This window comes from Aethalodelphis obliquidens, unplaced genomic scaffold (assembly GCF_003676395.1).
Source record: "Aethalodelphis obliquidens isolate GAN/ISIS:26980383/991018 unplaced genomic scaffold, ASM367639v1 scaffold53, whole genome shotgun sequence".
In the NCBI taxonomy this organism is placed as follows: Eukaryota; Metazoa; Chordata; class Mammalia; order Artiodactyla; family Delphinidae; genus Aethalodelphis; species Aethalodelphis obliquidens.
In genome coordinates, this window is record NW_020837997.1 from 3,374,054 (window position 1) to 3,512,175 (window position 138,122).

Here is a 138,122-nt window from a genome sequence, read left to right on the forward strand (position 1 = left end):
TCCATGATAAGAGGATAAGAGAAGGAAGAATATATAGATATTACACACACACATACATAACAAAAAAAAGAAGAAATACTCATGACAATTTCAGTCCTCACTTGTGTAACTGGTCACGTGGTCATGGCTGGTATTAACTACCTTCTTCTACTACCTGTTCCATATTCCCTTTGCCCTCAGCAAGCACCTGAGTGGTCATCGTCTTCTACCTCATAGGGTGACCCCAAACTTCATTCCTGAAGGGTCTGGGCCATTAGCAGTCCGAACTGAACTGAGTTGTTGTAGTTTTCCATTGACCTTAATCACAGGACCATGGTGATACTAAGATATGACTTCAGGGATCTCCTGTGGTCGAGACAGGCTTTTCCTTACCTCCATTGTGGAGTAGAAGGCTAATTTCCCCCTTGGACGTCACGATCCATCACCTCAGCCAGCACAGTCACCCCCTTCCTTGCCTGTTGATTCAGAGGCATGAGGAACCCAAAGTGGCCAGGTGGCCGTCTCAACTTCCAGTTCAATGAAATCATTGTTTCTCCTGGTCTAATCATTCCTTCCCTTGAAATGAAGACCTCTAGGCCAGTAGAGCATAAGGTCATGGGGACAGGAAGCAAAAGTTTTGCTAAGGGGTCACTAGTGGTAATAGTGAAAGGTGCCACTCCCACATCCACACCTTGATTCCTGGATCTGTGAATCCTGGCTATCAGACTCAGACCACTTGCAGCCTCCTGGACAGGCTTCCTCAGCCCTGCAAGGTACTGCCACCTTGCTGGCACTGTAACTGAGTCTTCAAATGGCCATTCTATTACTCTATCAAACTAGCTGCTTCAGGATGATGGGGAACATGGTAAGACCAGTGAATTCATCGCCACACTTCATTTGCTGTGCAGTGAGTTTCTTGATCAAAAGAACGCTATGTGGAGCACCATCATGGCGGACGAGGCATTCTGTAAGTCCACAGATGGTAGTTTTGGTAGAAGCATTACATGCAGAGAAGGCAATTCCACATCCAGAGTAAGTATCTATTCCAGTAAACAAAATGCTGCTTCTTCCATGATGGAAGTGGTCCAAAGTGATCAACCTGCCATTGGGTAGCTGGCCAGACAATGGTGCCGTACTGGGGGATCAGTGTTGGTCTCTGTTATCGGCAGATTGGGCATTCGGCAGTGGCCATAGCTGGCCTGGCCTTAGTGAATGGAAGTCCAGGTGGCTGAGCCCACGCATAACTTCCATTCCTGCCACCATGGCCACTTGTTCATGCATGGTCCATTAGGTGGTGACAGGAGTGGCTGGGAAAAGAAGCTGACTGGTGTTCCCAGAATGGGTCATCCTGTCCATTCGATTATTAAAATACTCCTCTGTTGGGTTCACCCTTTGGTGAGCAATCACATGGGACACAAATATCTTTGCATTCCTCCCCCCGACCCCACCATTCAAGGACGTCTATCTACATAGTCTTCCCCAGACTTTCTTGTTCCCAGTTTTCCAATGTTGTTCTTTCCAAGTCCCTGACCATCCAAACAAACCATTGGCTGCAGCCTATGAATCGGTGTATAATCATACATTTGGCCATTTCTCCCTCCAAGCAAAATGAACAGCTAAGTGCACTGGCTGAAATTCTGCCCACTGGGAGGGGTTCCCTTCGTGGCTGTCCTTCAGGGCTGTCACAGAGGGGCTGTAGTTTTACAGCTGTCCACTTTTGGTGGTGTCTGCATATTGCGCAGCCCCACCTGCCATCCAGGCCCAAGATTTCTCTTCCTCTGTCAACTGATCACAGGAAACTCTGCATAAGGCCATAGGTGCAGGCTGGGAGAGAGAAGGCAGTGTAACCGAAGTGGGGACCATGGGCATTTGGCCCATTTTTTCAGGTAACTTACTTCTGCCTTCAGGGTCTGTTTGGGCCTGATATATATATATTTTTTAAATTAATTAATTGATTAAGTTTTGGCTGCATTCAGTCTTCGTTGCTGCGCACGGGCTTTCTCTAGTTGCGGTGAGCGGGGGGGGGCTACTCGTTTTGGTGCGCGGGTTTCTCATTGTGGTGGCTTCTCTTGTTGCGGAGCACGGGGTCTAGGTGCGCGGCCTTCAGTAGTTGTGGCTTGCAGGCTCAGTAGTTGTGGCGCACGGGCTTAGTTGCTCCACGGCATGTGGAATCTTCCTGGACCAGGGCTCGAACCCATGTCCCCTGCATTGTCAGCGGAACTCTTAACCACTGGGCCACCAGAGAAGCCCAGGCCTGATCTTATATACATACCCCTTCCATTTGATGATGGGCTGCTGTGCACATCCTGTTTTATGTGTTGATGGATCAGACAGTGCTCAGTTCATGATGGCAGCTCAGATCCCATAGTAACTTGGTGGCTCATGGTGAAGGGTTCAGTCTCTACTAAGGCCCAGTAGCAGGCGTAAAGCTGTTTCCCCAAAGGAAAGTATTTACCTGCAGAGGATGGCAGGGCTTTGCTCCAAAATCCTAAGGGCTTGTGCTGCATTTCACCTACATGGGCTGCCAAAGGCTCCAAAGAGCATCGCTATCTGCCACTGACACCATTTGATCTGCTGGATCTTACAGTCAAAGTGGCAGAACAGTTTGCACAGCAGCCTGGACCTGTTGCAGAGCCCTCTCTTGTTCTGGGTCTCACTCAAAACCAGCAGTTTTTCAGGTCACTTGGTAAGTGGGCCAGAGTAACACACCCAAATGAGGAATATGTTGCCTCCACAATCCAAAGAGGCCCCCTAGGCTTTGTGTCCCTTTCTTGGTGACAGATGGGGCCAGATGCAACAACTTAAGCCACCTCAGAAGGGATACCTCTACACTCCCCACACCTCTGGATCCCTAAAAATTACACTGAGCTAGAAGGCCCCTGAATTTTTGTTGGATTTATTTCCTACTCTCTGACATGCAAATGTCTTACCAGTAAGTCCATAATGGTTGCTACTTCTTGTTCACTAGGTCCAATCAGCATAATGTCATCATTATAATGGACCAGTGTGACATCTTGTGAAAGGGAAAGGTGATCAAGATTTCTGAGAACTAAATTGTGACATGGGGCTGGAGAGTTGATGTACCCCTGAGGTAGGCCAGTGAAGGTGTATTGCTGGTCTCTTCAGCTGAAAGCAAACTACTTCTGGTCTTGGACAAGGATGGAGAAAAAGGCATTTGCCACCTATATAGCTGCATACCAGGTACCGAGAATGTGTTTATTTGCTCAAGGAATGAAACCACATCTGGTAGGGCCGTTGCAACTGGAGTCAACCACCTGCTTAAGCTTGTGATAACCCACTGTCATTCTCCAAGCTCCATCTGTCCTCAGTACATGCCAAATAGCAGAGTTGAATGGGGATGTGCATTCAATCGCACCTTTCAAGTCCTTGATGTTGGCACTAATCTCTGCCATCCCTCCAGGAATGCAGTATTATTTTTGGTTTACCATTTTCTTAGCTAGAGACAGTTCTAGTGGCTTTCACTTGACCTTTCCCACCATAATAGCCCTCACTCCATAGGTCACGGAATGAATGTGAGGATTCTGCCAGCTGTTAAGTGTATCTATTCCAATTATGTATTCCAGAACTGGGGAAATACCACAGGATGGGTTCAGGGATCCACTGGACCCATTGTGAAATGGACCAGCTAAAACTCCATTGATAACTTGACTTCCATAAGCCCCTATTCTTTTTTTTTTTTAAGTTTTAAGTTTTTAAAAAAAAATATTTAGTTATTTATTTATTTTTTGGCTGCATCGGGTCTAAGTTGTGGCAGGCAGGATCTTTTGTTGAGGCGCGCTGGGCTTCTCTCTAGTTGTGGCTTGCATGCATGCTCAATAGTTGTGGTGTGCGGGCTTAGTTGCCCTGTAGCATGTGGGATCTTATTTCCCTGACCAGGGATGGAACCCATGTCCCCTGCATTGGAAGGTGGATTCTTAACCACTGGACCACCAGGGAAGTCCCCATAAGCCCCTATTCTGATTGATGGACCACAGTGATGTTTCGGGTCTCCCAGAATTAGTGTTGGTTCAGAGGCAGTGTCCAGTAATTCCTGAAAGGCCTAATTATTTCCTTTTCCCCAGTGCACAGTCACCCTGGTAAAGGGCCATAGGTTTCATTGGAGAAGACTGGGAGAAATGTTAACATACAAATTTTTGGTAGTGTGCCAGGGTCCTTCCTCAAGGGCACTCAGCCTCATCTTCCTTAAAGATGTTCTGGGTTTGTGAACTGGATCAAGTCTGAGGATTGACTGAGGGGCCGCGACTCTCTATTTTTATGATTCAAGTTAGACTTTTGTTCACTTGACCTAGAACTTTTCTGCTTAAACAGATCAAATAAGAACTTAGTAGGCTTCCCATCTATTTCACTTCTAGGAACACCATGATCATCTAGCCAATGCCATAGGTCTCTGTGAGTCAGACTATCCTGATTTTTTTTTTTTCCTGATTGCTGCTTTGACCCTGATGTCCATTATGGTAATGACACCCACCTTGCCTTTGGTGTTTGAGTGCCACCGCTTGGCTTGTGCCAACCCGGGATTCAATTACTCTCATTGCATTTAGGTTTCCCAATTCAGTGGCAGCAGTTACTGTTATAAGTTCTGAGCTACAGAGAAGAGAGATCATAGAGCTCCTCCAGGATGCTGGGGTTCCCTCACAAATTTATTTCTCACAATCATGGTGAAAGTTGTATCCTTGGGACCTCCCAGGTTGGGTGAGTAGGTCTTAAATGACAACTCCACTCTACATTTTCATCTCCCTAGGCCTTAGACTCCTTTCCTCAAGAGTAAACCATAGTTACTGTTGAATTGTTTATTTCTCCTTTCAATTTGTCACATTTTGCTTCATGTATTTTGGGTCTCTACTGTTAGGTAGAGACCCAAAATACATTATTTCTTCCTGAGAGACGGAAACTTTTATCATTATATAATGTTCTTTGTCTCAAGTAACAATTTTTGTCTTAACATCTGAGATTAGTATAGCCAGTCCAGCTCTCTTTGGGTTACTATTTGCATGGAGTGTCTTTTTCTCTCCATTTACTTTCAATTTTGTCTTTGAATCTAAAGTGAGTCTTTTGTAGACAGCATAGTTGAACCATGATTTTAAAAAATCAGTTCTGACAATCTCTGTCTTTTAAGTGGAGAATTTAATCCATTTACAGTTAGTGTAATTACACATAAAGACTTATTTCTGCCATTTGCTACTTGCTTTCTATACGTCATGTCTTTTTTTTTCAATTCCTCCATTACCGACTTCTTTTGTGTTAAATAGATATGCTTTAGTGTATTATCAAATACACTAAAACGTTTTGCAAATGTGAGTGTATGTAGGACACAAGAGGAGATCCTTAGAAATGGAATTGCTAGGTCAAATGCAGGGCAGGGCATGCATTTAAAACTCTGATAAGGGGGACTTCCCTGGTGGCACAGTGGTTAAGAATCCATCTGCCAATGCAGGGGACATGGGTTCGAGCCCTGCTCTGGGAAGATCTCACATGCCACGGAGCAACTAAGCCCATGTGCCACAGCTACTGAGCCTGAGCTCTAGACCCTGAGAGCCACAACTACTGAGCCAGAGTGCCACAACTACTGAAGCCCATGCAACTAGAGCCTTGCTCTGCAACAAGAGAAGCCACTGCAATGAGAAGCCCGCGCACCGCAACGAAGAGTAGCCCCCACTCGCCACAACAAGAGAAAGCCCATGCACAGCAACGAAGACCCAACGCAGCCAAAAATAAATAAATAAAATTAATAAAAATAAATAAATAAATAAAACTCTGATAAGTTTTACCACATTGGTCTTAAATGCTTCTACCAATTCAATTGGATATTTTCCATAGAGGGCTTTGCATTTTATTGAAAGCATCTGTTGGCTTGTTGGGATTCTCCCTTAAACTCTCACCCTGGAGAGGGGGACCTAATTATTCATTTTTTATATTCCCACATTTTAGTGCACAGGAAGCCAAAAAAGATGTGAAGAAGGAAAAAGGAAACTCTTATCATGTTGTGACAGGAATATTGGAAAATGAGGAACAATGCAGCATCAGGAACTTTTAGTGTAGCCATGCAAACCAGGAGCCCTGTGAGCTGACTTCAAGTATTTAGTCCCAGAATCTTGGGAAGTGGCAGGTTCTCGAAGACACTTTACAAAAAAGGAAACTGAGGCTAGAAGTTAGGAAATTAATGCTCAGAAACTAGTAACTGAACTTTTACTGAGCACCTCCTGTGTGTTGGCATTATTCTTCCCATTGGGGAAGCCCATGATCACATGGTCAGCTCCTGTCCACATGGAACTTTCCTTTATAAATACTTCTTAAGGGAGTAAATAGTAGCTCATTTATTCCTCATTCCATCTTAATGGCTATTATTTCCCTTTCCCAGATGAGAAAACCCTAGGCTCAGAGAGGTGAAATCACTTGTACAAAGCCACACAGCCAGTAGGTGGTCAGGTCTGGATTTCAACTCAGAGCAAGTACTCCCAATCGCTTTGTTATATACTGCCTCTGAATAATATTATTGTCCAGAGCAGCAGCAATCACCATTTCCGCGTGCTAGGCTCTGTGGTAAGGACTGTCCCCATTCATTTATTCAACCAATGCACACTGAGCAGCTACTTTGTGCCAGGCGCCTCCATTTTAAAGATGGGTTAACAGGCCCAGGGAGCTTCTTCGAGAGATGGGGACGCACCGCACCGTCCTGGTGAAGCCTCCCCAGCTGGGTGTTCCACCTATGTAAGGCATTCAGTTGGCGCTCAGTTAACCCAAGACACTGCCACCGCCTGACACACACGACCAAATCCGAAACCAACCTCTGCCCCAGCGCCACACAGCAGCGGTTGGGGCGTGACCACGTACTGGAGCGTCTGCTGAGACGGCAGTTGGAAGTCCCGCCCCCCACGCGTGCACGTTGCGCGTCCCGTCGGCCCGCTAGGCTCCGGGAGTCCGGGCGCGGTTGGAGGCGTCCTCAAGGAGTGCGCGCGCCTGCGCCGGCGTCGGGCTCGCGCACGCGCACCTGCGCTGGCGTCGGGCTCGCGCACGCGCACGGCGGCGACGGCAGCGGTGGCGGCGGTTCCTGCCGAGGGCTGCGAGGGCGGGCGGCTCCGAAGGAAGCGGCGAAGCTGAGAGGCTCGGCGGCAGCGGCGGCGGTTTGGCGCGCGTGACTCTCGACCCTGCTCGCTCTGCGGCGGGCGTTTTGATCCGTTTCACGGGCGCGGGCGCAGCGGCGGCGGCGGCAGCCCGAGGCCTGCGGCCTAGGCCTCAGCGCGGCGGCGGGCTCGAGTGAGGTGTGGAGCCGGCCTGAGAGCTCTACGCGGCGACACCATGAGCGTGGAGGCGTACGGGCCCAGCTCGCAGACGCTCACCTTCCTGGACACTGAGGAGGCCGAGCTGCTCGGCGCCGACACCCAGGGCTCCGAGTTCGAGTTTACCGACTTCACTCTCCCCAGCCAGACGCAGACGCCCCCCGGCGGCCCCGGAGGTGGCGGCGCTGGGGCCCCGGTCTGCGCGGGCCCGGGCGCGGCGGCCGGACAGCTCGACGCGCAGGTGAGCGGCACATGGCGACGCCGGAAGCCAGGGCCGGGCCTCGGCGGTCGGGGACCTGCCCCGGTTTCCACTCCAGCCGGGCCCAGGCTGATCTGCTCGGGTCCCACAGCCCGGCCGGGTGCGGAGTAACCTGGACGGGCATCTCCCGCTCAGGACGTGCCCGGAGTAACCTGCCCCAGTTTCCGCTCTCCAGCCGGACCCGGGTAGATCTCCTTCAAGTTCCGCTCTGGTTGCGTCCGAGTGATCTCAGGACCTAGCTCAGGCCGGGTCTTACGTGATCTGTCCCAAGTCCTCTTCCGGGCCTGTCCGAGGTGAGCGGCCCTAGGTCCGTCTCTGGACAGGTTGGGGGCGACTTGTCCCCGAGTTCTCCTCCAGCTGGGTCAGTGCCCTGCTCAAACCAGCTCCGGGGTGATCTGCTCCGGTTCCCCCTCTGGCTGATGCGACCGCCCTGCCCCACTCCCTTACCTGTGGTCGCAGCCATCGGGGCACCCCCGCCCCCATTCATGCCCACTGTGCGGCGGGTTCAAATTTCACCGGGCCCTGGGATGCTGGCGAGAGGAGGGTCGAGGCTTCCCCAGCAGACACGGAATTTTTGCATCCAATCGAGAACCCCACACTCTCTGGCTTTTAAGATTATTCATGAAGCAGTTTGCGTTTTGTTTTTCCTTCTTGCATTGCCTGTTGCTGAAATCGACCTGTTACGTAACTCCACAGCCCTGCCTTGGAAAAGTTGGTTTTGAGTTTGTTCCTCCAATTGGGCCGTGGTAGTGGGTTTCATATAAATGGTTCTGCCACGTCAGAAAGTTTTGTTCTTAATAATGTGAACATTTAGCGAAGGCTGCTCAGTTATTTTAAATTTGGGTTTGTGTTACGAGAGTGTGTTAGGCATACACTTCCTGGACCTGGGTCCTTGCCCCGGGGTGGGAGAAGGGGCTGGCAGTGGTCTTGGGCTGGGCTCCCCAGGAATGTAGCCATCTTCCTGTGGATCTCAGATTCCATTCCTGTGCCTGGCACCTCCCTCAGGTTTATTTTCCTGAATTCTCAGCCAGGGAGGAGCTATAGGGTTCACCTTGTCACAGGTGTCCCTTAGCAAGAGGATCCACCGCCAGGGTGCGGGGAGCTAACCCATCCTCAGCCATAGTGAGCTCAAACCCTGTCCTGGAGGAGGGGGCTTACATTCTAGTTGGATGAGTCATTCCCGTGGGTAGACCACCCACCTGGACTTTCTTTTATCCCCTAATAGAAGCAGAAAACATTTGACTCATGCTAACCCCAGATTCCTTAAAAATAGAAGCTTGATGGGTGGGGCATCAGGGAGAACAGGTGTGCACCATATGTATGTTTTTTCGGTTTTGTTTACATATGGTGGGGGAAGGTAGGAGAGAGGGGAGAGTTTGCATGGAGAAATGAATGAGCCGCTGGAGGCTCATGATAACGCCTGTAGTTTCATACTCTGTAGACCTGTTTCCACAGCTGTAAAATGGGGATAACAGCTATATTTTTGTTACTTTTAAACATACGTGAAATCTGGACTCACGTATGAATGGATAGACCAGATAGTGCTGTCTGTAATTTGTGTCCAGCGTGTCCGGAAGGCTGAGGATAAAGATCTCTTGGTTGAGCAGTGTGCCATGACCCGTGGCAGCTCAGGGTTGTGAGAGGTAATCGTTTTATTGGAAATCCTGTTTAAACTGTAGCCTATAAAACAGCAAGCCTGGAGCAGCTCTGAGTTCTAGTTGGGTTCTTTTTTTTTTTTTTTTAAATTAATAAATAAATATATTTACTTATTTATTTTTGGCTGCATTGGGTCTTCGTTGCTGTGTGCGGGCTTTCTCTAGTTGTGGTGAGTGGGGGCTACTCATTGCGTTGGCTTCTCTTGTATCGGAGCACAGGCTCTAGGCACGTGGGCTCAGTAGTTGTGGCTCACGGGCTTAGTTGCTCCGCGGCACGTGGGATCTTCCCGGACCAGGGTTCGAACCCATGTCCCCTGCATTGGCAGGCGGATTCTTAACCACTGCGCCACCAGGGAAGTCCCTGGGCTTCTCTTCTGAGTGCCTTTTGATTTTATCTTATTGGATGAGTGGCTGTGGATTGTCAAGTGCTGGGCAACCACTTTTGTTTCACAGCTTTACCGAGGTAGAATTCACATACCGTACACTTCACCCATTCAAAGTGTGCAATTCAGTGACTTCAGTACATTCAGAGTTGTGCAGCCACCACCACAGTCGATTTTAGGACATTTTCATCACCATAAAAAGAAGCCCTGCACCCCTTAGCCTGTCAGTCCTCCCTTCTCTAACCCCAGGCAGCCACTAATCTTTCTATCTCTGGATTTATGTACTCTGGACATTTCATATAAATAGACATATAGTATGTGGTCTTTTGTTCTTTTACTGAGCATGTTTTCAGGGTTCATCTATGTTGTGGCATGTATCTGCTCCATTCCTTATTATGACTGAATGATATTCCACAGCACAGACAGACCACATTTTGTTTATCCACTTACCTGTCGGTGGACATTTGAGTTGTTTTTGTTTTTAGCTGTTATGGAAAATGCTGCTGTGAACGTCTGTGTAGAGGTTTCTGTGTGGACGTAAGCCTTCAGTGAAATTGGTGGGTGGTATGGTAACAACTGCCTGTTGCTTTTTCGGGTGCTGCCAGACTGCTTTCCGGTGTGTAGCCACTTTTGATATCAGTCTTGACTGCCAGTTTTGCACAGTTGGTTTTATCTGAAAGTTTGTTGAGGTAACACATGTGTGTCTTGGCCAGGGTGGGAGAATGGCAGGCAGAGGTGACTCCTGCTGAGCTCTGAGTTGGTTCCAATGACACTTGTTTTCTTGTTTATTATTTGAAACTGATATTTATCAAAGCCCTGACGGGTGTCCTTAAGATAAAGGGACAGTTTTCTTTTGGGTATTTGACCCTTTCCTGGCCCCTTCCCCTGCCCCTCAAAGGGCAGGGAAAGGTAATTTTGGAAGTCCTTTGCATAATAGCTGGTATTACAGACCTTCTGGTCTGCCTAGTTGGAATATTTCCCCTTGACTGTTGCTACTATTGTGTTTCCTCCAAACATTGGAATTATGGTGAAAATCTTAAGAGTTGGGAACACTGCCAAACAAAAAAAAGGAAATGAACCGTTGATACAGCCAGCAACATGGATGTATCTTCAAATAATTCCAGTGAGTGAAAGATGCACTTAAAAAAGAGTATATACTCTTTGATTCTGTTCATATAAAACTCTAGAAAGTGCTAGGTAACCTACAGTGACAGAAGGCAGATCAGTGGTTGTGGGGAGGGGAGGAAAGGAGAGAGGGATGGCAAAGGCACGAGGAGACTGAGGGTGATGGATGTGTTTGTTACCTTTATTGATGGATTCACCGGTGTTTATGTACATTGATGTGTGTCAATTTATAAAATTATAAAGAACTGCTACCTACTCTTCAAAACCTGCTGCCTTCAGAAGTCAGGGAAGGCTGTTCCAGCATATCCTTGATTGTCCAGGTAAACAGATCATCTTCTGCTTCCTGGCCCTCAGCTTATGGTGAGGAGTGAGTTCCATATAGTTCCGGGGTTCCTAAAAGTGGTGAGTTTAAAATTTGAGTCAGCCCTTTTTTGTTCCGTGAACACTCAGTACAGCTGTGACATAAGTACGCCTTGAGAAAATTGGAGATGAGATGCTGCTAACCTCGCAGGAGCTCTGGCATGTGTTCTACCTGTACTTTCCTCTTATTGGATTTCTGGCGTTTGGTTCCAAACCCCTGAAAGGGAGGGCTTACGTGTCAGTTACTGTTTAATAAGCGAAATAACTCCTAACTCTATTTACCCAATTAGTTTTGTTACCCAGATTCAGCATGATTGGGGGGAAAAGGTAACACTAATACAATACCAATATTAACAGCAGAACAAAGTTCTCTATCAATCTAGCTCCCACAACCAAAAAAGAGAGGCATCTTTCTAATAGCTTTACTGGGCTTCCCTGGTGGTGCAGTGGTTTAGAATCCACCTACCAATGCAGGGGACACGGGTTCGAGCCCTGGTCCGGGATGATCCCACATGCCGCAGAGCAACTAAGCCCGTGTGCCACAACTACTGAGCCTGTGCTCTAGAGCCCGCGAGCCGCAACTACTGAGCCCGCGTGCCTAGAGCCCGTGCTCCGCAACGAGGGAAGCCACTGCAGTGAGAAGCCTGTGCACCGCAATGAAGAGTAACCCCCGGTCGCCGCAGGTAGAGAAAGCCCGTGCAGAGCAATGAAGACCCAGTGCAGCCAAAAAAAAAGTAATAATAAAATAAATAAATGATAGCTTTACTGAGGTATGGTCATATACCAGGGTCCTCTTGTTTGTTTGTTTTTTTATAATTTTTACAATTTCACACACCTTGATCTGGGTCATAGATATAAGCAGGTAAGACATACTTTTTTTTTTTTTTTTTTTTGGCTTTGCCAAGCAGCTTGCAGGATCTTAGTTCCCCGACCAGGGACTGAACCCGGACCCCTGGCATTGGAAGCACGGAGTCCTAACCACTAGACCGCCAGGCAGTTCCCGAGGCCTCTTGTTTTTAAGTGTTCAATTCAGTGTTTTGTGTTTTTTTTTGTAAATTTACTGGGCTGTGTAGCCATCCCAACAGTCACTCACTGTCCTGAGTTCTCTTTCATGCCACCTTTCCTTTCCTCTTCTATTTTTGCTCCTTCTAATCTTGGTAGTTTCTTGTTAAAGCTCTAAGGTAGGGAGATCGGGTGACCCCGTGCTTCCTATTCCAGGTCACACACTGGGGAGATGTGGTGCCTCGTGTGCTAGGTAGGTTCTGTGCTGGTGTTCAGAGGTAGGAGCTGAGGCCTGGCCACACTGCTCATGCGGTGAGCCTGGGAGCCCTCATGTGTCTGTTCACGTTTTGTTTTGTTCCCTCTGCACAGACTCTCAGGCTGACCTCCTCAGCCTGGTTCTCAATGCCCGTCCTCTCAGTACTTCTGTTTCACTGTCTTGCTGTGCTTGGGGAGGGCTGACTCCCACTGGGAGTCAAAGTGAGTCCTTTGCCAACTGCAGCTGCTTTGTTAGAAATGGCAGGTGCTGCCCAGTCTGCAGTTGACCCTGGGGACAGTGAGGGCCCAGAGGAGGGAAAGGGAAAAAAGCCTTTGTGAGTGGTGGTCCTTGAGTTGTTCAGGAAGTGCACCCTGAACAACTTGGGCACAGGGCTTGGCATGGAGGGAAAAGGGCTGTTGTCCACGACGAGGGGCTCGGGCTGGATCCTGGAGCCTTGTGTTGCTGCTGAGGGGTGCCGTGACCTCCCTTGAGAGGAAGGGCCCTTAGGTGGCAGGGAGACCTGGCAGAGTTTGGCTGAGGCTAGAAGGGGAGCTCAGGCAGAGAGCGCTGGGGTCAGATGTGTGCCCTCAGGTGCGCACATGTGTGAACTACCACAGTACCAGGTGGCCACAGTGGCCACTCCTCCTCAGGCACATGCTCGTCACTGCGCTGAGCACCCCGTTGTCCCCGAGTCCTCATAACTCCTCTAGAGCAGGCGTGAGTTCTTTTCTGATGGTTTACATCAGGGCCCGGGACCCCCTGGGCTGAGGCAGGGCTCCCCTTGGATGGGAGGTGTGAGTAGGGGGTCAGCAGACCTTTGGAGGTGCTGCCCCGAGAGCTGGGTGAGAGGCCTTGCAGGAGGGAGAGGCCCCACCAGAGCGCTGTGCGCAGGGGCTGGAGGGGCAGATTGTGGGCAGTGGCTCTCAACTGAGGGGCAGTTGTGGTGGTTGGCGTGGTAGGGGTGGTCTTTTGGTGGTATAGGACAGTCCAGCTCACAGAGAAGGGCCAAGATGACCATTGTGTTCAGTGGGACCCAGAGCAGAATGTGGCCTGGGAGGTGCAGAGGGGGCAGTGAGTCGGGCCGGGTCTTTAGTGCTCCCTTTTCCAAGTCTTATGGGGCCTCAGTCTTGGGGGGCTTTGAACTCTTCTTGCCGGAAGAGCTTTCCTTGAGGGCAAAATCCTACTTCCTCTGATAAACAACAGGAATGCCGGGTCCTGGGATCCCATGGCTGGCATAGGGTCCTTGTGCCTTTTTATGTGTGTTGGTCCACTAGCAGCTTGCAAGTTGGACAACTGAGCTGGGTTTCTCAGGATCCCTGTGGACTGTTGCCAGGATGGCTTCTAGACAGTACAGTTGACTGTTAGGCTGCCTGCTGAGCTGTGAGTAGCCCTTTGTCATGACTGAGGATAGCACCTTCCTATCTACCCTAGCTCCTCGCATAGCTCAGCTGCCAGGGCTGACAGTGAAGCTGGAGGGGTTGCTTGCCTCATCCCGAGGCAGAAGCCATTTGGTACAAGCTGTGCTCATCTTCCATCACTCCTTTCAAGTGCATGGCTCTGCAGAGCTAACACAGATTCCAGGCAGCCACCTTGTCCACCTGTATTGTGTAAAAATGTTTATTAGGAATTCTCTCGTGTATAAGTAGATAAAGCAAATCCTGCCCATCTGTCTTCTTGATTTGATGGTTGTGAAGATTTTCTTTTCTCTCTTTTTTCTTTTTCTTTGCGGAAGTGTTTTAAAGCAAATCCAACTTGTCATTTCACTCTTCTGAGGTTGAGCCATATGAGTTAGTGATACTCAACCATTTAGACTTATGCTATTTAGAATGCATTTCTAAAAACATGAAAAGGGCATCTTTCCTTCATAGCCGTACTGCTGTGGTCAGACAAACAGCACCAACAGTAGTTTTTCAGGATCATCTAATATTGAATACATGGGGCTTCCCTTTCTCCACAGTCAGATTATTTACCTGGTCCGGATCCCTGTGAGGTCTAGTGTTAATGTGATTGATTGTCACGTCTCCAGCCCTGCTCTTCTGGGCAGCCCCTCCCTCTTCTTCTTTTCATGCCACTGAGCCAGGATCCGGTCCAGGTCATTGTCCTGTGAGGTGTCCTGCCTTCTGGACTGAACCTCTCCTCACAGCCTGGCTTCTCCCTGCAGGTGTGGGTGGATTCCATGTCAGTCTGTGAGCTCCTTTGCGAGTGGCTGACCCCAGAGCTGGGCAGGCAGGGGCAGCACAGGGTGAGCTGCAGACACCCCAAACAGGTCGAGGATATTCTTGAGCTTTGAAATGAACGGCAGGGGTGGACTTGGCATTTGGTCAAAACAAGGGTCTACTGAAAAGAGGGAGGCAGGTAGAACTCCTTTAACCCAAAGCTCAGGGACTGCTGTGTTGGGTGGGACCATGTGAAGTTCCCTTCATTGTAGGTCAAAAATGGTCAAATCTCAACAATTTCTTGTGGTTAAAACTAATGGATTAAAGAAGGCTAAGAGATTACATCACAAATAATGTGTAATTGTTAACTGGGTCTTGGATTTAAAAAACTGTAAAGGACATTATTAGAACATTGGGAAAATGTGTCTATGTGTATTAGATATCAGTATTACATCAGCATTATTCCCGAGTGTGATGTTTATATTGTGGTTGTGTGGAGAAAGCCCTTGTCCTGGGACCTATGATTCTGAAATGGATCAGGAACACAAAAGTATGTGTGTGTGTGAACACATGTGTGCATATGTGTGCGGAGCAAGAGAGGGAGAGAGCAAATGTGGCAAAATGTGAGTGGCTGGTGGATCCAGATGGTGGGTGTGTGGGTCATTCATTCTCTGTAGTTTTGAAACTTTTTCAAAAGCTGAGGGAGAGCGGATCTTTTGTTAGCCTTTTCCTGAGGCAGGGCTCAGAGACCTGGTAGTTCCTCTCTGCCTCAGGTCACCTGAGGGAAAGGCGATTTCCCACTCGCTCTTTTTTATTTAAGTTGTGGAAGAAAAGAATAAATGATGAGTCATTTTACATCTCAACCTTATATTTTGATTGAGAAGATATGTTCATTTAGCTAACACTGTGAGAGCCTCCTGGGGTGTGGGCTCAGTTCTAGGTGCGGGGGTCAGAGCAGGGAGCAGGACCGGCAGAGCTGGCCCCACTGGTGCCCCTCAGATAGGGTCAGGGGAGGCCTCCCTAGGAGGTGCCCGGTGGACTGGGACTGAAGGACCAGGAGCCATCTGTGTAGAAGCCAGGGGGATAGTGAGTGCAAAGGCCCTGGGACATTGGCATAGTCGGGGATTGAGGGACAGGAATGTCTATTTCATGCTGAGTGGTATGACGCTTATGAGGTTTGGGGTAAAAATTTATGGTCTAAAAGTTCTTACCAGCACAGTTAGTGGTAATTTTTGAACTGATGTGCTTTTCCTTTGTGGGAATGAAGTGGCCTCTCTTCCTGCTGTTCTGAGGTGCACTGAGTTCTGCAGTGGGTCGTAAGAAACTCTCTGGGCAGAAAACCTCTGCAAGACCTTGATCAGCTCAGCAGCTCATAGATGGACTTCAATAATGAGTGTCCAGAGCAGGGGTGGAGGGAGAACTGTTTCCTTCGCTTTCTAGACCCAGTGACACGGTGCCTGGGGATGGGCTTGGTGCCAGGGGTGCGGGGAGGACTTTCCCTTCTTGAGCCCAGCAGGACCCAGGAGTCCTGGCTGGAGGTGATGGGTTGATAACCTCAGTCCTGTGCCAGACAAGGACACTCCCCTCCCTTCTTCCATTACGTCGCCTGGCTTGGATTGTGGGCCTTCTCTGTGCCAGGCACTGTTTAGTGCTTTAACTCATTTAATTATAGTTGCTAAGGTCAAATGTATTTTTGAAGTTAATGTTTATCTTAAAACTTTCCAGAAAGTAGAGGGAGAAATTAACAAGCCAGCTATAGAAGTCTGTGTTGTGGTCAGGTCACAGCTGGGCAGGAGTGGGGCTGGGCAGGGGTTGGACAAGTGCATGTGGTGTGTAGGTGTGCGTAAGTACTTGTGAGGAGGGACAAACCCACGCCCCCCAGCCACACAGCTACAGGGCCTACTGGGGAATCCGGACTCCTCTCTCTCTAGTCTCCCTGCCTTCAGTGGGGGGTGAGGGAGAATCCATCTGACCTTGTGTTGTGTCGGTATTGTATTGTCTCTTGAGAGTTCCTAGAGCAGGTCCTAGAACGGACTTAGATTTCCTGCTCCTTATTAAACCCGAAGGGGTATGAGTGATGCAGAGAAAGGGTCGTCACATGGTTGGTCAGGCTCTGTTAAGAGCCTCACACATTCCTGATGTGCCCTCTGCTGGTTCACTCTTCCCTCTGTGAGGGGAGATGAAGTGTGGGATCTGAGGCCTGGATGAAGCAGGAGTGGGTGGAATGAAGGCACCTGGTGTCACGCATGTGTCCGTATTACTCCACATACTAATTTTTATGTTTCAGGAAAGTAAAGATTCACATATCACTAAGGATATTTCTTTACACATAAAAGTTTATACAACCTGATGAGACATTTTAAGAGTTCTTCTAGACTAGGAGTTAGCAAGCATTTTCTTTCTTTTTTTTTTTAAATTAACCATTTTTTATTTTATTTTAAAAATTATTTATTTATTTATTTATTTTGGCACGGGCTTCTCTAAGGCGTGCCATCTTAGTTGCGGTATATGGGATCTTAGTTCCCTGACCAGGGATCGGACCTGGGCCCCCTGCATTGGGATCGTGGAGTCTTAACCACTGGACCACCCTGGAAGTCCCCCAACCGTGTTTTAAATTGAAGTATAGTTAATTTACAATATTGTGTTAGTTTCAGGTATACAGCAGAATGATTCAGTTATATATATATTCTTTTTCAGATTCTTTTCCATTATAGGTTATTACAAGATATTGAATGTAGCACCCTATACTGTAGGTCCCTGTTGTTTTATCGATTTTATAGTAGCAGGGTGTATATGTCAATTTCAAACTCCTAATTAACATCCCCCCATCAGTCCCTTTGGTAACCATAAGTTTGTTTTCTATAGTTGTGAGTCCATTTCTGTTTTGAAAGTAAGTTCATTTGTTTCATTTTTTTTAGATTTCACATGCAAGTGATATTGTGATATTTGTCTTTCTCTGTCTGACTTCACTTAATAAGTGACTTCACTTAATATGATAATATGATATGTCCATCCATGTTGCTGCAAATGACATTATTTCATTCTTTTTTATGGCTGAGTCATATTCCATTTTATGTATATGTACCACATCTTCTTATACATTCCTCTGTCGATGGACATTTAGGCTCCTTCCATGTCTTGGCTGTTGTAAATAGTGCTGCTGTGAACATTGGGGTGCATGTACATTTCGAATTAGAGTTTTCTTCGGATATATGCCCAGGAGTGGGATTGCTGGGTCATATGGTAGTTCTATTTTTAGTTTCTTGAGGAACCTCCATACTGTTCTCCATAGTGGCTGCACCAATTTACATTCCCACCAACAGCAAAGGAGAGTTCCTTTTTCTCCACGCCCTCTCCAGCATTTATTGTTTGTAGACTTTTTAATCATGGCCATTCTGACTGGTGTGAGGTGATACCTCGTAGTTTTGGCTTGCATTTCTCTAATAATTAGCAAATATTGCGTGTTTTGTCATGTACCTGTTGACCATCTGTATGTCTTCTTTGGAGAAATGTCAGCAAGCATTTCCTTCAAGTGCTAGGTAGTACGTTCTAGGCTTTGTGGGACAAGAAGCAAATACCTACTATTAGGTATTTCATCCAACCATTTAAAAACGTAAATACCATCCTGAGCCTGAGATTGTGGCCCACACCCTCTCAGCCCTCCCCTATAGCATGATATATGTGGCTCTTTCACTGCCATGAAGTGAAATCCAGGTACCATAATCTGGCCACACACTTTCAGAAAACAAACATGTGTGTGCTGAGGCAGTCACACTGAGAGGTGTCTTGGTCCCTTGTCGGCAGCCTCATCCCAGTATTGCCGCTGCATGTGTCAGGAGAAGTGTTGCCAAAAGGAAAGGTAACTTTTTGAAGTAGTAACTTGCTATCAAAATTTCAAACAAAGGGGACTTCCCTGGTGGTCCAGTGGGTAAGACTCCATGCTCCCAATGCAGGGGGCCCAGGTTCGATCCCTGGTCGGGGAACTAAGAGTCTGCCCGCATGCTGCAACTGAGAAGTCCGCATGCTATAGCTAAGAAGTCTGCTTGCCGCAGCTAAGGATCCCACATGCCCATGTGCCGCAACTAAGACCCAGTGCAGCCTAAATAAATAAATAAATGTTTAAAATATTTTCAAACAAAGCACAACAAAAAATTTAACAACCTGATTAAAAATGGGCAAAGTAGGGCTTTCCTGGTGGTGCAGTGGTTGAGAGTCCACCTGCCGATGCAGGGGACTCGGGTTCGTGCCCTGGTCTGGGAAGATCCCACATGCCGCGAAGCGGCTGGGCGCGTGAGCCATGGCCACTGAGCCTGTGCGTCCGGAGCCTGTGCTCTGCGGTGGGAGAGACCACAACGGTGAGAGGCCCGCGTACCGCAAAAAAAAAAAAAAAAAAAAAGGCAAAGTACTTGACTAGACCTTTCTCCAAAGAAGATACCCAAATGGCCAACAGGCATAGGAAAAGATATTTAGCATCATTATAATCCAGGTTGTGTCAATCAAAACCACAATGAGATACCACCTCACACCCATTAGGATGGCTACTATCAACAACCAACAGAAAAATCACACGTGTTGGCAAGGATGTAGAGAAATTAGGACCCTTGTGCACTACTGGTGGGTGGGAATATAAAATAGTGTAGGTGCTGTGGAAAACAGTATGGCAATTCCTCAAAAAGTTAAAGATAGAATAATTATATGATTCAGCAACTTCACTTCTGGGTATATACCCCAAAGAATTGAAAACAGGGACTTGAAGAGATACTCGTACTCCACGTTCATAGCAACATCATTCACAGCAGCCAGAAGGTGGAAGCAACCCAAGTATTCACTGACTGATGAATGGATAAACAAAATGTTGTGTGTCCATACAATGGAATATTATTCAGCCTTGAAAAAGGAGGAAATTCTGACACAGTTAGGACATAGATGAACCTTGAGCACATTATGCTAAGTGAAATAAGTCAGTCACAAAAGGGCAAATACCGCATGATTCCACTTATGTGAGGTCCCTACAGTAGTCAGATTCATAGAAACAAAGTAGAATGGAGGTTGCCAGGGGCTGAGGGAGGGGGAATGGACAGTTTCAGTTTGAGAAGATGAGAAAGTTCTGGAGATGGATGGTGGTAGTGGTTGCACAACCATGTGAATGTACTTAACGCCACAGAACCACTTACAATTTTTTTAAAAAGGAGGTCAGGGATTTACAAAGAGGTGCTTGTGATGATGTTAATAATACTGTCTTCATTACATTAAAATCCAAAAGTTAATACTGATTTTTCATTTAAAAAAAAAAACCTTCCCCCAAACAAAGCATACAGTCTTCTTGCATTTAACCTGATTGTTGCCTTCTGAAAAAATGTTGGGACTTCCCTGGTGGTCCAGTGGTTAAGACTTCGCCTTCCAGGGCAGAGGGTGTGGGCTTGATCCCTTGTTGGGGAGCTAAGATCCCACATGCCTGGTGGCCAAAAAAACAGAACATAAAACAGAAGCAATATTGTAACAAATTCAATAAAGACTTTAAAAATGGTCCACATCAAAAAAATCTTAAGAAAAAAAGATAGTATATTAAAGTGGTGGCAGACACAGTGAAATGGGGTTCTGATCTGGCTGAGACCATTGCAGAGACACGTGTTCCTGTAATGGGTTCTTGGCTTCCTTGACAACCTGAATGCACCTTTGGAGTTTCTGGGATGCCCCCCCCTCAGGAGACCCGTTTTCCTTAGGCCCATATAGGTGACTGGAGCAGTGGACAGGGACTGGCCTGAGCCGACCCCGCATGGCGTGGGTGTGGGTTTTGGTTTCCCAGCTCTGCGTGGCAGGCCAGTGTCTGATCCCGTCTCACAGCTCAGAGAAACCTGGTGCCTGCCCTGGGGCTCCTGTCACTCCTTCCCGTCTTTCATCGCATGATGCTTCCACTGCTTGACCCAGCCTTGTGTGGGCTGTGGCCCGTGGGGACCATGATGGGGACTGTTGGCTGCCGTCTGAGGAGGCAGTTCCGACGGGGGCAGCATTAGGAGCACCTGTTTCCCTCGGACAAGCTGAGTCTGTGCACTCGTGAATGGATGTGTGAGCTCAGCAGAGGTGCCTGTGAAATTCATCGCTTAGTTATTTAAAGTTGCCTATTTGTGTGTTTTTGCTGTTATGACATATAAAGGGTACATTTAGTAAGATTGTGTCCTGAAACTGGAAGATTATCCTAACATTCAATTTCTAATTCATAATTAAGAAGGGCTGCCTTCTGGAGAGGGGAACTGACAGTGAAGGAAGTATGTGGACTAACGAGAGAACTGCATTCCCACATCTGCAGGGGTCACAACCTTTACTTCTGGTGCTTAGGCTTTAAAGGAGGAGGACCCTTGTGCAGCTGTCCGCAGGGGGGGACCATATCTGGTTTGTAAAAAGTCATCTTGCTTCTTGTGGCCCTCAGCTTCCTGCTTGTAGTCATGGCGCTATGGCTAGATGGGGTTGGGCCTGGGTGTGCAGGTGGCAGGGCGGATGACCTCAGCCACCTGTGCCCTGTTTTTGGCCAGGTAGGTTTGATAGGGAAGAGGAGAGTATGAAAAGTCAAATCAGAAGACGCTGAACTGTTGCACAGTAGAGAGCAGGCCAGTGCTTCATGGGAAGGTTGCCATGACTGCTCATATGGGGAGAAGCCATGTGCCTGGGCTGAGGCCCGGAAGCTGCAGTCTTTCATGGTGACGCTGCCTTCTGCCATAGGTCGGTGGGCCTGAGGGCATCCTGCAGAACGGGGCCGTGGATGACAGCGTGGCCAAGACTAGCCAGTTGTTGGCCGAGTTGAACTTCGAAGAAGATGAGGAAGATACCTATTACACGAAGGATCTCCCCATACATGCCTGCAGGTGAGCACCTTCAGCGGAGGAGAGGACTCGCCTCCCAGAGCATCCACATTCTATATGCATTTGCTAACTTTACAGGGGCCCCTCTAAGACCATGGACTGTGACACTTGGAAACACTGTCCTTGGGAATAAGGAGGTTGCTCAAGCCTTTATACACACATAAGTCCCTATTACTGGGCAGGCGAATGGGATCAGCACCCTCTGTCATCCCTGATTCTCCCAGCTGGAGGGGGAAAGGTTCCCCTTCTCTGCTTTCCTCAGGCCCTTGGGTTGTTACCCGGTACCTGCCCCACTCACGTATCAGAAAGAACTCATCACATGGGGTGAGCATTTGGAGGGTGAATAGAGCAGCTAAGATTTCTCTTACAAAGAGATTACTGTAGGCTTCTTTAAAACATCTGCCTCCTTGTTGCATGGAAGATTCCTGAAAAATTGGAAGTGAGTAGTCAGTGGATAGACCTGCGTGTTGACCAAATTTGGAATTCTTATCTAGAGGAGGACCCACCCCTTGTGTTTGGACTTACTCTTGCTTTTTTGTTACACGCACATGAGGAAATTGAGACCAAAAGAGGTGAAATGATCTTGCTCAGGGCACCCCGCCAGGCAGGGCAGTGGGCCTGGGCCTCTACTCAGCTCTGCCTGCCCCTTGGGCACGCTGCCCCTCTGAGGTCTGCACTCATCACGGGACAGAGGGCCGCTCTTTTCCCTGCTTGGTGGGCACACTTTTTTACTTTGTTGGCTCTTTGTTCACTCTCATTTACAGTACATTTTTACATATGTATTTGCGTTCCTGTTAAGTACCAAATATGCCTGTGAAGTGGTCCTGGTGAAGCTGCAGGTCGTTAAAGTCTGCACACCCCGTCACACTCCTGCCGTCCGTGGGGAGTGGAGTAGGGAGAGCCCCCTGGCGTGAGGTGTTGAAGGGAAGGTTCTTGGCCAGAGGACATTCTCATTTGAGACTTGAGTCTTGGCTTCATCCACATACAGAACTCTGTGGAGAGCCAATATTTGTGTTTTTGGTGTGTTGATTTTCAGAAAAGGGAGGCCAGGGGGATCTCCCTAGGTGCTCCTTGTGAGCTGAGCTCAGTCTGTACCCCAGGACCCTCCGCTGCTGGGTTGAGCTGAGTGTTCCCAGGAGCAGGGCGCCCTCTGCTGGAGCATGGGAGGCACTGTGAACGCAGCGTGGTCTCAGCTTACCTTCTGTGTGCCCAGAGCTAAGGATGCCGATTTCCCTGCTTATAAGTCACGGTTCCTGAAACTTGAGGCCAAGGGGAGTGACTAGGTCACCTTGGGGGTTTTAGGACTCCGTTGTTGGGCTCACCTGGCACCTTTTACTGCTCTCACCCCCCCACACACACCTCACCCTGGAAGGGGCTTTGCTGCTGTCTGAGGAATCTCCACAGCACCCCTAAATCCTTCCCTGCGTTCACAGGGTCAGGAAGCCTCTGCAGTTAACTGATTGGATTTTGTTAGTGGGATCATTGGGTTTGAGTATGTGTTTAATGAAAAACTTAAAAATGTTGTAAGAGGAAAGAATTTTACATCCTGCCAAATTAAAACCAGAGAGTGGTCTTCTAGCTTTAACTGTTGATGTTTTGACTTTTTTAGTTACTGCGGAATACACGATCCTGCTTGCGTGGTTTACTGTAATACCAGCAAGAAGTGGTTCTGTAATGGACGTGGAAATACTTCTGGCAGGTAGATAATCAAACTGCGCATGTGTCTTTAATCAGTGCTGTGCTCAGATTTGTGTGTAAATTATGGAAATGTTGAAGCGAAGCACAATATAAAAGCACGCTAACAAACCTGGTTTTTTCCCTCCTCTGTGACTGGTTTAACTTGAAACAGATGGTGGTGTGTGAATGCCTTAATGTATTTACCCTTGATTTATTCTCTGTGGTTCTTTTTATTATGCAAGTAGGGTTGGCTTAATTCTCTTTCCCAGTTTTTATTTATATTTTTCTGCAAGATGAGCTCCTGGCACGCCCGTTCATCTTCATTACTGGGTGCCTGGGGAGGGTGTTCCCAAGACAGTAATGGGCATCCATGGGAGCCGCTTCCTGAGAAGGCTCCCTCTGGCCTTAGCTCATCAGAGCAGTCCTGAGGCTAATATGGGCCAGATCCTGAATCATCAGATTAAATTAAGTTCACTTGACCGTCGGTTCTGGGCTTCCCTTCCTGCTGTTGATCAGCAGCAGCTGTGACTAGGTCCCTTGTTTTGTGTTTGGGGTGAGACCCGCATTGTGAGGGTGCTTGGATTCCAGGGGAGAGTCCGTTTGGCTAAGCTCGAGTGGTGAGACTCCTCAGCCTCCACCACTGGCATGGGTCTGGTCCTGGTGGCTCCTCCAAGGCTGCCATGATGTGCAGCGACTCACTCCATTACCACAGGGAAGCAGAGCAGAGTCTCCGTGGGGCAAGGATCCAGGTCGCCTGCAAGAAAGCGGCATCTTCCTCTGAGGTTCATGTTTTATAGAAATAAAGTGACAAAATTCCATAGGCAGCTTTATTTGCACAGAGCCCCGTACCCTTACTGTGCCTTTGGCAGCTGTGGCTGAGGACACAGAATGGTCAGATCTCGTGTCACCTTGGAGTTAGTAATGCGAATTGTGGGGTTCTGAGTGAGGCAAGAAAGGGAGCTGATGTTTTTTAGAGATTTGAAGGGAAAAGCATCTTCAGGATAACCAGAAGAGACTGGTATACCATTTTCTGAACATTCTGGGTAATTATAAGTGTTACCGTGTTCACATGAGTTCCTCTCCTGCAGGAAAAGCAGTTAAATAAAACTTGCCTTGGCTGGCAACCCCAGCTTCCGGTCAGCAGAGCCAAGATAAGGGAAGTGAGCGGAGGGCCTCTAAGAGAAAACAGACTCGGCCAGCCAGATTGTGTGTTCTGTGCAAGGTCAGACTGTGAAGGTGATGGGACAGCCACTCGCCTTCAAGAAGCTGCCAGTGTAATGGAGTGAGGTGGGCCTAGAAAAGACAAGAGAAAATCACTGATCCTGGTAGAAGGCCCAGGGGTGGGGGGAGGGGTGGCTTTGGAAGTACGGAGAGCAGTGATGATTAGTTAGGTAATCTGACAGTCTTCGTGGGGCCAGAGAGGATTAGGATGTTGGCATCTGAGCCGAAGCTTGAACAGGAGGGGTTTCCCAAGGTGATGTGAGGGTGGCAGCAGGGAAGGCTGGAGGCTTGGCAGGCATGCTCAGCGTGTGACAAACCTGCAGCCAGGCTGCAGATCGCTGCGGGGGCTGGGAGGGCTTGAGGCAGAACCGTGCACCACCCGTGGGCCCTGAATGAGGCTGGCGTGGTGGAGGGTAGAGTTCTGTGGCTGGGGCACTCAGGTCCTGGTTTAGGTGAGCCGTGTCCCGGAAATGAGAAAGGCGTCAGAGCCCTGGCCACCCGAAGTAAGGAAAGAGCTGAGGCGGTGGGGCTTTCAGACTGTTCAGGGCTGGCCCTGTGCTTCCGGAGAGTAGCCCTGAGCCCCACTACTCGGTATTTTTTACTATCCTCAGGTTTCTAATACATTTGGTTATCAGGTTTCCTGGCCTGCAGCAAATGAGGAGGGGTGTTGCTCCTGGAAGCAGGCACAGGGGCCATGAGAAGTGACTTTGAAAGGAGCAGGAGAGAAACTACAACGAGCAGAGGAGCAGTGAAAGGGGCGAGCCTCCTGCCTCTCCAGGACAGCAGCCTTGGCCCCAGCGTTAGATTCACTTAGGTCCAATAAGTTGGATTTAAGAAAGCAGGAACTGGGGGGGAGAGAAAAAAGCAGGAACTGTGTGAAACGTGTTAGGAAAGTTTTCCTTAAAAATGGTTCAAGTCGGATTGATTTTTGTGCTCCGTGGGGAGCCAGTTCAGGGGCGGGCTGGTCCCCCGGGATGCCAGATGGATGAGGTGTGACCACTCCTGCTAATGGACCGTGAACGGTACCGGAACTTTTAACGGAGCTCGAAAATTGGAAGTGGTGAAAAGCCAAACTTTGGGTGTTAACTATTTATCATTTCCTGGTTTCAGCCACATTGTAAATCACCTCGTGAGGGCAAAATGCAAAGAGGTGACTCTGCACAAGGATGGGCCCCTGGGGGAGACGGTTCTGGAGTGTTATAACTGCGGCTGCCGCAACGTCTTCCTCCTCGGCTTCATCCCTGCCAAGGCTGACTCGGTTGTGGTGCTGCTATGCAGGTGAGGGCAGGGCCACGATTTCCCTGGGGGACTGCCTTTCAGCCCCAGTCCTCTTCCCCAAAGACTCAGCCACTCCATGGCTCTGACTCCATGGAGCTTTAAAATAGTTTCTGCCGACTGACGAGGTGTAAGGAGGTTCGGGGGGCTGGGGCTTGTTAGAGAGCTGGGAATGTCAAGTAACCCTTTTGGGGTGTGTTCTGGTTAAATCACGAAAACAATTCTGTAAAAGCAAAGTCTCTTCTGAGTTTTAAGAGTTCAGAGCTCAAGTGTGTGGGGACACACAATTTATTCCTAACAATTTAAAGGTAATGTGCTCATACAGTAAAATGTAGGGAAAACGCCCCTTTGAGGTTAAAGGCAGTAAGCCTTTGGGGGGCTAGAGGTCATCCTCACCTGGGCTCTCCCCACCCTCGGGGCTTCTGCAGGCAGCCCTGTGCCAGTCAGAGCAGTCTCAAGGACATTAACTGGGACAGCTCGCAGTGGCAGCCCCTGATCCAGGACCGTTGCTTCCTGTCCTGGCTGGTCAAGATCCCTTCTGAGCAGGAGCAGCTGCGGGCGCGGCAGATCACCGCCCAGCAGATCAACAAGCTGGAGGAGCTCTGGAAGGTGAGGGCCTGCTGGGAATGCACACCCATCTCAGCACCAAGTGTTGCGGGGGGTGGAGAGGGGAGCTGGGGGTGGTGTCTCAGAAACAGGAGGTTCCGGAAGGAGCTCGAGGGGGACTCTGCAGCCTCTACCTGGAGTGGCCCCTCGAGCTCCTTCTGGAAGCAGGACCGAGGGCGCCACGGGTACCTCCGCCAGGCCTCTGGGAAAGGAAAGCTCCGGCTGTTAGAATTTTTCTCTTGCTGAGGGCAAGGGTAGGTGGTGGGAAGGAAGTGGTTGGGAACTGGCCATTGGTGACTGTGTGTGGACATGTCAGGAAGAGCCGGGCCTGAGTGGACAGACAGGACTGCGGGTGTACTCCATAAAACCTGGTCGGGCCTGTGGCGCATCGGAGCCAGGGCGACACCAGGCTGGGGGCGCGCAGGATTCCTGCCCTGCCCACAGACTGTTTCTCCAGGGAAGCCCATCTCTGGTTCTGGCTGTTTATATTTTACGATAAAGTTTTAGTAACTAGGCTAGAAATTTTAATTAGGCACCCATATAATCAAGGATGTGAATTTATCTTCAAGTGCGAGTCAAAATATTTTTGAAGGACAGTCCAGCAAGGAACCTTTCCACCTTGATTTTCAAGTTGCCACAATTACTTCACTGTTCCTGTTTGTATCCAGACAGCCCACATACTGTTTTGTCCCTGCCAAGGAAGTGTGCGTTGCTCCTGTTGGTGCAGCATAGGATCAGGAGGAAATGGGGACGTGGGCCTTCCTTTCTGTTTACACAGCCAGGGAAGCCAGTAATCTTTCTGGCAGCCAGGAAGAAGTGTAATCTCTCCCAGGTCAGGGGTTAGGCCTTTGTTGGAGAATGCAGCCATCTGATGGTATAGGTGTGTCAGGGCTGTGTACCTGGGTGTCCACCTTTGTGTGCCACGTGGACTTCCTGATATGAGGGCTCTCCTTACGGAGTGGACACCACCGACCACCGGGTGCCCTTCTCCGCATCAGCCCAACATCAGCTCGTTCTGAGAAATGGTGGGTGTGACTGTGCCTCTGTTGACTGGGGAGCTCGCATATAGTTCATCGTAGAGGTGAGAACAGGGAAGAACGTGGTGCCGTTCTTGTCCTCTAGGAAAATCCTTCTGCCACCTTGGAGGACCTCGAGAAGCCGGGAGTGGATGAGGAGCCGCAGCATGTCCTCCTGCGGTATGAGGATGCCTACCAGTACCAGAACATTTTCGGTCCTCTGGTCAAGCTGGAGGCTGACTATGATAAGAAACTGAAAGAGTCGCAGGTGATGTGTGTGCAGGAGGGTTTGGTCATTTTAACAAAGCATCTCTTCTAAGGTCTGGGGAGGGTGGTTTTCTCTGCAGACTGCAAATGCTGACGTGGGCCGAGGCCCAGCCCCTGAGAGACAGAACCGTGGATTGAGGACAGGCCTGTGGGCAGACGCCCCATCACTCAAAGCCAGACACCCGCCTGGGTGTTTTCTGATTTTAAATCCAACAAAAATTCCTTACATTTGGGTTTGTAGCCTTTGCCACAGCTATGAGAGTCAGACCTCAGGAGCCCACAGCACACTGAGGACACTCCTTGTGCCCATCCCTCGGAGACTGTGCATAGGAAGCAGGAGCCCTGAGGCTCACGAGATGTGTCCCCGGCCATCGGCTTCCTTCTCTCCCTCCGCAGCCCACAGAGAAGCCGCCTCCAAGAACAGACATCATATGGGGGTCTCCTGGTCGTCCTGCGCAGGTTTCGGGGTCCTAATGACTTCTTGGATGTGCCCTTGTTGGTGTTTCAGGCTGTCCGGTGCTGCTCGCCATAGGGCACGCACCTGTGGAAACCCAGACACAAGGAGTCCAGGCCTGTGTCTGTGTTGCAGGCTAACAGGGCTCTTATTTTTTATGTGCTCAGACTCAAGATAACATCACGGTCAGGTGGGACCTGGGCCTTAACAAGAAGAGAATCGCCTACTTCACTTTGCCCAAGACTGACTCTGGTAATGAGGATTTAGTCATAATTTGGTTAAGAGGTGATTTTAAGTTTTAAAATATTTGTGACCATAAGTAGCATAAAATTCCTAGTTTCACCCTTGTAAAGTGTCCCTTAATTTGAACTCTTCATGGTAGCGTCTGTGGCACATGTGAAAACTTTAACTTTCTTGCTGTCTTTTCCCTGTAAGACATGCGGCTCATGCAAGGGGATGAGATATGCCTGCGGTACAAAGGGGACCTGGCGCCCCTGTGGAAAGGGATCGGCCACGTCATCAAGGTCCCTGATAGTATCCTTTGTGTAAAGAAGGGCTGGCACAGGCACTGTCTGCCCAAGTCTGTGACGAACTTGTCCAGAGCACAGGAGACCTGCGTGGGGGTCACTGCTGAGAGCAGCCTCGGGGCCTCAGGTGGAGGGAAGGGTGTGTACAGCTGCGACTGCAACGCCCTTTCTTCAGGTGTCCTCTGAGGGGGCACCGTTTCTATAAAACTGATGAAGAGAGCTGCTTAGGCAGAAGCCAGGGTGCTCCGAGCTATGTGCCTGAGGGCTCTGCGGAAATTCACAGTCAGGGCCTGGAACTTGGGCCCTGGGCTTGGCTGCTCCATGCTGGGTGCTGGCTGCTGCCCCAGGGCTCACGAGGAGGAGGACGGTGCTGGCTGCGCTGGCCCCGGACACGGTGGGCAGAATCTGTCACCGAGAACATGGGTCTCTGGCTGCATTTTCTGTCTTTGGTGCAGAGGAGGGTCTGTGTCTTCAGTAACAGAGTGAGGTCTCCTCAGAAAGGCTTTTGACCAGAATGAGACTTAACTCGGCGGCATAGATTATGGCGATGAGATCGCTATTGAGCTTCGGAGCAGTGTGGGTGCACCCGTGGAGGTGACTCATAACTTCCAGGTGGATTTCGTGTGGAAGTCAACCTCATTCGACAGGTATGTCTGCCTCCTTCCCAGCCTCTACTTCCCTGCATCTACTTTGCCGTCACCTGCCCTTGGCGTGGCTGCTGCCTCCGGCGTCTCTGTGCTTCTCCTCCTCATCACGGAGGGGCAGGTCTGCACAGCAGCTCCACGGTGGTGCGTGCCACTGACCTGGAGCTTTCCTTTCAGGATGCAGAGTGCGTTGAAAACCTTTGCTGTGGACGAGACCTCCGTGTCGGGCTACATCTACCACAAACTTCTCGGCCACGAAGTGGAGGATGTGATCATCAAGTGCCAGCTGCCCAAACGCTTCACGGCGCAGGGGCTCCCTGACCTCAACCACTCTCAGGTTCTCCCCCGCCCCGGGGGCAGGAGGGTCCCGGACTGCAGAGCCTGCCCGGTGAGCGGCCCTCCGCCGTGCCTGCACCCCTAACGGCCACTTGTATCCGAAGGTTTACGCCGTGAAGACTGTGCTGCAGAGACCACTGAGTCTGATCCAGGGCCCACCGGGCACAGGAAAGACGGTGACCTCAGCCACCATTGTCTACCACCTGGCTCGGCAAGGCAATGGGTAGGGCTCTGCATGGCCCAAGTGGGGGGAGAGAGGGAGGCCTGTCTTCCAGGAGGCTTCGGGGCCCAGGGTGTCTGGCATGCTGCATTCTATGCCGTTTGTATTAGATCTGGCCTTTGCGGTTGCTTTTAACAAGCAAACCTGCCATTCTTGTAAAGGCCGTAGTGGGTAGGTCCATCCTGGGTCGTGTTGTGCCTGCGTGCACCTTGGAGCTTTGAGAGGCTTTACAGTGCAAACGGGAGGTGAGGATGTTGGACTCGGGTGCTAGCGGTGGGTTGCTTGAGTAGAGTGAAGATCAGGAAGCTCCAGACCATCTGGCTCTTAGCTCCTTCAGCATCGTGTCACTCCCGGCTTTAGTCTTAGAGCTTGAGCTGGCTCTACCGCCTGTGATTCAAAACAACAGTCTTGGCTAATTCGACTTTCTCTGGGCGAGCACTGACATTTGCTCACATTGTGTTGAAGGCCCGTGCTTGTCTGTGCTCCAAGCAACATAGCCGTGGATCAGCTGACTGAGAAGATCCACCAGACTGGGCTGAAAGTCGTGCGGCTCTGTGCCAAGAGCCGAGAGGCCATCGATTCCCCGGTGTCGTTCTTGGCCCTGCACAACCAGATCAGGAACATGGACAGGTGGGTGTCGGGTAGCCGGCCTTAAGTGAGGTGTGTCTCCCCTGGGCAGGCCCTGGCGGCACACGCCTCCCTCTCATGTGCCCCTGTGTCTGCAGCATGCCGGAGCTCCAGAAGCTGCAGCAGCTGAAGGATGAGACTGGCGAGCTGTCGTCTGCGGATGAAAAGCGATACCGGGCCCTGAAGCGCACTGCCGAGAGGGAGCTGCTCATGGTGAACTCACCTGCCCTGCTGCCGGGGGAACTGGCCTGGGCCTTTGGGCGTTTGTCTTGTTCACTTGGGCCAAAGGACCTGCTTGGATACGTTAAGTCCACGATGGCACCTTTAGTTAGTTTGTTCTTTTGCATTTGAGGAGAGAACTCTGATACCCTCCTCCGTATGCTTTTCTGAGATCACACAGAGACATCTTGTTGAGGTAGAGTCCACTTCCCGCCAGCCTCCCTGCTGCTGGGATCTTGGGAACCTGGTCCGTACCCGCGGTGGGGCAGGGGGCAGGTCTGGAGCGCTGTCTCCTGCTCTTTGCTGATGAACCAACCGGAAGTGGATCTCAGCCTGAGCATGGTGCCCTTGGCTTAGCGCTGCCCCTCAGAGGCTGTCTCAAGGCGCCAAGCTCTTTCTTAGGAGTGAAGCCCAACCACTTAGGATCTCGAAAGTTAGGGTCATTGCACCCTGGACAGATGTTGTCAGGGAGGGACCACTTATCTCCATAGTTGTTGAGGAGGGCGTGGACCGGAATGGTGTCTGTGTCCCGTCCTGCCTGCTTTGGGGATCTGGGAACATTGGCCGTGCAGGTGCCCTGATGCCTGGCGCACTCTCTTCCCCAGAATGCAGATGTCATCTGCTGCACGTGTGTGGGCGCCGGGGACCCGAGGCTCGCCAAGATGCAGTTCCGATCCATTTTAATCGACGAGAGCACCCAGGCCACCGAGCCAGAGTGCATGGTCCCTGTGGTCCTTGGAGCCAAGCAGGTGGGCCACAGCCCATCCATTATAGTCTTGTTTGAAAATTGGTGTGCATTCTCTCTTGTTCCAGTTCTGTGTAATTCTTAGTGCTGGGGGTTTGTTTTTAAGTGTCCTGTAGTGCTGTTTGATGCCCTGCCAGAGCACAGAGGGATGCACAGCAGGCCCTTTGAGGGGGTCTTCGAAGGGTGGACTTGGCACAGAGTGCCTTTGTGTGGGTTCTGAGTGCAAGTTTGCGTGTTCCATGTATGTGGTGGGCAGTTTTCCCACCCCCAGGCCATATCTTGCCACTTGAATTCACATAGCCGGGTGGTTGTATGGACCCTGGCCCTCTTAGTCCCCTGAGTGGACGTCTAGGCTGTTCCATGCTTGAGCTTCTTACCTGTGTGGGCCTTTCACCACAGCTGATCCTCGTGGGCGACCACTGCCAGCTGGGCCCCGTGGTGATGTGCAAGAAGGCGGCCAAGGCCGGGCTGTCCCAGTCACTCTTTGAGCGCCTGGTGGTGCTGGGCATCCGTCCCATCCGCCTGCAGGTCCAGTATCGGATGCATCCTGCGCTCAGTGCCTTCCCATCCAACATCTTCTATGAGGGCTCTCTTCAGAATGGTGTCACTGCAGGTAATACTCGGCCCAGAGTGGGGGGCCTGGGGAGACAATACCTCCTGTCACTTCCTTCTTAAGTGGCCTTACGTGGTGACTGCTAGTGGGTAGGGGATGCCTCAGAGAGATGCAGTGGTCAGTGGGACAGAAAGTGCACTCTGGGACATTCTCGGGGTGTGGGCAAGGGGGAGCCTGTGTCCTCGTAAAATTCAGAGTCACTATGTGAGCATTTCCACCATTGGCGCATCACACACAACACACACAAGAGGGGGTGGCAGAGCTGACTGCCTGTCCCGCTCCTTCCTCTATCGGTGGTTCTCAAAGTCCGGGCCATGGGGGTCTCAAAGACCTCTGCATGACCAAGGCCAGACTACTTCTGTAGTAACACTGGGACATCGTGTGCCTTTGGCTGTGCTGACACTTACGCTAATGGCGCAGAAGCCTCAGCATGAGTCAGTGGTGCGACCAGGCTGCTGTGTGTCGTCACCACCACGCACCTGTGGCAGGCACCAGCCTGGGTGCACAAGCAAAGAGTACTCAGTTTACTAATCCCTGAGTGCATGTTCTTGTGATTCTATGTGTGATGGGAGAGGACGTTCTCCTAAGAAACTTGGCAGGGGTGTGAGGTGCTTGAAGGAAGGACTCACACACTGGTTATACAGACTGGGGTATTTAGCAGGCGTTTTCCCAAAAGTGACCAAAGTGAGCCTGTGGCTTCAAGGAAAATAACTGAGAATATTCATCACCAGTGATAAAATCTGAGAATTCACACCAAAATTAGAATTTTGGAAAACCCATGTCCCCTAGCATAAGCTGATCAAGTCTTCCCAATGCTGCATGGATTTTCTGATGAGATCTTTGGTGGTGACAGATGTCAGGTGCGTCAGCCTTTGGAAGCTCTGCTTGACGGGGTGAGCAGGCACTTGCCATTCCAGTGGCCAGCAAGGGTGCTCCCAAGTCACTGGGGGGTCAAAGGCCATGCAGGTGCAGGGCAGAGTAGAAAGGCCATCGTCACTGACCTGCAGGGTGACCTCCCGTCCAGCTTTCCTGTAGAATTGGGCAGAATTCCACAGTAGTAGGAAAGGTCATAAAACACGCTTCCCTTTTCCAACCACGTGCATCTGTGACCATCCTCACATGCTGCAAGGGCTCATGGGAGACTGGGAACAGGAGTAGAATAAGCCAGATAGTGAAGTGAGTTGCGAAAATTCACTAAATGTATATTTTAGTGGAAAACAGTTATTTTTCATAAAAAAAATTTGTAAGTTAATATGTTTATCTTTAAATGAATTTTAAAATATTTTAGATTTCTGGGTTTTAAAATACAATAAATATCAGTAGATGTAATCCATAAAAACAATAGCTGTTTGAACTCAACTTTTCAGAGTGTAAAGGGGTTCTGAGACCAGCATTCATTCAAGAACCAGTTAGTGTCTCATTAATGCCAGCAGCCCACCACGTCGGCCTGTTTAGCCCACGTTATAGGTGAGGAGACTGAGGCCGAAAGTGTGCGTGCCTGGCCAGGGCCCCATGGCTGCTGTGCAATGCAGTCTTGACACTTAGAATGCTGCTGGTCTGTTGGGTGGTGGGGCTAGAAAAGGCCAGGCCATGAGGAGCTTGTTTGTGATTCTCTGACGCGGTTGACACTTGTTGGGAAAGCCACCGCTTAACCGTGATTCACACCCTTGCCCACCTTGCTCCACCTACCTCCACGGCGTCAGCTCCGTAGGGCAGGGGTTGGTGGTGGTGGTTCACTGCTGAACCATCAGTGCCCATGAGTATATTTTTTTAAACTCTCTACTGAAGTGTAAAAAAGTGCCCAGATCCTAAGTGTTCAGCTTAGTGAGTTTTCACTAAGTGAACACACCTGTGTAACTAGCACCTGCATCTAAAAGCACAACCTGACCAGCTCCTTGCAGCCTTGAAGTGACCCCTGTCCAGGGCAGTGCGGGTGCCTGCCCAGACCCACGGACTCAGGATAGCCTGACATCAGTGGTGGCGGGAGTGTTTACACCACAGAAATTGGCCAGCACTGTAGATTAGCCCTCGCCTCACCCCCAGCAGGTGGTTAAGCGTTTGCCAGCAGTGAGCAGGTCACCAAGCTTGCCAGCCACTGCCCTCGCTTGAAAGGTTGAGGCTTTGCCTCATTTTCAGCTTGACATAAAAGGGATCATACGACGTGTTCTCATGGGTCAAGCTTCCTTCATCAGTGTTAGGCTATTTTCATGCAAAAATACCAGTTTTCTTACACTAATCTGTTGATCAGGTACAACTCCAGTCAGAATTCCCAAAGGTGTGGGTGGGGTATGTGACAGGACAAGCTGATTTTTTTAAATTGTAAGGACCAGGCACCCAAGACGAACATGAAGAGCCTGATGAAGGTGGCAACTCATACTAGGAGATGTCAGGAGTTACAGTAAAGCTGCAGTCGCAGAGACACTGGGCACAGTGCCCAGGATAGAGTCCAGAGGCAGACCCATGTGTCCACAGGCCCTGGTGTGTGACAAGATGGGGTCAGCTCAACAGTGTCATTCTTTTTTTTTTTTTTAACCACACCACGTGTCATTTGGGATCTTAGTTCCCCAACCAGGGATCAAACCTGCACCCTCTGCGTTGTGGAAGTGCAGAGTCTTAACCGCTGGACTACCAGGGAAGTCCCAACAGTGTCGTTCTTAAAAGCCAGTTGTAGGGGCATATGAGTCCCTTAAGGTACATCATAAAGCTTCTGGAAGGAAATAGAATATCTTCGTTACCCTGAGGCAGACACAGGTTTCTTTTTTTTTTTTTGCAGTACGCGGGCCTCTCACTGTTGTGGCCTCTCCCGTTGCGGAGCACAGGCTCCGGACGTGCAGGCTCAGCGGCCATGGCTCACAGGCTCAGCCGCTCCGCGGCACGTGGGAGCCTCCCAGACCGGGGCACGAACCCGCGTCCCCTGCATCGGCAGGCGTACTCTCAACCACTGCGCCACCAGGGAAGCCCCCAGACACAGGTTTCTTAAACAGACTGCAGAAAGCACTAACCAGTGAGATCTTTTCAGCCAGTGAGCCGGCTTCATCCCAGACACGGTGCCAGGTGTTCCTGGGAGTTTCGGTACTCGGTGGCCTGGCCCGGGCCCGCAGACCTGGGTCTTTTGCCTGGAGCCTGCGGTTTCCTGCCCCACCGTGTGCCTGCCCAGGATGGCATGGCCTCCACTCAGCTCTCCACCTTAGCTCAGTCCAGACTGCCTACACTTTCTTCTCTGATAGGATATTCTCTTTTTTTCTCCTCTACGATGACAGCGGATCGTGTGAAGAAGGGGTTTGACTTCCAGTGGCCCCAACCGGATAAACCGATGTTCTTCTACGTGACCCAGGGCCAAGAGGAGATTGCCAGCTCAGGCACCTCCTACCTAAACAGGTAAGCAGTGATTCATCTGTGGCGTCTCCTAGCTTCAGTGACGGCTTGTCCAGTGACTGCTAACCTGTGGTTTTGTTTAATGTGGTGGTGAAACTTTTCCTTGTCTCCCTCATCCTTATTCTGTTCAGACACTTAAACCAACAGCCTACTTCCAATCTCATCTTTTCAGCGTATGTTTTTATGTTGAGCAGATCCTTCATAAGCCCACGCGTGAGCCTTTCTATCCCTCATGACTCCCTTGGTAAAGGATGGGCAGCCCAGCTGTGGCCGCACTGGGCAGGGCCTTCCCAGGGTCGTGCTGGAGGCGGAACTGCCCCTGAGCTTCCCACAGCCTCCAGCCTTGGTGGGGGGGCGGTCTCAGGAGCCCACAGGTGGAGCCTGGGAAGTGAAAGCCTGATTTTCTTAGGACGGAGGCTGCAAATGTGGAGAAGATCACCACGAAGCTGCTGAAGGCGGGCGCCAAGCCAGACCAGATCGGCATCATCACGCCCTATGAGGGCCAGCGCTCCTACCTGGTGCAGTACATGCAGTTCAGTGGCTCCCTGCACACCAAGCTCTACCAGGTGCGCGCGCCCAGTCCGGTCTGCTGGCTCCTACCCCAGGCACTGACCTTTGACCGCCTTGTAACAGAGGCACAGTGAGCCGGTGGCCAGCACCTAGGGGCTCTGCAGGCTTCAGGTCCCAGGCTCATCGCTGGGATTTGATGGTGCATCTTAACACCAGGCTGAGCACACCAGGCTGAGGGGTCCTTGAAGGAAGCCTATTGGCTGACCGTGACCGTTGCCCCTGCAGGAGGTGGAGATCGCCAGCGTGGATGCGTTCCAGGGCCGCGAGAAGGACTTCATCATCCTTTCCTGTGTGCGGGCGAATGAGCACCAAGGCATTGGATTTTTAAACGACCCCAGGAGACTTAATGTGGCCTTGACCAGAGCACGGTATGGAGGACTGAGTCCTGTTGGGCCTTGCTGGTGGCTTCTCTTGCATAGGAGTCCTTCTGAGGCGCTGAGAGGGGTTGGCCCAAGAGGCTGCTCAGTGCCTGGTTCTTTTCCTATTAATTCTCATACCCCAGCTGCACCCTGGGCTGGGGCACAGGGCATGGTAGAGGGGCTTCGCCAGTGCTAGTGGTCAGAGGGCTCCCAGCAGCAATTCGGAAAGAACGTCTCACTCATGAGTTGTCTTTGTTTCTGTGTCCTGGTGGCTTTCTGTGGCCTCAGTCTCGAAGGAAATTCCATCCCAACAACGGAGTGTCCTTGTCAAGTTGTTTAATCCATGAGTCTAATGTTTTAGTCCTATTTGCCTTGTTCAGTTCTGGAATAAAACTTTTCTGAAATGGTGAGGCACCCAGAGGGCAAGGTGGACCCCGTGTTACCCCCACGTGACACCAGACAACAGCCACCATCGTACCAGCCCCAAGCAGGGCTCACGTTCGCATGTTGGTCCCTTCCCCACTGAGGGCACCTTGGTTTTCGTTTGTTACCCCATTTGTTTTGTGGCCAGCTTTGGCAGGGGCGGGGGTGGTCCCAGCACAGCCTGATGGGTGTGAGCATCCATTAGCAGCTCAGCTTGGGCCTCGAGTTACATGCCCGGCCCATAAGGGGTCCCGAAGCTGCTGTGGAGCCTGCCTGGGCCACTTACGACATAGTGCCCAGGAGGCTGACTCGTGGTTGCAAACAAGGAGACTCACTCTGAGCTCATCGGCCCACAGAGGTGTTTTGACATCTGGGCTCCACAGAAATCTGCCCTCAAATAAACCCAGGTGTAGGCTCGGCAGCTACAGGGTGGGCTCCAGTGAAAGTCACCTCAGCTCGCAGTTACCCACCCGTCCCCAGCATTCACGGCGGGCACTGGCACAGGCAGGGCAGGCGTCTGGTTAGGGAGGTCGAGGGTGGCACCCAAGGCTCCTGTGTGGCAAGAGGAGGGGTGCCTGGTGGGCGGGGTGCCAGGAGAGCTGCCTGGGCACCTTTTACTCTGGACTTGGGTTTCGAGTTCGTTTGCTCTTGCCTTGGACCAATCTGCGTAGTGCTCTGCTCACTGTGCAGCCCTAAGCACGGCACTCTTTGTGCCCACGTCTCGCAGATATGGGGTCATTATTGTGGGCAACCCAAAGGCCCTGTCCAAGCAGCCGCTCTGGAACCACCTGCTGAACTACTACAAGGAGCAGAAGGTGCTGGTGGAGGGGCCGCTGAACAACCTGCGGGAGAGCCTCATGCAGTTCAGCAAGCCCAGGAAGCTGGTCAACACCATCAACCCGGTGAGGGCCGGCCGCGGGCAGGGGGCGGGGAGGCGGGGAGGAGACTGCTGGGAACCCCGTCCTCCCCAAGCCAGTGTTCCAGGCACGTGGCAGTGAGCGATGGCAGGTGTGACACGTGACTAGTGTGAGCTGAGGGTGCGCCGAGAGTGTCAGTGTGTGAACAGGAGCCATGCATGCCGGTCTGTCCCCACAGAGCCCCCCCACGCCAGGTCTCCCTGCTGTTCTGAGGCCTTTCTGGCCTTGGACTTCATGGGATGCTACGTCACAGGTGGCACCTAGGGGTCAGACCCAAGCAGTTAGGGAACTTGGCAAACCCAAGGTGCTCTGGGGGCCTAGGGAGTGGATGCTGCTTGAGCTGAAGCCCAGAGACGGAAATGTTTGGCAACAAAGACCAGGTCAGGTGAGGAGGGGCAGGCAAGGCCCAAAGCACACAAGGCCCAAAGCCGGCAAGCCTCGGGGTAGTCCTCAGTGCAGCCTGGTCACCTCCCAGGCCACCAGATCTTTGGAAGTTCTTCCTTGTGTCAACATGATAAATTCCTCACTTATCTAAACCCTTTGCAGGGAGCCCGCTTCATGACAACAGCCATGTATGATGCCCGGGAGGCCATCATCCCAGGATCCGTCTATGACCGGAGCAGCCAGGGTGAGTCTCTGCAGGGGACCGGACCGGCCCCACAGTTGTTGACCGTTCCCACGCCCACAGCTTCCAGCCCTGTTACTCCTGGAGTGGCCTCCCAAGCCTTGGTCCACAGAAGCCTGTTTGACAGAGTTTTCTCAGCTTCCCTTGTCAGAAATCAAATAATTGGTCTTTGGCCATTTCTAAAAACCAGATGTTTTTAAAATAATACAGCTCAATGGACAGCAGTTTCTCAACAAATACCGCACGCAGCTCAGCCACTTTGCCCCTGTGCTCACACCCCACCCTGCCTGCCCTTCGCTCGCCTTCTCAGTGGGGGTGTCACACCCACCGCCTCATTTCAGGTTTCGCGGCTTCCCCAAGCTTCAGCTCCATCTGTCAGACCTCAGGGTTGCGCATGCCCGCTTTTCCTGTGTGAGGCTTCCGTATGTACTGAGGCTGAGCCTTATCCTGCTGCTGGGATGACGACTCTTGCCTGAGCCAGTCTGTAGACGGTTCCCATTCATCCCCCAGATCCCTGCCTCCTGGGACCCTTCCCTGCACCAGCCCGCATGGAGGGTGACTGCCTCACCCATGACTCTGTGCCACCTCCCCGAGTTTCACATTGGCCTTAAACCTCTCATGTGCTTGCCACTCACCCTGAGGGCAGGCGCACCCCAGCTGCTCCTTTTCCACATTAAATTGGCAAGGCCCCTTTCCCTGCCCCAGTGTTCTCCCTGTCCCTGGGCTCAGACAGGGGATTGTGTTTTTTTGTTTGTTTTTGTCTGTTTAAATATTTATTTATTTATTTACTTACTTATATTTGGTTGCGCTGGGTCTTGGTTGCGGCAAGCGGACTCCTTAGTTGCAGCACATGGGCTCCTTAGTTGCAGCACGCGAGCTCTTAGTTGCAGCATGCATGTGGGATCTAGTTCCCTGACCTGGGATCAAACCTGGGCCCCCTGCACTGGGAGCGCAGAGTCTTAACCACTGCACCACCAGGGAAGTCCCAGGGATTGTGTTCTTGAAGAACAACAGATCTCTTATCGCCACATCTGACGAGTCCCTGTGTGGCTGGGGGTTTCCTGGGTCCATACTTCATCCCTGATGCCACCGTGGGTCTGGCTACACCCAAGGTTGCCCTGGGGGCTTTTGCTTTCAGTGAGATCTGCTGGTCTGTCAAGCTTGGTCTTTTTCTTTTGATTGGGGGGTGGCAGGGTGGCAGTGGTAGCATGTAATATGAATATAACATTTGCCATAAAAGGTTTTTTTTTAAGAAATTAGAAATGCATAGCGGTTTCAGTTTTTCAGATCCCCATGGGCCAGTGATTCTCAGAATCCCCTGGGAGAAAAGGTGCCTTCCCAGGCACCAGCCTCAAGGAGGCTATTGGGTGCAGGGAGGGGGAGGGGGTTGAGTTGTGAGATTCTGCATCAGGTGACTTTGCCGTTAGGGACGCACCAAGAAACGCTGGGGCAGACAAAGCAGTGACAGGACCAAACAGACATTTCAGCTGTGGGCAGGCAACAGATTCATCTGGATGCAGTGTGATGCCTGCCGTTCTCCTTGTGTCTTATAGGCCGGCCCTCGAACATGTACTTCCAGACCCATGACCAGATTGGCATGATCAGTGCTGGCCCCAGCCACGTGGCTGCCATGAACATTCCCATCCCCTTCAACCTGGTCATGCCGCCCATGCCGCCACCGGGGTATTTTGGACAAGCTAATGGGCCAGCCGCAGGTGAGCACTGAGTGGCATCCCATGGGGAAAAGCAGTTTGGCCTTGGAGTTTGTTCACATCCAGGCTTTGAGCAGGAGTGCTTGTCTGTGAGGCTCAAAACCTCGTTCAGGGAACCCTGGATGGCTGTCTTTCAGGCCGGGGCACCCCAAAAGGCAAGACTGGTCGTGGGGGACGCCAGAAGAACCGCTTTGGGCTTCCTGGGCCCAGCCAGACGAATCTCCCCAATAGCCAGGCCAGCCAGGATGTGGCGTCACAGCCCTTCTCACAGGGCGCTCTGACCCAGGGCTACATCTCCATGAGCCAGCCCTCCCAGATGAGCCAGCCCGGCCTCTCCCAGCCTGAGCTGTCCCAGGTGAGCCCTCTGCCACTTTAACTTGAGACGTCTCACACCCACAGAAAAGTCAGACCAGCCCAGGGAGCCCTCTTCACACATGCAGACCCCGTGACACTTACCCCTAAAGACCTTAGCAGGGGGACTGTAGGTCTAGAACATTCCATCCACAATACTGTCCTGGGTAGCGTGTCTCCAATGGTGAAGTAACCAGTGTGGGTTTCCTGCCACTTAGGCTTGAGGATAGGTTTCCAGATTATTCCCTGCGGCTGGTGATGGGCTGGACGCAGAGCAGGTTCTCAAGCCTGGGAGGGTGAGTGCGCATCCTTCGACTGGGTGCTCATCTCTCCAACCTTGTCTTCCAGGACAGTTACCTTGGAGATGAGTTTAAGTCACAGATTGATGTGGCGCTGTCACAAGACTCCACGTACCAGGGGGAGCGGGCATACCAGCACGGCGGAGTGACGGGGCTGTCCCAGTATTAGAAGGCAAGCTGGCCTCTGGAGGAGGTCTTCGCTGGGATCTGGACTTGTAGGAAAATTTGGGAAATATGGGAGTCTCAAGTCCTCGAGGGGCCAGTGCATCCTGTCACCTGTCACTCTGGGTCCCTGCACCTCTTCTTAGTGTCTGGGGGATGTGAACTTCATGCACACCGTCTGTGCCACGGTCCTCTCCAGAGAGAATCTTAGAGCTGCTCCTGGTGGGCAGCCAGGAAGTGGACGTACCCCTCGCCCTGACGAGGCAGGTCGTGAGGGTGGCGAGGGCCCCAGCTCCTAGGTGCACGGGTGCCTCGGGGTGCTTCTAGGTGCCCGCGAGGGTCCTGCCTCATGGTTCTCCATCTGTAACAAGGCCGAGCAGGGCAAGCATAGGCCTGGGGCTTGCTCCTCTGCCCCTTCCTGACTGTGTGCACGGAAAGTGGGATGCAGTGATGCTGGGAGAAGGGGCCTCATGGTTCTCCATCTGTAACGAGGCCGAGCAGGGCAAGCATAGGCCTGGGGCTTGCTCCTCTGCCCCTTCCTGACGGTGTGCAGGGAAAATGGGATGCAGTGATGCTGGGAGAAGGGGCGTACCGCTGTTGAACAACACAGGCTCAGCAGCCTTAACTCTTGGCTGCCTTCTCTCCGGGTGGGAAGTCATTGGTCTGGGTACCCGGCCGGCCTCTGAGGTCATGTTTAACACATGAGGACGCAGGTGCCAAGTGGAGTCGGGGAGAAAGCCCTGTCCGTGCCTTCTGGGCCAGGCCCGGGAGCTGCCCCAGCTCCCACTTTCTCTGAAGCCTCTTGCCCTCCCTCCCTCCCCAACAGGTGGCAGCGGAAGAGCTAAGCTACGTGGCTTAGTCCATCAGCATCTTATTCTGGGTAATAAAAAATAAAAATAAATGGATACCTGTTTTCCACTGCTAAAACTGAAGCACCACTGTGAGCAACAGGAGAGGGAGAGGAGTACCCGAGGGAGAGAGGAGCCCGAGACAGAGCGAGCGCCCACTGCTGGCACGTGGCGGCGAGGAGACGGAGAAGGGAGAGCGGGAGGTGGGGCGGCCACGGAGGACCGCCCGCCAGCGAGCCCCGCCAGCCCCGCTCGCCGAGGAGCCCAGCGCTCGCCCGCTGCGTCCACACCTGGGTCTGCGACCAGGGCGGAGGGAGGAAGACCCTCATCTCAGAGTAGCCCTTTCCTCTGTTCTTTTCTTTCTTTTTCTCTTTTATTGAAAGGGGACTACGTTTTAGCAGGAAAAACTACGCGTTTCTGTGCTGAGCAGGCTCCTTGCGGTGGCGGCCGTGCCGGGAGAGCCCCTCAGAGTGGGTTCTGTCCACGCTGGCTCTGATATCGCCGCGCTCACAACTGCCTGTGTTCTAGGAGGGTTTTCATTTAAAGAAAATATGGTGGTTTGTGTTTTTCTGTTTGTTTTTTAAAGATTCTTTCAAAGGAGTACTGAAAAATATACTTTCCTGAATTTGTCTCTCAAATCTTAGTGGTGGACCTGGGAGATGCGAGAAGCTTCCAGAAACGAAGTTTAAACATGCCAAAACAACTCAAGATTAGGATCAACACCTGTGACGGGAGGAGGATTTTTTTTTTTTCAGTTTTAGCTTCCAGCAGCTTCTCCCTGTACGTCAGGGCAGTGAGGGAGCATGGTCCCGGGCCGGGCAGGCGACTCCGTGGTCTCTGCTGGACTCCGAGAAGCAAAGCGCTTCCCGTGTGCCGTGGACTCGGCCCCGCAGGAGGGGCCTCGGGCAGGACTGGCCGTGAGGCCAGAGGGCAGGAAGGTGGCAGTTCCCTGGCCAGTGGCTCCTTCCCCAGGGTCCTTCCTGAGGATTTGGTGGAAAGCACTAGCCAGGAGGATCTGTCCCCGTTCCCAGGGAGGCTCCCACCGTCGCTGTGGCCAGTTAGGCTCACTGAATGCCCCATCCCCTCTTGTTCCCCCACCCTACCTGACTAGTTTGGAGCCCTTCTACCTGTGGGCACAGTTTTGATGAGGTGGGGTCATTTTAACTTTGGCGGGGAAAGGGGATACATTTCTGAAGTAAGTTGGTTCTGTGCCGAAGGGCTTGAAGGAGTTGTCACATCACGTGGTACAAGGGGCCTCTGCCTGGGTCTGGGTTGCAACTTGCATTTATTGTTGCTGGTGGAGTCACCCCCAGCTCTTCGCACACCGTGACAGGGATTAGCCTCCCTGGTGGGACCTAGTTGGGGACTGTCTAACCCTAACCCTGCCTATCCAGGCCCTGATGACCCTGACCCCCAGCATCCCCCTCCCCATGTGCCTTATCCCAAAGCCTCCAGATTCCAGCTGGTACATGGGAGAGACGGGGGACACACAGGCCACCTTCCTTCTGGCAAGGCCTCTTATTTATTACCATTGCTGTAGTGCTTTCGGTTCCCACTTCTTTTGGTAGCTGCATAGAGTTTGGATAGGTTTTTGCTATGACCCCTTGTGCACTGTCCCCATGGGTGACACACCCACCCACCCTGTTCTGTTCCTTGGAATGCTTTGCCTCTGCTTTGTGCTGTTTGCTTTTTTCTCCACCTTAGCAACAGTTGCTATGAGTCCCCCAAATCGAGAAGCATCTGTACCAAGGCAATGTAACTTTTTGATTTTCGGTCAATTTGTTTTAACTTCTTTTGTCACCAATAAAATCTTAATAAACAGCTCTGCATTCACACTGGGGCTGGATAACTACAGGGGGTGGCAGAGCACTCGGTTTGGGGTTTTTTCCTGGTCGGGGGCGGGGGATTCGGAGCCACCTCAACGGCAAAGCTGAGACGGGCCAAACCTGTGCAGCAGGGACGGGAGTTGGGGAATCTGGGCCTACGCAGGGTCAGTTCCTGGGGCCCGTGTACATTAGACGTTGGGCCCCCTAGAGATGGGTTCTGGGAAGGCTGCGCCGGCGGCGTCACTTGTAGGACCTCCACCCACCATCCTGGTGGTCGATGGTGATGGACATAGCTGCTTCCCTCCCCACTCCCAGGTGACAAGACCCGAGAAGGCAGCAGAGCGGACCACGCAGTGTTTATTGTTGCCCTCTCCCGCCCGCCCCCGGTCAGCGGCAGCCGCACTCATCCACCACCATGTCTTCGTAGTGCCGCAGTACCACGTTGTCGCTGTTATCGAAGAAGAGCACGGAGATGGGCGACAGGCGCGCGGGCACGCAGCAGGGAAGGCCGGCGGCGGCGCTAGGGGCGGCCGCGTGCATGAGCGCGCGCAGCACAGCGTGGTTGAGCGCGGGCGTCCCGCCGGGTTCGGACAGCGCTGCGGGCAGCCCGCACTTGCCCTGGCAGTAGTTGGCCAGGAAGCCGCGTGGCGCGATGACCCAGCGGTGCCAGCCCACCTCGCGGAAGCTCACGTAGAGCCGCCGCGCGCGACACGCGCCCCCAGGGCCGCCGCCCACTGCGGGCTCGGCCTCGCGCCGCGGCCGGGCCAGGGGGTGGCACAGGCGCGGGTCGAGGGTCACCAGCAGCAGCGAGGCCTCGGCCAGGCTCGCGCAGGCAGCGGGAGCCCGGGGACGCAGCGCCAGAGTCAGGCGGAGGCTGCGCGGCGCCGAGGTGTTGCGGGCCCAGGCGGCGCCCAGCAGCTCGGCGCGCACCGGCATTCCCAGGGCGGACACCGCCTGGCGGAGCACCACCTGCCCGGGGCCCGCGCCCGCCGGCGCCACGCTCAGCTCCCAGCCGCCCGCCGTCCCCGCCGTCGCCTCTGTAGCCGCGAAGCGCAGCTCCAGGCGGGCCTGGCTCGGGCGCTCGGCTGGCTCCACGGCCGACAGGTCAAAGACGACGGTCCACTCAGGGCACTGTCCCGCAGCTGAGGCGGGCTCCGGGGGCCGGGCGGCCGCGCCTGGGGAGGAAGGGAGAGGGCTCGGCTGGCGCTGGGTCCCCACTCGGTGCCGACCGGCCCGCGAATGGGTCTTGGTTGGGGACAGCGGGGGAAGGTGAGCGACCGGAGCTGGGGGTCGCACCATCTGTTAGAAGGCGTCAAATGGTGTGAAGCGGCGGTGGGTGAGGGAGATGGAGTGGGGGCAGGGCGTCACTTGCAAGGAAGAGGCCCCGACCAGTGTAGGGCGGCCAGCCCGCCGTTGGGGACATAGGCGGGGGTGGGGAGGTGGGGGGGGAAATGAGCGAACGCATGGGGCTAGTGGGGAAGCGATGCTAGGGCGGGTGGCATCTGCAGGAAGGCATCAAGTGGTGTGAAGCGGCAGAGGGGGTGGGATGGAGTGGGGGCAGGGCTTCAGCTGCAAGCAAGGGGCCCTGCTCGGTGCAAGGGAGCCTGGCCTTCGGATTACTCCCCCACCCCATCCCCTGTCCCGGCAGGTGTCCACGCGGAGGAGCTGAGGGAGTTCAGAGGCCCAGGTTGCTTGCGGGCTGGACGGGGAGGGTGGCGACCCTCAGGGCTCTCCGGCCTTCCTCACGCGCCGCTGGAGGCTCGTGGCGGGCTCGGGGCGCCCAGCGGGGTATCGGCCTCCCAGACCCACGCCCCCAGCGCAGACCCCACTCACCGCGGTCCGGGACGTGGCGCACGATGTTTCCGGCGACCCCCAGCTCCTCCACATGGCACGGCCGCAGGGTAGTCCCCAGGGGCGTCCTCCGAGGGCCCGCCCTGGCCTCCTGGTGGTCCCGGCGGCGGAACAGGCGCCACATGACAGGGGGTACAGGCCGGGACTTGGGGGCGCCCCGGGGCACGTCGGGAAACCCGAGAGCCTGGAGTAGGGCGGCGGCTGGGCCCGGGGGCTCGGGGGCGCGGGCCGGGGGTGACGAGGGCAGCAGCATGGCCAGTAGGAGAAGAAGGACGTGGCGGCCCGGACGCCAGCACAGCGGTGGCATCTTCGTCACAGGCGGCGGCCGGGCGAGTGCTCAGGGGCTGGTGGGCTCCGGGACCTGCGGGCTGGGGGCGGGACCGGGGTCCCTGGAAAGACCTGGGCCAGGTCAGGGTCTCGGGGGGCGTGGCCGCGATCCTGAAGTCGAATAGGGACCAATCACGGGGGCGGGGCCTCGAGGGGGCGGGGCAGGGGTCCCGGGAGTGGCCAGGGCGGGGTGGGTTGCGGCGGGGGCGGAGCCTGATAGGGCCAGGGTACAGGGGGCGAATGGGGGAGCCGCGTGGCTGGTCCCCGAGGGCGAGGTTGGGTGGGGCTGGGTCCTGGGCGGCGGGGCCGGGGTCGAGGGGTTCAGAAGCGCTTGTCCTTAACCAGTCCATTCCTCAGCGGCTTCCTGCGAGCCAGAACCGGCCCAGGTTAGCCTAGGGACCCCACGCCACCACGTAGCGCCTCCCACCACCGTCCCGCCCTCCTTGCCCTCCTTTTCCCAGCCCCGCCCCATTCTTCCTCCCAGCCCACAAGGCCAAAAGACCCTGCCATCTGCCTGCTGGGCAAGTGGTCCCTGCTCCTTCCTACAATTAAACCCTCCTCTCCCCTCCCCCCTGGGCCACCCGCGGCTGCTGGAGGGCAAAAGTCACCTACCAACCTCTGCCTGATTTAAGCCCATCGCCTGGACCTGGACCAGCGCTTTATCCTCCTCCTCTCCCAGGGAGGCAGAACTGGCCAGAGCCCCCGGCTATCCCACCGGGCAGGCTCCTCCCCAACTACAATGGCCCTACCAGGAAAGGCTTCCCAGCCCATGATTCTCCATCCACTGCCCTCTGTCTACACCTGCCACAGCCCCTTCTTTGCTTCCATGTCCTTAAAACAAGTTATGTAGTGTTTTAAAACGAATCAGTACTGTCAGATCCCAGAGAAAGACCCCTAACGTCTAAACAACGTTCATGGTTTGCATATTTCAAACTGTCTACAAAGATGTCTTCTCCTGCACCTCAATTTTCCAAAAATGTGCCACCGAGATCGCTCCCATGTGCACTGATGATCTCCTTAATTCCATCTTCCCTGCCTGTGTTAGTGGCAGGTCTCTGGGGTCCCGACTGGGAGGGGACCTGCACCCTGGGGATCTGCCCAGGCCCACCTTACTGGACTCAACAGGTCTACCCCTGCCCCTCACCGCTATTGCCATCACTTGCTCGGTGTTGTGTCCTGTTTAACTGGCCAGCCTGCTGATGCCAAGACAGCATCTCCCCGCAGTCTTACGGTCACGGCCATTGACCATTCCTATTCCCACGTATGAGAACTCTTCGTGCCTTTGCACATGGTCCATCAGTCTCTGCTAAAGTGAATTCTACAGTCTAGTTTATGTACAACTGTATTAAGTTTTCTGAGCCAGTAATATATTCTCACGGTCTAGACCTCAGAAAGCATAGAAAACTCACAGTTCAACCGAGCGGCTCCTAGGGATCTACCACCCTTTGACTTCTGTGTATCCTCAGATACTAGCATATGTGCATTACTGTACCCTGCAGCCCTTTGGTTTGTGGAGCACTCTAGCTCAGAGACCGTTCCATATGAGAACATAAAGACTTTCCTGGAGAAGATGGTCTCAGTCACTTTAGTTTGCTCTTCCCTGGGGCTGGAGCCACTGGATGCCCCTTCCTGGGAGCACACCTCCCGCCCTCGGCCCACTTCTCCGTGGGCTGCTGTTTTCTCTCGCTGCCACCGCGGGAGCCCTTTATCTGGGAGATCAGAGATAAGCCCCCCGTGGACCTCCCATCTGTCCTATATCTTCAGCTTTGCCTGTTGGTCTTTTAGACAGAGCAGAGGTGGGGTTCCCAGCTTCTTGAGTCTTCTCATAGTTCAGTTGCTGGACGGCACAGTCTCTCATTTCGACTCTTTGATTGCACAGCTTCCATTTCTGCATCAACATCTTTGATGCTTTGGGAGTTTGCACTGGGGGGCTCATGCGAGATAAAGATGGTTACCAAGCAAGCGTCCCATCGACAGTTCTTCCTTCCCTCCCGGGATGCTTCTTTGCTAAAGTTTGATGGGCTCAGCTCTGTTCCCACTGTTTTAATTCCTATACTTCTATAGAAGGTTTAATACCTCCAAGGATCCGTACCCCCGCCCTGTGCCTCTTTATCAGAGCTTTCCTGTGGTGATTCTGGTTTGTTTTTCTGCACAAGCTTCCAAGTGCCCCCTCCCTCCTCAAAAACAGTGTATTTGCGGGGGAGGGGAGTACCCAACTAGGGCGAGACGGCCTCTCTGCAGAATCAGATTTACACTTTTTCGTCTCAGTGCACCACAGCGGGAAAGAGAAAATCAGGACGAGGGTGGAAGCTGCAGGGGGATGTGGGCAGGCAGAGACTCGGGTGGATTCTGGATGTTTCCTTGAGGATAAGGAGGAGAGGGAGAGACGGGGGGCTCCCTAGGGTTTTGCAAGGTTTTCACCCTGAGTTGCCATCAAGTGCGATGGACAAATGTTCGCGAGAGGTAGTTTGCGGTGGGAATGGGGGTTGATTCTGGATATTTAGAAGGTGCTTGGAATGTCAAGCAGACACTGACACAGACAATGGCACTCAGAGGAGCACTGTGAGCTGGGAGAGAAACTTGGAAGTCGGGGTGGATTAAGTGAAAGGGCCCTGGGAGAGGGGGAGGCCAGATGCAGAGCAGGAAGGCACTAAAAAGTGAAGCGGGAGCCCACGTGCCGCAACTAAGGAGACTGCGAGCCGCAACTAAGACCCAGTGCAACCAAGTAAATAAATAAATACTAAAAAAAAAAAAAAAAAAAAAAAGAAAGTGAAGCAGGGAGCAGAGGCAGACTGGCGATTGCAAAAGGAGAGGTTGGGTTGGGTATGGGGTTTCTTTTGCGGGGGTGACAAAAATGTTCTAAAACCGCAGTGATGGTTTCACAACTCTGTGAATGGACTAAAAACATTGACTTCTACACGGCAAATGGGCAAATTGCATGGTGTGTGAATTCCATCTCAATAAAACTGTTCAAAAAAAGGCGGGGGGGAGTGACCACCAGATTTGTTTAGCATCAGTGGAGCGGACAGGAGTGGTCTCGGGGTGGTGGGGGGAAGACCCCAGAGGGAGCTGGGTTCGAGAAGGGAGGAGAAGGGGGTGCTGGGCTGTAAGCGGAGCGGAGAGAGGAGGTTTCTCTTCTTGATCAGAATGTCCCTGAGCAGGCAAAGGGGTGGACATCGGTGGCCCGGGACGGTGGCCTCAGAGGGAGATGGACCATCTACCAAAGCAGCCAGCCGGCACTAGAGGGTGGATGTCCTCATCCGGCTACCCCTGCTTTCCTGGGGACACGGAAGCCAAGTCATCGGGTGAGGGGACAATGGTGAGGACAGTTGGTGGCCGAGGAGAAGGAAGAGTCTCAGGAGATCAGGCACTGCCCAGGCATCGCTGAGGACCCCTGGCCCCCATTAGTGCTGCAGCGAGGACCAGATGTGCGGGTCATGGCTCTTCAGATACAGCGGGGGCAGCTGAGAGTGTCACGGAGGAGAAAGCCGGTGTACGGAGGGGTGGGGTAGCCTCAGGCAGGTCAGCAGACCCAGAGCGGGGTGAGGGCCCCCGATGGATGGCGGTCCCAGCAGCCCAAGAGAACGATTGGGGCTTCAGACCGAGGTCGTGACCAGGGTGCAGGGGCCACTGCAGGGGGCCGAAGACAGAGGTCCAGGAGGGGCCCCATGGAGGGGGTTCAGAAGAGAGAACCAGCAGGAGCAAAGAAGGCCTCAGTGCTGCTTTGCCACGTGATTTGTTCTCCACTCCGGGGTCCTTCAAAGTGGTTCTCAGTCATTGTTTTCAAATCTAACTGCATTTTCATCATACATGGTCTGCACGATCCTGGTTCTGAGCAACGGAGGTTGCCCCTGGTTTTTTTCAATTTTGAGAAGTGTTCCCGTGCTTAAAAAGAACATCTGTTCTTGCTTCGGAGCTGCCTGATGAGGAACGTGGACTTTACCTCCTGTGGTCCCATCTCGCCACAGTTTAGGGCTGCATCATGCGGATCCTTTCACATCAAAAATTACACCTTTCTCCTCCTGTCTTTTTTTTTTTTTTTTTTCGCTGGTCGCGGCCCGCCGCTCACTGTTGTGGCCTCTCCCGTTGCGGAGCAACAGGCTCCGGACGCGCAGGCTCAGCAGCCATGGCTCACGGGCACAGCCGCTCTGCGGCATGTGGGATCTTCCTGGACCGGGGCACGAACCCGTGTCCCCTGCATCGGCAGGCGTACTCTCAACCACTGCGCCACCAGGGAAGCCCTCCTCCTGTCTTTTTACTTACAACTTTTATTTATCCTGGAGTTGAAGTTTTTTGACCAGGTCAGAGATGGATTTATTTAAAAGCCCAGTCGCGTAATTGTCATGATTATTCCATGTGTGTTTATTTGCATGCGCAATAGTTGAGATTCTACCCTCATTCTGCATTACTTACCCTGCTTTTTCTAGCTTTCCTTTCCTGCATTTACTTTGTTGTACCTGTTTTTGGTTCCACTCTCCCCTCTACACCCTAATAGTGTTAACATAAATACTCAATATAGCCCAAAGGTAATGCCCTACCCTCCTGCAAAATGCAAAGCCACCAATCCTGTTCAATAATATTAAATATTTCAGCTCTAATTTTTTAAAATCTCTCAAATTAGGCGTTAAAAAAAATTTTTACCCAGATATGTATCAATTTCTCTGCTGATCTATCTCTTGGGGTAGTTTTCTGAAATATTCTCCTAGAGAAGATCTGTGAATGGTAAGCAGCCTTCTTAGTTTTTGTTCCTGCAGATATCCTTTTTTTTTTTTTTTTTGGTGGGGATGCTGGGGACCAAACCCAGGATCTCATGCAAGCCAACAGGTTTCCTTTCTCTTGAGTAACTGTGTTTAAACTTGTGTATAAGAGTCCCGGTTTCTTGTTACTTCCTTTCAGCATTTGAGGTGATATCTGACTCCAGTCTTCCAGCTTCCCTCGTTGCTGTTAGTCTGTCACTGTTTCGTAGGTCATCTCTTCTTTTCTGTAGCTGTTTCACATTTCACTATGATGTGTCTGGGGCCCGGATGCCTTTGTATTCATCCTGCTTATGATTTATGTCTTGTCACTTTCTGGAAAAATTCTCAGCATTATGTCTTCTCATGTTGTCTCTCCCTGTCTATCTATCTCCTATTAGGACTCAGCCACATAATTCTTACTATTCTAGCTGTCATATTTTCCATTTGTTTAGGCTGCATCCTAGGTAATTTCTCCGCAGCTTTCAATTCACTGATTCTCTTTTCAGCTGTATCTAATCGTTGGAGACTTAACATCTATAATAGGTTGAATGGTGGTCCCTAAAAGGATATGTCCACATCCTAATCTCTAGAACTGCGACTGTGACTCTATTTGGAAAAAGAGTCTTTGTAGATGTAATTAAGTGAAGTAATTTGGGATGAGATCATAGTGGTCTAAATCCAATGACAAATGTCCTTATAAGAGCCAGAGAGACCATTTGAAGACAGGAAATGGAGATTGGAGTGATGCAGCCACAAGCCAAAAAACATCTGGAACCCCCAGAAACTGGAAGAGGCAAGGAAGACCTTCAGAGCAAGAGTGGCTCTGCTGACACCTTCATTTCAGACTTCTGGTCTCTAGAACTGTGAGAGAATAAACCTCTGTTGTTTTAAGCCCCCTAGTTTGTGGTACTTTGTTACGGCAGCCCTAGGAAAGAAATATATTTAACATCCAATGCTGTTTTTCATGGTCTCTCATGCCTTTTACATTTTTAATAAACTTTTCATTTTAGAATAATTTTAGATTTGCAGAGATAGCATAAAGAGCTCCAGGGTAGCCCTTGCCCAAGTCTCCCCGAACGTTAACATTTTATATCTCCACAGTGCATTTATCACAACTAAGAAACCAATGCTAAAACATTGCTATGAGCTAAACCATAGACTTTATTTGAATTTCACCAGTTTTTCCACAGATGTCCCTTTTCTGGTCCAGGATCCCACATTGCATTCAGTCAATCTGAGCTGACGGTTCCTCAGTCTCTTGTTTTCCATGACCTGACAATTTTGAGGTGTCCTGACCAGCTCTTTTGTGGCACATTCCACATTCTCATTGCTTTTTATCCCATCTTGTTTTATACCCAACTGTGCTAACTCTAGCCATCCTTAGGGACCAGGTTCTGCAGGTGGTGCCCATGGGGCCAACCATGGCAGCATGTCCCCAGTCCCCTGTCATTTCTGTATGGAGTTTGTTCTTTGCCATCCTAGTGGGAATGCTGTCATTTGGGGCTGGAGGCGCCAGCCTCCCAACTCACATTCTGGCTGGACATTCTCGGGGGAGACAGAGCAGGGAGCAGGGTGGAGCTAGGTGGTCTGGCTTGCTCTTTGCCTTGGGCTCTGCGTTTACAAGGACATCTCTAGGAGTTCACTGTTTTACAGCAGAAAGGTCTTTCAGTTTTAGATTTAGCCAAGCAGGTGCCTCCCCAACCTCACCCCTGGAGTTCTCTTTAATCACTGTTTCTTCTGGAAGCCTCTGAGGGTTGGTCAGACTCCTTGGTGAGACCTCACTGACCTCTACGCGCAATTCCCAACTCAGGTTCGCTGGACATCGACAATCCGACACCCTGAAAACTAGACTCCCAACCCCCTACCCCCACCGGTGCACATGGTCCTGCCCTGAGTCCCATCTTGGTAAATGGCAGCTCGAGCCAGAGGTCTTGGGTCATCTTTGAATTTTTTATTTCTATTTCACCTACATCCAAAGCAAGTCTGGTTAGTTCTACACCAGAGTTGGGATCTGACCACTGGGGTGACCTCACCTGCGGCCCAGCCCTCTTGTGTCCACAATCCCTGCTCACCTGCCTGACTCCCCTCTAACCTGGGCGCTGGCTTTTGGCTGCTCTGGCAATTCCCCCAGTTCTTTGCTCCCCTTCTCATGTCTTTCAAGGAGATTTTTAAAAAATCTCTGCTTCTCTCATCCTCCTCCCTGCCCATTCTGACCCACACCTCACTGCACTCTGAGCCCACTGCTTCCCCGAAACCATCTTTCCCAGGTTGGTCACTGATGACCTCCCAGGGGTCAAATCAGAGGGTCTGCTGGGGAGTGCCCTGCGAGCCTTCAGCAGCCCCCATCTCAGTGCTGCTCAACCACCCCTCACATTGACTGTGAGGCGCTGCACACCTTGGACCCTGCTGGTCATCCCAACCTGCCTCCATTCACTCCTGGGGCCCCTCCAGGCCAGGGGCTTTGGGCGCCATCTGGCTCACATCCCAGGGCTGGCAGTCCCGAGGCCCCTACCTCCAGGACGGTCGAAGAGGCCCCTTTGGCTCGTCATCCCTACAAATCCCACCTGGGCCCGAACCCCCGGCCCCATCTCCTGCTTGGCTGACCAGTGGTTGCCCCGCTGGACCAGAGGGTATTAGCCCGAACAGAGCCCGGGCTCCCTGGGCCGCCCATGGCACCCCCTCACCGCCCCCTTCCACTGCCACCTGCTTAGAGGTTGCCGTCAGGCCTGGAAAACAGCTGATCCTCAGCACTGGGCTTGGCCCTCACGGCTCCCACCACCGAGACCCTGATTCTCACCCCTCACCTCTCCACCCCCACCTTCCTCGCTGTCTGTCCTGACAGCATCTAACTCTGTCGCTACATCGTCCATGCCTTTGTCGCAGTCTCTCTTTTGGATGCAGGCTCCGGGGGGGGGGGCAGCGTCGGCATCAGCCTCTTCCGCTGCCGTGTCTCCGGGGCCTACCCACAGAGTGCGCTCGATCAGACGGACGTGGTTAAGGAATGAACTAGGGCTGGGGGCCCCTCCACACTCACTCAGCTTTGCTGGGCTTCGGGCTCAGGGCCTCTGCTGTGTCATATTCCCGCACGTCCTTCAGCTCGCGCACCTGGCCCGTCAGCACCTTGGCAGCAAAAGCCACGATGTACTGTGGGAGGGGAAGGCACAGGTGAGAAGAGAGCCCCGTCCCCGACCTCGCTGCCCTCCTGATGGCTGGGTGCTCCTGCCACCGGCCCTTTGCACGTTGCCTAACATGCCCCTCCTCCCTGGGAGTGCGTGAGAAGGGCGTGCACCTGGAGCGCTCCTTGGGGACGGGGACCGGGACAGGACTGGCATCTGAGAAGAAAGGGGTGGCGAGGAGCTGTGAGCGCCAACTCACCAGGAACCAATAGAGGTTCATGAGTGTGAGCAACAGCAGGAGTGCGTTGAAGAAGAAGTAGAAGGGGATGTCAGGCACCGACCGCAGGCTGCAGTAGCTCGTGGCATACAGGACCTTGAGCGGGAACCAGTAGAGGCGGAACCAGAACCTGCAGAAGGGAGGGGCGCGTCGAGGAGGCTGTGGGGGCGAGGGGGAGGGGAGCCCCCTCCCCTTCCCCCCAGTCCCTGTCCTGTCCCGTCTGGACTCATCCATCTGCCCCTGCACATCCTCACCCATCCATGTCTCCTTACCCCACCCTTGTTCATTCCTGCCGAGCTGTCTCCATTCTTGTGCTGTCCTTTCCTGCCCAGCTTGCTTATTCCCAACTCGTGCCCTCTGCTGTCCCACCAGACCCCGCCCACATCACCCTGGCCCTGTCTGGCCCCTCCCACCTCACCAAGCCCCCCCCCCCCTCACCAGGACCCACCCCTTCCCCTGCCCACCCGCCTCTCTAGGACCCACTTCCTTCCTGCTTGGCTCCACCCACTCTCATAAGCCCCACTTCCTTCCCGGCCTGGCCCCGCCTACCTCCACCAGGTCCCCTCCCCTTCCACTAGGCCCGCCTCCTCCCCTGCCGGCTCACCAGCTGAGGCTGAAGCTGAGGCAGCCCAGGTCTGCAGCCAGGGCGTGAAGCCGGTGGTGGGATCCTCCGCGGGACTTGAAGTAGACATTGAGCTTGGTGAACTCCAGCTGTACGTCACTGATGTCATGCAGGAAGAGCACAAGGATGCCCACCTTGTGGTACCTGAGGAGGAAATCGGGAGAGGAGAGAGGGCTGGTTACCCTGGGACCCCTACCCGCACCGAGGCTCCCAAGCACAGGCCCCCTCGGCCACCCCTCCAGGCTTCCCGTGGGTCTGTTCAGAGCTGTCCTCCCTGGCCCATCTGCCCTGCCCATCCCCCCTTCACAGGGCTAGGTCAGCAGTAACACCCAGGCTGCACCCGTCCTGTGGCAGCCACACCCCAGGCTCAGGAACCTCCCTGGAAGTGCCCTCTCTGATCCTTCCTCATCTCTGTGACCTCTGACCCTCAATGACCCCTGACCCTCACAGGCCTGGGTCATTCTGTGTCCAGATACCCCACACTCTCAACATGACTGCCTCACTGATGCTCCCGGGTTTGTACGTTTAACCTGAACACTGCTGCAAACTGCAGACTTGCCTGGGAAAGGCCGCACCCCCACCAGGATCTGACGAAGGCTGGAGCCCCGTCCCTGTCCAGCCTTCCGCCTCACAGCTGCGTGGTGCCTGAGTTCAGCCTGGATGTGGCTGTGCACCTCTGTCACCGTCTTCATGCCCACTCTGCCCTCCTGACAGCCACAGGCTGTTCTCATCCCCTAACATCCCTGGTGTTCCCGGAGCCTTCCTTCACCAACTTTCAGTCTCGGCTCACCGGTCACCCCTGACCACCCCACCTCACCTCACCACCTCTGCAGTCCTTATCTTCCGACTTGAATTTTCCATAGTGATCACCTTCAAACAAACTGTTAGTTCTTTTCTTTCATGGTTTTTTTTTGTGGGGGGGTTGTTATCTGATTCTACCCTCTAGAGCAGGGCTGTCTAATAAATTTTCAAGAATGATAGGAATGTTCTAAATCTGCATTGTCCAATACAGGAGTCACCAGCCACATACTGGGCTGAGGTACAGAATGTGTGATTTTATTTAAGTTTAATTAAAGTTGACATGACCACCTGTGGCCAGCAGCTACTGTGCTGGAGGGCACAGCTAGTCCAACAAGAATAGAATTTGAGGGGCTTCCCTCAAATAGAATTTGAGGAGCAGTGCAGGGAACACAGTTCAATCTCTGGTCCGGGAAGATCCCACATGCCGCAGAGCAACTAAGCCCGTGCGCCACAACTACTGAGCCCACATGCTGCAACTACTGAAGCCCACGCACCTAGAGCCCATGCTCTGCAGCAAGAGAAGCCACCGCAATGAGAAGCCCGCACACTGCAATGAAGAGTAGCCCCCACTAGCCACAATTAGAGAAAGCCCACGCGCAGCAACAAAGACCCAACACAGCCAAAATAAATAAATAAAATAAATAAAAATAAATTTTAAAAAAGTGAATAGAATATGAGCTGTATATGTCGTTTTAAATTTTCTTTTTTTTTAATTTTTTTTGAGTTTCCATGTTCAATTTTTATTTTTTTAATATCTTTATTGGAGTATAATTGCTTTACAATGTTGTGTTAGTTTCTGCTGTACAGCAAAGTGATTCAGTTATACATATATATATATTCTTTTTCATATTCTTTTCCATTATGGTTTATCATAGGATATTGAATATAGTTCCCTGTGCTATACAGTAGGACCCTGTTGTTTATCCATCCTATATATAATAGTTTGCATCTGCTAATCCCAATTTCGTTTTAAATTTTCTATCAGCAGCGTTTAAAAAAAAAAGTAAATAGGAAGAAGTAAAATTAATTTTAATAATATATTCCAATTGACTCAGTATATCCGAAATGTCGTCATTCAACATGTAAATGACATAACAAAGGGACTGAAAGATATTTTCACTCTCCTTTACCCTTGGAATCAGGGTGGCTTTTACACATACAGCATGCTGTGGTTTGCACAGGCTCTGCCTTGAAGCACTATGACCACGTGTGGTGGCCACAGTGGGCTCTGGAACATAACGTTTTGTCTACTGTGCTCACGGCTGTGCCCCCAGCAGCACCTGCCACATGGCAGGTGTTCAGTAAACACTTGCTTTGTGACCCAGCCAAGGTTGCCATCCAGGAGGAGCTGGAGGGGGACAGATGGGGTGGGGGCAGGTGGTGCCTCTCTGCACCTGTTTTGCCCCATCACTTCAGAATCTCTCTTCAGAAACCTCTCCCACGGACACCCCCATACCCCCCACCCAGGCATCAGCCTCTGCCCTGTGCCAGCCTCTTGCCACTGCTCACGCCAGTGCCCTCCACACTCCTGTCCCCTCCTGGACTCACCGGAAGGCATAGGACGAGATGATGAGGACCAAGGTGACCACATGGTGGATGAGCATGACCACTGAGTCCTTGCGCCAGGCATCCAGGTACAGCGTGGCATAGATGGAATGGCCGTAGAAGCTTCCCTGTAGTAGGTAGGCAACTGCGATGTCCCGTGGTACCGCCATGCCCGTCTTCCAGTCTGGGGAGGGCCAGACCGTGCCGTCAGGGACCTGCAGGGCCTCCGGGACCCGCAGGCGACCCCGAGCACTCCCTCAAGCCGCGCATGGGTCCTCTGCATGCTGGGCGTGCCACGCATCTCTGCAGCTGTTCTGGTCGCTGGTTTTCTGTTACCCATTCTCCACCCATCATTGTTTATGAATAGGCATTACTTTTTAGAACAGTTATAGATCTACAGAAAAAGGTGCTCCTGCCCTGAAATTGGTCCTTTGCAGAATTTCCAACTGTGCCCCAGGCCCCCTTCCCCGTCTTCTCTTACCAGGCTCGCTCAAGACACCCGGTCCTGGGTGCCGCCCTCCCAGCAAATCCCCAAACCGATGGAGGCTGCCACCTGCCTTGCTGTGCCGGCCAAGCAGCTGAGGCAGAAATCACACACTTTCCAACGCCCATGAGTGCGGGCTCTCCCGCAGAGCGGGCCCGGCTCCACCTCCCCTCCTGCAGCCACCTCCTGCCCCCTGCCCCTGCACATGCGCCCACCCGCACTCAGGCCTCGTGCCTTTCCAGGGGACATCGCTCCCCGCACCATCTCCGCCTCCCCTCCTCAGTCCATCACCGAGGACTCTGCCCGAATCGACCTAGAACTCCAGACTGTGCCCTGCTGTCTGCGGCTCCTTCTTTGTCCATCCCCCGTAACGGCCTCCCTGGGCTCCATCCCCGGTCTCCTGTCCCTCCCCCTCCAAGCCTCAGTGATCTGGAGCTAGACCCTCAAGTCCCCCTGGAGGCCAGCTATCCCTTAGACGCCTCCTATGCTGCCACCTCAGTGACAGCCCTTCGTCTGTACCCTGGTCCTGCCTGCAACGGAGATCCACTTGGACCTCTATCTGGGGGTCCCTCTTCGGTCCCCACCTCCACTCACTTGCCCTGCCCCCACTGCCCCCACCCTGGTCCAGGTACCGTCATCTCCTCCCAGCGCTGCCCCAGCTTCTCCCGGCCTCCAGAGCCTATTCCCGACTGTCCATTCTCCCCACAGCAGCCTCGATGGCTGTGAATACACAGACCCCATGATCTGGCAAGTCCACTCTTGGCCTGTGCCCAAGGAAACTGAAAACAGGGACTCAAGAGACCCCCGTATACTCATGTCCACAGCAGCACTAGTCACAATCATCAAAAGGGGAACAGCCCAAATGTCCATCAGCAGGTGACTGGGTACACAAAATGTGGTAAATCCACATTTCGTGTAGCCACATCATGTGGAATATTATGCAGCCCTAAAAAGGAAAGAAGCCTTGACACACACTACAATGTGAATAAACCTCAAAAACATTATGCTGAGTGAAAGAAGCCAGACGCAAACGGGCACATGCAATCACATACCAATGATTCCATGTATATGAAATGTCTATAGAACAGGCAAATCCATAGAGACAGAAAGCGGATTAATGGTTGCCAGGGGCTGGGAGAGGGGGGATGGCAAGCTGCTAACGGGGACGGGTCTCCTTTTCGGGATGATGGAAATGTGCTGGAACTAGATAGACACGGTGCTTGTGCAACACTGTGAACGTGCTAAACGCCACTGAACTGCTCACTTCAAAATGGTGAAGTTTTAAAAGTTGTGGTAAAAATATATATAACATAAAATGTACCACCTTAACCATTTTTAAGTTTAGTAGCACTAGGTATATTCACACTGTTGTGCAACCAATCTCTAAAAGTTTTTCCATGTTGTAAAACTGAAACTCTGTTCCCATTAGACACTCCCTCTCTGTTCCCCCTTCCCCAGCCCCTGACACCCACCATCCTACTTTCTGTCTCTATGGATTTGACGACCCTAGGTGCCTCACATAAGTAGAATCACACAATATTTGTGTTTCTGTGACTGGCTAAAATGGTTAATTCTGGGAATTCCTTGGCGGTCCAGTAGCTAGGACTCCGTGCTTCCATTGCAGGGGGCATGGGTCCAATCCCTGGTCGGGGAGCTGAGATCCAGCGAGCGGCACAGTGCGGCCAAAAATAAATAAATAAAATAGAATGGTTAATTCTATGTTATGTAAAGTTTACCTAATTAAAAAAAATGAAAGACACCTGACAGATCACTCATCCCCCACTTGAACACGTCCAGGGCTCCCCAATTGGGCTCAGTAGCAAAACTCACACTCCTGGCTGGGTCTCCCCCCACGTTCCGTGCACAGCCTTGTGGCAGTGCTGCAGTCAGCAGAGGGGGGCCTCCCCACACCTGCCAAGTGTCTCTGTCCCTCTTGAGAAGGAAGGGACGCGGAGGCACCCTCTGTGGAAACGGGACACCCTCTTTTCCACCTATCACACTGGCGAGACTGCTACAGTGGAGAGCACCCCCTCTCCAGCTTTGGGCCCCAGATCTGGGGCAGAGGGAAGAGAGCAGCAGATAATTCCCCATCTGGGCTGCGTCTGCACCTCCCTGCACGTTGTGGGGTGAGGTGGGCCGGGCTCTGTCTGTGGACCTCCAACCTCCTCTCCACACACACCCCGCCTGCTGCTCTGGCCTCTCCATGTCACTCCTGCCTCATCCCCCTCCCCGATCTCCAGGATCAGCCACCTGGGCATCCCACACCCAGCTCCTGGTCTCCCCCAAACCTGCCCCACCCTCAGCCCCCTAGACCCTGGGGCCAGCCCCATCCTCCTTCTCTCTCACACCCACCTATGGTTTGGCAGTGAATCCTATCAATTCTGCTTTCAAAACATTTCTTTTTTTTTTTTTTTTGCGGTACGCAGGCCTCTCACTGTTGTGGCCTCTCCCGTTGCGGAGCACAGGCTCTGGATGTGCAGGCCCAGCAGCCATGGCTCACAGGCCCAGCCACTCCGCGGCATGTGGGATCCTCCCGGACCGGGGCACGAACCCGTGTCCCCTGCATCGGCAGGTGGACTCTCAACCACTGCGCCACCAGGGAAGCCCCAAAACATTTCTTAAATCAGCCACTTCTCTCCCCACCACAACCCTGTCCTGGGCAGAGCACACCGGCTCCTGCCCTCAGCCCCACCCTTAGGTCGTCCTGTCAACGTCCCCCCTCTGCTCGTGGCCCTATGGTAAAGACCCCCACTGCTCCCACCCCACCTGACTGGGCTCCTTGCTGCTTCTGATCAGCCAGTAGCGTGTCTGTCCAACAGTGGCCTTTGCATTTCCCATCTGCCCCAGGTTCCTCCCAGTCCCCACTCAAAAGTCACCTTTGGTGGGACCATCCCCATCCCTGTAGAAAATGCCCTCCTCCCCACCTCCTAGACACCCCACATCCCATGCTCCTCTGCTCACTCAAGTTTCCTCATCTGCACTTATCACCGTTAACAGATTTCCTGTTTCACTTTAACAGATCTGTCACCCCAAAACACAGGGGTGGGGGGCTTTCTCTGACCTACTCACAGTTGTGTCAGCACAGCACCTGGTACACAGTAGGTACTCAGTAAGCGTGCCTGCAGAGAAGCAGCTAACTTGCAAGTGTGCTACCACAGCATAATTTATAAGCAGGAACCAGAGGCAACTCCATGCTCGAAACTTCAATTACAGAGAGAGAGTTCAATTACAGTTCATTCTCATAAAGGAAAATTGAATGACAGCTCAAACCTCCCCTCTAGGGATTTATGACACGGGAAATGTGCGTGTGTTACACGGGAAAAGTGGCCATGTGGGCAGCATGGTCACAAGACAGACAGGTGCAGCGCAGGGGTTCCATGCCCAGCTCCCTGGTGCCACCAGGAGCCCTCCCAGGATGTTTATATCACACGGCAGGAAACACGTCCATGTGGGTCCCTGATACACAGTCTGGGTGGTCAGCACAAGAGGAGAGAAGCCTGACCCCTCGTCGCAGACTGAGTTTTCTACATCGGCCTGCCGGTTGGTAACAGAGGACACTGCAGTCAAATTCCTGCCCATCCCACCCAGAGCTCAGGCCTTGATGACACCCACGTCGAATCCAATCAATGGATGCAGCCACTTCTCACCACCTTTATCTCCTTGCCAAGCTGGTACAAGCCACATTGGTCCCTTGCCTAACCCCTGGGCCCAGCTCCCCTCTTTACCCAAGATTCATCTGTCTCCACATGGCAGCCAGAAGAAGGTTTTTTATAATCCACAAACCCATCCCATTTAGGACGAAACTCAAGCTCCTGCCATCCTCCTCTCGTCCCCATATTATCAAGCTCATGCAAGCCCCAGGGCCTTTGCACGTGTTGGACTGCTTGCCTGGGCCCACACAAGGGGTCCCCTCCTCTAGGATGTTTCCCTGAGTCCTGACAGGGACAGGTGCCCCCTTTTCTGGCCCCAGGGCCCCTTCATCGCCCTTGTCTCAGAGCAGACATCCAGCATGGGATGTCTGATGAGTGTCCAGCTCCCCCATGTACCCTTCTCTGAGTTCAGAACAGGGCCCTCCCCCAACCTGCCCCATCCCTGCAGGTCCCCTACCATAGAAGACGGAGGGTGGGTCGTGAAAGAAGGGGTAGTCAGTGCCGAAGAGCAGGTAGGTGCTGTAGCTCCAGGCGCCCAGGTAGAAGAGAAACTTCCAGGCGCTCTCAGGCATCTTGGCGGCATCTCTAGGCTGGAGGCGGCACTGTTTGGCTAGGGGCTACGGGTGAGAAGGCGGGCGGCCATCAGCACTGGTAGCCAAGGGCCGCTCCTCCAGGGTAGGGAAACCAAGGCCCAGGGACTCCCCAGGCTAGGCAGTGCCGGGCCCGGTACCCACAGCCTCCTGGAAAGTAACCAGAGCCCACGTGTACCTGCCAAGGGCTAAACTTAGTGCCCAGCTGTCCAGCCGCAGCCGCAAGGGGAGGGGAGTGATGGGGGAGACCTGGGCGGAAACGTGAGGGGAGGCTGTGAGGGGAGGAGGGGGACACGTGGGTGTGAAGCAAGGGAGACCAGTGGGCTCAGTCCAGGGGACTGGGGGGCTTGGGGGGTCTCAGGGGGAGCTAGAGGTATGACAGAGAGGAAAAAGGATTAAAGAGAAGACTTGGAAGGGGCAATGGGAGTGAACTGGAGGGGAATATGGGGGCATCCGGGGGAACATGGGGGGCTGGAACCCTAGCAGTCCCCATGCGGGAGGAACTTGAGGGAAGGGGGTGCCTCAGAGGAGGAATTGGGGAGACCAGAGAGGAACGGGGGCTGGGGAAGATGGGGTGGGTAGGTGGGGGAGGACATGGGAACTCAGGGGAGAAAAGGAAGAGAGGATGGGGCAGAGGAAGAAAGAGGGTCAAGGAAAGGACACCGCAGATGGGGGGACCTGAGGGGACAGCAGGGAGGGGACAAGAGAAGTGGGAGCATGCAACGGTGAGGCATGGAGGAATTTCAGGGACCCAGCGCCCCTGGAGTCCTGGGGGCAGAGCCTCAATCTCTCTGGGGGCGGGGCTCCAGAGCTGCCGGCCAAGCCCCGCCCCCCTCCCCTAGGCGAGGCTGAGGGGGCCGGAGCACCAACAGTCGCCATGGAGACAGCCAGAGCCAGCTCCGGTAACCCCTGGCAACCACACGACTGCCAAGAAGATGAGCTTTGGAGAACGAGGCAGCCCCTCCGCCCGTTTCTTGGGAAGGGCGAGCCACGAACTGGAGTGAGTGCCCGACGTCCAGGGATTCTAAAAGTGAGAGGCCCGTGACCTTGCTGTCCCCCACCCAGCTCCCTCAGGAACGTGGGGAGGAAGCCTGCTCCACCCTGGTAGTCCCAGAGCAACCATATCCCCCTCCTGGGCTCTGGCCCTCGTCCTCCTGGACCTCCCACTGCCCAGCTGGAAACTGGGAAGGTGGGGGAAGCAACAAAGCAAGATTGGGAAAAGGGCTCACCTACGGAGGGGCCATAGTCATGCCTGCCTCCCCCTCCCTGGAGCAGCGTGGTGGCTGCGGTCTCTAACCCCCATGTGGGTCATATGGGGGTGGGAGTGGGGACAATGGCAGCCAGACAACACCCCATCCCTGACTTAACAAGGGCCAGCCTCTGCCCAGCCAGCAGAGAAAGGCCCCTTTGTTGGCTCCAGGCACTCTGTCCCTGCACCCCCTGCCACCTCCAGTCAGACGGGCGGAGTGACCCCAGCTGGTCCTCAGGGAAGTCACAGCCAAGCTTGGAGCCCAAACGCCTTCCAACAAGCTCCCATAGCAGCGACCCCTCCCCAAGGATGGGAGGGAGGCCAGGCGCCAATGTCACCCCACAGTCACTCTCCAGCTGGGGAGGTGGCCTTCCCAGGCTCGCCGGAAACTGAGCAATTCGGTGGCGACCCCTTGGAGCCCGCACAGTCCAGCTTCGCAGACCCAGGCCGTGCCACCTCCCCCCAAAGGCTGCGAACACGGCGTGGCCAGGGAGCCCAGGCCTTTGCATCCCTTGATCGGAGGGTGGCGCTGACTCCAGACAGACGAGCGGCAGCGACTGGGCAGCTCCTGCCTCTTCCCGGTCGCAGCGGACGAGCCAGTCCCGCCGCCGCACCGACCCCGGACACCGATCCGGTTCCGAGCGCGCCCCAAGTGACCCGGAGGCGCAAGGCACACGCAGCCCCTGTGCGCCGAGCCTTCCCTGCCCGTGTCCTCCGCTCTTCTATACCCAGCTCCGCTAGGTCCGAAAGAGTGCGCAGCAGACAAGGCCCTCCCACCGCCCGGGGCCCCCTTGTCCCGCACTGACCGGACCTGTTCCCCCACATCTTGAGCATCCTACCCTTGTCAGGGTCCCCACGTTCCAGGCTTCCCCCAGCCCGGCCACACCCCCACATCCACTCGCAACCCCACCCCGCCCTGGCCCAGAGGGGCACGCGGCGGCCCAAGATTCCGCGTCCCGAGCTCCTCCAGCCTGAGGCTCGCCACGTTCCAGTCACCCTGGTCCGCGGAGACATAAAGGGGCGCGCGGCAGCCCTGGGTCCCCGCCCCGGACTCCCTAACATCCCGGCCCCCCAGCCCGGGACCCCCACGTCCCAACCCCCAGCAGCACTTACCCGAAAGAGGCGCGAAGTGGCCGCCGAGCGCAGCGCGGTCCAGCCGAGTGCGCAGAGCGCCAGCAGCAGCAGCTCAGGAGGCGCCAGGTGCGCGTGCTCGGCCAGGCCGCGGCGCGCCAGCCCCCAGCCGCAGTCCGCGCAGCCCCGCGCAGCCGCCAGCGCACTGCCCCAGCCGCGCTGCACCAGCTGCGCGTAGCTAGGCATGGGCTCAGGCCCCGCCGGACCCGCCGCGGTCCCCGCCGCCGCCATGCCGCCCGCTCCCGGTCGTCCCGGCAGTCTGCGCCCGCCCACGGTAGCCGCCGGAGCCGCGCGCCCCGCGTCACGCGCCGCAGTTGGGCCGGGGGCGCGCTGGCCGTAGCCCGTGGGACGGAGGGGCGGGGCCAGTGCTAGCTCCGCCCCGCAGGGACGCGGGGCCGGAGCGCGCAGGAGCTGGGTCCCCCGGAGGCAGCAGCGGCGACCTCGGGCGTACAAGTCCTGGCGTTGTCGCGCCGCGTCCTGGAGGCGGGCCAGCGATCTGGCTCATTTTCCAGTGGAGGAAACCCAGGCGCGGGGGAGGGGGGAGGGGGGCGACCGGGGGGTGGAGGGGGTGTCTGCCTGGCGCCCGCCTGACCTGAACCAGAGTAGGGCCGCAGCGGCCCCGTGTCCCCATCCCTCGTCCTCGCTTGGATGCCCTTGCCCATCCTGGGCTCCTTCACCCCACCAGGCTGTGTCCGCAACACGGGGCAAGGTGAGCACCAGTAAGCCGTGCCCAGAACCAGCGATTCTCTCTTTCCCAGGCCCTCCAGCATGCTTCTCTTGCCCTGTCCCACACTCAGGCCTCACCATCCCCCCGCTTGAGGGCCACCTGCTGCTCTCTGTGACCCTGAAGACCTGGCAGGCCTCCCTGAAGCGGGTTAACACAGGCCTTCAGGGAGGCCAAGGGAGTGAGTGCCCATGTGGGGGAACTCAGGCTGGATCAAGACCATCACTTCATTGGGACCACCCCCCATGATCTTCCACTGTACACCGACCACGACCTGTGTCCAAAGCCCCCAATGGCCATCACCAAAGGCACCGGTCACCTCTTGGGGACATCGTTTCGCCTGCCACTGGTAGCCCTCATCCCAGCCCCAGGACTCCCGCATGCCTGTGCCCGCCCTTCTCCCCATCTAGGAGTCCTCCCACAGCCTTCCGAGGTGGGGGGAATCAGTGTGTGCCCTGCAGGAGCCAGGCTGGGTTCCATATGGCCACCAGCCTGACCTGACCTTCAGGTGCACAGGTGACAACAGAGAGGGGGGGTCAAAGGGGCCCTCATCCCTCCTCCTTTCCCTCACCCTCTGTCCTGCAGCAATCCAATTCTCCCCACCTTCAAATGTTCCCAGAATCCAGCCACTTCTCTGCACCTGTACAGCCTTATGCGACCCTCGGCCACCCTTGTGCCTCCTTCCTAGTGTCTCGGCCTCCTCCTTACCCTGCTCAGAGGCCAGAGGAAACCTACCTGTCCCTCCTCTGCTCACAGCCCTCCATAGCTCCCATCATACAGAGTAAAAGCCCATCTCCTCACTGTGACCCACAACCTATCCTCACGCCCTTCTCTCTCCATCTTTCTCCTTCCGTTCCAGCCACACTGGCCTCATAGCTGGAGGTGGCTCTCCAACACCCCAAAGAGTCCTGCCTCAGGGTCTTTCACCGGCTGTTCCCTCTGCCTAGAATGCTGTTCCCCCAGGTATTGGCAGGGCTCCTCCTTCACCAACTTCAGGCTTTACGTACAAATGTCACCTGCTTGTTGCACCTCCCTCATCCCCCCATCAGTCTTCTCCTTGGCACTTGTCACCATCTGTCGTGCTGTACCTCTTACTCATTATTTTTGAATGTGCACTCCATGTGGGCAGGGGTTCATCTGTCCCGTTAACTAATGCCACAGCCAGCGTGGCAAGCAGACGGGGGCTAAGGGGTCCCGGGCTGCTGGACATGCCCTCATAGGTCCAGTCGGGCCTGTGGGGCAGCCCTGTACCATCACCATCCCAACCACCCACCTCTGCCCTCCCGCCCAGGCACTATCTGGTCACTATGGCACCCATCAGTAATGGGAGAGGTGCCCCCAACCACCAGCCCCAGCCCAGCCTCGAGTTTCATTTTGGCAGGGCCCACATAGGAGGCTGCCAATGTGTGGGTACAGAGCGGAAACAGAAAGTGGCTCCTGGTGCTGGCAGCTGAGAAACAGCTCCCAGGCACCAGGGGCTCAGTGAGGGGCTGCCGAGGTCCCAAGGATGGCACCCATACCCTGCCCCACCTGAAAGGGCAGGCCTCTTCCCCAGGGAGCTCATCTCAGCCCTCACTCCCCCTACACACCACTGCCCCTGACTGATGCCCCTGCCCTGGGGCATCCGCGCCAGGCAGGGAGGGGCTGGGGGTGGGTCCTGATGCTGGGGGTCCCTTGCTCTCTGTCTTGTCTTGGCAATCAAGCACAGGGTTTCCCAAGGCCACCTCCGAAGCCAGGCTCTCGGAGCCCAAGTATCTTTCTTTCCCCACCCAGACACTGGCCCAGAGACAGAGCCCTGTCCAGCTCACTGAGTCCAGTGTGGCCTCAGGGTCTTTGCATAGGCTGTTCCTACTGCCCAGGATGCTCGTCGCCCCAGAACCTGTCCTGGCAGATCCTTCTTCTTGTTTTGGTGGACACAGCTCAACGGTGACCTCATCCCAGAGGCCTCTGCCATTCCCCTCCCTCCCTCTGTTGTTTAGCTTTTTTTGTTTTAATAAACGGATTGATTGGCTGCGTGGGTCTTCGTTGTTGCGTGCGGGCTTTCTCTAGTTGCGGCGAGCGGGGCTACTCTTCTTTGCGGTGCACTGGCTCCTCATTGCGGTGGCTTCTGTTGTTGCGGAGCACGGGCTCTAGGCACGCGGGGTTCAAGGAGTTGCAGCACATGGGCTCAGTAGTTGTGGCTCACGGACTCTAGAGTGCAGGCTCAGTCGTGGCACACAGGCTTAGTTTCTCTGTGGCGTGTGGGATCTTCCCAGACCAGGGCTTGAACCCGTGTCCCCTGCATTGGCAGATTCTTAACCACTGCACCACCAGGGAAGCCCTTAGCTTCTTCTTACCGAGGGGCGCTCACTATGCATTTCTCTCTCTGGGCAGGGAGCTCGCTGCTTTGGCCACAGCAGCGCTCCGGCACCCACAGCCCCGACCACAGGGGGTCTGTCTCGGCTCATGACTCACCGCAGGGCAGCAGGGAGCAGGGGTCTGGGCGGCTGATGTTCGCTCCTGTGAGGACCCGGTACACACCCTCCCCACTTGGCTGAACCTGAGTGCTCTGGCACCCTCACCACCTGCAGACCACCCAGGGGTCCTGCGTTCAAATCCTGGGGCCCCTTGTGATGGCTGTGACTTCTCTGTGCTGCAGTTTCCTTGGAGCCAACTGGGCTTGGGGGACACGGCTGTGCCGCCTGCAGCTCAGCAACATGAGGTGGCTGTTTGAGGGCAGGGGAGTCTGTACAGCTGCTGCTCACAGACCCTGGTCACCGGGGCCCCCTCCCAGCAACAGCCCTGGGTGATGGTGCCCAGGCCCCTCCCATCTGAGCCTTGGTTCCCACATGCTCCCCTCAAAATGGCTAGAGCAAACATGGATCCGGTGGGGATACCTGGAGTGGAGACATTTATTGACAAAAGGGGGGACTGGACTGGGCTTCCAGCCTCTGCTTCTGGCCAAACGGCAAGTGCCCGGTGGAGAGGGCAGCACAGCCCTGGCCTTGTATCCCCACAGCTCCAGAAACGCGTCTGGGGCCGGTCTCAGGCGCTGGGGGCGTAGTGCAGCACCAGCCGGTCAAAGTCGTTTTCCTTCAACGTGAATAGGGGGCGGGGAAGGGGGATGGGGGTGGGCAGAGAAAGGGGAGAACTTGTGAGCCAGGCCCCAAGTTCTGCGCTTTGCCTGGCAGAGCCTCGGGGGTCTAGGGCTCAGAGACGGGCCGCCTGCACAAGCTCACCTTGGCCTGGTACTCCTTGATGAAGGGGTGGGACCTGTGGGCGTCCTTCAGCTGCGACAGGTAGCGGTTTGTCACCTGTGGGGGAGGCAAGGTTAGCTAAACGTGGGGACGCCATGGTGGCTCTGGCCTGCAGGGTAGGGGGTGGGGTGAGACAAGGGCCACCTGGCCAGGTCCAGGCAAGAGCCCTGGTTTCCCCACATTTTCTCCATCACAACCTGCCGCCCCGGAACCATGCTGAATTCGAGAGGACCCTGGCGGGTGGGGAGCACCACCTGGCACAGAGCCTGCACTTGGTACATGCGCGAAGCATGCACCAGGTTCAGGGATGCGGGCTGGGCAGGGACCCAGGCCCTGGGAGAGGCAGGAGGCCAGGAGTGGAAGGCAGGTCAGGGAGCACGGGGCTGGGAAAGGAGATGGATTTGTTCTGGGCACGTCGTATGGAGACACCTCAGAGGTGGGCCCTCGCTCCCAGCCTTGCCCTACCCGCCAGGCTCAGCCCTGACCATGTGGGGCTAGGGGCGTCTGTCTGGCTCTGTTTCTCCAAAACTGATAGTCTGGGGATGTCTCTGCGGTGAGTGGGAGAGTGGTCCTATCTGTCCTGCACCACCCCAGCCCTGAGGCTGTCTGGGGGGCTCTTCTTCGAGAAACTGGTGACAGACCATCATGAAGCCCTGAGGCAGGCCCCTGGCCGGCTGGGCAAGACACCTGAATGGGGCAGTGCCCCAGCGTCCTCCTCCCCGCCCTCAGACAAGGTAGGCTCAGCAGGATTGCTCCCCGGAGCCCTGTTTCTCTGTCCTGGTGTCCGCCCCCAATCCTGAGGTGGCACAGGCTGACTCCCAGCCTGGGAGCCCTGAGCCTCAGCCCACTTGTCTGTAGGACCCACAGAGCAGCTGACCTGCAGCCCCGACCAGGATGGGGACCCTGGGAGAGTACTTGCAATGCCAGCTTCCCGGGGCCGATCTCAGCTGCACCCACTCGTGGGGAACAGGTTTTTGCCCCAAGGCCAGGCCAATCTTGAAGGTCAGACCCTGAGGCCCCAAGCTCCCTCTAGAGCCGGGGCCACACCAGAGACCCCTGCCCACCCCAGGCTGGCACCGTGAGGGCCGGAAAACACTCTGCACCTGGCTGAGGGTGGGGAGGGTCCTACCTCGGGAGGCTTGCCCAGGTGCTGGGACAGGACGATGAGGTTGATCAGGGTCTCAGGGTGGCCGCTGTCCTGGCAACACAAGGGGACACCAGACAGGCAGGGTCAGCTCCTCCAGGCCCCCATCTCAAGCAGGGCTGGGATTGCAAGACCCAGCACGCCCCCACCACTGGCCGCTCCACAAGACAGTGACCTCAGGGCCCTCCCTTCTGCCTCCCCACACCGGCTGCTTTCCCAGTGAGCGTGTTGCTTCACGTGCAGACCAGTCTGACACAGAGCCCCCTTGCTTGTCGCAATTTGGGAGGGGCGTTTTTATCACAAATCTCAAAGTAATGGAGTCCAGACCAAGGCGGCCTCAACCTATCACAGCCCAGCTAGCTGCTCCTCCTGCTGCAATGAAGCCTGAGACCGTGGGACAGACCCCTCCCGCCCTGCCTGCTCCCCAGGGGCATTGGCAGGAAGCTGCGGGAAATTACCAGAAACTCCAAGGGGGTGACCTCACCCCACCCGCCCATATTGGGCTCTGAGGCACAGGGAACTCTGGGAATCAGCTCGGCCGCTGCCTTGGCCAGGAACCCCAGCCAGAGCCCCTGGCTGGGGCAAGGCAGGGACGTGCCGCTCAGGATGCAGGGCGCCACAGGCTCGAGGGGCTGCAGGGACCCAAGCCTCCTGCACAGATTTGGCTCCACCCCATGCTGCCCTTCTTTGCAGAGACCCGCATTCTCCCCACCAGCACGGGGCGCTCTGGTAGGCGAGGCAACTCCACACGGGCAGCCTGACGACACCAGCCAGCAGGAGCACCCGACTGACTCCCCTCAGCCTGGCCCCACTCGGCCAACAACCTGACGATAGCTCGGCCCCTCGCAGAGATGAGCATGGAGAAAGCTTCCCACTGGTGTCAGTGTCTCATTATATCAAACAACGTTTCAGATGGCAGCCGTGAGAAGACAACTGCGGCAGCCCTGAGTGCAGCGCTCCAGGCCCTCTGCTCGACAAGGATGGGCAGAGGTGACACATCCCGTCGGCAGCCTGCTCTCCCCTCGGCAGCAAACGGGAGCTGTCTCTCCCAAGCACAGACCCAGGTGAGGGATCACCACGAAAGGCCCCTGGCCAGGTAGCCAAGGTGTCAGTGAAGAGGAGACAGAGCGTGGGTCTGCTCAGCTCAGGCCGACGGGGGCCCAGGCTGACGGGATCCTCGCATTTCCAAGAGAAGTTAGAATCAGGATTGTCGCTTGCAATCCTGAGTTTTAACTGATATGGCATTAAAATCCCCACATGGCCACAAGGCAGGCCATGGGGTCTGTGGCACACCTGTTTCTGGGCTGGGGCTGCGCCTGCCCATACCTTGTCCAGAGCCTCCTGCAGCACGCCCTCCGCGGCCTCCCACCGGCCCTGGGCCATGTGGCAGGCTGCCTGCCCACTGAGCAGCAGCAGGGTGGACGAACACTTGTCAGCCATCTCCTGGAAGATGTAGTAGGCGTCCTGCAGCTTCTCACCACCCTGTGGGGACAGTTGGCATCACCGCTTTGTCACCCTGCTGCCCGGCCCTACCCTGCCTGCTCCCTCCTGGAGGGATCCCAGCACTTTGTGGAGACAATCCCAGTGCAGCCGGCCCACGGCAGGCAGTCTTTGGACACCGCCCCCTTCCCCGAAGAGACCCTTGTGCAGCTAGTGCTGTGAAGGGGCCGAAGCGGTACGCAGACCCCCTCAAACCCGGCTCCCCAAGCCCTACGTTTATAGACTCGAAAGCCTCGGCTTCAAGAGGGAGAATCAGTGCATGGGCAGCTGGGTCAAGGTCTGAGCTGGGACCACTGGGACACATGGCCCATCGGGGTGGCCTCTGCTCCAGCAGCCGTGACCCCGACCGCCCGAATTCTGAATAAGAAGGTTCTGTCCGCCTGGTAAAGACACAGCGCCACACCTGCAGGGGAACCTGAGACCAAGATGTGCTTGTGAAAGACTGCTAGGCTATGGGAGAGAGCTGTTCGGGTTTGTCCCAATAAACTGAATGGATACTGTGGGGTGAGGCCTCCGCCCTGCGAAAGGATGTGCAGATGCACACATACGAGGAGCACCATTTAAAAGGCCCGTACAAAGGAGCGACTCAGAGGAAGGAGCCAAATGGCCAAATCCAGAAATGGGGCTGCTGCCAGGAGAGGGGTGCCCAGGCACGGGGGGGGGGGGGGGGGCCCCGGGGGGAAAGCGTGAGGGGCATACGGGCACCAACCCTGTGCTGGGAGCCCCGAGAGCAAGCTGATGGCAGCCAAGAGCAGGGCCAGCCCCAGAGGAGGGTGCGCTGCCAGCTGGCTGGCTCCGTGCACCCGGGCTGGGGGGCGGGAGGGGGTACGTGCAGGCAGAGGTACGCCGAGTCCGGTTCCATAAACCCCCAGTTTGTTCACTCTGGCTCTGGCCAAGCCTCTCGGCTGCAAGGAGCCAGAAGGGGTCAAGCCCGAGAGAGGGGGAAAATGTGCTGGGGCTCCTCCAGGGGACTAGCCCCCAAGAAAGCAGGAGGTCCAGCGCGTCTGTGGAACCCCACCTGCACCCTCCCCACAGGAGCAGCCAGCGCTGCGCACAGGGCGTCGCCGCCACCTCCTGGTTCCCGGATACTCCTGTCTCTCATGCCCGCACACAAGCTGGGTACTCACCACAGCCAGGCTGACCCAGGCGGTGGCCAGCTGGGTGAGGGTGGCGTCCTCGTCCTGGTCCTGCATTTTCTTCAGCTCCTTCCTGGGGTTAGAGGAGAGAGGCGGGAGGTGCCCGGTAGCTGAGTGGCCAGTCACTGTGCCCCACCCCAGCCCGAGTTCCTTGCTCACGAGGCCCCAGGACCTCAGGCCCCGGCCTGGCCACCCCCCATCCACGGCTGCACATGCCTCTGCGTGCTTGCAAAGCCCACCCCAACCCTGCAAGATGGGCCCCACTGCCTGCCTCACAGAAGGAAACTGAGGCACAGACAGTGACGCCCCTTGTCCCAGGCAACACCCTGCAGGGACGAGCAGGTAAACAATAGTGCAGTCACCCCAATGGACTAGAATGAAATAAATGGAGAAACACTCGTGTCACTGATAATCAGAGCCAGGGGGAGGGCTCTGGGTGGTCCCCATGCCGCGTGCACCCTTGAAGACAGCGGCCTGGCTGCTGGAGAACACAGGGTCCCAACATGGCCTGGCTGTTGCTAAGATACCCTCCCCCCATGCACAGGCCACAGCCCAGAATCCCCGGTGGGGAGGGGCTTACCGGGCGAGGTCCAGGCGGTCTAGCTTCAGCAGGATCTGCACCGTCATGGCCATGCTGTGGGAAGGGCGGGCAGTCAGTGAACTCCCACCCCACTTTATCCTCCACCAGGAGCTCACTCTGTGTAAGCACCACCTTCCAGAAACCTCCCCTTGAGTGCTCAGGCCACCAACCCCGTCTTACAGAGGGGAACACTGAGGCTGACTGTCAGCCCAGCTGGGCCAAACTCAGACCTGGGCGCTGCTCGCTGGGCTGAGCACCCCATCGCTTCCCAGGCCCTGCACTCCCACCTGTCTCTGCTGAGTGTGCTTGGGCCGGGAGCTCCCATGGGGTCCCCAGGCCTGTGGCCCGCTCCCTGCCCGCCCCGTGGCTGGCCATCCCATCTGTACCCCCGTCTCCTTTCCAGAGTCCCAGATGAAGTGCTGCAGGGGAACACCTGCTCCGTGCTTTCAGCGCCCACACCCACAGCCCCTCGCCTCGAGCCCAGACAGCTGTGACCACCGATCACTGATGTGGCCACTTGTTCCCGAGTTTTCCCGCCAGAACGTGACCCAGCACCCCATGAGAAACATTCGTGGGGTGCACTGCCTCACCAGCCGTGTAACATGCCTATTGCAAACCCTTCTCTGGATCAGGTGGGACATAAACGGATATGAAGGAACACGTGGTGACCAACTAACCAAGGGAAGGCAGAAACCAGAGCGCTCGTGGGGGAGAATGGCTGCACCCTGCAGGGCTGGAGTCCTGGCTGCAGGGAGCCGGACACAGCACAGCCCAGAGCCACCTCCTGGGGTGGGGGTGGAGCCGACAGCAGGCTGCAGGGCGCTCCAGTGCCCAGGCCCGGAGTGCCCTGAGGGCCGGTCTCAGAGGAGGGTCCGTGGGGCCCAGGGAGGACATGGAAATCCAGGGCCCAAGGCAGAGAAACACAAGGCTTCATGGGAGAAGGGAGGGTGCAGAAATCTCAGGCAGAGACAAAGGTGCTTTCTGCTCTGCTCCTGGGAACAGAGCGTTTCAGCCCCGGGTGATGTGTCCTCAGAGCAATGGCCCAGCCATGCGGAAAAGTGTGTCTCCTGGACGGAGAACAAGAGCTGCAGCCTAAATGGGAGGCCCATGCCCCATCCCAGCCCCTCTCTTTCAGAGCAGCCCCCCTTGCCGTTCCTATGACGATGGCTGATGAGGCCCTGAGCTGCCTGGACACCAGAGGAGCCACTCACACTGGCCGTTCCCCCAGTGCAGGACAGCCACTCACCACTCCAGGCTATCCCCTTGATGCAGGGTGCGCAGGGCTGCATCGGGGTTCTGGTTGTGGAAGTAGATGGAGGCAGCCATGAGCAGGAAGGTGGTGTTGGTCACGTCCACGGTCCGGCTCATCTCCCGGTCCAGCTCGGCCACGATCCCATCCCTGCGAGATGCAGCTGCTCAGAGCCCGAGGCAGGGGCGGGAGGCGGCCTCTCCCCGCTAGGAACCAACCGGCCCTGAGAGGGCGAGTCAGGCCCCCTGGGGCACAAAGCAGCGGAGGGCAGGATAGGCCCAGCTGTCTCTGCCAAGCCCCACTAGGTGCCAGTCTCGCCACCTCCCCACCAGGCACTCCTCACCCCTCACATAAACACGGAGACCAAGGCCAGGAGAAGCGGGGTTGGGTGCTCCAGGCCCAATGGGGAGTGTGGGGCAGGAAGGGCCATGCCTGGCTCTGCCCACAAAGCAGCATAAACGACCATCCAGGTCTCGAGCTCCCCTGGCCCTCAGTGCTCGGGGGCTGAGGTGTCCACGCCGCCCCACATGCACAGGGACAGGCTAGCTCAATGGGGACACCTCCACAGGCACATGAGGCCACACAGGTGAACCTCACACTGGCGACGTCACCAACTTCCCGAGGAGGCCAGTGGTCTCAGCAGAGGGTCCTGATCTACCTCGGTCAGCGTCAGGCCTGGGTCCTGAGGGCGGCTGTGCAGGACGACACCCCACTGACAGGGTGGCTGCCCCCCGGTTCCCGAGCTTGGTGTGCAGGCTGCTCCCAGCAAGTGGACGTCATGCGCGACTGGGGGCTCGGAGCCGGCAGCAGGCTGGAGTTCAGGCTTGCCCGAGGACCAGCCGGACGCCCTCACCCGCCACAGGACACCAGAGCCTCGGTCTGCCTAACTGAAACGAGGAGCTGCAACTCCTTGTTTCAAAGGGCTGCTGAGTGGTTAATGAGAGAAGGGAGGCAAGGGCCCGGCCCTGTGTTACTGCTGGACAAATGCTCTGGCTTGGGACACACAAGCGCATACGTTTCATGCGGGTTGCTGGGGGCTGGTGGCCAAGTGCCTGTGTACCTGAGAGCCCCTGGAGGGCAGGGATGTGCCTATTACTCCCTCTGCGCCCACCAGAGAGTGCCTGACGGACAAATGACTTCAAATCTGAGTCTCTTCCCCGCTCTGCACAGAAGGGCTGTGCACAGGGATCACACAGGGTTGGCGTGAGGAGCCCCAAGGCCACGTCCCAAAGCTTCCTGCCTGGTTCCTGGCACACAGGCTGTGAACACGGTGCCTGCTCTTGTCCTTGTAACCTCAGTGCTGTACGTTGTTCCTGGAACACGTTGTGGTTACCCTTACGGGCTCCAGCACTTTCTCCACCACCTGCTCGCTGGGCAGTCTGTATGGGGTGGTGGTTTGTACTGCCAGGATGGATGCACCAAGAGCCGCTCTGCTTTCCCGAGCACCTGCTCCACGCCGTGGGCTTCCTGCGGGTTCTTTTCTGTAGTGCTCACGGCAGCCCTGGGGCTCCTTCCCCTTCCGAAAGGAGAATGGGGTTTGTCACCCCAGCTAGAGACGTGCACAGAGAGGGTGAAGGGATGGCCTCAGGAGGCTGCCTGTCTTAGTGTCCTGGGGTTGCTGTCACAGAGACCACAAACCAGGGAGGGGATCAAAACAACAGGAGTTTATTCTCTCCCAGTTCTGGAGGCCAGCAGTCTAAAACCAAAGTGCTGGCGGGATTGGTTCCTTCCTCCAAGGGAAGATCGGTCCTGGTCCTTTCTCCTGGAGCTGCAGCAGTCCTTGGCTTGTGTCTCTTTCACCCCAATCTCTGCTTCCATCTTCACGCAGCCTCCGCATCTGTGTCTTCTCTTCCATCTCTTATGAAGATACCAGTCACCGGATTTAGGGCCCACCTTATATGCAAGATGATCTCAAGATCCTTAACCACTTACATCTGCAAAGACCCCCATTTCCAATGAGGTCAGGTTCACAGGTTCTGGGCGTCAGGACATGGACATGTCTTTTGGGAGTCCCCATTCAGCTGCCACTGCTTAAGCCTCTCTGAGTAAATCCTTCAAGTGTCTGTGGACGAAGGAGCCTGATCACAGAAGGTGGAGCACAGGGCGCTGCCCTCCACGAGGAAGGAGCAGAGGTGGGGGTCACAGCAGACAGTCGTACCCACACTTGGGACTCACAGATGGCGGCAGCAGCCTCCGAGGAAAGCGTACTGTCAACAAGGTCATGACCACATCCTGGTCTATTAAGTTCCACAGGGCAGAGATCGGGGGGAGGGCCCCTCTGTGAGGTGTCACAGTGCTGTGAGGGGCGGCCTGGGTGGTGGAAGGGCCCTGGGGCTGGGACAGGTAGGCGGGAATCGGCTCACAGAAGAGAGTGGCTCACTGTCGTGGGCTGTGCTGCCCCAGCCTTCCATCCCAGCCGCCCTCTGGGGAGTGTTTTACCTCCGAAATCCCAGGAGGCCTCAAGACCAGCCCATTCCGAGGGGCGGGGGAAACCGAGGTGCAGAGGGGCCACGGGGCCTGCTGCGTCAGGCTGGTGCTCCACGCACAGGTGAGGCAGGGCCACACGGCCCCCACCTGCAGAGGCCGAGTTCACGTGCACCTGGGCGAGCATCCCAGCCAGCAAGGAACAGCCCATGCACCTGCCTGTGCAGGAACCACCTGAGGCCAGCAGGGCTGGACTGTGAGCTGTCTCAGACCCCAACGGAGCAGCAGGTAACAGGCGGGCCTGGTCCTGGGATGCTCAGCACTTCCAGGTCCCCATAGCCCGGACCACCCCACCTCTCCTGGCCATCGCCTGAGGGAGTTTGATGACTGCTGGTCTGTGGCACAGGTGGACACACCCAGCTCAGGGTGAAGACTTGCTATCCCCTCCCACCCTCCATCTGGGCGGAGATGAACGATGCGTGGTGTGGCTGCCATTCCCTCCCCTGCACAGTGGGCGAGCAGCAATGGCTGAAGACTGGCTGCAGGGTCCCCACCCTTATGTACCAGGGGAGGTCCTCCTGGCAAGAATGAGGCCCTCACAGTCCCTAGGTATCTGTACACAAGTCCTCATCTCTGATCCCCAGCCCCCCGCCCCCTTTGAAACAGGGTCCATCACAGCCTCCCACTGAGCAAGTGAGGGAAACTGAAGCTCAGAGAGGTGAGAGGGCAGAGGAGGGATGCCAACTAGACATCCTCTGCCCAGCCAGGCCCATCCACCGTGCCCCAGGCCTGCCCCCCACCCAACCTCACCGCCGGCTGTCGCTAGCCAGGTACTCAGCAAACATGCGCACGGCCTGGAGCTCTGGAGCCGAGGAGGGCTTGATCTCATCCAGGACCACGCCGTACTTCCTCTGTGGGCAAGACAAGCAGGCTGTCAGCTCCGCCCGAACTCCCCGTGGGGTTTATATGTTCTCAGACCCCAGGAACATACAAGGGCTTCTTGGCTCTAGCACTGCCCTGGTGGAGCCCCAATACCAGGGGCCGGTGCCCACCACTCCCAGGGACCCCCTCAGCCCACGGGTGCCATCCCCGCTGGAGTGCGCTGTGGAAGCCAGCACAGCATCACTCGTTAGTCGTGCCACGCTGCCCACTGCTCTAGCCGGAGACCCTGGCAGCTCACTGTTCAGCCCCTGGTGGTGAAGTGACGGGATGAGGGCCCCGCCAGCTCTGGGGGTGGGGTGCGGTGGTCACCAGGGGCAGGGGGTCTGGGCACTGGCTTCTATTGAGCAGAACATGCACCCCACCGACAGACACCCAGCAGGGAGGTCACTGCAGGGAGGGGAACTGGAATCAGGGACCCATTTTTCACTCTTTCTTTCTAGGTAGTTTCAGTATTTTCGTTGCCACCGACATGTATTCTTTTTTTAAAGATATATATACACACACGAATATATGAACACATCCAAGGAGATTCTGGGGCGCACCGGGGCACCCTACTCTGCTGGGGACCACACACACTGTCTGGGCCCCAGCTTCACCCTGGAGGTTGGTGGGGGGAGGGTGGTGAGGGGGGCTTGGTCCACAAGGTGGAAGTTCCATCAGGCTCCAGAATGCTCCATAGAGGGAAAGATGCAAACAGACCTGGGAAGTCACCCGAGGCCTGACGTGAGGTGGGGGCATCTGTGGAGCCATGTACCCACAACAGAGCAGTCTATGGCTGTGGCTGTGGGACGAGGTTGGAGGGAGGCTGGTGGGTCTGGGGTGGGAACAGGGTGGGGCACAATTCAATCCTCTCTGCAGAGTCCAGATTGTTTTTAGAACAGAAGAATGCAGTCTTACTGCATTATCAGGGTAATGCTGCTTTTTAAAAACCCTAGTGTCTGTGGAAGCAACCTAAATGTCCATCAACAAAAGAATGGATAAAAAAGACATGGTACATATATACAATGGAATATTACTCAGCCATAAAAAGAACAAAATAATGCCATTTGCAGCAACGTGAATGGACCTAGAAATTCTCAAACTGAGTGAAGTAAGTCAGAAAAAGAAAAATATCATAAGATATCGCTTATATGTAGAATCTAAAAAAAGACTACAAATGAACTTACCTACAAAACTGAAGTAGAATTACAGATGTAGAAAATAAACTTATGGTTACCAGGGTTGGGTAAGGGGTCTGGGAGGAGGGATAAATTGGAAGATTGGGGTTGACACATACATGCTACTGTATACAAAATAGATAACTAATAAGGACCTACTGTACAACACAGGGAACTCTACTCAGTACTCTGTAATGGCCTATATGGGAAAAGAATCCAAAAAAAAAGTGGATACATGTATTTGTATAACATATTCACTTTGCTGTACACCTGAAACTAACACAACATTATAAATCAATTATACCCCAAATAAAAGAAAGAAAAAAACCTAGTGTCTAAACTGTGGGTTTTGGCTAATAACAGTATCAATATCACTGCATGGATTGTAACAAAAGCACCCTGCCAACCCGAAATGTTAATAAGAGAAAATGCCTGTGTGGGGGGTGGGCATTTGGAATTCTCTTTGCCATCTGCTCAGTTATTCTATAAACCCAGAACTGTACTGAACAAGTGAAATCTATCGATTAAGTATAAAAAGAAAAGCAAGAAATCCCAACACTGGCCCTCTGGCCTGGTGCTCCAGGGCCTCAGGGACACTGCCACCTTCTTGTGGTGGCCACACCAGCTGCTCGTGGTCCCCGCCCCTGCCGACACTCTGTTCCTTACTCTCCTTCCCCAGGGTGTTGGCAGTCATGGTCAAGGGCCCACACTCACCTGTGCCAGGTACGCTCTGTACAGGAAGACATCCCTTTCCACATCTCTCTCCAGGCTTGACGGCTGTGGAAAAGCAGGTCAGAACTCTTGGGGGCTACGTGCCCAACAGGCCCTCAGAGGCCACAAGTGGACAGCTTTCTCAGTGGAGTCTGGGTCCTAGTCCTGGCCCTGGCTCTCAGCTGCCTATGACCTTAGGCAGCAGGAGAGCAGCCTCCACTGAGGGCATACGGTGTGCCGGGCACCTCATTCTGTGCCACCCTGACATCTCCCTGGGAAAGGAGGTTCGACCGTCACCGCCATCCATTCAGGTGAGGGATGGGGGCACCAAAAGTGCTGAAACTGCTCCAGCCACACAGCAGGGGCCAGGGCAGAGCCCACGCTTCTGACCACTGGACACGTGGCTGCTTGTGTCAAGGCGGAAGGACCCCAGGGTGCAGTGGATCAAAACAGAAGCTGCTCAACAGTATGGGTGGTCCGAGGACAGCAAGGGGTGGGGGTGGGGGTAGGTATGGGAACGCCCTGATGCCCAAGTTTGTACAAGCCTAGCAAACAGGCCTGGGAGGATTCCTATCCGGACACGAATGGTGGATACTGGAGAAGGGATGGGACCAAGCGAGAGACGTGCGAAAGGGACTTACTTTCTGTAATGAATACTTCCATGCCTCTTGTTCCTGTCCTGCTTTTGTTTCAAAACGTTCTTTAAACGTGACAAACAGGAGAGATGAAGGTCTGCCTCACTCGGAGGACCTTTCTGGGAGAGCTCAGCTTGGCTGCCCCAGCATAGCGATGTCTGGGTCTAGCCAGGCTGGGTGAGACCTTGGGGACCGCCCTATACTCGGGGACGAGGCCCACGGGCCACACTCCCTCAGCCCAGCCACCACACAGAACCCAGAAGCAGGTGTGAGGTGACCTCCTACAGGGTTCACTGTGGGATGGCGAGGGAGGCCCCCACGAGGCTACGGGCAAGCGAGGGACCCTTCCTCGGGAGAACAGCTTTGGACCACGCCCCAGGGTGCTGGCTGACTTCCTGTGGGCCCTGTGGCACCTGGGGTGGCACAGAGCAACTCAGCCTAGAGGGCACGCGGGTGCTGGGACAGGCCACCTGGGGGCTGGGAGAGGAAAGTGACGTGGGGGAAGGGGGCCCGGCCACCTTGGAGTCACTACTCCAACAACCTCTAAACCACAGGGCCTGAGGAAAAGCACAGAGAGAATGAACAGCCTGTCCAGCTGCCAGAGCACAGGGACAAATGTTCTGGAGCCCCGCCGGTGGGAGCACGCCAGGACTGCTCTCCCCCGAGGCTGAGAACCAGACTCCTAGTCCCCAGGCCTTCTTCCCAGCCTGAGGGGGCGAGGGCGCTGAACGTGTCCTCCTCCCAGGCCAAGGGAGACTGCGAACAAGAAGCCTGGCTCCTGGCCCCAGCCAGACTCAGGCCAACTTTGCCTGCGGGTCCCAGCAGCTTGCTCTGGCCTTGGTGGCCAGGCTGGGGATCCGGCCATGATTTGGAACACGGTGTCCTCTATATGAGTGACTCTGAAATGACCCTCGGAGGTGGTCACTGGTGAGGACAACCCACTTGGGGTCCCCATACCACCCTCAGTAAAAAAAGAGACAAATGTTGGCTGTTGCTATCTTTGAAGCAGGGACACAGTGGGATGCCTTGTGGGGGACCAGGGTCCCAGAGGCAACTCTGAGCCTCAGCTGCCCCCTCTGTAAAACAGGCACCACCACTGACCCTGCAGGACTGCCAAGGGGGGTCACCGAGACCCCACACACAGACGCTCAGGACCCTCTCAATCAGCCAAAGAGAGAAGAGCTTCTGGGAGGTGTAAGAACAAGGACAGATGTACAGACCAGGGAACACCAGGGACTGTGATGCATGCCACCAGGTGAGTGGTCTGGTCCCCAGTCCTGACAGCTCATCAGAATCAACTGGGAGCTCAGAAACCAGAAAAGCCAGGAGGCTTATGCCCACCAACGACATCCAACCCCGAGGTGGCCTCAAACTGCCTTCAAACAGCTCAGAGGTGCAGCCAGACCTGAGAGCAAGGGGTACTGTAAAGGGAAGTCGGTGATGGGGTTTGGCAAGGAGGATCACGTTCCCTCCCCTTACTGGCCATCAGTGTCCCCTGACCACACTCGACGGTCAGCTCCTGGAGGCTTTCTTAGCTGCTTCATCCCTAACACCTGTGCAGTGCCTGCCATCTTGTGGGCACTTGCGAAATGTCTGACAGGTAGGGAAACAAACATCGTCATGATGCCAGCACTGAGACACACCAGGTGTTCTACCTGGCGCCACCTCTGGTGGTGCCTGAGGTTGCTGGGGCTGCTATAACTAACCACCAGCTGGGCTGGGGGGTGTGCTTAAAGAAACAGAAACGTATTCTCTCATGGTTCTGGAGGCCAGAAGTCCGAGATCAGGCAGAGCTGTGCGCCTTCCATAGGCTCTCTGGGAGGATCCTTCTTTGCCTCATGCGGCTTCTGGTGGCTCCAGGTAGTCCCTGGCTTGTGGCTGCCTCACCCCCACCTCTGCCTCCATCTTTTCTGTCTGCCTCAAGCCTCTCTCTTAGAAGGACACCAGTCATTGGATTTAGGGTCTATCCCAGCTGATCTTGTCTAGAGATCCTTCACTGAATTACAGCTGCAAAGACTCTTTTCCAAATAAGTCACATTCACAGGTCCCGGGTGAACATATCTTTTCAGGGACACCATTCAACCCAGTCCAGGCTGCCTAAGAAGGTTTAGGTGGCCTGTGGACCAGAAATAAATCACGTCTAATGGCTCAGCAGGGACGGGACTCCCGCTCTTCTGGACGCGTCAGGTAGAACCTCTTGGTTTGGTGCCGGTGCATCTTCACCACGTTGCTAAAGAGGGTGTAGCTCCCCCAGCTCAGAGGTTTGGCCGCAGTGTGCCTCCAGCAAGAGTGACTGCTGAGGGCTTCCCTGGTGGCGCAGTGGTCAAGAACCTGCCTGCCAATGCAGGGGACACGGGTTCGAGCCCTGGTCCGGGAAGATCCCACATGCTGTGGAGCAACTAAGCCTGTGCGCCACAACTACTGAGCCTGCACTCTAGAGCCCATGAGCCACAACTACTGAGCCTGCACTCTAGAGCCCACATGCCACAACTACTGAAGCCCATGCACTTAGAGCCCGTGCTCCTCAACAAGAGAAGCCACCACAATGAGAAGCCCACGCACCACAACGAAGAGTAGCCCCTGCTCGCCGCAACTAGAGAAAGCCTGTGTGCAGCAACGAAGACCCAACGCAGCCAAAGATAAATATAAAAAAAAAACACAAAAAAAAACTGTTGGGACTTCCCTGGGGATTAAAAATCCGCCTGCCAACGCAGGGGACATGGGGTTCACTCCCTGGTCCGGGAAGATCCCACATGCCGCAGAGCAACTAAGTCCGCGAGCCACAACTACTGAAGCCTGCGCGCCTAGAGCCTGTGCTCTGCAACAAGAGAAGCCACCGCAATGAGAAGCCCGCGCACCGCAACGAAGACCCAACACAGCCAATAAATAAGTAAATAAATAAATAAGAGTATTGATCTGGTTTCCTTTGTTTTCTATCACTCTCTACATACAGCAGGTCATGCTGATTCCTTCAGCAAGGAGGTAAAGTTTGCATATTATGACACAATAAGACGGAAAGAACACATTGCTGTAATGTAAGCAGAACAGACACACAACAGAAGACAGACGGTGGATCATGAGTATAACGCTGAACCTTACAGGGACCCTACTGAGATGAATGTCATCGTTCCCATTTGACAGGAGGGGAAAGTGAGGTTCAGAGAGGTGCAGTGACTCAGCCCTGGCTGCAGAGAGAACACAGAAGAGACAGAATCTGAGCCCAGGTCTGTCTCAATCTTCTCATGGTCTACACTACCCCAGCAAGGAGGCATGTAACAACCATGGCGCCAAACGGACAAGGTCCCCCAGAGATGTCCATACCAGTCCCTGGGGCCTGTGAACAGCTTACGTTATATCACGAAAGGGACTTCACAGGTGTGATTAAGATTATGGACCCTAAAAATGGAGACACTATGCTGGGTTATCTGGGAGGATCCAGTCTAATCACGGAAACCCTTAAAAGCAGAGGACTTTTAGACAAAAGAAATGAAGAAGGGGAAATTCGAGAGACTCCAAGTGAGAACCCTGTGGCTTGTTCTGAGATGGAAGGGTGATATGCGGGGTTGAGGACTGGAGAGAAGCATCCAGAAGCCTCCAAGAGGTAGCAACTTGAACAAGTTAGGAAGGTGCTTCTTCCCCAGAACCTCCAAAAAAGGACACAGCTGGGCCAACACCTTGATTTTAGCCTGGTGAGAGCGGTGTTGGACTTCTGACTTACAGAAGCTGCGAGATAATAAACGTGTGCTGCCTGACTTAAGCTGTCGTTTGGTAATTTGTCACAGTGGCCATGGAAAACTAATACAGTCATGCAAATGTTATTTCAACGATTCCTAATCTCTTACTGAAGTCTGTTTGAGGTTTTACCTCCCATTATGCAGATGACACTCAGGGACATGGGGTTCACTGCCAAAGGCCAGAAGGGAAAGCAAGCCTTCCTTACTTCAGAATCCAAATTCCTCCCAACCCTCTGGCTGCCTCTGGGAAGATGTCTGCAACTCCCTTGTGTGGCGCTCCGATGGCCTCCCACACCTTCAGAATAAAATCCAAACCCCGGGCTTCCCTGGTGGCGCAGTGGTTGAGAGTCCGCCTGCCGATGCAGGGGACGCGGGTTCGTGCCCCGGTCCGGGAGGATCCCACGTGCCGCGGAGCGGCTGGGCCCGTGGGCCATGGCCGCTGAGCCTGCGCGTCAGGAGCCTGTGCTCTGCAACGGGAGAGGCCACAGCGGTGAGAGGCCCGCGTACCGCAAAAAAAAAAAAAAAAAAAAAAAAAAAAAAAATCCAAACCCCTGCTGTGGCCCTTCAGGCCCTGCCCCTCACTCTGCCCACCTCCTTCTTCATCTCCTCCACTGTGCTCACCTCACTCCTGCCACACCACCCTCATGCCTTGACTACATGGAGCTCACTGTTGCCTCAGCACCTTTGCAGCAACTTATGGGCTTAGAGCCTTCTCAAGGTTTGGTCACAGGTTAAAATGGCAGTCAGAGAGCCCTGACCTGACCACTCCCACGTGAAGCAGCCCCCACCCCCATTTCTGATCAGCACTTTTTTATCTCCCCTCTCCCCTAGACGACTCAAACTGAAAACTGTGTATTCTCTTCCTTGGTTACTTGTTTACTCTCTTCAGGACACTACACCATGAGGGCTGGCAAAGACCCTGTCATGTTCACTGCTCTTAAAAATTCTCCAATGGCTCACTCTCAAAGTGACAGTACCATCCATGTGCCTCCCCAAATGGTGCTGCTCGTGGGCCCTGCTGCCCCCTCTCCTGTCACCCACTCACTGCCTGGTTGCCTGGGCCCTACCTTGAAGGGCTACATTTTCTAGCTCTCAAACAGCCAGGCTCACTCCCACCACTCTCCGTCGCACCACCTCCTGACATCTTGTTTATTTACTTGTTTACTGTCTGTCTCCCTTGGGAGCTGAGGCTTCCAATAGAGCTGGGAGTTTTGTCTATTTTGTCACTGCTTTGACCCCAGCACTAATATCCTGCCTGGCCCATACAGATGCTCAATAAGGAATGCGTGAATGAATGCATGCGCAAGTCTGGGGAGAAATAACCTGGTTAGTGGGGCAGGGTAACGAGCGAGAAGTCATTTCTCTCTTGACCCTCCCTTTTCTCACCTGTAAAATGAGGATAAACAACAGTCCCTACTTCACGGGTATTGAGGGCATGGCGGCACAGTGTGTGTGCTCAACAGATGGAAACTATTATTGTTGTTGCTGTCTTTATGATTACTACTGTAGCGTAGTATCATTACCATTGTTATTATTACTATAGCGGTATGAACCCCTCTCTTACTCAAATGCCTCCCAAGGCTCAGTCTGAGAGAGCGCTCAGAGTGAGAAGTACCGTTAAAGTGTTACTGCTTTGAGTTTGGTCATAGGACAAGGATAATTCTTCACCGCGCTCTGAAGAGATGTGGCGGCGTGGTGGGGGCGCGGGGATGAAACGGCGCGAGGTGAAGAGGGAGGGTTTTTAAAACCAGAGCGCGACCCGCAGCCACCAGGAAGTGTCTTCCGCCTCCGCCCCCAAGGTCCCCCAGCCCCGCAGCCGCCGCACCTTCACCCGCTGCGCCTCGTTGATGCACTGCTGGTAGCTGCCAATGTAGAAGGCATTCTTCACGTCGAACAGCTCGTCCACCTCCCCGGAGCCTCCAGAGGCTGAGCAAGGAGCCGGAGGCGCCATGTTGCTGGTCGCTCACCCGCTACTCCCACTGAGAGACACGTCGGCCGGAAGGAGGGAGTCACCGCGGGGCACGCCGGGAAATGTAGTTTACTCGTTCATCCCTAGAGATGAGCCAATGGGAGACTCAAACGGGAGTCAAAGGGGCGGGAGACGCAAGTGCGTCTCGCAGGGCATCTGTAATTCGATTCGATCCTGAGAGCCAACGGGACTCGGGGAAGAGTGGTAAGGATGTGGTAGAGGCTAGGAATGGCAGTGAGCTGCAAAGGGTGGGACCAGGCAGGAGGCAGATCCAATAAACTGGAAGGCTTTCCTGACGTCATCAACACGCACCGGAAGCACGGCTCACACTGGTGCTTACACTGGGCTGGCGGCGAGGATGGCTGGCTTTGCGGAGCTTGGGCTGTCATCCTGGCTCGTGGAACAATGTCGGCAGCTGGGTTTGAAGCAGCCCACGCCCGTGCAGCTCGGCTGTATTCCCGCCATCCTGGAAGGTGAGTATGGCTAGGCCTCTTCTCCAGGAGGCGTCCCCGCTCCTGTCACCTCACTTTGCCTTCTCGCAGCTTTTGCCCACGCCGGCCCCGTGAGGCGAAGGGCAGTCTTGGCCCTTACGGGCGATCCTGGGTTCCGGAGGCAGACTAGGCAGTGTCGGCGTTTAGGGTGTACGGCTGACTCTCTATGTGTCCGCACTCAAGTGATGTAATCTCTGAAACTTTTATAGCCTCAGAGCACTGGGAGGGTTTGATGAAAAACTGATAGATAGTACTGGGAAAATTCGGCAGAGCTTGGATTACTATCTCCATTTTACAAATGGAAACTGAGGTTGTCAAGATTACTGGTAAATCCACGGCTCTGGTCCCTAGACTGCTCTTCTCCCCACTCCTCTGGTCCAACCCAGTTTTGCCATTAAAGGGACGCCTTCAGGAAGCCTAGGATGTGACAAATTGAGGCATTAAATAAACAAGGATGAAGGAGTCAGTAGGGAGCATAGGATGCAGATTGGGGGGAGGACATTCTGGGTTTCCCAAGCCCTGATACCCCGGAAGGAGTCAAAACGAGGTCGTGGTTAGTAGCAGGTATCTCAGGTCAGATGGATGTGGGTTCCAGTCCAGCCTGATACTCACTGTTTGTGTATCCTGGGAAAATCTTTGAGACTTTGTTTCCCCTTATGTTAAATGGGGATTATAATGGCTTCGCCCTTCTAAAATGTGTCAGTTGCTCTAAATGGAAAGTTGTCAGAATGCTTGGAACGGGAAGGGCACAGGCCAGTACTGAGCATACAGTAATTGCTCATTAAATGTTAGCTGCTGTAAACTGTGCCCGATACAACACCTGTCTACACCTGTGACACTGCTTTGCCCTCTGCCCAGGTCGGGACTGCCTGGGCTGTGCCAAGACAGGCAGTGGCAAGACGGCAGCGTTTGTCCTGCCCATCTTGCAGAAGCTGTCTGAGGATCCCTATGGCATCTTCTGCCTCGTCCTGACACCCACCAGGTGAGCGCCCCAAAGGCCTCGTGGGTGAGTTAACCAGCTGTGTTCTCTCGGGCAAGCGCCTTTACCTCTCTGAGCGCACTTTCCATGTGTGCAAGATGGGGACAGAAATTATGCCCACCTCTTAGAGGTGCTGAAGAATTAACAAGACAGTGTGTGAAAAGTTCTGAGCACAGGGCTTGACTCAGGGGCAAGTAGGAAGGCTGGGAAGTAGGGACACAGGCAGAGAAAAGGCCTGGGCGGAGCTGGGGCTGGGGGCAGAGAGGAGAGGACTTGGACACTGACCAGCCCTGGGGGAGGGGGGACTGACACTTGGGTCTCAGGCTTTGATGACTGTGGTGTTGAGGCCATTGCTGAGGACGTGGGAAGAAGAAAGGCCAGTGTGGGTAGGACTGGCAGGGGACAAGCCATGGGCTGTTTGGGGATCCAGCCTAGTGAGAGGGTAGGTACCACAAGGGGCCTCCAACACTCAGTATCAGAACCTTTGTCCAAAGGGGACTGGGAGCCTCGGAGGGCGTGTGAACAGGAGAGGTCCAGGCAGGAGGCCATAGGGTGGAGATGGGAATGAGAGGCAAGCACAAAACCGCTATCTGACCCAGGCTGGCCCCTTCATGCCCACAGGGAGCTGGCCTACCAGATCGCAGAGCAGTTCCGGGTCCTGGGGAAGCCTCTGGGCTTGAAAGACTGCATCATTGTCGGCGGCATGGGTATGGGGGGCCCAGGGAGGCTCTGGGCATGGACCCTCTGCAGCCTCAGACCATCCACCCAGCCCCACCTCTCGCCCTCCACCCACAGACATGGTGGCCCAGGCCTTGGAGCTCTCCCGGAAACCACATGTGGTCATCGCCACACCAGGGCGCCTGGCTGACCACCTCCGCAGCTCCAATACCTTCAGCATAAAGAAGATTCGCTTCCTGGTAAGTCAGCCTGGGGCCCTGGTACATCCATGTGGGAAATGTGTGTCCCACAGGCCATCCAGTACCACGCTGGGAATGGTGATAAGAACAGCTCAGGAACCAACAAAAGGGGGCCTGTATTAGTAAAGATAGTTGGGGGCTGGGCCTCTCTGAGGAGGTGACATTGGAGCTGAGATGGGTGAGGGAGAAGGCCTCCAAGACCTAGAGGGAGAGTGCTCTAGGGCCCACATCTTAGACCAGGAAGGAGGCACATGGGGAAGATGGGTCGAGCCCAGGCATGTAGTCAGGACTCGGCCAGCACCCTCACCCCAGATCCCTACCCCCTGCTGCCGGCACTACAGGTGATGGATGAGGCGGACCGGCTGTTGGAGCAGGGCTGCACTGACTTCACCGTGGACTTGGAGACCATCCTGGTGGCTGTGCCGGCCCGCAGGCAGACGCTGCTCTTCAGTGCCACGCTGACCGACACGCTGAGGGAGCTGCAGGGCCTGGCCACCAACCAGCCCTTCTTCTGGGAGGCTCAGGCCCCGTGAGTCCATAGCCACGCTCCTGGGGGAGCAGGGCAGGTGGGAGTCCAAGTGGGGGTCACACCCAACAGAGGTCACTACCCATGGGCAGGGTGGGCTATTGGCCTCATTCAACAGAAGGGGAAACAGGCCCGCCTGTCCCCAGTGTGCGCACAGTAGAACAGCTGGACCAGCGCTACCTGCTAGTGCCTGAGAAGGTCAAGGATGCCTACCTGGTCCACCTGATCCAGAACTTCCAGGACGAGCACGAGGACTGGTCCATCATCATCTTCACCAACACATGCAAGTGAGTGTGGGCAGGCCTGCCTCTCCCATCCCCCGGGCGCCCCTCCCATAGCCCTTCACGGAGGCCTGAGAGGTGGCCCAAGGTTGGAGGTATGAGGCATACAGATGGTCTCGGCACTCCGGGGCCTCTGCTCAGACCAGCAGTTTCAGAGGATGCACTCAAGGGGGCTCAGAGAGGTCAAGCAGTTTGCCAAGGTCACCTCTCCTGAAGGCAGAGCCAGGATTTGGGGTTCCTCAGACCTGCCTTTAACCGGAAGGGCTGAGGGCCTCAGGCTCTCTCCAGGAGACCCCTGCAGCAGCTGCGAAGGCCCTGGAGCAGCCTATTCGCTGTGGTCTCAGGATGTCAGTGAGGCCCGGCACATCAGCACCAACACCTGGGGCTGTCCTCTCCGCAGACCCAGGGATTTCAAAATTCTTTGAGGCGTTCAGGGAGAGCGTCAAGGAGCTGTAGAGTAGCCTAGCCTGAGCCAGCGTAGAAGGGCAGTCCACAGCACGTGGAGGAGACCTCCTGACTACTGCCCCCAAGAATTTCTTGGCCACCAGAAGAGAAAAGTCTGGATGTAGGGCCCACTCTTGTTGGCTTAGGCCAGGGGAGGGGTCAGTGGGCAGGACACTGCAGCCCGGCTTCTCCTTCCCCAGCTGTGCAGGGCCACCTACTTGGGGACTCGGGGGGTGGGAGGGCCAGGAGCACCTTTCCAGGACCCTAGCGCTAGATGGGCTGACAGCACATCCTTCCTGCCAGGACCTGTCAGATTCTGTGTATGATGCTGCGCAAATTCAACTTCCCCACCGTGGCTTTGCATTCCATGATGAAACAGGTGAGGCATTGGGCGGCCCCACAGATCCCCTCACCTGCCAGCCTTGCCCTGGGGACTTCTCCCAGCTTTTGCCCAGGCCCTTTCCTCTGCCTGGAACACTCTTCCTGCCACCCGTCTGCCCCAGTCTGGCCTCCTCAAGGTCATCTCCCTCACTGGACTGTGAGCCACTTGAGGGCGGAGACTGTCCTGGCCTCTGCCCTGTCCCCAGGCCTCACACAGTAAGCGCTCAAACGTTTGTTGAGATGCCACCTCACACCCCGCCCCCCACCCCCAATTCTCTCCCCAATCCGGCACAGAAAGAACGCTTTGCCGCCCTGTCCAAGTTCAAGTCCAGCATCTACCGGATCCTGATCGCGACAGATGTGGCCTCCCGGTGAGCAGCTCCAGGGTACTCCCTTCCCCATGACGCCCCCCACAAAAGGGCCAGAGGGAGGGACTGGTTTCAGGCATGGGTCAGGCAGCCTCAGCTTCACTGCTGAACGACCTTGGGTGAGTCCCAACCTCAGTTTCCCCACGTGGACAGAGGTGCTGACCGACCTCTCTCTCCAGGGGCCTGGACATTCCCACGGTACAGGTGGTCATCAACCACAACACCCCCGGGCTCCCGAAGATCTACATCCACCGAGTCGGCCGGACAGCCCGTGCAGGTGAGCACACAGGGTGGGGCAGCCTTTGGCACCCGCCCCTTCTGCCTGCCCACACCACGAGGAGCCAGAGTCACAAGCTGGTGGGACACAGGAGGGCTACAGGCCACAGGTGAAAGACACTAGAGGAAGCAGTTGCAAGTTGGGGGAATCGGCCTTTCAAAACCATAGGTGGGGATGCTCTGTCTTCTCACCCCCAGCAGCACTAGCAGTGACACGTGCTGTCCCCTGGGGACACGGTACACACTGGCCCCATCCCCACCACTCCCTGTTGCCTCACCCCAGGCCCCTTTACCCGTCAGGGCTGCCAATCCATGCCCAGCAGCAAATAGGTGTACGAGTCCTGGTGGGTATGACGCTGCCCTGTGGGATTTGCCGTCCAAGTTCAACCCCTCGCTGTGACTCTGGCTAGGAGCCAAGGAGGCATCCTTGTGTCTGCTCCCCAGCCCCACCCAGGAGGGGCGTGGAGTCCAGGAGATTTTCTCACACCTGGAGTGGGCAGAGAGACGGTTTCTGGGGCCAGACTGGGCCTGGCCCTTCTCTCCTCCCCTGTGACCTCAGGAAGGTCACATCAGCTCTCTGGGCCCCCACTGCCTCATCCAACAATGGGTAATAAGAAGGTGACACCTGTTTGGGGCTGCTCCGAGGGCCATGGGCCTGGCCAGCTGCCAGTGCTGTTCCAGCACTAGTCACTGTCACAGGAACGGGGAATGGAGAAAGTGGTGTGCAGAGATCTGAGCTGAAGCCTGTCTGGGCTTATTGCTGACAGAACTTGGCCTGGGCTCCCTGGCGGCCACACCGAAATGGGAGATCAGCCACATCACCTGTATAAGGCCAAGCTGGCAGGAGAGCTGCCTCTCCCTGGAGTCCTGCAGCTCCCCTGGGACAGACCTGCCTACTACGCAGAGGTCAGGCAGGGGGTTGAGCCCTGACGCCCTGAGCGTCATTCATTTCCAGTCACTCACTCACCCACCGAGCTCCTGTACTGTTCCCCTTGATTGAGAGGAGCCCTGAGCCGCCTGCTGGTCAGGACCTGCTTCTGTTGGCCCTTTGTCTTGGCCTCCAGCACACAGCCTGGGTGTGTCCCCACAGGGCGGCAGGGACAGGCCATCACGCTGGTGACGCAGTATGATATCCACCTGGTACACGCCATCGAGGAGCAGATCAGTGAGTGGAGGGGCAGAGGAGGAGAGGGGAGGGGAGGCGGGTGCTTCTGGGTGAGATGCCACTCAACCCTATCAGACACCCGCTAGCCTGCTCACGTGAGCAGGCTTAAACTGCGCTTTCCTTCTTATGCAACCCTCAAAGAAGTTTCTTTTGCCCAGTTGTTGAAACAAGCTCTGCAATGGCCTTCAGCAGCTGAAAGCCACATATGGTGGGAAGGGACTTTGGTTTCTCAGACCAGAGTGTGTGGGTGGTCCCTGTGGATAAGTCAGAAGCCCCAGGGCTCGGGCCTGGGCATGTTTGAAAAACCCCTTTGGGTGGTTTAATGTGTAGCCAAGACTGAGAACCTCTGGGGCACCTCCAGTCACTGCACAGACTGTCCTAAGATTCAGAAATGTCTTGACTTTAAAGGACACTGTTTCCAGGAAAAAAAAAAAAAATCCCTAGTCAAATTCATAGTATTGCTAACAACAAAAAAAGAGCGGTCTATACCTTCCTTGGGTCTGAAATCTTAGATCTTGCCCACCTGATCCTTATCTGCTATGGCCCTGGATGGCCTTGCATGCCCTGCTACACAGGGAACTCACTACATAGTTGAAATCCCTCTCCATGTCGTGCCTGCCCCCCTGTGACCCTGCTGTCCCCACAGAGAAGAAGCTGGAGGAGTTCTCGGTGGAGGAACCTGAGGTGCTGCAGATCCTCACACAGGTCAACGTGGTGCGGAGGGAGTGTGAGATTGTGAGTGTCGGGGAAGGGGCTGGTCCTTGGGGCCCAGGGTGCTTCCTGGAAGATGGTGACCCCCAAGATGGCCTCTCCCTCCCGCCCCCCAGAAACTGGAGGCAGCCAACTTTGATGAAAAGAAAGAGATTAATAAGCGGAAGCAGATGATCCTGGAGGGGAAGGTGAGGGCTGAGCCGGTGGTGGCGTGGGCGTGGGGCACAAGCTTCCCCGCGGACGATCAGCTTAGCCACCTTCCGGTCCTCCCCATGCCAGGATCCTGACCTGGAGGCCAAGCGCAAGGCCGAGCTGGCCAAAATCAAGCAGAAGAACCGGCGCTTCAAGGAGAAAGTGGAGCAGGCACTGCAGCGGCAGAAGGCCAGCGGGGCTGGCCGCAGGGGGTGTCCATCCAGGGCCCAGCCTGAGGCCTGCTTGTCCCCAGCACCCGCTCAGGGCCCGGCCTGAGTTCCACATGGCCCCCGTCTGCCCAGCCTGGGACGCCTTCATCCAGCTGAAGGTTGGAGGGTCCTCCCCTCAGGATAATCTCTCCTCCTAGTCTGCCCAGTCCCCCTCAGTGGAGCCCACGGACACCCACGTTCAGTGCACAGCCCTCCACCCCACCCTGCAGCCCCTGGTGGCCCCTCCTCAGAACCTTGGCCAAGAGGCAGGCTGCAGAGGAGGAAAGAAGGCTATGAGGTTGGGCCCAAGTCCACGTGCAGTGACCCCAGCCCAGGGTCACCCTGGGGGTGCCGTGGGGCCCCAGAGCGAAGGTGTGTCGTTGCAGGAGATGCTCAATAAATGAGTCTTCTGACTTCCCCAGTCTGACTCTTGGGGAGCAGGGGCAGAGGGAGGAGGGTATGACTGCCTACACTTCTCAAGTCTCCCAGAACACCACTTACCACCCCCCCATCCCCCGGGTCTCCTTTTCTGTGGGGCCAGGCCCAAAGCTTTGAACTGCAGTGCTGACCATTCCAGCCGAGTGACCTTGGGTTGGTGAAGCCCCTTATATGGGCCTTGGTTTCTTCATCTGGAAAATGGGCATAGCAACTGCTCTTCTCTGCAAATGCAGATGTTTTGGTGAGATCCCTCCCATGCCCAGTGAACACAGCCATGGGCTGGGACCTTCCCCTCCTGCCCACCTGCTTGTATTTGGGGTTTGTGGCCAGAGTGAAGTGGTGGGAGGAGTCCTTAACCAGGGTCCACCTTAGTCCAAACTGGTCCAGACAACATGGGCAGAGCCCAGGAAGATGGGGCAGCAGAGCCATGTGGCCTGGGCATGCCCCTGAGGCTTTCGGAGCCTCCCTCTCATCTCTGAGTGGCTCACCAAACCCTACACAGACCGAGGGCAGCGGGTCCAGTGACGGCGACCAGGTACCTAGCTACTCACACACCACACACGCAGCCACGCTTAGAAATGTAATTTGGGCACCAGCACATGCCCTGGGGAGTCTAGAAATTCTACACGATGAAGAGCTCAAAAACAGCCCGTGAGCTGTGAACAGCCAGGGCCGGCTGGAGTACTGTGGACAGGCCCTCCCCAGGCTGAGTCGGGCCCCAGTCCCTGCCGGGGGAATGGCCCACTGTGCCGCCTGCGGCCTGGCCCGTGCCCCAGGCGGGAATCGTTCATGTAAAACTAGCTCCCGCAGGCCCCTGCTCCCACGTAGACCCAGAGGCCGGACTCAGGGCGTGCCCTCGGCCAGGCGGGCCAGGCCCTCCCGCAGCTCGCTCAGCTCAAACAGCCTGACGTCCAGCAGCTGCGCGGCCCGGCCCACCTCGGCCCGTGCCCGCTCCCGCTCTACCCGTGCCTCCTCCAGGCTGCGCTCCGTTGCCCGCAGCTGGTGCTCCAGCTCCGCGTTTCGGGTCTCCAGTTCCTGCAGGGAGAGGGCAAGCAGGGTTGGGGGCCCCAGCAAGTCTCAAGGGTCCAGCATCTGAATGCTATCCCCACAGCCTCCACTCTGGGCCAAGCCCTCTCTGTCTCCTGGCCTCCTCCCTGCCACCTCTACCCAAGACACTCCCTGGTCCCCTGATTGGAACATCACTGAAATGACCACATTCCTCTTCTGCTCAAGACCCTCGTCACCCATCATGCTGGGAATGAAATCCATACCCCTCCTCGCTCATTCCAACCCAGGCTTGCTGGCTTCCTTGTGGTTCCTTGAACATACTTTCTCCCCACCTCAGGGCCTTTGCATATGCTGTGCACTCTGCCCAGGAAACAACAGGGAGCATTCCCCCAACCTCTCTCTCTTTGGGGGCACCAGCTCCTTTAACTTCTCCCCTGCTGGACTCACAGGACATGCTTGAGGTTTCTCAGATAAAGTCTACAGTGAGGGCCAGGCCAGCACACCTGGGTACAAATGCAAGCTCCTGACCTCAGGCTGGGAATGTGTGAGGATTTGATGGGGTCAAGAATGAAGATTCAACAGAGACTCAAAAACTGCTTGTTGAATGAATGGAAGGAGATGAAACATTGTACTAATAACCATGTTTTATAAACCACCCACCGATTCCGTCCTTCCATGCACCTGGTCATCCAAATCCTTCACAACCTTAGATGTCTTCCTACTCCATTTATAGGTGAAGAAACTGAAACTCAGGGAGGCACATAGCTGCACTAGGTAGGGAATATGCCAGGTCTGTCCTACATCAGAGGCTGGCTGCCTTGGGTGGTCACCCCACCCCGCCTCACAGCAACCGCACACACCTGCACCTTCTGCTGTGTCTCCTCACGCTCGGCGCTGTCTGGGGCCTCACGGGGACCACCAGTCTGGCTCTTCAGCGTCTGGATCTCCTAATGGAGAAGTTCCCAGAATCCATTCTGAGAGTCCTGGCTCCCCCATGGGAGATCAGGGAAGGCAGGGCCCAAGGAAACACAAACGCATACAGACACGCTCACACACCTGGTCCTTAGTTTGCACTAGTGCCTCCAGCTGCTCCAGCGACTGGCCGGGTCCCTCCTTCTCACTGACCGCGGGTGGCTCGGCGGTGGCAGCCTGGGCCTCCAGCTCAGCCACCTGTGCAGACAGGAAGGTCAGCCCCTGACGCCCCAGCCTGTACTCTCCTGATCCCTGGGGAATATGCCTGACCAGCCAAGCCCATGACTGGGCACTAACCTCTTCTGGTTGGGGCCACCACCCCGCCTCTGGCAGGTAGGTCTTTAGGGTCTGACAACCCTCTGAGGCTGACATTATTTCAGACCCATACTACAGAACAAGAAACTAAGGCTCAGGGAAGTGATTTGCCAAGATCACACAGCCAGCCAGGGAACCCAGGACAGATAGGAGGCCGGGGCTTCACGGTGGTCCGGGCCACTTGGGGTCTCTGGGAGGGAGGGGCTTCCTCACCCGCTGTCGCAGCCTCTCGGCCTCTGCGCGCTGGGCCTCCAGCTGCTGCCTCCACTGGGCGGCGGCGGCGTTGGCCTCTCGCAGGGCGCTCGCCAACTTGTTGTTACTGTCCTGAAGCGCGAAGAACTCGGCCTCCCACTGCACCTCGCCCACCGAGCTGCGGGGACGGGGGAGTCGGCAGAGGGTAGGGCGGGGCCTCACTGGGCCTGAGGCAGGGTGAGGGAGGTGCTGGGCTGGGGGCGGGGTTATGGTTGGGGCCAAGGTACCTCGGGACTAGGGTGTGGGGACGTCCCGGGGAGGCGGAGTCTTGTCGGGGGTGGGGTCAAAGTAGGCGCTTTGGTGTCAGTTCAGTGAGACACAGTCGGAAGGCCAAGCAGGATCAGCCCAGGGGATGTGGACAGAACAAAGTGGGTGGGGAGGCACCCGTGGGTTTAGAATTAGCCGGGGGAGATTTGGACAGGCCAGAGTTAGCCCCGAGTAATGGATGAGGCAGGAGCGGGGTCGGCTCTGGAAGGGGCATAGTCTGAGTGTCTCCTCTCCTACCACAGGCCTTGGGTCCAGTGTCAGATCCCGCCGCTTGAACAAGTCCCTACAGTTTCTGAGAACTTCCTCTCCCCTCTTCCCCAACCCTTCGTCCTGCCACGCCCCTGTGCCCCGCCCTACCCCCCTCACCCCTCGGACAGCATCTTTCTGAGCCGCTCGCGCTCAGCGGGGCCGGGAGCGTCCGCGCTCTGGCTGCGGAATAGCTTCTCGTCGCCGGGGCCGTTGGAGCTGACGAGGGGGCTCGGGGGCACCTAAGAGCATGGGCAGAAGTGAGGGCACAGTGAGGGCTGATGCTACATGGTTCGTGACTGAGGGCAGGAGGTCTTTCCCAGCACTGGGATCTGACTGCTCCTTTCCCCTCCTCACCCACCACCAATGGCTCCCGATGGCCCCTTTCTGGGCCCTGCCCCCCACCTTGCCTGCTGGGCTCTCACCAACCCCCAGGAGCAAACCTGATGCAGTCTAGCCTAAACCCCGGGAGATACTCATAATCTGCAAAGCGGGGAGCAATCTGAAACCTCCATGCTGTTCCCTCAGAGCAATGACCTTCCCTGGGGCCAAATTTCAACATCCATTTAAAAATCCCACAGGAAACGCACTCCATCAGGCTAAATTCATTATGAATCCACCTGCTGCCTGGACCAACCTACTTTTTCATCTCCTTAATCCCTGTGCCCAGCCCTGGGCCTGGCACACAGTATGCGGTCAATAAATGATGCTGAGGGACTTCCCTGGTGGTCCAGCGGGTGAGACTCCATGCTCCCAGTGCAGGGGGCCTGGGTTTGATCCCTGGTCAGGGAATAGATCCTGCATGCGTGCCACAACTAAGAGTCTGCATGCCGCAACTAAGAAGCCCGCATGCCACCACAAAGATCCCACGAGCCGCAACTAAGACCCGGTGCCGCCAAAATACATAAGTAAAATAAATAATAAATATTTAAACTAAATAAATAAATGATACGAATAAGTTAGTGGGGGAAAACACCCAGGGACAGTTTTTTACTCTGCCTCTCTACTTAGCCATTTCAACTTCCACATTTCAACTCTGCCCTGTGAGCTGGTTTTCTGGCCTTCCTTGATCTAACATTTGGACAGCCTATGACACGCCCCCATGGCACCCACAGCCCTCTTCCATGGTCCTTGCCATGGATCTAGTTTTACATCATCTGTGAGCATCTGGTCCTGGGAACCGGCACAGCACCTAGACCCCCCCAATATCAGTTGAGCTCCTGGCACGCATGGGACAGGGAGTGCTGACCTGGTGGGCAGTGAGCCCCAGGGCTGGACTGGTGAGCTCTCCCCCATCCTGAGATTTCTCCCGTGCCAGCCTCGCTGCTTCCTTCACTTCCTGGAACTTCTCGGCAAACTGAGGAATGGGGGGCAGGAACAGACAGTCAACAAACCCCCAGCCCCCTCCCCCAGGGTCCCACCACATCAGCTCCACCCAGTAGCAGTTCTGTTGCTTTGGAAGGAACTTTAGAATTGAGTGCATCCCCTCCTCTCATGAACTGGAAGAGTGGGAAGTAGGCTTGGAAAACGATGCCCAATGAGCAGAGTGGGTATCAGGATGGGGGGGGCGGTGGGATGTTCATGGAGGTGTATCACATTGAGCCACCTTGAGAAAGGGGCCCCCTTTCCCTCTCAGTCAGGCTTATTTCAGCAAGGAGAGCCTCAGGTGGGTGCTAATCTGTCTTTCATTTCCAGCTAGGGTAGGATACACTTTTTTTTTTTTCATTTTAAAATAAATTTCCTTAGCTTGAAAGTAATTTTTTAAAGAAACATATTTACAGACATATAGCCACTTGATTTGTGCAAAGGGGCCAGTGCAATTCATTGGGGGTTGGGGGGGGTAGATTTTTTTTTCAAAAAATGGTCCAAGAGCAACTGAATACTCATGTGGGAAAAAAACACTCCTACTTTAAACCTCCGGTAGAAATTAATTCAATGATCTAAATTTGAAAGGAAAACTAATGCTTCTAGAAGAAAAGCAAAGCAAAGCATCATGAACTCAACAGGATTCAGAGAGCACGAACCATACAGGGAAACAATGGATAAGACAGTACTGAACTCTAGAAACAGCAGAGGGTGGAGAAAGGCGATAAAGAAGGTAATGCCAGGGGTGCGGGGAAGCACCCAGCCCATCCTAGGCACCCAGAGAGGGGCAGGCTGTGTCCGAAATCAGAGCAGGTGGCCAACAGAGCTGGAATGTGAACCAGAAAATTGGGAAGGAGCTACTGGCTTGTCCAATTCTGTAGGCCCATTCTGCAGCTGGGAAGATGGAGGCCCAGCATCTGTCCAGGGTCCCCCAGTGCACCCAAGAGAAGACCCAGCCCCAGCCCCATTCCTCCCACCATGTATCCCTGCAGGCCCACCTGAGTCAGATGCTGTTCAGAGGCAAAGCCAAGGCCATAGACGGTGTTGGCGCGACTGTCTGCCCACTGCCCGAACTTCTGGGACGTTTTGGTAAATGTCATGTTGGGGGTGACAGTGCTGTTGATGATGGCCTGGGGAAGGCGGTGGGGAGAAAAGTTCCCGGGTGATGGGACTGGTAACAATGAATGTGAAACCCCCAGGGATATAGCTTTGTATTAGCACCTCAGAAGTCCTTGGTCTGGGCCATTTCAGGAGGAAGACTGAGACCCAGAAAGACTCAGGGTACTCCCCCGGCCCCCAAGGCACACAGCAAGGAAGCGACTGAACCAGGCTTGTCCCTAGGATCCTTGGCACCTGCCACCCCACCCAAGCCCCACCAGGACCTTGGCACCCCCAAGGCTGATGATTCGGTAGACGTTGCGGGTGGCATCGTAAAAGTAGGAGACAGTGAGTGCGTGTTTGCCCGCGGGGATCCAGTTCCGCTTGGTGGCCGGGTCGATCTGGAACACGTGCGCCCGTGTGCTGAAGATGGGCTGCTCCCTGCATGGGGAGAGGGTGTTCAGTGGGGGCCAGGCACCGGCCCCCCAGGGGACTCAAGGCCAAGCTTTGGTAGAAGCAGGGGCTCACCTGGCTGTGGACATTGGTCAGGCTTGTCTGGGTGGGCTCCAAGGGACAGCCAGGGGGATGGTAGGAACAGCTGGCTTGGCCTCTGGGGGGACAGGACGTTTGTGAGTGTCTCCCCAGACCAGGCTGTGGGAGGCCAAGCATGTCCAGCCCCAAGACCCCACTTCCAAGTACACCATTCATAGAACTTCAATCCAAAAGTGAGGGAATCACTCAGCAAAAAGACCCCAACTCTGTCCATTGGGAGGAAACTCTTGCAACACCCTGGGCAGGAGACGGCCTCTGATAGGAGCCAGGTGGCATCTAACAGCCCGGCATATACCTCACATCTTCCTGGTTACTGGACCCCCAGTGAAGTCTTCTCAATCTCTGGGCTGGGTGGAGGAGGCCAAGGTGGCCAACTCCTGTTCAGTACTTCCTGACACTTTCGTCCATCACTCCTCAAAGCAGGGCCTCCATCGATAAGTGGGGCATTGACAGGTGCCTACTGGGAGACCGGTCCCCCACTGGACCCACAAAGAGACCCCTAAGCTTCCACTGTAGGGCAGAGGCACACCTTGGAGTCAAAGTCCAAATCCCCAGGGAGCCTCCAGCCTAGTTAAAAAGACAAGATGTGGCTCAACAGGTCTACCATGGTGCCCACCCATCACCACTCAATCCCAGTACCATGGGGCTGGGCGGGATCCAGGTCCACGAGAGACCTGGGGGAGGGGGGGAGGCAAACTAAGGGAAGGGAGGCCTAGACTCGGTAGCCTCCGTGGTCAGAGGGGGGAATGCCCCCCCACTCTCTCCTGGGCAGCTTCTGTCCCGGTCACAGGGTCTGAAACCGGAGCCCCTGGGTGGGGGAGGGGCAGAGACGTTGGCCGGGGTTGGGGGTGAGTCCTGGGTCGAGCCAGGGTTCCGGGGCGCAGGGATCCTAGAAACTCAGGCCCCTCCTGCCCGGACGTTCCTGCAGCGGATGTTCCTGCAGCGACTTGCGGCTTTGGGAAAAGTTACTCACCAAGAGTCATGCGCCTCGGACGCTGCCGGCCGCGGGGCTCCAAAGGGGAGCCCGACTCCGCCCGGTGTCCGGGATCCACAATCGCGTGCGGGGGCGAAGCCCCACCCCAGGAGCCCCAGTCCAGGGGATCTGATATTCAGTCAGGATCGAGTTCCCAGGGTCAGGACCAGGGTGCCCTATGCGCGCCCCAACTTCGGGAAGTGCCGCCCCCGACCCTGGAACTTCCAGGATCCCTGCGACGCCCCGCCCCACTCCGGGTCCAGAACTTCGGGGACACGTTATCTACCTCCTGCAACCGCAGGTCCAGAGCTTAGGGGATCCTGCGCGCTGTTCCTGACTCCTGAACTTCGGGGACGCCCCTGCCACCCTTCCATCCCCGGGTCCTGAATTTCGGGGTTCCCTCGCGTCGCCCCTCCACCCCAGGTCCGAAACGTCGGAGACATCTTCACAGCCTCCTCCAATGACGGGTCCGGAACTTCGGGAACCGCTCGCACTGTCCCCTCCCCGACCCCGACAACGGAACTTCGGGGTCCCCGCGCCCTCTCAAGCCCTGGAACTTCGGGGCTCCCCCAGCTGCCCCCAGCCTCTGTATCCGGAACTTCGGGACCCCCAGCGCCCTCTCCCCGGCCCTGGAACTTCGGGGCCCCCCGCGCTCCCAGCGCTGGCTCAGCTGGCCGGGCTCACCCTGCCGGCTCTGCACCCCGCAAGTGTCCGGGCGCTAGGCGGGTGCGGCCCCGCGGCGCCGAGTCCCCGCAGACGGGCGCCCCGCTCGCTCGCTGGCTCCGGGGCCCGCGCCCTCCGCGCCGCCCTCCGCACCGCCCGCGCCTTTGTCTGCGCCGTCGCCGCCGCCGCCCGCGCCGTCTCCGGTCCCATCGCGGCGAGTCCCGACGCGGCCGCCGCCCGCCCCGCCTCCCCGGGCCGCCGAGGCCGCACCGCAGCACCCCCTGCTGGCGGCAGGTGGGGGGAGAGGGAGAAGGAGGGGCGCGAGCAGGGAGGAAGCGGGGAGGATTGGGGAAGAGAGGTTAAGAAGGGGGCGGAAGCGGACAGGGAATAGGGCGGAGACAGAGACCCAGACCTAGAGACGGAGAGATGGAGGAGAGAGGCAGAGACACAGGAGACGGACAGACAGACAGACCTGGGTGGACAGAGGAGAATGTGGCCTCATCCTCTCTTCAAGGGGGGCCCTGACCCTCGGGCCCACCTGAGTCAGATGCTGCTCAGAGGCAAAGCCAAGGCCATAGACGTGATGCTTTTGCCCGTGATGCTTTTGCCCGTGATGGGGAATCAGGTTCCTCTTCACCCGATGGGAGTCCGGGGGCAGGGCACATCTGCTGCCTTGGTGGGCCCAGGCGCATGCACACAGTGGCTTCTCAATGGCTGTATCCAGAAAATGAAAGAGACCTCAGCAGAGAGGGGGCTGGTAGATGAGAGAGAGGCAAACAGTAGGCACTTAATGGGGCTTGATCCCAGGTCCCCTGCTCAGAATCCTTCCTGCCTGCTCTCCCACCTCACCCTGATCCCCAGGTTGGGACTTCTGTCAACCTCGGGGCTTCTGTGTCCCCTGAAACAACTGTAACAATGCCGATGAGGTTGGATTAGGATTATCGTTGCTGTGTTATAGGGTCCCCAAATCCAGGTGGAGGGAATGTCAGTGTCCACTTGCCACCAAACGGGTGAATTGCCTGGAGGTCCACAGGCCCAGGTTTGCCACCTCTGGTCAGAGGGAGTCCACCCCCTTCCTACACTTGCTGGGAGAGGGTCCTTTTAGAGCCGAGCCAGGATCTCCTCTGACCCTGCCTGTGGAGCCCGCTTTTCAGTCCTGTATCTGCCCTTTCTCTGGAGACACACAGTGTCTCCAAAGTCACAGAGTGCCATCGGGTTCATGGGCAGAGGCACCGGGGCTCCTCAGAACCAAGCCCTGCACTTCCCTGAAGCTCTGACTCACATGCCAGGTTTTTGCTTTTCCTCGCCTCACGTCCTTTCCCTGTTCTTGTCTGTCTGTTTCCGCCAACAAGAATCGCACATCTGAGCTGGTAGCTTCCTTCAAATTACCTTTAGGTGAATCCCAGGTCATGTCATTTCCGGAGACTTACTCCCAGGCCAAGATCTGAGTTTTCCTCCCTCCAGGCCTTTGCCCAAGCTGTTTCTTCTACCTAGAATGCCCTTCCCAAAGGCATATATTCTGTTTTGTCCTTCCAGGCTCAGCTCCACTGCCCCCTCGCCTCCTGGAAGCTTCTCTAACTATCCTGGGTTCGGAAGGGATATCACCCGCCCCTGTTCCACCACCCCATCCCTTTCTGTGGGATCCCTGATCTATTTATTTGTTCGATTGTGGCCAGAGCTGGCCCATCCTGGAGCCCAGGCTCACTCAGCATGAGAGGTAGTATCACTGCAGCTAGGAAAACAGAGCTGCAGACTCAGTTTCCCCAGTTGCCTTTAACTTCATACGGCATTTGCATAAGCAAAGGATTTGGCTTCGCTCTCCGGCGCGAAGCCACAAAACGCTTGAACACTATAGGGAACAAAGAAAATACCGTCTGTTCTGTGCAAAGAATGACTTTTCCTTATTACTGAAAAAAAAAAAGAAAATTTAAAAATTAAAAAAAACAGTAACTGGAAAGGTTCCGGCAGAGCTAAGGCTTCTGGAAGCTGCTCGGTGTGTGCTGAGTGCTGGCTGGCTGTAGAGCTGGGGCCATGTGGCTGTTCTGTGGGGGCGGCTGGGCGAGGAGCCTGGGCAGACTTTACCCCTTATGAGGGCAGAAGGCAACAGCATGAGGGAGAATGGGGTCCCCTCTCAGGTCTCCAGGAAGGACAGGGATGTGGCTGGCCTTGAGCAGCCCTGACCTGAAGTTGTCTTAATCAAGTTCAAACTGAGGGAGTGATTTTGCCAGTGTAGACCTCAGTTTTCTCGCCTGGAGAATGGGCTGATGCTTACAGGGCTGTAGGTGGTGGGAGGAGGCAGGAAGGATCCAGGCAACACCAGCAGCTTCTCACTGTCCCCTGGGTATAGATGTGTAGGGGGCTGCCCTGAGCTGCCACTACCACCCCAGCCTGAGCCCTCTTCTGCCTGGTTCTCGGGCCTGTCTTACTGGAAATGTCCTTGAGGGGCGAACAGAGGCCACCAACACAAGGTGGCTGACTGGTAACAACAGCTTTCTCTTGGGGCTGAGGAAGGACATGAGGGAATAAGCTTCCTGTCACAGGAGGAACCAAGCAAGAAATAGAACAGCTTTTTCGGCTCTAGGGCAGCCGCATTTACAGAGTGGCTCTTAAAGGTCAGGCTCTGGCCTCTGCCTAGTTAAATCTGACCCAACCTTTGGGCTGAAGTTATATTGTTTCTCCTCCCTGGAGGGTTCCTGTTCCACCAGAGCAGGGGAGGTCTGTCACTCTTCCCCAAAGCCACATGCCCAACCTCATGGCATGAGTCACAGTGGCCACTTAGATCTGTTTAGGTCATGATTTGGTTACTGTCTACTTCCTCCATGGCTCTGTCTCAGCACCTAGAGCAAGGCCTGACTTGCAGCAGGAACTCTGTAAATGCTTCCAGAAGGAAGGGGTCCCAAGGCCCCACCTTGGTCCTTGGTGGCCTCCAGAGTCACGTGAGCCAGGGAGTGAATCCCAGCCCTGCCTCCTACCAGCAGGGTGACCTTAAAGAAGTCACTTTTCTTCCCTGCACTTTAGTTTCCCCATCTATAAAGTGTGCATAAGAATGGTGCTCACTTCTGAGGTTTCCTCTAAGGCTCCAACATGTCCTGGCGTGAAGAGGGTATGACCCTAGGAGTTTAATAAATGCTTGCTGTTATAAACATTATAGTTATTCTTGGCATGTGGTTTCGACCCTGAGCCAAGTTCTTAAGATTTTCTCTTTTAGGGTTTGAAGGGTCCCAACCAGGCATGCGCTCCTGAGAACAGAAATGGGTCCAACCTGGCATGATATTCTCTAAATCTTTAGCTCTGGGCCCTGTATGTGCCTCTCTAACCACTCTCCTTCTCCTACTCCCTCTTGCCCCAGGCTGGCTAGTTGGGCCAGCCACTAGACCTTATCCTCCTGGCAAACTCCTATTCATTCCTCAAACCCCCACCCCCAATGCCCACTTCTCTAAGAAGCCCTCTTTCCTCTTCTGCTGAACCCTTCCCAACACCCTCCCTCCTTGTAGCCCAACACTGACCCCAGGGGGTGTCTGTGTCCAGCGCTGATTCCCCCAGCCTGAAGGTATCTCAAGGGCTGGGCTGAGGCCTCTCTTGGGCTTGGCATCTCCCAGCATGGGGTGGACGCATAGGGGTCATGGCAGAGGAGAGTTTGATGATTTAATATTGGTGATTTTTCTTCCCTAGAAAGTGACCCCACCTAAAATTCAGATCCAATTCAATTTCTCCCCAAGGCCAAGGTTAATTCATTAAACAAACAGCTCTCAGGAAGTAATGGAACCAGACCCCCTCAGGCCCAGACATGAAGGGGCTGGTGCAGGGCATCTGGCACTGGGTTATGGACTCAACCTCCCAGGACCAGGGCAGGTTGGGGGTTGAGGGAGGCGGCCCTTGAGCCCCCTCCAAACTTCAAATCTGGATGCATGGTTCAGTTCCCACAGACCTAATTACCCTCATTTGCCACATGTACTAATTACCTCCCCGATACCAGGTGGCTGGGCGGGGCTGCCCCACTTTTGGGAGGTAGGTCAGGGCCTGATTATTTTTGGCTGTGTTGTCCTTGAAGGCTCCACCATCTACTCATGTGAAGGGCAGAAAGTGGGGCAGAAAATCACGGCCACATCAGGAGGGACAGTGGGAGACTTGAGAGTCAAGTTGGCCCAGGAGCTCCCTGAGCAGCGGGTTTGGGCCTAAGGACTGAGAGTCTTTGGCACCCACCTGGGGTGGCAAAACCTGGAGAGACTGAGAATCATTCATCTCTACGGTGGACTGGTCTGGAGGCCTGTTTTGAACGTGACACCGTCTGTGGGAGAGGGCTTGGATTGGGGGGTAGTCAGACAGGCCTGGGTATAAATCCTGACTCACACCAGCTTGATGTGTGTTCCTGGGCACATGATCCCCTCTCTCCGCGCCTTTGCTGGGGGATCAGATGGGGTTAATAAGTCACAAAGAGTGCTCTGGACAGAGGCACAGCATGTGCAAAGGCCCCGAGGTGGGGATGGGCTAGGTGTGTTGGAGGAACAGCGGGGAGGCCAGGGTGGTCAGAACAGAGTGAGGGAGGAGACTAAGGGGATGCCGAGGGCTAAAGGAGCCAGGTGGGAGCTCGTGGATGGCAATGAAGTATTGAGGGTACTGGGGAGCCGTGGGAGAGTTTGGAGCCAGAGAGGGAGGGATGTGATCACATTTACACTGCAGGCTCCAGACAAGGTTTCAACTCTTTTTTTTTGGCGGGGGGGGGGCAGCCGCGCTGTGCAGCTTGCGGGATCTTAGTTTCCTGAGCAGGGATTGAACCCAGGCCCTCAACATTGAGAGTGGAGAGTCCTAACCACTGGACCGCCAGGGAATTCCCCAGAGTTTCAGCTCTTAGGAGAGAACCAGGTATCTATACACTGCGCAGAATAGGGGCAGACCCTGACTTTCTCTGAGCCTCAGTTTCCCAATCCCAGACAGAGTCCAGCGGCTTTGGCAGCCCCAGGACACTCAGGACCCTCAGCCAGGGAATCTCCCCTTCCCCCAAGCTCCCAAATTCTGGCCAAGCAACCTATGTGGCCTCCCCTTCACCTGCCCTCTCCTCCTCCTACTCTCCTTCTGTGGCCTTGAAGGAAGAGCTGTGGGAACAGAGAGCAGGAGGTCTCGGGGAAGTCTGCATGGAGGGGCTCCGGGGGCCGTGTTCCTGCTTCGTGACAGCCCATGTGGGGCTGCTGGGTGCCGAATGTTCTTGCAGGAACCGGGTGACTCAGATGCTGCATCCTCCTCCCTCAGTCTGCCAGGGGAGGTTGTTGCTGGTCCCCAGGCACAGGCTAGAGTCAGGATTCACCCCTCTGGCCAGCCCCTAAACCAGCATTCCCACCCCCAGCACCCCTTAACCGGTGGCATTGCTCACTTTCCTACTCCAGCACCTTCTATGGCTCTCTTGTTAGGTTTCAGAGGGAGAATCAAGCACCTCATTTCCATCAGCCAAGCTGCTAAACCCTATCTCTGAACCTATGCATTCGGCCTCATTTCTGAGCCTTTGCACTTGACCCCACCTATGGATGGAATGCCAGCTCCAACACTTCCTCTTCCAGGAAGCCCTCCCAGACTTCCTCCACTACCCCAACCCTGACCTTACATGATGAGGGGGTATCTCTGTCTGGCTCTGCCGCCACCCCAGACTGGGAGTCCCTCCGAGTCCCGACTTGGGCAAAGGCCTCTCAGGGGCCCCATTGTCGCGCAGTGTGGGAGGGCACAAAGAGGGAGAGAGATGCCTGCTATGGCAGCCCATGGCAGGGCCCCACAGGCTGCCTTCTTGATCTGACCTCTGACTTCATTTTTATAGAAGAGGAAACTGAGGATCAGGGGAATTAGGCCACTTCCCCAAATTAAAAAATGTCCGAGTGGAAAAGCTTGGCCTCGAACCGGGATCGGACAGGCCAGGCCGGGGGCCGTGGGGGGGTGGGGGCCTTATTTACCGGGGGAGGGGGGGGGGGGGGGGCATTCACTTCCCTGAAGGTAGATTTGATACAATCTGGGCTCAGACTCAAATGTTCCAACGGCCCATCTCCATGGATGCACTGGGGGCCTCTGTTTCCTCCTCCTTTCTTTTTTTTTTTTTTTTTTTTTTTGTTCTGTCACGCCGCGCAGCTGATGGGATCTTTGTTCTGCAACCAGGGATTGAACCCAGGCCCTCAACAGTGAGAGCACGGAGTCCTAACCACCGGACTGCCAGGGAATCCCCTGTTTCCTCCTCTTTAAGATGGGGCTCTTCATTTGTTAACTCACGTTTATTGAGTACCTACTACATGCCAGCATTGTGGGAGGCTCTGCCCTCAGGGCGCTCACAACTACCTGGTGGACAAAATGGATGACAGAGGACAGAGTAGGCTGGCTTCTGACAGCATTATGCGAAGGAAAGAAAATCAAGCAGAGCCACAGGCAAAGACAGGTGGCTGGCAAAGGCTGCTCTGAGGAGGTGGTGATTCAGGGGAACAGCATGTACAAAGGCCCTGGGGTGGGAACACACTCAGCCCCTTGGAGCGGCATCGAGGAGGCAGGTGTGGCTGGAGCAGGGTGAGTGCGGGGGCACAGTTGGGGGCCGTGTGGGCAGAGAGCTTCATAGACTGGGTCAGAAGGGACCTTCTGGGCCCCAGTGAAGAATGTGAACTGGGGAGCCATGGGAGGCTTTTGAGCAGGAGAGGGACAGGATTTGCTTTTACATGTTGCGATAAGATTCACCAGCAACCACACGGCAAATGGACTGAGGAGGGTGATTCTAATACTTGCCTCTTCGTTTATCACGAAACAGAGGGTATCCTGCTCTGTGCTTGATAAACAAATGACATTGTTATTAGCGCTATCATTATATCTTTGGGGACGGTCCCAGGCTCTAAGCACGTATCCCTCCCAGGGCTTCCAGGAGAAAGCTCATCTCAGTAACTCTCTTTCTGCTTTGTCTGGCCTTCCTCTTTCTCTCTCTCAAAAGCTCTTGATGCTGGCCCTGGTCTTATCACTGAAATCCCAGGCCTCCAACAGGACGGAAACATCTGGTTTCCGGAACACGTGGATCCTGTAGCCCCAAGGGAGGTCACAGAGGAGCCTGCTTTGCCCTGGGCTGGATTGGAGGAGGGGGCCCACTAAGGGACAGAGAAAGGGTCACACATTGGACACCAACCGCGTACACAGGGGAGACTACCTCCAGGCTGCAATCAGAGGCCTGGGTTCGAATTTTGCTCTGTGTTATTCTAGCCGGGAGGCCTGAGAGTAGCGGCCACACACTTCCAGAGAGGGGAATCAGTGGGAGCAGCGTAGCCTGTGTGATTTACAGGACCCAGCGTGAAAGGAAAATGCAAATTATTCAGATCTTTAAGACTGTGACATCAGAGCAGTAAACTTAGAAGCTGGTCCCAGCTGGGAGCTTTCGTGGACACCTTTTACAGCTGGAGAAACTGAGTCTGAGAGAGGGAAGGGGCGTGCCCAAGAGCAGAGGGACACACGGGGAGCCTCCCACCTCCCAAAATGGTGGCAAGTGTGATAAGTGTAGTGGGGACAACTAGGACTCAGCCTCCTAGTCACATCTTGGGGACCCCAGCAGGGGGATTGTGGAACTTGGAACTCTGGGTCCCCGCTTCTCAAAATCGTTTAATTCTTTGTTATAACAAATCCCAAAGTGAGCACAGACCAGGGGAACTCAGAGTCTGGGGAAGGGGTGTCAGTCTCATCACATCTTGGGGTCTCTCGTTGCACCTTGGGGCCCAGGCAGGATGTGTCTGGTGGCTGGGCTGAGGTGTCTCTGCTGCTCTGGGGGGGGCACCTTCCAGGGAGAAGAAGAACAGAGGCAAGAGGGAGGGAGGCTGAGGGGCCCCCACTGGGTCGGCCAGGTGGTCAGTGGTCCCGAGTGGCCTGCTCTGTCTTATGCACCCATCCACTCATCCACTCACCCACCCATTGTCCATCCATCCACCCATCCATTCATCCATCCATCCACCCACCATTCACCCACCTACCCCATCCATCTACCTACCCTCCTAGAGATGCAGGCACCATCCATGATCCACCCCCAGCTCCTCCATCCTTACATCCACCCAGCTAGTCTTCCACTTCTTTTTTTTTTTTAATAATTTTATTTATTTATTTTTGGCTGCGTGGGTCTTGGTTGCTGTGTGCGGGCTTTCTCTAGTTGTGGCAAATGGGGGCTACTCTTCATTGCGGTGCGCGGGCTTCTCATTGTGGTGGCTTCTCTTGTTGTGGAGCACGGGCTCTAGGGGCGCGGGCTTCAGTAGTTGTGGTACACGGGCTTAGTTGCTCCACAGCATGTGGAATCTTCCCGGAATAGGGATCGAACCCGTGTTGCCTGCATTGGCAGGCAGATTCTTATCCACTGCACCACCAGGGAAGTCCCTCCTCCACTTCTCAACCTAGCACACTTCTACTCATCCGAGCCTCAACTCTGTGCCCCCTCCTCCATGCAGCCCTCCAGATTTTCCAGGCAGAGCACCTGGCTCAGGCCTGATCCCAGGGAGCAGAGAGCAAATGTATCTGATTTGGTGTCTCTAGGCCTGGGGCTGAGGCTTCTTGGGGAACAAGGAGCACCAGTGTGAGATGTATATGAAGGAAAAGACCAGCGATTTCTGCCAGTGGCCCATTGAGAAATCAAACTCCATGTGGGGTGCAACTCCCCCCATCAGTAATAAAGCCACCATCATATAAGCCTAATAAAATGGCTGCAGGGTAGAAAGGAATCCAGGCTTGGCCTGAGTCCATTCCAGGTAGCAGAAAGAGCTCTGGGGGCAGACAGCTTCCACTGACACTTATGTGTTATGTGACATTGAACAGGTCAACTTACCTCTCTGAGCCTCAGTTCCCCCATCCGGAAATCTCTCCATCTCATCCTGCGGCTTGCAGATCTTAGCTCCCCAACCAGGGATTGAACGCAGGCCACGGCAGCGAAAGTGCCAAGTCCTAACCACTGGACCGCCAGGGAATTCCCTCTCCATCTCATCTTAATTGCACACTTTCTAGGAGCCCAGCCCAGCCCCAGACCCTAGGAACTGGGTATCAACTGCACTCTCAATGAGAAGTCAGGAGGAGCCAGACTGGAGGAAAGGAGAGGCAGCTGGGAAGATAAACAGCCATGATGAGGGGTGGGGGGAGGGCATGAAACATACATGCATATGTTTTCTAATGGAATTAGCTTTATGTGTTTTCTCTTCTGATTGCCAAATTAATATGCTCAGTATAAAAACAGTTTCAGAAAACACAAACAAGCATGACATAAATCATCTAAATAAGGTCCTTTGTCATAGCATTTAATTTCCTGGGTGAATTTTTATGATGCACCTATGATGTGCCAGGTGCTCACTGTTGAGTTAAAAAACACTGGCAAAGGAGGGCTGGCACACACCAGGCACTCAGCAAATATCTAGAGTGAATGAAAAAAATTTTTTAATTAATTAAATTATTTATTTATTTTTGGCTGCGTTGGGTCTTTGTTGCTGCGTGCAGGCTTTCTCTAGTTGCGGCGAAGTGGGATTACCCTTCGTTGCAGTGCGCGGGTTTCTCACTGCATTGGCTTCTCTTGTTATAGAGCATGGGTTCTAGGTGTGCAGGCTTTGTGGCACATGGGCTCAGTAGTTGTGGCTCGTGGGCTCTAGAGAGCAGGCTCAGTAGTTGTGGCTCATGGGCTTAGTTGCTCCGTGGCATGTGGGACCTTCCCGGACCAGGGCTCAAACCCGTGTCCCCTGCATTGGCAGGAGGATTCTTAACCACTGCGCCACCAGGGAAGTCCCTGAAATTTTAAAAATAAAATCAATGCCCAGAAACCACTGTTGCTAACATGATCGTGTATTTCACTCTAGATTTTTTTTTTTCCTTTATTTATCTCAGCCACGATGGAATCACATGGCACACATGATTTGTCAGTCAAGGCCCACTTTCCATACTGATCAGTACCATTCTATCCTCTGGTGTTGAAAGACTTCATCATTGTCCAGCCGGGGGCTCTTCCATGATTTATTAAACTGATCCCCTATGGTTGGGCATCTAGGTTGCTTTCTTGAGGGATGCTTTTTGGAGATAGCCTTAAAAGTGGAATCACACGTTTTCAGGGTTTCTTATGTATACTTAGGGCCACACCAGCTTCTATATTTCCATATGGGATACCCGTATCTCACTCTGCTCCCAGCAGCATTGGATGAGTGTGTCCATTTCTTTGAACATCTGACATTTGCACATAAATATTAGAGGCATTTACTTTGCAAAATGTGGCTTAAAATCAGAGGCCCCCAGTGGGGCCCAAGGGGGCATGGGGAGTGACTGCTTAATAGGTATGGGGTTTCCTTTTGGGGGATGCTTTCATCAATGTTCTGAAACTAGATAGAGGTGACGGCTGCACAACACTGTGAATGTACTAAATGCCACAGGATTGTACATTTTACAATAGTTAATTTGATGTTATGTGAATTTTACATCAAAACCAACCAACCAACCAACAAATAAAGGCCCTAACCTGGGGTTTCTGGCTTCCAGGAAGTCCCCAAAACTCTGCTCAAATGTCCTCCAGTAAGCCTCTCCTCACTACCACACCCAAGCCCCTGTGCCCCATCCAGCGGCCCTTTTATTTGTCTTCACAGCTCTCATCACTCCCTGGCATTCATTCATTCATTCACTCACTCACTCATTCATTCATTCACTAGCTGTGCTGGTCACACAGTAGGTCCTCAGCGAAAAAACACTGATTTGTTAATCAGTGTTTAGGAAACAATAGTCACAACCCAATTATTGCTATCCTGTCCAGCAAAAAGGTCAGGCACAATATACAACAGAGAAATCCCAGCCAGGCAAGAAAAAGCAAAATGCACCCAGAAAGGATCATTCCGGCTAAGGGGTGGGGGTGAGGACTCCAAGGGAGTGGGGATGGAGCACACAATTCTCAGCCCTCCCTGATTGTCTGTATTTTCCTCATTTCTATCTTTATGAAAAGCCAAAGGCCAAATGAATTGTGGGCATTTAATCACACATAGTATGGGAGATGGGCAGAAATTTTTCCAGGAGTGGCTCTCCAAGGTTAAAGGGGAGGGAAAGAAGGTGTCCTTGGTGACAAGTTGGGGGCCCCAGCCCAAGGGAGGGACCTCTGGGTCTTGAGTGGTTGGGCAGCAGGGCTCAGCAGGGGGCAGTGGCCAGAGAGAAAAGGGTCACCCTCTCCCATGGCTTGAGATGATACCCACGCGGTCCCCAAACACAAAACCCAAGCCCTGGGGTCCCTTGGTTATTTTTCCTGGTCCCTGGTCAGCATTTACATTCTCTGGACAAAGTTTTTTTTAAAAAAACCCAACATAAGCCCCTGGTGGGACTTGCATGGAGGTAGCAGAGGTGTCTCTCCATTGTGTGTCTCCCTACCAGCCAGGGGACAGCCAGACATGCTTCCCTGCTGGTTGCTTTGGATTAGCATCTTCCCCCAGCAAAAAAAAACCAGGAAGGAAGCAGGCTGAGGGGTAGGATCCCATCTCCATCCCGCCCTTGCCAGCTGCAGGACGGTGTGTCCCCAGCCTCAGTTTGCCTGTGTGAAAAGTGGGGATGAGCACAGGCTTCCAAGGGCAGCATGGGGAGTCATCACACACACACAACACTGAGTACCAGGCGGCCTGCGTGCAGTAGATGCTCAGTGGATTCTGGTAGCGGTTATGGTTCCTGTAAGTATCAGAAGTCCTCCGTAATCCACCTCAGCTCTCTCTCTGGCTGTTCCCTATAGTGCAGTGAAGTCAGGCCAATTACTGGCCTCAGAACCCCTCCGGCTCCTTCCCTGACCACACCTTTGCCCATGCAGCGCCCTCCGCGTGGAATGCCTTTGCTCCTTCCCCGCTTGCAAAACCATGCTCAGCCTTTGGGGACACTCAGTGCTTGCTCCTGAAACAGACAGGATATCCCTTGCTTTGAGGCCACTCAACACTTGTGAATTATCGTGATGGGCTTATAGAGGGGTTAAGACAGCTGAGGACCCCGAATTTAGGGTTCAAATCCTAGTGTGCTGTGACGCCTCCATTCCCTTGCCTGTGAAATGAGAGGGAGGAATGCCCTTTGTCCCTGCCTCAGTGGGCCAACCAGAACTAAGAGAGGGGGGCCAGGCCAGGGGGATGCCGTGGGCAAAGTGCAGGGCCCTGGAGCAGTAGGGAGGGGACTCGGGCCAGCACTCAGTCTGGTAGTAGCCTCAGGCCACTAATGGAAGCTGTACCACTCCACTCTGTAAGGACACAAATTGGAGGCCTTGGGGGACAGGACTGGGGGGCCACTGAGCTGCAGCCTGCCTCTGACCTCCAAAAAACAGGCTCCCTCTGTGGCCAAGCAGCCCTAGGATGAGGTGGGCAAGTGGAACAGGAACCTGCAGCCTCTTCTCTGGCCTCGTCCTGGGCCTTCTGGCCTGCGCACAGCCTTGAGGCAGGCTGGGCTGAGACAGAGCCCCCTTCTAGCACTTGAGGGTGCTGGGGAGATGTGACCCTCCAGGGTGAGCCCGGGCCGGGTCTGGGCAGGAACCCGGGAGGCTGTGGGGACAGCCAGCAGGATGGAGCTGAGAACTGAGGAAGGAGAATTGTCAGGACCAGAAGTCTGAGTGAATGTGGGTTTGGGAGTGAGAGGCATCAGGGACTTCAGTCTCGGGGGCCTAGAGTGGATAAGGAGGAGGGTCTGAGACAAAGGATGCTTTGGGGACATATGGCATTGAGAGAGGGATTCAGGGAACTTCTGGCCTGAGATTCTGGGCTGTAGGTCCTTTCCCAGCCTGCAGTCCTGCAGATCATATGGGGCACACAGTCGCTACTCAATAAACATTTACTGAGAGAAAGAATGGAGAGGGCTGTATACACAGGAAGGTCCAGGCCTGGAGGGTGAGGGAGATTTATTCAGCATGCATTGAGTCCTATTGTGTGCCAGCCTTGGGTTAAGCCTGGGATGCCACTGGGGACAAGTAGAGACCTGGGCCTATCCTCATGGAGTAACGATCCAGTGCAGAAGATATAGTCAGAGAAATAAATGTCTAACTCTAAATGGAGCTATTTGGAAAGAAAGGAACTAGTTCTATGAGAGCTTTATCAGGGGGCCTAACCTGGGCTGGGGAGTTGGGGAAGGCTTTGGGAGGATGGCTGGAGTTAAGGGATGGAGAACTTGGTGAAAGGGTCAGGCACAGGAGGTGTTTCTTTTTTTTGTTTTTAATTAGTTTATTTATTTTGGCCGTGCTGGGTCTTCACTGCAGCGTGCAGATTCTCTAGTTGCGGCACGCGGGCTTAGTTGTGGTATGTGGGATCTTAGTTCCCCGACCAGGAATAGAACCTGGGCCCCTGCATTGGGAGCAGGGAGTCTTTTTTTTTTTTTTTTTTTGCGGTACATGGGCCTCTCACTATCGCGGCCTCTCTTGTTGCGGAGCACAGGCTCCGGACATGCAGGCTCAGCGGCCATGGCTCACGGGCCCAGCTGCTCCACGGCATGTGGGATCTTCCCAGACCGGGGCACGAACCCGTGTCCCCTGCATCGGCAGGCGGACTCTCAACCACTGCGCCACCAGGGAAGCCCCGGGAGCATGGGGTCTTAACCACTGGACCACCAGGGAAGTCCCGGAGAAGGTGTTTCTTATCTTTTCTTTTCTTTTTTTTGGCTGCATCGGGTCTTCGTTGCAGCATGCAGGATCTTTCATTGCCGGCGTGTAGGCTCTTCATTGCGGCGCGAGGGCTTCTCTCTAGTTGTGGCATGCGGGCTCCAGGGCGCGTGGGCTCTCTAGTTGAGGTGTGTGGGATCAGTAGTTGTGGTGTGCTGGCTTAGTTGCCCTGTGGCATGTGGGATCTCAGTTCCGCGACCAGGGATCGAACCCACATCCCCTGCATTGGAAGGGGGATTCTTTACCACTGGACCATCAGGGAAGTCCCCCGGAGAAGGTGTTTCTGATAGAGGGTGCTGCATGTGCAACGACTCAGCAGTGGGGATGAGGTGGATGTCAGTGTAACCAGAGTCAGGCAGAGAGTGGCCTGAACTCACTTGGGGGCGGGGCCTTTGGGAGGGGCAAGATGGAGCAGGGTCTTGGTGGGGAGTTGGGGTTTTATTCCTAGTGGGCTGGAGGCCACAGGAGGATTTGGAGAAGCCCGCTGCAGCCAAAGTAGGGAGAGGAGGAGGAAGCAGGGCTTGGGACCTCCGGGAAGAGACTGGGGCACCTTGAGTGGAGGCACCGGGGTGGAGAGAAGTGGGGGGACAAGGGATGTCTTTGGGATAAGAAGATGTCTTACAGTTGTCCCTTGGTATCCACAGGGGGAATTAGTTCCAGGACCCCCCCTGTATACCAAAATTTGTGGATGCTCAAGTCCCTTATATAAAATGGTACAGTATTTGCATATAAGCTATGCACATCCTCCTGTATACTTTCAATCATCTCTAGATTACTTATAATACCTAATACTACATGAATGCTATGTTAGTGGGGCCTGCGGGGCTGGCTGGAAGCGCCAGGTCAGTGACACTAGAGCAGCCCGAGCCACTGTGACTTCACCCCTGGGGTGAGACCACTCTGCGGTGTGCGCTATCCTGCCTCACGAGGTCCTCAGTGGGATGGAGCCCCAGTTGCCCACCGTGTTGCCTGCAGAACTCCCCCCACCTTAGATCTTTACCCCCCAACTAGGTCTTCCTGGAGTCACCTCCCAAGTAATCCAGGGGCCCTCAAGTCTTCGTCGTGGAGTCAGCCTTTGGGATCCCCAAACTACTACTGATAATGAACAGTGGCTAGATTGAGTGGACTGGATTTGCTCATTCTACAGCCATTTAAAGAGGACCCCCCCGCCCCACACCCACCAACGCCTGACCAGACCCTCCCCATCTCTGAGGTATTTGGACCTCCCAAGCTCAGCGTGATCATCTCCATGCCACAGATACAGGAACTGAGCCCAAGGACTGTAATGGCCATGGCCACAGGCCCACAGGCCAGGAGGGGTGGGACAGTGCAGGGGTTTGAACTTGGGCCTGGCTCCCTTCCCACCCTTCCAACTCTCCCCAATGGCTTAATTTGTATGGGGCTTGGGGTGTGAGTTGGCGTGAGGTGTATTTGGGGGGGCAGGTGTGAGGAGAGCCAGGCAGACTCCAGGCCAGGACTCGGCTTCTGGACTTGGCTTCTCAGCCCCTCCCTCACCACATGCCCCATGAAACTGCAGGTTTAATGCATTCTTCTCCTCCCTGACCCAATTCAGGTTGGCCCACATGGGGAGGGTGTCCTGCTAACAGGAGGATCTGCGCTAGCTCCCCGCTGCCCACACACCTCTTTGGCTTTTAGCTGCCTAGCACCTGCCCCTCTCCCCACTCCAGCTGGCCTCAACAATCTCGTCCTCAAAAGCCCCAAGCAGGGACTTCCCTGGTGGGCCAGTGGTTAAGACTCCGCACTTCCAATGCAGGGTGCTCGGGTTCAATCCCTGGTCAGGGAACTAGATCCTACATGCTGCAACTAAGAACCTGCATGCCACAACTAAAAAAAAAAAAAAAATCCCAGGTGCCACAACGGAGACCCGGCGCAGACAAAAAAATAGTAAAAAGAAAAAAGTGCCAGGCTTCCCTGGTGGCGCAGTGGTTAAGAATCCGCCTGTCAATGCAGGGGACACGGGTTCGGGCCCTGGTCTGGGAAGATCCCACATGCCGCGAAGCAACTAAGCCCGCACACGCCACAACTTACTGAGCCTGCACTCTAGAGCCCGTGAGCCACAACTACTGGGCCCGTGTGCCACAACTACTGAAGCCCATGCACCTAGAGCCCGTGCTCCACAACAAGAGAAGCCACCACAGTGAGAAGCCTGCGTACCGCAATGAAGAGTAGCCCCTGCTCACCATGACTAGAGAAAGCCCGCGTGCAGCAACGAAGACCCAACACAGCAAAAAAAAAAATTAAAAAATAAATGAAATAGGGCTTCCCTGGTGGCACAGTGGTTGAGAGTTCACCTGCCGATGCAGGGGACACGGGTTTGTGCCCGGTCCGGGAAGATCCCACATGACGCGGAGCGGCTGGGCCCATGAGCCGTGGACGCTGGGCCTGTGTGTCCGGAGCCTGTGCTCCACAACGGGAGAGGCCGCAGCAGTGAGAGGCCCGCGTACCGCAAAAAAATAATAATAAAAATAAAATAAAATAAAAAATAAATGAAATAAGTAAATTAGAAAAAAAAAAACCTCCATAGCAGAAAAAAAAAAAAAGAAAAAAAGCACCAAGCATATTCCAGCCTCCATGCCTTTGCCTGGGCAGTGGTTTCTATGGGAACACCTGGGGTCTGCAGTGCTGGCCCTGGGCCCCCCGACTTGCTGTCGTTTCCCTCAGCCACCATCTCCTCCAATCACTGCCTGTTTCCTTATCTCCTTACCTGGAGGAACTAAGCGAACAACTCCAAACATTTATTGAGTGCCAGCTGTATACTGAGAGTCCAATCTTCCTCCTCAAAGTTCTCCCAACAGCCCATTATGAGTGGGTAAACTAAGGCACAGAGCAGTTAAGGTCCTTGCCCAAGTTGACATAGCTGGGTAATGAGGGGCTGGGTTTTGAGGAGGGAGCTCAATGTACCCACTGTACAGAGAGGAAAACTGAAGTCACAGAGCTGAAGTGACACGCCTAAGGTCACACATCAAGGTCGTGCCGGAGCAGGTTTTAGGGTGACACTATTCCTGTGTTCAGTGTATAGAGGGGGAAGGTGAGGCTCAGAGGTCAGCACGGTGCTGGAGGACACATAGATGCGGGAGTCGAGGAGAAGACTTGAATCTGGCTGCCAGAGGGGTTGGGGCGGGGCTACCCTATCAGGTGGGGCCAGCTGGAATGCACCTCTGCAGAGGTCGTGTGCAGCTGGGAGGATGGGCTTAAACGGGGCTGGTGGGGCGGGGCTACTCACAACGGGTGGGTGGAACCATGGAGTGAGGGGGGTGGGATTGTTCCATTTTGTGGGAGAGGCGGGGTGGAGTCACACGTGGTGGGCGGGGCTGGGGAAGGGCATTAGTGTGCCACGAGGTTGAGAATATGCTGGGGGCAAGGTTAGGCAGGCCAGCCACCCATGGTTGTGTTCGAACTGTGGTGTCTGCTCTGGCAGCTCCAGCGAGAAGCTGCAGGACCACGTTGTCCACTGTGGAAGGGAGGGGGCTGCCGGCCTAAGCTCCTCCGCAGAGAAATGGGGCCGCGATCCCCACCCCCTGTCTGAGCCCCACTCCCCTAGGCCTCTCTGAGCCTCAGTCTCCAAGTCTGACAAAACACTTGCAATATATATCACAGACAAAGGGTTAATATACCTAATATAGAGTTCCCAAAAATAAAGAAGAAAATCAACTACCCTATATTTAAAAATGGACAAGCGATCACATTAAATAAGTGCACTAGCCCTGAAAACATGCTCAACGTTGCTCTAATAAGAGCATTGGAAATTAAAACTACACGGAGGGCACTCTCTTTGCTACCTTCTCTATCCCTTCATCATTCCTATGCCTGGAATGCAGATGTGATGGCTGGAGCTGAGGCAGCCATCTTGAACCGTGAGACATTGGGCATGGAGGCCACCAGGGAAAACAAGGCTGAATTCCAGAGGACTTTGTGGAGCAGTCATCATGCCTGCCCTGGACCACCTACCTCTGGACTTTTACAAGACAGAAAATAAACTTCCATTTTGTTTGGGGAAAAATATACATGGAGATAGAAATACGACCCTTCATTCTTGGTGAGGCTGTGAAGAAACAGGCACTCTTATTCACCTCTGGTGAGAAGGTAGAATGGCATGGTGGAAGTATGCAGCAAATCTGCATGTTCATTTGCCCTTTGAACCAGCAACTCTACTTCTAGGAATCTTGTCCAAAGAGAGATGTGTGGGAAATGCATGATAATAACAGAGACTGGAAATGACCTAGAGGGGATGATGGGATGAACTATCCATACATCCACCCAATGGAATACACCACTGTAAAAAGAAATGAGTAATAGGACTTCCCTGGTGGTCCAGTGGTTGGGAATCCATCTTGCAATGCTGGTTTGATCCCTGGTCAGGGAACTGGGATCCCACACGCCGCGGGGCTACTAAGCCTACACGCCACAGCTAGAGAGCTCTCATGCTGCAACTGGTGAGCGTGTGCACCACAACTAGAGACAGACCCACGCGCTGTAACGAGGAGCCCACATGCCCCAACGAAAAGATCCCGCGTGCCGCAACTAAGACCTGATGCAGCCAAAAAATATATATATTTTTAAAAAGCAATGAGTAAAAGCTCTATATTACCAGAGTCATCTCCAAGGTATGTTATAAAGTGCAAAGGGCAAGACGGAGAAAAGTGCATGTAATAGGCTATCATTTATCTAAGGGGGATTATGAATGTATATTTACTTATATTTAAAATGGAAGAATAAACCTCAACATTTAAAAGGAAGAAACAGGATGAAAGGGACAGGCTAAAAGCTGATTTATCTGAGTTTATCTTGTTTTGTAAATGTGACTTTGGGATCATGTGAATGTTTTGCACGGTTACAAAACAAAACTAAATGAAAGAGAGAGAGAGAGAAACAAAAAACTTGAAATAAAAATGAGACTAATGGGGAATTCCCTGGCCGTCCAGTTGTTAGGACTCCATGCTTTCCCTGCGGAGGGCCCGGGTTCAATACGTGGTTGGGAAACTAATCGCGTGGAGTGGCCAGAAAAAGAAAAAACAAGAGAGAGAGAGAGAGAGAGAGAGAGACAAATGAATCTAATTGTGGTTCTGAGCTGTTGGCTTAACCCCACAAACAGGAATTATTTCAGATGACTTTAGAACACAGTCATTTGAACACAGTACACAGTACATAAATCATATTCCCTGGTGGGGAATCATAGCATTAGTAATAATATTGGTGTTGCTATTCTGTAACTATTATATATATATATATATAATTTTTTTTTTTGGATAAAGCAACTAAGTCATTTTGTTAATGTTAGAAACCAAGATTTTCAGGGTTAGAGGAAAGATGTACCAATAAAGCAAAGAAGTAAAATTCTGCAATCCTAAATAGTTGAATTGGAAAATCAGTAAGAATACAGCATGTATTGTCTCTCCAACAGAAGAAGTATGCTCTCACTCTGCCCACTGAAAAGGCCTAGAAACAGTGACCAGATGTGCAGCAATGAGCACCCCTGATGTCAACTGTGGTCTCTAAATACCATTTCCCACGAAAGAAGCCAGGGCTCCTGGAGGAATGGCTGATTCCAGGTCTGGGCAGGAAATGGGCCAGAGGATCCAGGAGCATCTTGTGAGGCCAGAAAGCAAGGATGTTTCTAAAGACCTTCGGGGTCATATTAGAGAGAAGGAGGGAAGGAGGGAAGAAGGGAGAGAGGGAGGAAAGGAGGGAAGGAGGAAGGAAAGGAAAGAAGGAAGGAAGGAGGGGGAGGAAGGGGGGAGGGAGGAAGGAAGGGGGAGTTTCCTGGGTCTCCATTGAAAGGTGCTCAGAATCATCTCATTTCTCTACAAGCTGGAATCTCATAGACCTGACACTTGTCAGCATTCACAAGCAGGAATGTTTGGGCTGAATTTGCAATTGTGCTGCAGGGCACAGAGCCAGCCTGGGCCCCTGTTGTCTCAGGAGAACCCCGGCTTTGCCCCTCCCCACTCTACCTCTGGGTGCACAAGGTAACCTCCCTGAACTTCGGCCCCCTGGTACCATCCTCAGCCTGTACTGGAGAGGTCCAGAGAGGCGTCGCTTGGAAGAGCCCCGCCTTAGTTCCCTTCTCAAGGCTAGGCAAGTAGGGAAGCCTCTCTGGGTCTCAGTCTCCCCTTCTGGGTTGCCCTGAAGCTCAGGGTCCCGTGGATGTTCCCTCACTGGGGTGAGGTAGGGGTGGGAACCCCAAGGACCAAATTCCCCACCTACTCCCCATTCCGGGGGTTCAATTAGGGCAGAGATGACATATGCCCCTGGAGCAGGGGTAAGGCGAGGCAGAGAGAAGAACTTGGAGCTCTGCCAACTATGAACCCAAAGGGGCATGGAGTGTAACCATGACACCCAGGCCTCCCAGCTCCTCAACCATCCCAGCAATGGCAGCAGCTGATACTCCTGGACTCTGCCCTGGTCCAAACCAGGTAGAGGAGAGCAGAGGATGTCAAAATTATTATGCTTGTTTTCCAGAGAAGGAAACTGAGGCTCAGAGGGCTGGGGTTGCCCCAGGGCACCAAGCCAGGTGAGTGCAGGTCTGGGCTGCATCCTCACATCCCACCCCAGTCCTGGCCCCTTCCAGAGATGCCCAGTGGCCATGGCTGGGGTCCTCTTCAAATTGGGGAAAGTGTAAACAGTCTACCCCATAGCTAGACCTCAGAAGAGGTTCTTGTCACTTCTGGTCCCTTAACCACTTCTGTCCCTTCATTTATTCATTCATTCATCCATCCATTCATTCATTCCATAAAGATATGTTGAGGTCTAACCATGTCATGGGCCCTGGGCTGGGTGTGGGGGCGTACAAAAAGCATAGAAGGCAAATATCTAAATAAGGAGAGGTCACATGACAATAGGTACTGAGAAGGAAATCGAACAGGAAAGGGGAGATGGCTGGGAGAGCATGGGGGGGGAGTGCATTTGGAGAGGTAACATTTGAACCGAGAGCAGAAAGGGTAGAAGGAGTCAGGCACACTGAGATCAGGAGGGAAGTCATTCCAGGGGGAGGGCACAGCACATGCAAAGGCCCTGAGGTGGAAAGGAGCTGGGAGTGTTTGAGGAACATTGAGGAGGGTGGTGAGGCTGGAGCAGGGTGAGCAAGGGTGGGGAGGGAGAAAGAGGAGGCCAAGGAGATGGGCCAGGACTGGGCCTCCTTGGGGGGCTGCAGGGAGTAGGATTCTAGGATGATGGGAGACATGGGTAAGCTGGGGAGTAACCTGATATGGTTTTTAAGCTCTGGAAAGCCCCCAGTGGCTGCTGTAGGGAGAAAGGACTCAGGGACAGTGGTGTCAGGAGGCATGGAGTATAACTATGGTTCCATTCAACATTTGTTAGGCACCAACTGTGGCCCCTAGGCCTCCTGGCTTCCTGACCATCCCCAAACCTTCTGAGGGAGGGATGGCCTGCCTGAACAGGGGGAGAATTTGGCCAGTGGAGGAATGTTCTAGAGGCTGAGGGAGGCAAGAAATCTAGGGAGACTCCTGGATATTTGGGTGCTTGATGGAGCCTCTCCCTGACTTGGGGAGACTAGGGGGGAACTGGGCCAGTTTGAGGGTGTCCTGGGAGCCTCATGTTCACCTCTCCCAGTGGACAAAAGTGCTATATGTAGGCATGCACTTGAACGTCCCCTTGGCAAAGACACGCTGGACCTTCCGCACTGGGACAGCACACACAGTCCAGACAACTACCTTCCCCCTCAGAAGAAGGCAGAAAAAGGGGGAAAAAATTTAAAGGTGAGGTCAGGGTGGGAAGGAGACAGAGTGAGATGTTTCGACATCCCTGCAGGAAGGAAGCGAGTTAGAGCTGGCCTGTGCTTCCCCACCCTGCTTCCTCTGGCAAACGCTCTAAAAAAGTCATTCCATTTTGCTGACAGGGCAAAGCTCGCTTGGCTGGCTAGCCGGTAGGACAGGCCCACAGGAGACCTGGAGACTGTTCTGGGTTAAGTCAAATATTTCTGGGTTGGAGTCCCTGCCCTATCCCTGGTTACCTGTGTGAGCTTGGGTATGCATGGACTTTTTAAGAAATTTTTCTGTAGCAACTGAATATCCATGTGGGACAAAACAAACCTTGATTCCTACCTCATGCCATACACAAAAGTTCACCTTTTTAAACTCTGAGCCTCTTATGGGAGATGGTCCCCACCTTGCAGAGCTGTGGTGGGATTGGGTCCCAGTAGGCCTGCTGTGCAGCTGGCTCTCAAGCTACTGTCATTATTATTTCTTTAAAATTCTATGAGGCGCACACATGAGTGCATGTAAAACTGGAGCAATCTGAATAAAATCTGTCGATTGTATCCATGTCAATTTCCTGTATGTACTGTAGTCACACAGGATGTTCCCACTGGTTGAAGTGGCATGCAGGGTACCCTAATTCTCTCTGTATGTTTTCTTTGTTTTCAACAGTTTTATTGAGATATAATTCACATGTCATACAATTCACCCTTTGAAAGTGTTCAACTCAGTGGGTTTTAGTATATTCACAAAGTTGTACAATCATCACCACTATCTAATTCCAGAGTATTTTCATCACCTCGATAAAGAAACTCTGTTCCCATTAGCAATCACTTCTCATTTTCCCCTCCTCCAGCTCCTGTCAGCCACTAATCTACTTTCTGTCTCTACATATAGATTTGCCTATTCTAAACATTTTATATAAATAGAATCATATAATATGTGACCTTTTATTTTATGTCTGGCTTCTTTCACTTAGCATAGTGTTTTTAAGAGTCATCCATGCTGTGGCATGTATCAGTATTTTCACTCCTTTTTGTGGATGAATGATTTCCCACGGTATAGATGTCTCACTTTTAATTTACCCATTCATCAGTTGGTAGACATTTGCATTGTTCCTACTTTTGACTATTATGACTAATGCTGACACGAGTATTCACATGCAAGTTCTAGTACGAACATATGCTTTCAAGTCTCTGTCTTATTTTTACAACTGCATGTGAATCTATAATTATTTAAAAATAAAAAGTTTAATGAAGATAACCAACAAGGACCTACTGTATAGCACAGGGAACTATACTCAATATTTTGTAATAACCTATAAGGGAAAAGAATCTGTAAAAGAATATATAACTGAATCATATACATAGATATATAACTGAATCACTATGTTGTACACCTGAAACTAACACAACATTGTAAATCAACTGTACTTCAATTTAAAAAAAAAGACAAAAAAGAACTTGAAGGCAAAAACAAAAACCAAAGTTTAATGAAAGGGAGAAAAAGACTTGCAATGCTGAGACATTAAGATCAGATAGTGAAAATAATGGAAGACGATAAAATTATTTTTTAAAGTGGGGGACAACCTCTATGAAGATAGTGAGATGCATACAGCTATTTGAAACATGATGTACTGGGAAGGGCACCAGGGGACCTGCCAGGTTTACTTGGGTGGTGGTTACCTGGGTGTGCCCATATCAAAAATTAACCAGGGACTTCCCTAGTGGCACAGTGGTTAAGAATCTACCTGCCAATGCAGGGGACACGGGTTCGAGCCCTGGTCTGGGAAGATCCCACGTGCCGTGGAGCAACTAAGCCCGTGCACCACAACTACTGAGCCTGCGCTCTAGAGCCCACGAGCCGCAACTACTGAAGCCTGAGTGCCTAGAGCCCGTGCTCCGCAATAAGAGAAGCCACCGCAATGAGAAGCCCACACACCTCAACGAAGAGTAGCCCCCGCTCACCACAACTAGAGAAAGCCCGTGCACAGCGATGAAGACCCAAAGCAGCCATAAATAAATAAATTTTAAAGAAAAAAAATTTCAAAAATTAACCAAAATGTACACCTAAAATTAATGCACTTTATGTATGTTCCTGGGTGTAAGCCATACTGCAATAATAAAGAAAAAATTAAAAAGATAAATTTACATTTACCAAAAATTTTAAAAAACATTACAAAAAATGTCAGTGGGGGATTAAAGTAGTCCATTTAAGGAAAAAAAATGAGGTAGATCTATGCGTATAGATGTGCACATATATTCACAGAACAGTATGTAAACAAAACAATTTGCAGATTAATATGTAGAGTAGAATCACATTTCTGTAAAAATAAGGGAAAAAAATTGTATATAATGTCTGCATCTGTATATTTATACCTGGCAGGTGTAAACCACCTGGAAGGATGCATGTCAAATTGCTCTCAAAAGGGCAAAGTGGGGCTTCCCTGGTGGCGCAGTGGTTGAGAGTCCGCCTGCCGATGCAGGGGACGCGGGTTCGTGCCCCGATCTGGGAAGATCCCACGTGCCACGGAGCGGCTGGGCCCGTTGAGCCGTGGCCACTGAGCCTGCGCGTCCAGAGCCTGTGCTCCGCAACGGGAGAGGTCTCAACAGTGAGAGGCCCGCGTACCGGAAAAAAAAAAAAAAGGGCAAAGTGGGGCTTCTCTCTTTATTCAACAGGACTCTAAATTTGAATTTTTCACACTGAGCATATAATATTTTTGTATTTAAAATAAAATAACATATTATACATATCTTAAAAGGAGCATACTCTATTTGGTAACCTGGATTTTCATATTATAACATATCATAAATGTCTTTCCATAACAATAAATATAGACAGGCATAATCATATTTCATTTCTGAAACACATTTCACTGTACAAGTGTACCATAAGTTTTGTAAGCAATACTGTATTTCTGAATGTTTTGTTTCTAGTTTTGTATTATTATTAACAACATTTCTGAGCACTTATGTGATTATTTCCTCAAGATAAATTTCTAAATGCAGAATTGCTAAGCAAAAGGGCATGCATATTTATAAGGTTTTTGGGATATAATGTCAAATTTTACTTCGAAAAGGATGGACCAATATATACTTTCACTAATTGCAGGAGTTTCATTTTTTTAGGAGTTTCATTTTTTAATCTATAAAATGGTTTCATCCAATAAATAAATAAACTAATAAAATAAAACAGCAAAAGGAAAAAAATTTAAGAATTAGCTTTTTTCCTAATCACTTGACTCTTTCATCCACATCATGAATCAAGTCTGGACCCTGGACAAGTCACCTACCCCTTTCTGGGTCCCAGCTTCCTCTTCTGTAAATGGAGAGAAATAATAGCCCCTGCGAGGGTGGATTTGCATATATTAGCCCAGCCCCCTCACCTCTGAGCGAGACAGGCTCTGGGGTGCTGTTCGTGCTCCAGGGCTCCCCGTGGGATCAGGCTGAGGCTGGACGTCAGCTTGTCTCTTGCCCTAACTTGCTTTAGGCTGGGCTTTGCTGGGTGGGGTTGCCAACCTTTCCCTTCCTATTAGCTGTTGCTGTGTGTGTGTGTGTGTGTGTGTGTGTGTGTGTGTGTGTGTGTGTGTGTGTATTTTTGTGTATATGGTATGCACATCTTAACTTTGTAAGCAGAGGAAAGAAGGATAAAAATCAAGTTGTAAAAAATGTTCTGAGCACAGCAAGTGCATTATCTCAATCTTCACTGTGCCTTGGAAGCATGATGATCATCCTACCTGTTGTATAGATAAGAAAACTGAGGCCCAGAGAGGTGAAGCTACTTGTCCAAAGTCACACAGCCAGCTGGCAGAGCTAGGATTTGAACCTGAGCTGTCTGGGTCCAGAGTCTTTGCTCATAAGCATTTGCTGTTCATGCTCATAAGCATTTGCTGTTCTCATGAGTATTCATGAGTGTGAAGAAACCATAGAACTGGAGTTAAAGAGGCTCATCTATGGATGAAGGAATAAAAAGAAACTGTTCTGCCTCTGGTTTAGCTGTATTTTCTAAATCATTTGCAGTAGATGTGAGATGTTGCATACTAAGAAAAATAAATACTTTAAAATAGAAAGAGTTCTTGGGGGAAAGCGGCTGGGGGCTGGTGGTGGTGGGATGAATTGGGAGATTGACATATATACACTAATATGTATAAAATAGGTAACTAATAAGAACCTGCTGTATAAAAAATAAATAAAATAACATTCAAAAAGTCAAAAAAAAATAGTAAGAGTTCTTGTTTTGGAAATGATAGGTAATTTCTGCTTATGTTTTCTTTCTCCTTATCTTGTCAGTTGCTTACTCTCCAGGAGAGTCACATTACTTGGATAATAAAATATAATAAGGCCATTTTTTAAATGCTGGGAGGCAGTACATGAAATGCCAGGGGAGATTATCTCTGAGCTGAGCAACTGTGGGACAGGTTGTGTCTTTTTTTGTTTGTTTGTTTTCTTTTCTGTTTCTTTGGTTCTCCATCAGGAAATTGCTTAACATTTTTATAATTAGGGGAAAATGATCATGTAAAACCCTGGGGTGACTCCAGGTGCTCCCTCTGGAAGGGACTGGCCTTGAAAGTGGTCCTCAGCCTCCTGCCATTTTGAACTCGGGGTAGGGGGAGATGGGTGCAGGTGTGGGTCTCAGGCTCTGCATTTCCTTGGAGACACCAGCACTATGAACCCTCAAGCAGAAATCCTCTCTTGGAGGTTCAATAAATGGAGATCAGACTCTCTCCTCCCAAGTGTTGGGCGTGAAGATGAAATGAAGTGACTCAAGGAAGAGATGGCCCCGTCTGGCCCAGGCCTGCAGCCGAGTGTTCGAATCCAAAGCCCTGAACCTTCCTGAGCTGCTGTTTTTTCCTCCGGCCATGAGGAGTTAGCATGCAGTGGATGTCCTATAATTGCTCCCAGAGGCACAGAGATGATGCCCACTTACACTGCGGTGTAAGTTTCCCGTAAGAGAAAGTTTCTCTCTAGTCTTTAGTCTTGCAGGATGTTGACGTGGAAGCTAGTCTCGGGATGGAGCATATGAGGCTGACCTTGAGGAAGGCTGTCCACTGCTTCTGCAGGAGCTGCTTCCCTCTGAGGTCACTCTACAGATGGGGATCCTTAAGCAATGTCCCCCCTGCCTCCGTGTGCCCACCTGCTCACAGTTCCCCATGTTCGCTCAATGTCCTCGGACTCATGCTCTTGCAAATTCCCTCTGTCAGGGTCACTGCCATCTCTTCCCCACCCACTGAACTCCTATTCATACTTCAACACCCAGCGTCATTGCCCCCTCCTCCAGGAAGTCTTCTTTAAACTCCCTGGCAGGTCCCAGCTCCCTGTTCTAGGGTCCTCCAGCTCCAATTCCTCCCTCCAACCCAGCCCTGACCCCATGGGACTGGAGGAATCTGTGTTTGCCTTTGCTCCCCAGACTGGGGGGATCTTGAGGATTGAGGTTTCGTGAGTCCACACATCACTTGGTGTGGGGCCATGCACAGTGTGGCAACATACTATTTGTAAACAAATGATGTGGACAGGAACATAGTGGCCTCAGCTTCCTGGAACTCCCTTCTCTTTCAGGAGAAGTTCAGAATATTCATTCATTTTGGGCTCAGTTCAGAGCACTGGCAGCTAGTAATTTTGTAGTCAGAAGTGGAAGGTTTGGGGAACTCCTTGGCGGTCCAATGGTTAGGACTTCGCACATTCACTGCCAAGGACCCGGGTTCAGTGACTGGTCAGGGAACTAAGACCCTACAAGCCGTGTAGTGCAGCCAAAAAATAAAAGAAGTGGAAGATTTGAAGGGAAATCAGCATGCAGGAACCCTGTGACATTGATCACTGGGGACCTCTGGAGGGAAGGCCAGATGGCGATGGATATCAAGGACTCTCAAATGCCCCTGCCCTCTCATTCCTCGAGAAGCGGCTGTGAAATTTTGGCACAGTAATGCACAGCTCAGTGACATTTCTTTTTTTTCTTTCTTTTTAAAAAATTTTACTTATTTTGTGTATTTATTTTTGGCTGCGTTGGGTCTTCGTTCCTGCACATGGGTTTTCTGTAGTTGCGGCGAGTGGGGGCTACTCTTCATTGCAGTGAGCAGGCTTCTCACTGCGGTGGCTTCTCTTGTTGCAGAGCACAGGCTCTAGGAGCACGGGCTTCAGTAGTTGTGGCATGCAGGCTCAGTAGTTGTGGCACGCAAGCTCTAGAGTGCAGGCTCAGTAGTTGTGGCGCACGAGCTTAGTTGCTCCGCGGCATGTGGGATGGACCAGGGCTCGAACCTGTGTCTCCTGCATTAGCAGGCGGATTCTTTTTTGTTTGTTTGTTTGTTTGTTTGTTTGTTTTGCGGTTCGCGGGCCTCTCACTGTTGTGGCCTCTCCCGTTGCGGAGCACAGGCTCCGGACGCGCAGGCTCAGCGGCCATGGCTCACGGGCCCAGCCCCTCCGCGGCATGTGGGATCTTCCCGGACCGGGGCACGAACCCATGTCCCCTGCATCGGCAGGCGGACTCTCAACCACTGCGCCACCAGGGAAGCCCCAGCAGGCGGATTCTTAACCACTGCACCACCAGGGAAGCCCCAAGGCTTGTTTTTTAGAGATGAGATTTCCTTGACAAAGTGAGAGTGTTCAGAGGCAAAAACAGCCTACCTCGGCCTTTCCTGATTGGACATAGGCCAGGCCCTCAGCCTCAGATGCCACCCAAGACACCTGCCGGCCAAGGACATGCATTCGAGGCCTCAGGTTTCACAGTCCTGGGCACAGGCTACCCCCAACGTGCTGACCCAGCCTACCACCCTCAATCAAAATAAACCCAGGGTAGGGTGCCTCTAGATCAGCCCCCACCAAAACCCCAAGGTCTGATCCAGATCACAGATCTAGGTGTTTCCAGTCCCATGGACAGGGCTGTCTTTGGTCCCAAAAGCCCTGAGGGGTGGACCAGCTGGCCTCAAAGAACAAAAATTTCATTTTGGAGAGACCCAGGAGAGAGGAAGTGATTACACCAGCTGACGATGAAAGGGCATTTTCTACTCACGGGGCCCTGAGGTCCTTACAAGGCAATCCGAGGAATCCAGAAGTCTCTGTGGTCCTCTTCACAGATGAGCCAGTGGGGGCAGATTCCAGCCCACATTCCTGATTTCAAAGCCTGTGAGGTTGGAGCATTCATTTACCCAACCCAGGTGACTCTTTGCAGTTTAACAGTGTTCAATATAACCATGAACATTTACTGTGAGTCCTCAGGACATACCCAAGAGAAGTGAAAACATACATCCACGTACATGTTCACAGCAGCACTATTCACAGTAGGCAAAAGGTGGAAACAACTCAAGTGTCCATCAACAGAAGAATGGACAAACAAAATGTGGTCTAACCACACGGTGGAATATTATTCAGCCATCAAAAAGAATGAAGCACTGATACATGCTACGATATGGAGGAACCTTGAAGACATGCTAAGTGAGAGAAGCCAGACACAAAAGCCCACATGTAGTATGATCCCATTTATATGAAATGTCCAGAACAAGCAAATCCCTAGAGACAGAAAGTAGATTAGTGGGACTTCCCTGGTGGCACAGTGGTTAAGAATCCGCCTGCCAATGCAGGGGACATGGGTTTGATTCCTGGTCTGGGAAGATCCCACATGCCGCGGAGCAACTAAGTCTGTGCGCCACAACTACTGAGCCTGCGCTCTAGAGCCTGCGAATCACAGCTACTGAGCCCTCATGCCACAACTACTGAAGCCCACGTGCCTAGAGCCCGTGCTCAGCCACAAGAGAAGCCACCACAATGAGAAGCCCGCGCACCGCAACGAAGAGTAGCCCCCACTCGTCACAACTAGAGAAAGCCCATGCAAAACAACAAAGACCCAACACAGCCAATAAATAAATAAACAAACAAATAAATAAATAATTTCCATCTCTCAAACCACACACACAGAAAAAGCTAAAAAAAAAAAAGAAAGTAGATTAGTGGTTGCCAGGGGTTGTGGGGAGGAGGAGTGGCAGTGACTGAAATGGGCACAGGGTTTATTTTGGGGGTGGTGAAAGTGTTCTAAAATTGATCTTGGTGGCGGCTGCACACATCTGTGAATATCCTAAAAACCATTGAACTATATATTTTAAATGGGTGAATTGAATGATATGTGGATTATATCTCAATAAAGCTGTTTTTAAAAATGTTCCCCCAAACCTCCACATTTACTGAGCACCCACTATATGTCAGGCACTGTGCTGGGTGCTAGAACAGAGTCCAGAGAGGGACACAGAGTCATAAACAGGTGACTATAGTACTGGAGGATTCCTTTCTTACAGCACAGAGAGGAGAAAGATGTAGCATTTGTGTGGACATGTGAAGGATGGAAGAAGGAGTCTGTGTATTGGGTTTTGACGGATGAATAGGAGTTTGCCAAGTTGAAGTTGGGGACTAAGGGTGAATTCAACTTTGTAAAATTTAATAAACAAAATAAAATGAACATAATTTTAAAAATGAAAATGAATGCATCCTTATTTGTCTGCATGAACTAAAGGAGTGCATATTTGGACACTTCGCAACCCACCCCAAACCATGCCTGGCTCACCCATGTCAATTTCGAAGTGACGTTGTTTATGTCTACAGCAAACACAGTGCTGTAAACTGGCATGTCAGTCTCTTCGTTCATCAGGAATGTGGAGAAATCTGAAAGTTCGGCCGCCCGCACCCCTAGTTGCTGTCTATGAGGATAAACAAAAGATCAAGAGCCAGGCGTGACCAAGACCCTCCCCCGAGGACCCGCCTTCTCTCAGCTAGGCTGGATTCTCTCTGGCCTTCCTTCTCCCAGCGTGGCCAGCGCGGGGCTCTGGCGGGTGGCCACGAGAGTGAGGAGGGGCGACGTCCTCGTCCAAAAATAAATTGTGGCCCTGAATGGGTAAAGAATAAACTAGGGCGGAGAAGGGGGCTGGGGAGGGGCTGAGGGGAAAGAGAGAATTGTGATTTTCCTGGGAGGATGAATGCAGCCTTCAGAGGCTGACCTCCCAGGGCTAGGCTGGCAGCCACATGCTGAGCCTCTGCTGTGCCTCCAGCTGCTCCCAACCACCTGACACCTTCCCTGCTGGGTCTTGACTCCTGAGCCTGACACCTCTCCCAAAGTGGACCGCATCAACACTCAGAAAAGTCCTTTCCTTGCACTCTTAATGTGGATCTTACTTTTTGTAAACCCAGTGTGACTTTTGACTGTTCACTGAGTGCAATATGCTCCCTCCCTATGACCCATTTTACAGAGGAGGAAACTAAGGCTCAGAAAAGGGGAGAGAGCAGAGACTGGGAATCAGTGGTGAGGGGCGTGCATCCAGCAGAGACCCTGGAGGGTGACTTCGGCTCTATCCTGCTGGGAGATCTGCAAACACCTTATGCTATTGATCAGGGCTGCCCTGGGGGATGTCAACTCAAGGCACTTCTGGCCTTCTGTTGGTCTTGCAGGCAACGGGTGCTCCAGCAGCCCAGGGGAGCCCCTGGCAATCACAGGCAATCACACAGGTGCCTGTTGTTAAACAGGGAGTGGGATGGAGGAGTGTGGATGGAGCAGCACGGTGCCTATTTGCATTCTTGTCCTTCTAAGTTGCTCTTTTAAAACTATACATTGGAGAAGTCAGATGTAAAAGGCCACATGTTGTATGATCCCATTTATATGAAATGTCCAGAACAGGCAAATCCGTAGAGACAGAAAGCAGACTGGTGGTTGCCAGGGGCTGGGGGACAGGGAATGGGGAGCGACTGCTAACGGGGACAGGGTTTCCTTTTGGGATGATGAAAGTATTCTGGAACTACATAGAGGTGATGGTTATACCACATTGGGAATGTGCTAACTGCCATGGCATTAAACACTTTAAAATGGTAACTATGTTATGTAACTTTTACCACAATTTTTAAAAAGCATAAATTGGGCCATGCCCCTTCTGTGCTCTGAAGCCTTCCGTGATTCCCCATTGCCTTAGGACAAAATCTATACTTGTCTCCCACCCCAGAAACCCCTCACCCTTGTCTCCCTCCCTCCTCTCTTCATCTCATTCCTCTTCCCACAGCTGAGATCATTTGCACCTCAGGGCCTTTGCACTCCTTCTGCCTGGCACGCCCGTATTCATCCTTCAGTTCTCCAGTGAAATGTTATCTCCCAGACGAGGCTCCATTATGGGCCTTTCTTTGTACCTTGGATGTTTCCTTCAAATCACTGACTGCAGTTTGTATTGGGTGCGCCAAAAAGTGCCTTCGGTTTTTTTGTTTGTTTGTTTGTTGGCTGTGTTCGGTCTTCGTTGCTTTGCGCGGGCTTTCTCTAGTTGTGGCGAACGGGGGCTACTCTTTGTTGTGATGTGTGGGCTTCTCATCGCGATGGCTTCTCTTATTGTGGAGCATGGGCTCTAGGGCACGCAGGCATCAGTAGTTGTGGCACGTGGGCTCAGTAGTTGTGGTCCACGGGCTCTAGAGTGCAGACTCAGTAGTTGTGGCGCATGGGCTTAGTTGCTCCACGGCATGTGGCATCTTCCCAGACCAGGGATCAAACCTGTGTCCCCTGCATTGGCAGGCGGATTCTTATCCACTGAGCCACCAGGGAAGTCCCGCTTTGGTTTTTTAAGTAAAAACAAAAGACACGTTTTTCATTTTCACCAAGAACTTTATTGAGCAACATATTCACTGTTTTGTTCCACTACCTTCTGCCATTTTTCAGGTAACTTCACAATTCCATCTTCCCAAAACTTTTTATCTTTTTGAGCAAAGAACTGTTCCAGGTGCCTTTTACAGTCTTCTAGGAAAATGAAATTTTTTTCATTAATAGAATTTTGTAAAGACCGAAATAAATGGAAATCCGAATGTACAATGTCTGGTGAATACAGTGGATGAATCAGAACTTCCCAGCCAAGCTGTAACAGTTTTTGCCTGGTCATCAAAGAAACATGTGGTCTTGCGTTATCCTGCTGGAAGATTTTTTTTTTTAATTCTTTCTTTATTTTTATTTTTGGCTGTGTTGGGTCTTCGCTGCTGTGCGTGGGCTTCTCATTGTGGTGGCCTCCCCCGCTGCAGAGCACGGGATCCAGGCGCGTGGGCCTCAGCAGCTGTGGTGCGCGGGCTCCAGAGCGCAGGCTCAGCGGCCGCGGCACACGGGCCCAGTTGCTCCACAGCACGTGGGATCCTCCCGGACCAGGGCTCAAACCCGCGTCCCCCGCACTGACAGGTGGACTCACAACCACTGCGCCACCAGGGAAGCCCCCTGGTGGAAGATTATGTGTTTTCTTTTTTGTTGTTTTAAAGATTTATATTTTATTTATTTTTGGCCGTGTCGGGTCTTAGTTGCGGCACGCGGGATCTTCGTTGTGGTGTGAGGGCTTCTCTCTAGTTGTGACGCGCGGGCTCCAGGGCATGTGGGCTCTGTAGTTTGCAGCACGCGGGCTCTAGTTGAGGCACGCGAGCTCTGTAGTTGTGGTACGTGAGCTCAGTAGTTGTGGCACGCGGGCTTAGTTGCCCTGTGGCATGTGGGATCTTAGTTCCCTGACCAGGGATCGAACCTGCATCCCCTGCATTGTAGGGTGGATTCTTTACCACTGGACCACCAGGCAAGTCCCAGATTATGTGTTTTCCGTTGACTAATTCTGGACGCTTTTCATCAAATGCGTCCAATTAGACCAGATTCATCAGTTGGTCTAATTGGGAGCAGTACTTGTTGGAATTAATTGTTTGGCTTTCTGGAAAGAGCTCATAATAGAGAACTCCCTTCCAATCCCACCATATATGCAACATCACCTTCTTTGGATGAAGACTGGCCTTTGGTGTGGTTGGTGGTGGTTCATTTTGCTTGCCCCACGATCTCTTCTGTTCCACATTGTTATACAGTATCCATTTTTCATCACCCATTACAATTTGTTTTAAAAACAGAACGTTTTCATTACCTTTCAGTAGAGGATTGCATGCGGAAATATGGTCAGAAGGTTTTTTTCACTTATGTGGAACCCAAACATCAAAGCAAGTCACATAACCAAGCTGGTGCAAATGATTTTCATCGCTTGATTTGGGTATTTTGAGTATGTTGGCTATCTCCCGTGTAGTATAACATTGATTGTTCTCAATTAGTGTTTCGATTCGATCGCTATCAATTTCAACCAGTCTACCCGACCGTGGAGCATCATCCAGCAAGAAATCTCCGGCACGAAACTTCGCAAACCACTTCTGACACATCTGATCGGTCAACAGCACCTTTTCCATACACTGCACAAATCTTTTTGTGTGTTTCAGTTGCTTTTTTTTTTTTTTTTTTGCGGTACGCGGGCCTCTCACTGTTGTGGCCTCTCCCATTGCGGAGCACAGGCTCCGGACGCGCAGGCTCAGCGGCCATGGCTCATGGGCCTAGCCGCTCTGCGGCATGTGGGATCCTCCGGGACCAGGGCACGAACCCGTGTCCCCTGCATCGGCAGGCGGACTCTCAACCACTGCACCACCTGAGGGAAGCCCTCAGCTGCATTTTTACCTTTCTTGAAATAATAACGCATAATATGCCGAAAATGCTGCTTTTTTTCTTCCATCTTCAATATTAAAATGGCTACACAAATTTTGATGTCTTTTTTTTAAATGCACGCCGATATGACAGCTGTCACATACAATCTAACAAAATTGTTTTGAATGAAGTTAAAGACAACTAAGTGCTACTAGAGCCATCTTACGGAAAAAACACGAATTTTTGGCCCACCCAATAATTGCATACTGCTTTTAGATCTTGAAAGAAGGTTCCACCCGGAAGGAGCAGTTAGGTGTTTCTCAAATATGTAGTGAATGAATGAGTGAGCGAATGAATGAGTGAGTGAATGAATGAGTGAGTGAATGAGTGAACCAACAGATAGATGGACAGAGGCTACTGAGAGACTGTCAGGGAGATGCTGGAGGGACTTTCATGGCAGCCTACAAACAGCGGTCCTGGAGGAAGCAATGTTTAGTCACCCATTTGACACAGGAAGAGACTGTCTAGATTACATCTGGTGCTTTTTTCTCCTAAGACCACAGCTGCCTCTGAAACAAAGACCGACAATTGCCGCCAGCACATGCTTCATCATTTTTACTTCCTTTGAATGTTCTTCAATGGGTTTTCTTTTCAAACTGCCTAAGCATGCACTCTTGGTGTGCCCAGGCGCATGGCTGGGGAAGGGATGGGAAGAGCTTCTCCCTCGGCCCCCCCAACACTCCCCGTGACTCAGACAGTTTGGAGCAGACCCCTCTCACTCTCTGCGTGGGGGAATCTGTCTACATTTTATATATTTTCTACAAAAATCACATCACACTTTGCAATTTCATCCTTTTGGATCCTACAAAAATCACATCACGCTTCGGATTCTGTCCTCCAGGGTCTGTTCTGTGAAAAACGTCATCATATTTTATATCCAAAGACACTTTAACTTCTCCCTACCTTCCCTCTATTTGCTTTGTTCCCAGGATTCCGCCTCATATCTGTGGACATTGAGAGTCATGCCCTGGGTTGACCTCAGTGGGTTTGCCCCATGAGGGAGAGGATCATGGCTTTTAAAGACGCCCAGATCAGTTGGCAAAAAAGGCTGGAATATGGAGCAACCCTGAGGAAAACAGCTTGGCAGTTCCTCAAAAGATTAAACGTAGAGTTGCTATAGGATCCCGTAATTCCACTCTTTTATGTATAGACCCCAAAGAATTGAAAGCAGGTATTCAAGCCAGAACTTATACACGAGTGTTTTCAGCAGCACTATTCACAATCGCCAAAAGGAGTAAACAATCCAAATGTCCATTGACAGATGAATGGATGAGGAAAATATGGTCCAGCCGCACAACGAAATATTACTCAGCCATAAAAAGGAATGAAGCACTGACACATGCTACAATATGGATGAACCGTGAAAACATCATGCTGAGTGAAAGGAACCAGACACAAAAGTCCACATAGTATATGAAATTTCAATTTCTATGAAATGTCCAGAACAGGCAAACCCATAGAGACGGAAAGCAGAGTAGACATTATTAGGGCTGGGGGAGGGGGAACTGGGGAGTGACGGCTAATGAGCATTGGGTTTCCTTTTGGGGTGATGGGTATGTTCTGGAACTAGATAGAGATGGTCCTTGAACAACGCTGTGAATGTATTAAATGTCACTGAATTGTTCACTTTAAAATGGTGAATTTTATGTTATGTGAACTTTACATCAATAAGAAACCAAAAAATTGGAGTGATCCTCATGGCAGCCAGCAAGGAGGGAGGTGCTGTCCCTGCCAATACAGGCAACCACTGGGCATTAGCAATTCTAACATTTGTCTGGGCGTGTGGTCAGCAAAGACGCCCCTTCTCAGGTACCTAATCTCCTCATTCTACAAATGAGGATACTGAGGTTCCAAGGGGTGGAGTGAATATTGTAAGATCACCCGTGTGGTCCTCCCATCACATCACGAACTTGGGACTTTATTTTTAGGAGGAGCAGGCCAACAGGAAACCTCAATGACAGACTCCCAGTGTCACAGAACGATGGAAACAGTGCAGTGAACGTTTGTGAGCTTCGAAGCATGCTGGTGCTGATTCGCAGAAGCCTGGCATCAGATACTACCATTCTCCCATTTTATAAATGAGGAAAATAAGGCTCAGATAGGTGGATCACTCACCCCAGGTGACACAGCACAGGGAGGACATATTTGGACTGAGGACTCAAACCCTCAAGTTCTGCTTTGCTCTGAGCTGCCTCTGGGCAAAGCAAATGATCAAGATATGGACACTGAAATCCTGAAGCTGAAACCTCAAATCTCACACCTGGACCAGGAATTCCAGGAACTGGGAGGTGGTGCTCCCACAAGTCCAAACAGAGGAATCTCTGGAGAAAAATCAAGCAAAGAAAAGCTCAGCTCATGAGGTCCCCCTCCTTGGGTCCTGAAGCAAGCAGCTGGTGTCAGATTCATCGTGGAGCTGCAATTCCTCAGTGTCAAAGTTCTCAGGGCGGTGAGCATGGGCTTGGTGGGAAATAGGAATGGTGCGTATGCATGTATGTGTGTGTGTGTGCACGTGTGTGCGCGCATCTGTGTCTGTATATATACATGTGTTTTTGAGCCTGCACGTGCACACGTGTCTTTATGTGTGTACGTATGCATGTATATGCACACATGTGTGTATATATGGGGAGCTTCAAAACCAGATGAGAGGGCTTCCCTGGTGGCGCAGTGGCTGAGAGTCCGCCTGCCGATGCAGGGGACACGGGTTCGTGCCCCAGTCCGGGAAGATCCCACGTGCCACGGAGCGGCTGGGCCCGTGAGCCATGGCCGCTGAGCCTGCGCGTCCGGAGCCTGTGCTCCGCAACGGGAGAGGCCACAACAGTGAGAGGCCCGCGAACCACAAAAAAACAAAAAAACAGATGAGATCAACTGGAAATCCTCGTATTTAGTGTGAGTCTGCAGTCAGGCTCCCAGACCTCAGTTTCTCCACTGGGAAATGGGCCAGTTTCTGCTGGATGTGAAGATTAGAGTTGAGAGAGACCACTGTCTATCAGAAGATTTGTCACAGTATACAGTCTGAGCTACAGGCTGCGAAGTTGACACCTGTGATCTCCTTTGATTCTCAAAGCAAACCCAAGGCTCAGTTTATCATCCACGTTTTCATAGACAATGAATTTTCGTCACTCTAAAATCATGCAAGCAAAGATTTCAAACCACACAGAAATGTATGAGGTAAACAGGAAAGATTCCACCCGCAGCTCAGCCCACTTCCCAAGGAACCCCTGTTGATAGGTGGGTGTGGAGTTTTCCAGATTTTGTCTGTGACGGTGCATGGTGCAGGTATATATTTTGAGTTTGTATCTCTATTTCCATATAGTTCAATACAGTGTATTAAAACAGCGATGTATGGGAATTCCCTGTCGGTCCAGTGGTTAGGACTCAGCACTTTCACCGCCACAGACCTGGGTTCGATCTCTGGGTGGGGAACTAAGATCCCACAAGCCGTGCAGCATGGCCAAAAATTCAAACAAAAAAACGGCAATGTAAATACTGGAGAAAAGTGGCTTTTCAATTAATGGTACATTTTGGACTCCCCGAGCTCATACATCATCATCGGATGTTATGGATGAAGGAGATGGAGTCTCAGAGGTCATGGGGCTTGCTAAATGTCACCCACTGTCGTGCCCCCAGTCTAGGACTTGACTTGGGTCTGCCTGTCCCACCCCAAAGCGGGTCCCCTTCAGACACTGTACAAAATACACTTGTTCGGGCTTCCCTGGTGGCGCAGTGGTTGAGAGTCCGCCTGCCGATGCAGGGGACACGGGTTCGTGCCCTGGTCCGGGAGGATCCCACATGCCGCGGAGCAGCTGGACCCGTGAGCCATGTCCGCTGAGCCTGCGTGTCCGGAGCCTGTGCTCCGCAACGGGAGAGGCCACAGCGGTGAGAGGCCCGTGTATCGCAAAAAAAAAAAAAAAAAAAAATACACTTGTTCATTGTCCTTTCATGAAACACTCATTCAATGCTGGGGGTTTAAAGACAAGAAGGCCCAGGTGAAGGAGCTCTCAACCCAGGTGAGACAGGGCCAGACTTGGACGCCCCAAGACAGGGGTGTAAGGGACAGACCTGGGGAAGCCAGAGGGGCAGCAGGGCCTCTGTCAGGGAGAGCAGGGCAGGCTGCCTGGAGGAGGAGACATGGGAAGTGGGCCTTGAAGGTTGAATGGAGGTCCGGCAGGCATAGTGGAGCCTGGGGGCAGGGTGGAGAGTCACCCCCACTGATGGCCAGCTGCACAGCTTAGGAGTTTCCCTAACACTTGACATCCAGGAGTAGGAGCCAATACTTGGCCCCAGGCCTCAACCGTAAGTCCCAACAACAGGCTCAAAAGTTTGCTGCCTGGGCTTCCCTGGTGGCGCAGTGGTTGGGGGTCCACCTGCCGATGCAGGGGACGCAGGTTCGTGCCCCGGTCCGGGAAGATCCCACATGCCGCGGAGCAGCTAAGCCCGTGAGCCATGGCCG

General features: G+C 53.7%; 6 protein-coding genes across 9 annotated transcripts; 2 read left to right on the plus strand and 4 right to left on the minus strand.

Annotated features, from left to right (window-relative positions):
* Positions 1-7,296: 7,296 nt before the first annotated feature.
* UPF1 (UPF1 RNA helicase and ATPase) lies at positions 7,297-43,239 on the plus strand. Of its 2 annotated transcripts, XM_027084773.1 has the most exons (24): positions 7,297-7,518; positions 21,191-21,333; positions 22,940-23,029; positions 25,339-25,506; positions 25,932-26,112; positions 27,232-27,393; positions 28,014-28,131; positions 28,282-28,380; positions 28,912-29,020; positions 29,195-29,354; positions 29,458-29,576; positions 30,039-30,203; positions 30,299-30,413; positions 31,025-31,168; positions 31,564-31,777; positions 35,038-35,155; positions 35,562-35,718; positions 35,948-36,090; positions 37,232-37,406; positions 37,968-38,049; positions 39,600-39,761; positions 39,896-40,113; positions 40,458-40,580; positions 41,397-43,239. In XM_027084773.1, the coding sequence occupies exons 1-23, from the start codon at positions 7,297-7,299 to the stop codon at positions 40,575-40,577; spliced, it is 3,384 nt and encodes a 1,127-aa protein (XP_026940574.1). In that variant the 3' UTR covers positions 40,578-40,580; positions 41,397-43,239. The 2 variants fall into 2 exon arrangements, with proteins under 2 accessions (XP_026940574.1, XP_026940575.1); XM_027084774.1 differs by lacking the exon at positions 41,397-43,239 and having other exon boundaries at positions 28,014-28,098; positions 40,458-40,577.
* GDF1 (growth differentiation factor 1) lies at positions 43,072-45,553 on the minus strand. The gene is made up of 2 exons (XM_027084775.1): positions 45,078-45,553; positions 43,072-44,419 (listed from the first exon to the last, which is right to left on the minus strand). Exons 1-2 carry the CDS (start codon positions 45,400-45,402, stop codon positions 43,632-43,634), a joined length of 1,113 nt encoding a protein of 370 aa, XP_026940576.1. The 5' UTR covers positions 45,403-45,553; the 3' UTR covers positions 43,072-43,631.
* Positions 45,554-45,612: 59 nt separating this feature from the next.
* Positions 45,613-66,356, minus strand: CERS1 (ceramide synthase 1). The gene is made up of 7 exons (XM_027084776.1): positions 63,606-66,356; positions 61,111-61,270; positions 56,523-56,703; positions 54,156-54,317; positions 53,534-53,681; positions 53,193-53,302; positions 45,613-45,786 (listed from the first exon to the last, which is right to left on the minus strand). The coding sequence occupies exons 1-7, from the start codon at positions 63,852-63,854 to the stop codon at positions 45,744-45,746; spliced, it is 1,053 nt and encodes a 350-aa protein (XP_026940577.1). The 5' UTR covers positions 63,855-66,356; the 3' UTR covers positions 45,613-45,743.
* An 862-nt stretch (positions 66,357-67,218) lies between these two features.
* Positions 67,219-84,792, minus strand: COPE (coat protein complex I subunit epsilon). 2 transcript variants are annotated; one of them, XM_027084795.1, is made up of 10 exons: positions 84,621-84,792; positions 78,430-78,492; positions 76,427-76,527; positions 73,190-73,342; positions 71,944-71,997; positions 71,355-71,436; positions 70,054-70,209; positions 68,713-68,781; positions 67,566-67,640; positions 67,219-67,419 (listed from the first exon to the last, which is right to left on the minus strand). In XM_027084795.1, exons 1-10 carry the CDS (start codon positions 84,744-84,746, stop codon positions 67,372-67,374), a joined length of 927 nt encoding a protein of 308 aa, XP_026940596.1. In that variant the 5' UTR covers positions 84,747-84,792; the 3' UTR covers positions 67,219-67,371. The 2 variants fall into 2 exon arrangements, with proteins under 2 accessions (XP_026940596.1, XP_026940597.1); XM_027084796.1 differs by lacking the exon at positions 68,713-68,781 and having other exon boundaries at positions 84,621-84,786.
* A 284-nt stretch (positions 84,793-85,076) lies between these two features.
* DDX49 (DEAD-box helicase 49) lies at positions 85,077-92,122 on the plus strand. The gene is made up of 13 exons (XM_027084787.1): positions 85,077-85,237; positions 86,114-86,237; positions 86,856-86,941; positions 87,030-87,151; positions 87,493-87,680; positions 87,824-87,964; positions 88,706-88,781; positions 89,078-89,154; positions 89,331-89,428; positions 90,518-90,592; positions 91,239-91,327; positions 91,420-91,491; positions 91,583-92,122. The coding sequence occupies exons 1-13, from the start codon at positions 85,123-85,125 to the stop codon at positions 91,769-91,771; spliced, it is 1,452 nt and encodes a 483-aa protein (XP_026940588.1). The 5' UTR covers positions 85,077-85,122; the 3' UTR covers positions 91,772-92,122.
* Positions 92,123-92,708: 586 nt separating this feature from the next.
* Positions 92,709-100,056, minus strand: HOMER3 (homer scaffold protein 3). 2 transcript variants are annotated; one of them, XM_027084793.1, is made up of 10 exons: positions 99,875-100,056; positions 98,194-98,275; positions 97,950-98,106; positions 97,566-97,697; positions 96,452-96,559; positions 95,323-95,444; positions 94,651-94,807; positions 94,207-94,320; positions 94,011-94,097; positions 92,709-93,177 (listed from the first exon to the last, which is right to left on the minus strand). In XM_027084793.1, the coding sequence occupies exons 2-10, from the start codon at positions 98,205-98,207 to the stop codon at positions 92,986-92,988; spliced, it is 1,083 nt and encodes a 360-aa protein (XP_026940594.1). In that variant the 5' UTR covers positions 98,208-98,275; positions 99,875-100,056; the 3' UTR covers positions 92,709-92,985. The 2 variants fall into 2 exon arrangements, with proteins under 2 accessions (XP_026940594.1, XP_026940595.1); XM_027084794.1 differs by having other exon boundaries at positions 99,191-100,046.
* Between the last annotated feature and the right edge of the window lie 38,066 nt (positions 100,057-138,122).

Bases quoted from the DNA above. Each gene is read 5' to 3' on its own strand.
- UPF1 (XM_027084773.1), top strand. From the start codon at position 7,297: ATGAGCGTGGAGGCGTACGGGCCCAGCTCGCAGACGCTCACCTTCCTG. The intron at 29,021-29,194 runs GTATGTCTGCCT...CTTTCCTTTCAG, and splicing joins AAGTCAACCTCATTCGACAG to GATGCAGAGTGCGTTGAAAA. The intron at 37,407-37,967 runs GTGAGGGCCGGC...AACCCTTTGCAG, and splicing joins TGGTCAACACCATCAACCCG to GGAGCCCGCTTCATGACAAC.
- GDF1 (XM_027084775.1), bottom strand. From the start codon at position 45,402: ATGCCACCGCTGTGCTGGCGTCCGGGCCGCCACGTCCTTCTTCTCCTA. The intron at 44,420-45,077 runs GTGAGTGGGGTC...CTTCCTCCCCAG, and splicing joins GCGCCACGTCCCGGACCGCG to GCGCGGCCGCCCGGCCCCCG.
- CERS1 (XM_027084776.1), bottom strand. From the start codon at position 63,854: ATGGCGGCGGCGGGGACCGCGGCGGGTCCGGCGGGGCCTGAGCCCATG. The intron at 61,271-63,605 runs GTAAGTGCTGCT...TCTCACCCGTAG, and splicing joins CCACTTCGCGCCTCTTTCGG to CCCCTAGCCAAACAGTGCCG. The intron at 45,787-53,192 runs GTGAGTGTGGAG...TCTGGCTCGCAG, and splicing joins CCGAAGCCCAGCAAAGCTGA to GAAGCCGCTGAGGAATGGAC.
- COPE (XM_027084795.1), bottom strand. From the start codon at position 84,746: ATGGCGCCTCCGGCTCCTTGCTCAGCCTCTGGAGGCTCCGGGGAGGTG. The intron at 70,210-71,354 runs GTGAGTACCCAG...CTGTCCCCACAG, and splicing joins CCTGGGTCAGCCTGGCTGTG to GGTGGTGAGAAGCTGCAGGA. The intron at 68,782-70,053 runs GTATGGGCAGGC...TTGTGTTGCCAG, and splicing joins TGCAGGAGGCTCTGGACAAG to GACAGCGGCCACCCTGAGAC.
- DDX49 (XM_027084787.1), top strand. From the start codon at position 85,123: ATGGCTGGCTTTGCGGAGCTTGGGCTGTCATCCTGGCTCGTGGAACAA. The intron at 86,238-86,855 runs GTGAGCGCCCCA...TCATGCCCACAG, and splicing joins CTCGTCCTGACACCCACCAG to GGAGCTGGCCTACCAGATCG. The intron at 87,681-87,823 runs GTGAGTCCATAG...GCCTGTCCCCAG, and splicing joins TTCTGGGAGGCTCAGGCCCC to TGTGCGCACAGTAGAACAGC.
- HOMER3 (XM_027084793.1), bottom strand. The intron at 95,445-96,451 runs GTCAGCACTCCC...CCATGCTCTTAG, and splicing joins TGGGGCTCACTGCCCACCAG to GTGCCCCCGAGCCCCCTCGT. The intron at 93,178-94,010 runs GTGTGTGCGGTT...CTCTCCCTGCAG, and splicing joins AGACACAGCAGAAGGTGCAG to GAACTGGAGACCCGAAACGC.